The sequence below is a fragment of the Lathamus discolor genome, chromosome 2, assembly GCF_037157495.1.
Source record: "Lathamus discolor isolate bLatDis1 chromosome 2, bLatDis1.hap1, whole genome shotgun sequence".
NCBI lineage: Eukaryota > Metazoa > Chordata > Aves > Psittaciformes > Psittacidae > Lathamus > Lathamus discolor.
The window spans coordinates 7,417,332-7,560,918 of record NC_088885.1 but is presented as its reverse complement, the minus strand read 5'-3'; the positions used below and the strand labels follow the sequence as shown (position 1 = coordinate 7,560,918).

Sequence of the window (143,587 nt, the reverse complement as noted above, 5' to 3'; positions counted from 1 at the left end):
AAAGGTATTAGGAATCAACTTGGAAAAAACACATGGCAAATGGACAAATTTAAAGAAGGCTCTAAATACCACTTTGTTTCAGGAGAGCTAAGAAGGAAAAGGGGCACTGTAACACTGCAGTCTTTAAGGGGGGATGGGATTCTTCATGCATTCGAGCTGGCTAAATATAGCTAAGATGTTTTCCCTGGTATGATGAAAGTCACCTCTTGGTTTACTGGGTACTTCACATACAAGTAGGAGAGAGGAAAAACATGTACAGTAACAGGAAAGGGCAGAGTTCCCACTTATTATTTCTTTTTATCAGGTATCTACTGATCTTATGTGAGCATATGAGAACCTAATAGTCCCTGGAAATAAAGACCCTGACCCTTTCTGCTGCTGCTCCTAAGAAAAAGCTTCCTTGCTTGGCCTGACTCAAGCCTACGAGCTCAGAAGCAGGCAAATGAGAATGACAGACTGCAAGAACGATAGATGAATTTATTTTTACATCACATCTTCTCAGGTTTTGCATGTGAAAGTTTAAAACTTGAGGTCAGCCATACTACAAATGCTTTTGTAAAGCACAGAATGGCTGTTGGCACATAAGAATCTTGATTTTAAGAAGCCTCTGTTTAAAGCTGGTGAAATCCCTTTAGGTGAGATGTTTTGAAGGGAAAGCGATAAAGACTGTAATACAGAAGTAAAAACATTCATTGTGTAGGGGTGGACGAACAGTCAGGCATTGACTTTGAATACACCGCAAGTGTTTTATGGAGGTGACAGAAAGCTCACTGGAAAAGGAGAAAGAGTAACTGTTGGGAGACTTAAGGATATACTTAGATTGCATGTTGAGCATTGTCTGTCTTATTTCTGCATTATGAAGGCCTTAAAGCAGGCCATGAACACCTAGGGTCCCAAAGCCACTGGCTCCCTCCTTGTGGGGTTATATGGTGGGATCAACTTCACTGAGGTTTGTATGTTGTAACAGCTGACCAGCATCTGAGCTAAGGTTTATGCCTGTATGTGTCCTGCAGATACAATAAGGCAACACTGGCAGCGCCAGCATGTCCATGAGTTAAAGCTCTTAAGGTATTTTTGGTGTTAATATGACAAGAAAATTATCTGAAGAAAGGAACTAGGGAAACAGAAACCATGAGTTAACAAATGCCTCCCAAGCGAACCTGTGGGAATGGCTTGGGAGAGTCAAGTCAGCAAAGCAGCTAGTCACTTTGTAAGGCTCATGCAGGATTACTCTTGCCTGTAGGCAGACTCCTCCAGAGGGTGTGAGGCCACCCCAAAACAGGGCATCTCACAGTCATGCAGTTCTGCAAGGCCACTGGGAAATCTGCAGGGATGAGTGTTTCTGGGAAGCAGATGAATTGGAGTGAGGCTGTTGAGCAACGGATAACAGGGCTAGAATGAAAAGATACATGAGAAGCACTGGTGATCAAACTGCAAAGAAGGAGGAACAAAGGAATGGAAAAAGAAAAGCTACACTAAGCAAACCTGTATGGTTTAGAAAGGTGAAATATGAGGGAGGGCAGGAGCACTGGTGTTGAGCTTGCTCTTCCTTTCTTTGCCAGGATGTCAGATGACTTTCTCTATGTCCCATTGTAAATAAATTCCAGTTCCTCCCTTTGTGTTCCCCTCACAGCTTCCCAGATAATCCTTCCTTTTGCCTCTAGCTGACAGGCTTCTTTGGTACCTACTTCTTGGCCCTTGTAAGAAGCAATGAGTTTTTCCAGTTTTTCTTCTGTGTTCCAGTAATACGTCAGCCACCATCTCATCTGAATGCATTTCCGTGCATGGGAACTGATACTCTACATTCACACAGAGTTGTGTTACTTAGAAAGACATGTTACCCATGGATAAATCAAAGGACTAAGTCCCAACACAACTATCAGTCCTTGTTCTGAAAAGGAGGAAAGATAGCACTGCTGGTGTGAAGATGTCTCAGCTGACATTATTGATTCACTTTATACAGGAGGGTGGAAGTGCTTTGCAGTAGGCTCTTTGATTCTGGGCACCTTGGGGAGATGTGAGGCACTCCTGAAACAAGTGTATGATGCTGTATAACTCTGTAGCCTCTTTCCGAAACGGAGGCTGAGAAGTACTTCTTTGGGTAACTGAGTAGAACAGCATTAACTTATCTAAGATTAGAAAATAGGCCAAAAATTGTTATTCATTCTGTGTAAAATGTTATTCATATATACATGGCCAAAAAAAGAGCATTAGGCAAAACAAAGTGAACTGGAAAGCCTACTGTTTCTCCAAACAAAAGGCTCTGTTGTGCACTTCCCTTTCCACTTGCCTGGCTCCCTCCAAACTTCTGGGAATTAAAGCACCACACTTGTGGTTCCCTTCTTTAAATCAAAATGAGGAAAGACCAAAGACAGGGTGAACTTTGCTGGTTTCAGTTTGATAATGTTTCCTGCACAGGCTGGCCTGTTTCCACTAGGATTGCGTGAACCTGGTTGTCTTGAGCAGAGAAAACTTTTGTTTCCAAGAAGAGATCCTCAGATAGGGTGTGGTGTATTTTCCTTGCTGTTTGCATATGTATCCACAGAGGCTGACTTATTAGGTGGGTTGGAAATGAAATAAGCATCTACATGAATCATCCATCTGTCAGCTCCGCTGCAGATCACTGAATGTGTAATCAGACCTGCTACGTGTCCAAAAAGGCTAGCTCTGCATAGCACCTCATCACTTCACAAAACCTACAGGCTTGAGGGTGGATCTGGTTTCATCAGAAGAGTATAGCATGGCCAGAACAATCATAAGGCAGAAAAAATGAAGTAAGAGAGGGAGTGTAAAGGAAAGGCACTTGAAAGTATATGCCTTTGGAGCATGAATACCTCTATTCTCTATTACTCTTTCAGTTGTGAACAGCTAACTGGTCTTTATATTGCAAGTGAGAAGGAGCATTTTAGCTATTACTAGGTGGTTTTAGATTACACTTCCATCATTCAGAAAGGCTCAACGTGCTATGACTGGATCATGGAAGACTCATCCCATGTACACCTCCACTCTGTCTTTTATGCAATTGTAAATTCTGCCACCTCCACCTTGTAACGCACCAAGTATTCCTCAGTTTTTCTGAATATACTCAGACAAACCCAAGTTTCTTACTTAGCATGGTCTATTTCTCATTTGCAGGCTATTTTTGTAGTTAGCAAAATGATTCCAAATAGTTCTCTCTCATTACTCACATATTAACCTTTGAACTCTGCTGATTGTTCCAGCTCGTAGCTGTTTGCTGCTTTCTGTGGCTAGCCTTTTAAAAGCCTGAATGAAACAGGCTTAAGTACAGTTTGCCTATACAGCTCATATGTACTATTTTGGACTTTATTCTGTTTGCAACAATAAATCACAACAAGTTGTTAGAGTATCACAGAATCATAGAATGGTTTGGACTGGAAAGAACCTTAAGATCATCCAGTTCCAAACCCCTGCATAGCCATGGATGTCTCACATTAGACTAAGACTCTGTCCAACCTGGCCTTGAACACTGCCAGGGATGGAGTGTTCACCACTTCTCTGGGCAACCTGTGCCAGCGCCTCACCAACCTCACAGTAAAGAACTTCTTCCTGATAGCTAACCTGAACTTCCCCTGTTTTACCCCGTTACCCCTTGTCCTATTGCTATAGTCCCTGAAGAAGAGTCCCTCTCCAGCATCCTTGTAGCTCCCTTCAGATATTGGAAGGAAATACAGAAATGTGTAATTTGTGAAGCCAGATAAAACCAATATGATCCATTCGTTAGTCCCACGCATCTGAGGGTTTCTCAAGGTAAACCTAGCTACTGACAACCTCCTCCATGAATCACTTAAACATGGAATCAACTAGGTAGTGACACAGCTTTAAAATTTAGGCCAACTGTGCAGTGGCATGCAAGGGAGCAAGTTTCCTGATAAGTGCTGAAACAGAGATCGCCAAAACTGAAGGGAAAACCCAGGGAAGATGGGAATGTGTTGTGACTAGTAGGAATAATGGGGGTTACTCTCTCATGAAAAAAAGAGATGATGACAGGAAGCAAGCTGTAACATACAGAGCTTCATTGGATGAGGATGGTGTGTGACAGTCTATCAGCACGATGAGATGATATCAGGCATTTTCTTTATAGTATCTTTCACCATAAGGAATCAGTCTACGTGAAGGTGAAGAGAGAAAATGTCAAATTGATATCCTATGATGTCTTGCTGTGTTTCCAGGACTCAAGGAGCCGAGTTTTCTCCAGACCTTTAAACACATTTCAACAGCTCTATCTGCCTCCTGTGATTAGTTTCTACAGCCTTTGTGTTTAGAATGACAATGATTTTTGAGGTCTGTTTTTAACAGCTGTAATTAGAAGTTGTGCTCAAAGTCTTTGAGGAAAGCTGCATCCTTTATATCGTGAAAAATTCTATTTCAATTAATTCTAAGTGCATTTCACTTATCTGGCAAAATGATCACCTCTAACTTCCCAGTATGTTCAATGCTAGTGGGAGCCATGATGACAATTTCCTAATGCTGTTCTATGTCTGCTTCTCCACATCAGCAGACCTTCAAGAAAGGAGATTCATTTACTGTAAATGTTGACCTGAGACAGGCCTGGGTAAAGTGTTTTTCATTTGGAACTGCTGAGCAGCTGAACTCAGTTTCCTGCAGGAAAAGGTTGGTTTCAACAACTATTTGTTTAATGTTCTAATACAGGAAAAGCCAATGCAGATGATTTTCAACTGAAGTTTAGGTTTAAGCATTCAAATTGATTTTTACTGTTTATTTTTGCAAAATAGAAACACATCAAAACAATTAAGAGATATTTCACCATTAGTATTTCTGCTGAGATTTTGGTTTCCCATTCCAAATTATGATTTAGGATGGGAAGATTTTCACATTCCTGTGGGACAGAAAAACAATTTTTCATCATCTGTTCTATGATGCAGTCACTGAAGATTGAAGAAATTGTTTGATGAAGTACATTAGAAGGAATGAGTTTATACTATTAACTTAGTACTGATTAAGTGGGGATAGAAGTGGGGCTGTTCAGCCTGGAGAAAAGAAGGCTGCGTGGAGACCTCATAGATGCTGGAGAGGGATTCTTCATCAGGGACTGCAGTGATAGGAGAAGGGGTAATGGGGTCAAACTTAAACAGGGGAAGTTCAGGTTAGACAAAAGGAAGTTCTTCCCTGTGAGGGTGGTGAGGCGCTGGCACAGGGTGCCCAAATAAGTGGTGAATGCTCCATCCCTGGCAGTGTTCAAGGCCAGGCTTGACACAGCCTTGGCTGACGTGGTCTAGTGTGAGGTGTCCCTGCCTATGGCAGGGGGTTCAAACTGGATGATCTTAAGGTCCTTTCCAACCCAAACCAGTCTGGGATTCTATGATTCTACATAAAAACTATTTGTAGGGAGGATAAAAACACAAATGACTGTGTGTACTTGGAGGACTTGTCAGTTCTAGCGGCGGTATGGTATTAATAAACTAAAAAATGAATTTGATCATTATGTTAAGCTTCCTTATGGTGAGATTTATTAGCTTTTTTAACAGTTTCACATGAAGCCTGTCACAGACGGTTCACAGCCAAAGAGAATGATGTAGTAGGACTCATTGCTGAATCCATTTGTTACATTTTCCTAGCTCTTGTTCAGACACTTTGGTCTTTGAGGGCACCCTTGAAATGCAGCTCCCCTTCCACGGCTGTTAGGATGTTCTTTTCAAGTTTAACACATTTCATTTCATACTTACGGATTGGCGTACTACATGTTCCCTTGCTGATGTTGTTACAGCCCAATGTACTTGGAAAGTCTTTCCAGAGACTTTATAAATGGAAGGGTTACGAAATTCTAGTACTGATATGAGCACAGATGATAGTTGGCACTTCCAGATAAAACTGCTTTCTTTTGGAAGATGCACTTAATTGGCCTGGAACTGATAGCAGAAATGTGCAGGCTGGTTCACTTGAAAAGACCTCTCCAGCTGGAATGGCTGAGGAGTCACAACTGCTAAGCAAGAACGTGGAAAACACAAGTCCTCTGAATCAGGCAGAAGGAGACTGAGATGGAGTCCTTTACAGCTCCAAGGAATGCTCTGGCCCTCTGAATGGTGCTTTACTCATTTCAGATTCACGAAAAAGAAGGGATATGCACATAGACAGTTCTTTAAAATAAAAACAATGGGTCACCAACTCTCTTCTCAAGTGAACAGGGAGCTCAGACCTCAAACCTGCATGCAGTATCAGCTGAAGTCATAATTTTCAACAGCACTGCCCAAGAGCACCGAGGCATCAGAAATGCTGGTAAATGCAGCACAAAAAAAGTAAAAATGTGCAAAATCAGCTGCTGACCTCTGAGGGCTGAGGGAAAGATCTGATTATTCTAAGAGAGAAACCTGACAAAACAAGTGAGAAGGACAGCCAGCACGACTTCACTAAGGGGAAATCCTGCCTGACCAATTTGGTGGCCTTCTATGATGGGGCTACAGAATTGATGGACAAGGGTAAAGCAGTTGATGTCATCTACCTGGACTTGTGCAAAGCGTTTGACACTGTCCCACACAACATCCTTCTCTCTAAATTGGAGAGATACCAATTTGATGGATGGACCACTCGGTGGATAAAGAACTGGCTGGATGGCCGCACACAGAGTTGTGATCAATGGCTCGATGTCTGGCTGGAGACCAGTAACGACTGGTGTCCATAAGGGATCGGTGTTGGGACCAGTCTTTTTTAACATCTTCATCGCTGACATGGACAGTGGGATTGAGTGTGCCCTCAGCAAGTTTGCCGATGACACCAAGGTGTGTGGTCCGGTTGATACGCTGGAGGGAAGGGATGCCATCCAGAGGGACCCTGACACGCTTGTGAGGTGGGCTGATGCCAACCTTATGAAGTTCAACCATGACAAGTGCAAGGTCCTACACCTGGGTCAGAGCAGTCCCAGCCACAGCTACAGACTGGGCAAAGAAGAGATTCAGAGCGGCCCTGCAGAGAAGGACTTGGGGGTGCTGGTTGATGAGAAAATGAACATGAGCTGGCAGTGTGCGCTCGCAGCCCAGAAAGCCAACCGTATCCTGGGCTGCATCAAAAGGAGCGTGACCAGCAGGTCGAAGGAGGTAATCCTGCCCCTCTGCTCTGCTCTTGTGAGACCTCACCTGGAGTATTGTGTGCAGTTCTGGTGTCCTCAACATAAAAAGGACATGGAACTGTTGGAACAAGTCCAGAGGAGGGCCACGAGGATGATCAGGGGACTGGAGCACCTCCCGTATGAAGAGAAAATGTTGGGGCTGTTCAGCCTGGAGAAGAGAAGGCTGCATGGAGACCTCATAGCAGCCTTCCAGTATCTGAAGGGGGGGCTACAAGGATGCTGGGGAGGGACTCTTCATCAGGGACTGTAGTGACAGGACAAGGGGTGATGGGTTCAAACTTAAACAGGGGAAGTTTAGATTGCATATAAGGAGGAAATTCTTTCCTGTTAGCGTGGTGAGGCACTGGAAGGGGTTGCCCAGGGAGGTTGTGAGTGCTCCATCCCTGGCAGTGTTCAAGGCCAGGTTGGATGAAGCCTTGTGTGGGATGGTTTAGTGTGAGGTGTCCCTGTCCATGGCAGGGGGGTTGGAACTAGATGATCTTGAGGTCCTTTCCAACCCTAACTGTTCTATGATTCTATGATTCTAACAACTCTCAGGAGGAACACCTGCAATTATTAGTCAACTTGTTTTATAAAGGCTTTACAACATAAAACTTCTCAGCTGAGCTCAGCAGTAGACTCAGTTTAAAGGAAGTTTTGTATCTGATCTGAAACTCAAGTGAGCCACTTTGAACTCATGTGAACTTTGGATTAGGTATCTATTCATAACAGTTTCAGCAGAACAAAAAGACAGATTTTAGATAGCAGTTGTATTTCTTAGGTTGTTAGGAGACAGAGAGAAAAATAGCACTGCCAACAGCACCTGACTTACAGTAATTTCATGCCCTGCATCATGTTAACCTGTTCAAGCTTCTTCAGCATGTCCTGGTAAAGGCCAAAAGCTACAGCAGTGTCGTGACATGAGAAGCACAGGAACTTTCTTCATTGTCCAAGACTTGGGTTTAAAGGGACAACACATAATAAATTGTAGGATTTGGATTCATTGAGAAAATCTAAACTGGAAGAGAGAAAGTCCTGTCACTATTCATGCAGGGGATTATAATGGAGTGGTCCACAAGACTTCACAGCCCTCTACACCCCCTCAAAAAACCCTTCTGAAAAAGGCAATATTAAATGCACATGGAGTTGCTTCCAAACCAGGCCCTCTTACGAGTTAAAGTGATGAGCGATGCAAACAGCTGATATACTGCTGATAAAAACCACCCTTCTCAGAGTTTGTTCTCAGGGGTGGTGATGCTTTGATGGAATCTTCTCTCTGACCCCTCAGAGAAATCCTGCAAGCAACAATTTCCAACAAGTGTATTTCCAAGGTTGTCTTCTTGTACTTTGTGCTGGACTACTTCCTCCTTATGCAAAACCCTTGCATGAGCTCCAGAAGAGAGCTCTAAATGCTATTCTATCTATATTCTAAATGCTATTCTATCTATAGCTAGACACAGTTGGAAATGATCCATTTTGAAGTTTGGATTTTTCCACTATGCTGATTTTTTTGGCATTACTGAAATGCTCCAGATTTTCATCAGTTCACTCCTAAAATGCATTGCTATGAATGGAAGAAGAATTGGGTACGGAAGGGTTTTGTCATGCTTGCGTCAGCCTTGCTATGGCTGTTGATAGCAGATAAATCACAATAAATGGTAATTTGTTCCTATCATGTACCTTATAAAACATATCCAAAATGGAAATTTAAAATGGATGATGATGAAATAAGCACTATTTTAGATTATTTTACTTATTAATGGTAAAAAAAAATTTCTTCCCACATCACAGTGACTTGTTCTGCACACACCTTAGGGTCTGCACACCCCACTTCCATGATCCCTGGTCTAGCCCCCAGGTTGTGTGACTGTCCTTTGTTTGCTTTTCTGCTTCCCAGGGGAAATAGAAGATATTTCTCTCCTCTTGTTTCTTTAATTTACTAAGCTCTTAATTAATGATCCTTTTTCTGGTGCTGAAAGTCTGCATAGTTTCTTGATTATAGCAATAAATAATAATAACCCAATAATGATACTAGAAGTGAATGAAATACTGCTGTTAAATTGAAATATAAATACCATAAGCTATGCTAAAACTATCAGGATCCTGAGGCCTCTTAACAAGTCCTAAGGCCCTGACAAGCCTCAGCTGGGACCCACACCCTCTCTTCATGGGACCATGGGGAATGGTTAGTACATTGCTACACAGCAATTTTCTCTTTGAGAAGTATTTCCTTTCAATAGATGGCCAATAGAGTAATAACACAAAGTAGTAATTTAGTTACTAACAAAGCTAAGTACAATGCCATCAACAAAGTATAGGAATTGGATAAATACAAGTATAAATATGCACACAAACATTTCAGTACATGAAGCTTTGATCAAATTGGTCATAAGATCAAATTGACCTTATCTTGCCACAAACAGATGATGCTATACTTGGATTTGTTATTGAAGACATGAAGGATTACATCCCATTGTCTACATTTCTTTTATCTTCATCTTTTCAATGTCGAGCCCAGCGAGATGTTTACATGACTTGCTCAGCTTTATCCTATGTATTTGGAGATCTGTGATTACCCAGGAAATCAAGTACAAACAAGTCATTATTGTATCTGGAAAGGGATGAGACTCTGCATACATCGGAAAAGCACAACCAGGACAGCTGTGCTAATGCAAGTTTTGGCTCTGAACAACTAATGAACCCCTCCTTTCTTCCAAAATATCTCCCTAGAACCTGCCAGTGGTGCTTTTACTGCACACATCTGAAAAATAGCCACTGGGGCTTATTGTTTTCCTGCCTAGCTAATAATTTATTGGGAACAGGGCACTGAGGTCAGTTTCCAGATGTTTTCTCCAAGTGAGTATTTCAAATTAGCTAAAGATTTGGGTATTTGCATAAGGTTTTGAATGTTCCCAGCATCCCTTTGATCTCTGTCATACACTGGGCCCTAAATCTGTACCGGTTGCATGGCTTTGTCTGTGTCTTCCCAGAGAGCATTCAGATCCTCTGCAGAACATCACTGACTCCCCTGACTCCTGGCAGTCTGACTGGGCCTGGCTATTTCTGAATGTGACCAGTGCTCAGTGCTGTCAAATCCTGCAGGGCATACAGCAGTCCTGCTGCCTTCTCATCTGTCTTAGCAGTGGTATTTTATCTTTGTTTCCTGAGTTTCAGCCTTTGATTGATAGGGGCCTACAAGAAAAGTTTTTGTATTCTATACCTTTCTGTATCTCAGATGCTGGGCTGGATGTGGATCTCAAGAGCCTAGGCAGGCTGCTGTCATGCTTGCTCTGAAGGTTCTTTTGCTTTCTAATGGTGTTGGCTTCTCTTGCTTCCAGGGGTGGACTGACAGGAACCTTGTAAAATTCAGCAGGGACAGATGGCAAGTCCTACCCCTGGCATACACAAACCTTTTTCAATGCACACAGTTTGGAGTCTGCCTGTTAGGGCAGCAACTCCTTGGAAAAGGCCCTGAAGGGTCTTCAGGATGGAAAGGGCTGGAGGACTTTCCCTATGAGGAGAGGCTGAGGGACCATGACTGGTTCAGCCTGGGGAAGAAGACACAGATTTGGGGGCTATGGAGATGTCATGGAGTAGATGGGGCCAGGCTCGTCGCAGAGCAGGAGAATGCAAGACAATAGGCTTAAGTTGAAAGGAGAGAGCTTTAGAGTGGGTATAAGGCTCACACCGTTCCCCATGAAGAGAAATAGGCAGTGGAACTGGTTTACCAGAGAGGCTGCATAGTCCTTGAAGGCTTTCCAAATATGACTGGACAGAGCCTGGAGCAACCCTATCTGATCTGAGAGATGAGCCTACTGTGAGCAGGAGGATGGTCATTTGCAACCCAAAATGCTCTGTGATCATATAATCACCTACTGCCACCTTATCTGGGGCAACGGACCCCTGTAATCAGTTAGTGAGAAAGAGAGGATTATCATGCCTCTAAATGTTTAAAGCTTAGGAATTGTGGCAACTTCAGAAAGGATATGGGAAAGGCTAAATATTGGGGTGTTGAAAAGGTCGGGAAATAACAAACAAACAACAAAGAAGGGTAGGGACACATGGGCAAGAAGAAAGTAAGTGGAGATGATAAGAGGATGGGGAAATGAGTGGAGTGAGCTGGGAAGCAAATCAGTTCAGTGAGACACAACTCTGTAGCTAATGGGAAGGGGAAGATGCTAGGCATTTTGAAACACTTCATATTTCAGAGATGAGAGCTTCATCATCAGTTTGTCTTGGAGCTTTTATTTTCCCAAACATCTGCAATAAAAATGCCACATCAGTGTCACTTGCAGGATCCAGAGTCTGCATTTATTCCTGATTTTTTTTCTATCCTTATGACAAAAATAGCACTGCTTTCAGATATTTTTTCAGGGCCATGGGACCCACCATCCCAACTGTTAGTAATGGGTGGCAATACCTGTGGCTCAGAAAGCCTGGTAGAGTTCCCAGCTTTGCTGTTATCACACGGCTGTACTGCCTGGCAAAAGGACAAACTGTGTACAATACATTATCTCTGGAAGCACAGTGTCTTGGAATGTGAAAAAGGCAGTGGTTTTGTTTATTTCATCTTTAAACATTAGAAAAGGAAAAAAAAAGCTATGTATTTTAAATATCACTGTTTATATGAGTATATTTACATCAAAACAATGGCACTGGACATTGCTTTGTGAAAGCATGTGATGTTAACATTATCTTGGCATTATTTGTGTGACTGACTAAGTAAGCCTGGCACAAAAGCCTTGTGGGAAGTTACCTGTTCAAGGACCATGTCTGGATTCCGTCACTCCTTCCTGATGGTGCCTATCCCTATATTCAGTGAGGTTTAGTGGTGGCGTGAAGCACCACTCAGTTTTGAATAACTGTGACTAAATCTGGCCTCTATGCAAACTGCACTGACTTCTACTTTGAATGGCAATTCCAATTCAAATGTCTAGGATAAAATAAAATCTAGGTGAATTTTAAACTCTGCAGCTACTTCAGTTTCTGACGAATGCTCAGGTATCATACCACTATTTTCAATGGTCTTGACATCTGCCATTCATATTATTTCACCACAATATACCATTATTGTTAAAGAACCACAAACTGAACAATAGATAAGGCCTTTTATAAAATCTCTTGTTAACGGCCCCGAAAGCAGACGGAAGAAAACCCTTAAGGGTGAGCCAATATTTCTCTGAGCATTTTAAAACCATACCCAGCTCTGTGATGGCTGACACTGAAGGTATCTTTCAGTATCTTTTGTGATAAATTGTTTGGTTTCTGTTCTATTGGAATGCCAGGGATGGAGCATTCACTTTTAAGCTGAAGAAAGCCTGAAAGAAGACTCAATGTTAATTCTTCTAAACAGTATTATTATGATGAGATTTAATCTATTAGTAATATCTAATTCACTTTGATGTGCAATCTCAAGTGTTGTTCATAATGCAGAGAAATATCTTTGATTTGGTAGTTTTTGAGAATACTGATGCATTAGACAGTGGCATCTGTGGAAGAAGAAACCTTCATGTGCCTTAGATCTATAGGTACTGAATTTCTGACTTCTCAGAAAGCCTGAGAGAAATATATTCCCATTGCAAAGTATTATTTAGTTAAGTCATGCCATATTTAACACAAAGCTGAAATACTCTTCTTCAGGCTAATCCTAAGCCATTTTCTCCTAACACATAATTGTTGTTTCTAGAAGTTCTGTTCCATAAACTACTAAATGTGGACTGTGTGGGAACATTGCAAATTGCAGCACACTATTTTTGCCAGGATGTGGTGTAATCTCTGCATTTTCTTTGCCATTTCTTCGGAGGTTCCTCTAGGTTATGAGGGATCCCTGTGCCTTCATGATGGCACAGACTCATCCTGAATGCCAGATAAAGGGTTGAAACCGAGTCACAGTCGTTTGTAACTGCCCCCTTAAAACTTCAGCCTCTGAGTTATGGCCTTTAGGGCTTGTTCAAAACTGTTCAGAAATAGTGTTTGAGGACACACTGAGGAGCCACGACTTCTGACCTGAGCATGAAAATCTCCAGGTCGTCCTTGGTTTATGTGAGGTCAGTCAGGAAAACAGCTGCTAACATTCTTTTTTTATAGACGCTGACTTAAACTGCTTGGAAATGGCCCCTCCTCTCCCACAGCCTTCCTTTCCATCCACCCAGTCCAGGCATTCCTGGACACAGGATTCACACAACCAGAGAATGCATGTAAGTATCAATTTCTTTTCATCCCCTGTGTACTACTGTCCACTCCCTTATTTCCCCTCTGCAGGTATGGAAGTGCTTGCAAAAAGCATGATTTGCATCCAAGTGAATTGTCATTTTGCAGCAGCACTGAGAGATCCACAATTTATTCCACAGACTGCATATATGTAAATATTTGTATATAGCTTAAATACTGGAGCCATTATCTTCTCTGTTGTATAAGCTGTGTGCATGGTCTCCAAGATTCCATTTGTGAAGCTCTTCCAGCACAATAGATTTGTTTGTTACGTCTCCAGATCCCATCAGGTGTGTTCTGTCAAGCCAAGTAAGGCCTGATGGTTTTTGCTAGTTGTAATAACAGGAGTGCTTAATGCCAAACAGCTATATCTGAACACATCAAATTTTACTCCAGTGCACTGGAACTCATCTGGGACCAATAAATAGGACCAAAAAGTAGATTCTAATTAAAATAATTTTTCTAGCACTGACTCTGTAAAAACCACTCAGTTTTCCAATAAATAACAGCATGATTTCCCAGCATCTAAACTTCCCATTTGCGTTAGAAATATTCCTTGGGAAATGTCATGAGCTATTCATAGCACACAACACAAAACCGACGTCCATGCAAACTATAATCTGATGTATTGAGTGTCCCATATTTGACACACTTCTCACAACTACTGTTCCTTGAGAAGTATTCAGAAAATCTGCATCACTGCACTGTGATTAGACAGTTGGTGATCACCCTGTTTAAGTTTGTTCTGCTGCCCCTTTCTTGGTTCTCTCCTCATGTCTTGCCTATCACCTTCAGTAAACCGAGCAGGTACTTGTCTGGCCATATAGAAAACTCGAGTAAAACCAACAAAGAGAATTTATTCTTCGATCAGATCAGCTGCCTATATAATTTGCCATGTGGACACCCTAACAACTCAGCCACAATGATGAAGCAACTAGCAAAGAGCAAGCAGACTCTGACAGGGAATCATAAAATCATAGAATGGTTTGAGTTGGAAAGGACCTTAAGATCATCCAGTTCCAACCCTATGATGCCTCACACTAGACCATGTTGCCCAAGCTCTGTCCAACCTGGCCTTGAACAATGCCAGGGATGGTTGCCCCCACTTTGTTGGGCACCCTGTGCCAGAGCCTCACCACCCTCACAGTAAAGAACTTCTTCCTTATAACTAACCTGAATTTCCCGTTTCAGTTTAAACCCATCTCCCCTTGTCCAATTGCTACAGTCCCTGATAAAGATGCAGTTTATGCAGGAGCTTCTGTAAAATAAATGCTTATGTCTTAAAAACATGAGCACCACAGCACCCTATGCCCCCTTTCTCTTTAAAGACAAGTGCATATGCAAGAAATGTACATGGGTTCAGAAGCACAGTGAAACAAACACACAGTTTTTCAGGGAGATGCAGTGAGAAGAGGTGTTTGAATTACAATAGTGCTTTCTCTGTGATCACCACCCCACCTTTTGGCTTTGCTGGACTATGCCATGCATTGCTGTTAACACAACAATCAGTATTCACTTAACAGCAATAACCACTGAACTGAAAGAAAATGAACTTTTATTTGCCCTTTGAATATGCAGTTGCAGCTGTGTAATAAACTGTGTCCTTCCATTTGTTTATCAACAGTTAGGGATTAAAATTAGGTTTTGTTTTGACTTTTGCCATGGCTTTGTGCATGAATGATAATCAGACAAACTGAGTGATGGCGATGACTCAAGCATTTAGTGGGAAAGTTTTTGGGAATCAAAGCTGTGACAAAAGGCCATCACAGGAATCTAGCCAAGTGTCTTCCTATGATAAAACTCAGGGAAATATGAATATTTAGAAATCTTTTTAAAAATCAAATACATACATTTACATATATGTATGTGTATGTGTATGTGCATGTGTGTGCTGCAAATGTGCAAAACAGGATACCTGGTGAGATGTGTTCATTTCATAGCAACTATGCAGCCTGCTTTTACACATGAAAGACAACGATGTTTGTGAAGCAAAAATTACTCAACAAACGTAGGTAACAAGAATGTACATTTCCATAATAAATCCACCAGCTAAAATTGATTGTAGAAACAATAAATCTACATTTTGATGAGCAAAAGTAAATCCTATCCAGAGACTGCTTATCCTTGTCTGTATAACTGCAGGAGTTTGTTATGTTAATAGGTTTTTTCTTTTCATCTTGCAGAAAGTACTTCAGGGCACCACTTGCTGTTTTCAAGACATGAGAAAGTGCCCTGTCACCTCCCTGAATTCAGAAGAATTAGATGAAGAATTAACTGAAGAATAATTTGAAAAATTAGAGAGATTGGGGAGGGAGGGAAGAAAGGAAGGTAGAAAATGAATATGTTTTTAGAGACTTGACTGATTTGAAGGTGTAACTTTGCGACAGATGAGAGAGGAGAAGGGAAAGAGATGATGGTTAAGAACTAAAAATAGAAGCAATAGGGAAACACAGCAAATCCTTACAGGTCACGGAATTGGTCCTAGAGCACTACTTTAACTCTCTGACTGCAACAAAACCTAGATGTGCTATTAGCCCACAACAGAGATTTGTCTCCCTTGTTTCCTCTAAGTGTTAACAGTTTGGATACTGAGAGGAGACCATGAGATGATCAGAGGCTGGAGCACCTTCTGTATGAAGACAGGCTGAGAACACTGGGGCTGTTCAGCCTGGGGAAGAGAAGCTGTGTGGAAACCTCAGAGCAGTTTCCAGTATCTGAAGGGGGCCTATGAGGATGCTGGGGAGGGACTCTTCATTAGGGACTGCAGTGACAGGACAAGGGGTGATGGATTAAAACTTAAACAGGGGAAGTTTAGATTTGATATAAGGAAGAAATTCTTTACTGTAAGGGTGGTGAGGCACTGGAATGGGTAGCCCAGAGAAGTTGTGAATGCTCCATCCCATGCGGCATTCAAGGCCAGGCTGTATAGAGCCTTGGGTGACGTGGTCTAGTGTTAGGCATCCCTGCCCATGGCAGGGGGTTGGAACTGGATGATCTTAAGGTTCTTTCCAACCCAAACCAGTCTGGGATCCTATGATTCTATGAGTGCAATCACTATGTTTGCATGCTTCTTTGGCAGTGGCTTATTAACATTTATGCTGTTTTAGTGCTTTTAAAGTATAAAATGCCCTTTTACTCAGAAGTTTCCCCTTTTTACCTGAAGTTTTGCCAATTTTTAGGAAGGAACTATGCTAACACTTTATAATATTTAAATTCAAGCAAACTCCAGCCAGAATGCAACATCTTATTAGCACATACTTGAAGTTCTAACCTCGGCATTGACTGTGATAGCCAGAAAACCCTCCAATGCTCTGTCTAGAACCTCACTTGTCCATGCAATGTAACAGGCTCTGTAGTGGGACCCAATAATAAGGGAATACGGAGTGATGGGAACCTTTGTGCAGTTTGAACCTTAGTTTCAGTTTGCTGCAGTTCTCTGTGCATGGTATGTGATGCTCTGCCACTGTGGTGGTGCTGACACACTTTAAGGAATTGTAAGATCTAATAAGTCCAGACACACAAGTCCATGTACAAGATAAGGACTGAGAAACTTTTACCATGTAATGATGACATAAACACTACTTCCTAACATGAGTATTCGGGTAATTGGAACTCACATACACTAAGGCTTAGAATAATCTAAGCAGTCATCTCTTTTCTTTAATCTCTTGTTTTCTGTATAAACGTATCCTTCCTTCCTTCCTTGGTGTCATCAGTCTGGGGAGTCTCCCTGCCTGCAGTCATCCCTAGCTGAAGATGAAGGATGTGCTAACTCCTGGATGAAGGAGTGCTAACCAAAAATGACTGAAGAAAGAAGCAAAGTCTGTGGGACAGGGTATAAGAATATCTATATTCTAAAAGGGCAATGCTTCTCCTCTGGCTTCACGGTACTGTGATTGCCAACTTTATCTTCAAACTTGTATCTACTATTCTCTGTGTATCCTAAACATTCATGGACAGCACCAACATATTGCTTGCCAGGTTAGAGGGAACAGGGACACTTTGATGTCATGCAGTCATTATTTGGTGTCTTTGACCTACATCTAGTCCTTCCTGAAGCTTACTTCTAGAGCTGCTACCTCTCTGTCAAATTGTCTGGAAAGGGCCTATGGTTTCAAATGTTTTCAGTGAGGCTGACAGCTAGTCAAAATACCTGAAAGACAATTTATTACCCCTCCAGGATGACAATCATATTTACACATTTAGACATAAAGCAATCCAGCACTGTAATGCACTGTAATCAATATTTTATAACCTATAGAGACATAAATGCCACATCTAATCACTAGGAATAGCAATCCTTCAAACAGAATTGAGATGTTTCTTGGAAGAACCATCTGAACACTGGAAAGGCACTATGGTTTTCATTAAAAAACATTCACGCAGGAGTCACTATTATCAAGAACAGAACTGAACAAAACCTCAACATTAACTCGAAAGAAAATACTAATGTTGGAAAGTCTAACTTTTGTGCATGAACATGTCTTTCATGTGGACCCAGTTATACCTTATGCTTCATTTCTTCATCCTAAGTATGCTCACTATCTTACGGCATCCTGAGAAGTCACTAAAAACCACCATGAGGAATTCCTAAGGGTTGGTACAGAAATCACAGTAAGAAAATAATTTCTAAAATGACTCCTGACAGTATTTCTGTGTGAATTACCTATATATGTCTCTTGCAAATGCAAATGTACATATTGGTAGCAGAATAGATAGATATGTCTATTTTGAACAACTGGATTTAGTGGGAACTTTTAAGCTTCAACCTTGGAGTAGTACCTAAAGTGTGACTGGGAAATACTCCCAGATTCAACAGCAAGAAAAAATCTGGGAAAAGGAATGAAGAGTAACCTGCAAGAACTGCCAGCTGTCTATTCAGTTATAATAAAGATGCTTCTCTAAAAAGCTGACATTTTCAGGCTGGTCTAGAAATGTCAAGAGAAAAAGAACTGTGAGATCTCCAGGAGCAAAGAACTTGTATTTTGCTGAAACTGAGATGAAAAGATGTGGTTGAAGATGAAGGGAAGAACACAAAGATTTGTTATTGAGTTTGTTTCTAAAAGTGAGGAAACTGAGGAGCACAAGAGAGCCCCACACTACAACAAACCTATGATGTTTTATGCCTTTTACCCTCACTGCTGCTGTGTGAACCATGATGTGGCATTTGAGATTGGGCCAAACTTTTGCTAACAAATCATGTGAAATTTGCCTGCTTTTAGGTTTCCTAATAAATTTGATCATGTTTATTAAAAGGGTTGTTAGGGTTCACAAATGTTTTGAATTAACTTGGGCCACTTTGCTTAAAATCACACAAATGAGTGATTTTAAAGTTCTGGTTGTGAAACAAAACAAGTTGTGGCTTTCTAGGCTGACTTTGCTTTGACTTTTCATGCACTGAACTGTGAATCTTCAGGTGTGAACTGATACGTATTCAAACCACAGATGTTGTTCAGGAGCATCTGTGGAATGGAAGAGAAAGCTTTGGTACTAGTCTTTCTGCTTTTCTGATGCTGATGCTGTACGTAACATGTGAGTTTCTGCATAATGTGAGCAGGCCAACCTGTGAGGAACTGGGAAGGAAAGCTAGCTAACTGCCTGCTTTTAGGATTCAGGAATCAAGAGAGAATTGGGTAATGTAAAGAGAAACTCAAGGCAAATGCTTCTTATTTGTTAATTAAGCCCAGCTGATTTATATACTACAAGGGAAAAGGAAAGGAGTAGAAGTCTTTTCAAAGAAGATAAGTGGGCTGAGCAGTCTGCAGCCTGAGCTTGAAAAGATCTGTCCAGAGCTATAACTCATCACAAAGAGAAACAAACCTGGGTTTAGGATTGTTTGCTTTCATGAGTGACTCAAGAAACACTCAGTATGTTTTCCAACTGGTATCAGGCATTGCTAGCCTATCAGGATGGTTGCCTTGAAGATAAGAAGACTGGATGCTGATGCTACATCTTCTTTCCATCTCCTATTGTTTTTCAATGTTCAGAAGCTCTCCCAAGTTCTTGCGCAAAGCATTTAGCAGCTGTTGCCAACCTCAGTGCTTCCTCTCCAGTCTTCTCAAGAGAAAGAAGTAAGTAAGATGAATGCATTCATTTTTTGCTGAATTTCTGGAAGCATTCTTGCAGGAATAGCTGACCTTCACCATGCTATACAACCTTCCTTTTTCCTTCTTTTAAGCCATAATCTACAATAGCTCGTGACTTTCCTGAGTATTTTATTGAAGTGATTTCCATCCTTCTCTGCCTGTTACAGCCAAAACATTTAAGGTTATGTTTCCAGCTTTCTCTTCCTTTCCCCAGTAGTTTTATTTGTATCCATATGTATTTCTTTCACCAAGTGTATGAAAGTTTTTTAGTAGTCCTTAAAAAGGCTTCATTTTCACCTCCTTCCATTGGTGGTACATGTTTCTAACAGTTAGTACCAGGAACATATGACAGAGCAAAGCTTTTCAAAATATGGAGCTTCACATACTTCAGGGAATGATTGTTTCATTCCTTCAAGGAAAACGTCATTTGCTCTCAATTTTGCAAAACAAGCTGTGGCTGCCAGTCATTTCTAGCATTTCACATTCTATAAACCTCTCTGCAGTATTCTCTATTTAAAAGCTGAACTGATCTATTCATTCTAGAGTTGGACTGTTTATCATGGATGATAACAGGATTGAACCAAAACCTACCTCACTCTTTATTCATGACAGCTCATATTGCTTACTAATTGTTATTATCTCTGCTTGCAGTACGGTTCACGTTGTTTTTTTTTTTTTTGCAGTCTTCATCTATCTGTTTTATCCAAAGCTGCACTTCTGCAGACTTGGCACTAATTTTATACCACGGTCACACTAAATTGGCAGGGAATTGCTTTTGCTGTATCAGGAAGAAATTAAGATTGCTGAAGGGAGAAATAATGCTATGATGTTTGTGATATGAAGAATGGTGTAATAAGTTAGGATGAACTGTAAGCAATTTTAGAATCCACCTAATAAAGGGAAAAAAGGAATGACAGAGTTATGAGCTGAGGAAAAATACAATTGTCATTTTACCTTGTAGAAGAACTGGAAGTGAAGCGATACCGTGAAGGGGAGGAGGGAGGGGGAAGCCCAAGGACTCTGCTGTGATTAGAACAAGCTCTTACACATAAAGAAGTGGATTTCTTGGATGGTTATTACAAATCTTAATTATCTGCATTGATTTAGAATGTGCACTTGATTCTTCAGGGTGCTGGGGTACAAAGGAGGAAACAAGTTATGTTTTTCTGGACAGTGGAAAAACTTGGGTAATTTTGGTGCTACCAAATGATGATACTGCCACTATGAAACAGAACTACTGGCATGTACTGCCAGGACTTAGCTAAGGTGTTCTGGCCTTGGCATAGCATCCTGGCCAGCATACAACTCACCAGTTCTATGCAGAGGATCTGTTCAGTGACTGCTTTCTGGCACTTTGGCTCTGGAAGGTCCTACTAGCTTCAGTGAAGCACCAGATTTAAGCTAACAAGAGAAAACAGCATGGCACAGAGATACTGAGTAGCTGTGCACATGTACCACCCACTTGCCAATGTACCAAGCACTGTAGATCCAAACTGACGTGTGAGAAGCTGCTGCTGGTGTGTGGCAGAAGGCATGAAAAGCATGTCCCCCTTCTGCACTGCTTGAGTGTATATGGCCCCATGCTCCTTGTTCAAAGTGCCAGACCCAGCAGGCTGTGACTGCTCTGCTTAGACTCTACTCCATGTGAAACATCTGTACCAGTGCCTGAACTGAGGCTTGCCCTGCAGCTGGTGCTCATACTGGGCTGGGTGTGACCCACTCTGGCTCCAAGACACAGTGCATGTCATCTTCAGGTGTGTACTGTGACAAACATTTCAGCTCATAAGCATGTTTCACCTCTAAATGGGTCTTCTCACTGTATGTGCACTACGTGTGTTTCAGCTTGTCTTCCATGCCAGCTTTCTGCCTCAGATTAACTTCTTCTGACAGTGGGATGACAGGAATTGAGCTCAATTGCCCATCTGTGTCTGAAATTGAGACTGGACTAAAACAAGCCTTGTTTAGCCATGTAGACAAGGATAATGATTCTGGGACTTTCTAGAGCTTAAGTGCTTTGGAGCAGGAAATTGAACTTTGGCAGGAAGCTTGTACCATCCTGGTGTAGCTGTTAAAGATCTGTCTGGCTTGCCTAAAGCACACCTACCTGAGAAAAACCAGTTTGTAAGTGCAGTTATGCCTGTGTACAGAAGCAAGTGTTCCAACCTCCCCATGTGCTTCTATAGCCATCATACAGCATATCTGTTCCTCAACACAGCAAATTAATCTGCAGTTGGCCTGGCCTTTGGGGTCTGGGCGGTCCTTTCCTTGTAAATGCTTTTTCCAGTTGTTGGGGACCTCCTGACACAATGGAACTGTTTCTCCCTGCTGTCAAGGTGAATCAGGGAGACAAGTACCACTGGAGGAGGTTAGAGGACATCAGGCAGTCATGGGAGAGTTTAAAAGTAAACCAATTAAGAACACAGAAGAGGAACAACAGACATGAAAGAGCTGGGGACAGAGAATATCAAAAGACAGGGCATGGGCCCCTGGTGATAACAGTAAGAGCCAGACTCTGACTGGCAAGTAAAGAGTCATCAGAGGAGGAGACAGAAGAATCTGGGAGAGGTTGGAGGTGATGTAAATCATCACAGTGTTAGTATGTAAAAATGAAGCCAAGAACTGCACATCTTAGTAATTTCTCTACTGTGAGACTTCCCAGCAAATCAAATGCTGTTCAACACCAGGGGTCATCCACCCCACTTTACACATAGTTTGCAGAGAGAAAACTGAAATACTAAGACAGATGAAGCTGTTCAGAATGTCAACACAGTACTCATGCTTTTAGAGGAGAGCTTGTGTGGAGCTGGCAGGTGTGAGGGCTCAGTTCTGGTCAGAAATGTCAAATGGGAAACCTGGAGGATAAAGAGCAGTCACCCAGTGACCCAGTTTGGAAGAACATACTGAAAGCAGCTAGCATGGTACTTGCTGGGAATTTGGGACAGAATTTCTGAACTGCTTTAAATATGGGACTATTCTGAGCCCTAACACTCATCTCCCTGGTTTTAATGCCCCCATCACACTCATCACCAGTTACCAGAAAGTGGACAATCCACTCCATAGCCCAGATGTACTCCCAGTGTAAGAAGCAGTCTGTCTTGTAGGGATCTCTAAATCGGGCAGTTTTTCCCATGAATTTGCAGTATCTTTTAAGGCAGTTGTCATTGGCTACATTTCTAAAGAGGTATGTAATTGAGGTAATGTATGTCTATTTACACACAGAGGTATGACTTCTGCAGGTGTGCATATCATATCCTCCTTGCTGTTTTATAGGCCGGGGTCCAAATCTCCATGTAAGAAACTCTGCTCATAACTTTCTTTGTGGGTCATTAAAATTAAATAGGAGGATGCATGTGTAACTATGCTTTAGATTTCTAGAGTTGGTGTTTTTTAAGAGGAAAAGAGGTATTTTACAAGCATGTAACTGTTCCAGACAGAATGTGTTCTGTTGTGTGCTAACAAGCTACTATTCATTACACAGTGTCTGGGTGAAATGATGTAGAGTAAAATGCTTTTGGGGAACTGAAATGGCTTCCCCTCATAGAAAAGACGGGCTTGGAGGAACCTGGTCTAGTGTGAGGTGTCCCTGCCCATGGCAGGGGGTTGTAACTGGATGAGCTTTAGGGTCCCTTCCAACCCAAACCATCCTATGATTCTATAATTTATTTGCTTTAGCTCAAAGACAGTTACAAAGCTTAAAAAAGGGTTATTTTTATGTGCTGAGTAGTCCTCTCTGCTGGAAGCCCCTAATACTTTGCATAATTTTAGTCAGAGAAGAAGTTGACTTGAAGGATGAGGAAGTTAATATACAAGCATCTGTAGGGATAATGGATCCTAATCATGATTAGGATCATCATCCTTTGACAGGATGCGGAAAATCCTGATTGTTGAATAAATGGGATCATAAAAATATCTCATATTTAATAATTTCTTAGAATCTTGTTAACATTTCTTGAGCTCATTGAGGAATATAAATTTTCTAACAGATACTTTAGCAAATCTCAGCTTGCCTGCTGATCTGTGGAATGGAATTTGGAGTAGAAAGGAATTATGCATTTTCGTTAAACGTTTAATCTCCTTCTATAAAACTGGACTTAGTTTTCTGAATGAATGATGTAACTAAAAACCAAAAAAGTGTGATCATTAACAAATTAAAGAATCATAAGCTTTTCCCCTTTCAGTTACAGGCTGCGATTTTCTCCGTTTTCCCCATCACTGCAGCAAACAGATAACACATTCAGGAATGTTGTGGTGGCAAATACTTCCATTTCCTTACCTCAAAAGCATTGTAGGACAGACCAGGCTCTTCCAACAAAACTTTGATTCTGAAATACCCTTCTTGCTGTCCTGCACACCCCGATCTTCCAAAATACACTGATAACACATAACAGAAAATAACAGTACGGCCCAGAAGAGGTGTTATATGTGAAGAGTTCTATTGTTAGGCTTTTTCTTTTGACAACAGTGTTTTTAAAAGCATTTACAGTGAACAGAATTTGGAACAGTAGCATAAAAATACTGTGAAGCAGACTGAGGTTACTCGGTGTTTATAAAGTATACAACAGGCTGTAAGTATTTCAAAAAATCACTTAAAATAGAGTTGTCTTTGCTAAGTACACTTGCGGTGTTACTTTAGAAGGATGAACATGTTTCTTTCTCTTTCATTTGCTCCCACCTGATTAGTAGAAGTGCTAGCTTCTGAAGTGGTACTTAGTTTCTGGAAGCAGATGTGGATCTGCCACATTATTTGGAGCAGAGTTAGAGGGTGCTGGTATTTGAAAGAAGACAATTAGAGATGCTACTGACTATCATATGAGGTTTCTTTCAGCTTCAGAGCTGTCATCTGTTCTTACCTCTAGAAGAGCTGTCTCCTTATCCTGTTTCCTTTCTAAAGGATGACAATATGTGTTCTTTTTCGTAAGGATTGCATGTTTCCTTAGCATGATAGTATGCATTACATTTTCCTCCACTTTTTCCTTTGGGAAGGACTTTTCATTCTTTTGAAGTGAGCTAAGGTCAGAGGTTTGAATCCCAAACTTCTCAGACTGGACTTGGTAAGCTGTGGCAGACACTTCAGTGTCTTCCTCTGCCCTCAGTCCTGTGTTAGAGAGACTGTGACAGATAAGGGGTTTCTTGGTCTCTGTACCCTGTGACTCCTTCCCTTTGGGACAGGTTTACCAAAGAGACAGTGGATTAATACCCACAGCTCAAGATCACAGCTCAAGACCAGACCTATTTTTACTTTGCTGCCGCTTGTGAGTGTTGGCTTTCACCTAGTAGGAAGAGAAGAAGTGGCTGAGGTAAGTTCATATGCAGGTTATGGTGACAGTTATCAAAGGGAGCAGTCACCTGCTTTGAGGAGCAAACTGTGAAAGCATATACTCCTATCACTCAAATAGACATTTACAAAACATGTGAATACTGTACCAAATACCTGTAGTAATTGTGAGCTGGTGAAACAAGACTTGCTCCAGACAGGCCAAGTTCAGCACAGTCCCCAGTCTGGGAACACCAGGTTGCCCCGAGGTCACATGAAGCTGCAGTAAGAATGGAGGTAGAGCTAAGAATGTGCCTTAAAGCCTGGGTTGCTCTGGATTACATCTGAGTGAGCATTACTGATTTTAAAACATTTATAAAATACTCCCTCAGATACCAAAATGCAGCATTTCCTCCATGATACAACTGAGCTATACATTCTAATTCTATTTAAAAAAATACAGTGTTTGAATAACTGCTTAAATCAATACAGCCAATATGAATATCAGCAATAGTTGCTGACTTGGGATATACCGCAAGATGAATAAACAGTTCTCATCATTCTCCTAAGGCTCTGAATGACCTTCCTGAGCAGAGACAAAACCGGGTACACAATACAAATCTTATCTGATTGTTGGCAGGCTGAATGCATTTAAATAGACTCATAATGCTGATTTAGCTCTCTTATCTATGCTGATTTACCTCCACAAAAATGCAGAAAAGAATAATATCAATGCAGACAAAAATAAGCATACATGAAGTAATCAAAGAGCAGATAGGGTGAATAAATAAATGAATATGTAGAATAGGAGAATCACATTTCATCAAGCAAGTAGTAAACCATAATGGAATCCAGTTGACCATATCTGTAAGAGGTACTGTGTCATGATCACAGTGAAAGCACATTCATAGAGCCAAATTCTGCTCTTTCATAGAAGTTTACTCTTCCAGTTCAACAGAAATAACATTTGGCCCATAATAAAATGCTTCTAGACTTCTTTAATTTGTAGCCATATCCAAAAACCAGCCATAAAAATACATTGCTCTTTTCATTGATGGAAGCCTTACTGAGTACTGCAAGCTATTAAAGTCACGTTGAAATATATTTCTCTTTCCTTTTATTCTAAGACAGATTTCTGCCAGAAGTCTTTGTTTCTTCTCCTGAGATTGGTTTATATATTTATTCTTATGACTAGCTCACCAAAAAATGTCAATGGCAGAGTACTTGGAAACTGTACTAGAAGTGTTGCCAGTAATGGATTTCTTTAAAGTTATTCCCCTGCCCAGTCCCCAAACCTTCAGTGTGTAAGAGTGAAGAGCACACTTGGATTGCTAGAAGCAGAAGCCCAAGATTTTAGGATGAACTATCTGTATCTCTTTGGCAAGCAGAGATGGACAGAAACAACTTGGCTGTCTCACAGGTTCTATTCGTTTAGTGTCTTCATTCAGTGAGCATAACAGCACCCAGAGAAAAAATCATCCTTCTTCCCAATTCTCCCTACTTGTGCCCGCAGCACTGCTTCTAGGAGGGCTTAATGGTTGGATGAAGTTAATTTCTGGAAGAACGATGAGCTGAAGCTGTACTTGCGCAAGACAATTTTGCACCCAGAAAGCAGGCTAGGGAGCCGAGATGTGAGTCGGTGTAATCACTTCTGGCTGAAAGGACACCTTGCAATCATTTATTTCAATAGCTCAGGAGCACTCAGGAATTCCTTGCTTCTTGCACATCCATTTGTCCTAACAGTATCTCCTGTGATAGATACAGAGACATCATCACTGCGAGGTGAATGACAGTCCTGGTACCACATCAATTCCCATTTACCGCAGAGCTTCTGAAATCAGCCTCTGGCACAAAACAGGGGCTCAACCTGATGAGTGACTGCAGCGCCTGCCTCTCCTCTCTAATTGCGCTGCAGCTGCACTAAATGGAGCTGAAGGCCTTGGAAAGGACTGGTAAATAGCAGCTAGCTTGGGGATTTTGTCACAAGTGACAGATTCATAATATCTGTGGCATATTAAGGGGTCTCATTCTCCTGCCACAGTCTGATATTTTCTGTTCCCCTGCTGGAGGTTTTCCACTCTCTTCACTTACAGCATAGCCATGCAAACAGTGTACTCTGTAGGGATGGATGAGCTGCAGGGCTGGAAACCTCTGGCAGGAAAATCAGAGCAAGTGACTGATGGAAGAGGGAGAATCTGATCCACTGCTGATAGAAAAGATATTTTCTGTGTTTTGTGAAGGTTGCACCCCTCCACTGAGCTGTATGCCAAACCCACCACACAGAGAACACAGGAGGTGGCCCATTGTGAGGGAGAAAAGAGACACAGTCCAACCAGACAATATCTGGTTCACATCCTATTTTCCTTTAAGTTATAAACATATCTGGCTACCGAGCCAACCTAATCAGCCATAGGCCCTGTCATGCCTTTAAAGGTAAGATCTTCTACTCCCTGTCCCCAACAGCAGCACCGTTGCTTAGCGGTCTGCTGGCACTGCAGTGGAGGGGTATTGTGCAGTATTCTTTATTATAGGGGGGTGGCAGAGCACTGTAAAACAAAGGTATTTTGTTGGTCTTACTGTGGCTACTGTATGCTTGTCTTGGGTGGGAACCCCGGAGCACAAAAAGCAAGGGAGGTATTAGTTTCTAACACTTTATTTTACAGTGTTTTGCCCAGATGACCTGAGTCCTCCATCTTTTGAAGTGTTATGTGTTCTAGTCTGGTATTTCTAGTCCGAGGAACTGAAATTCTCTTGGCAAGGCTCAATAAGGGAAGGGGACTGGTAGTTACAAATAAAGCCTTTGGCTGGTGTTCAGTTCTTTCACACTTGGCTAAATGCTCTTAAATCTGTAGTCATTTTTTATTCTACTAGTAGAATTCAGGAGCAATGTGCAGGATAGTATAAATTGAGGCTCTTCCTTGTTGTTGGGTCTTCTTAAGCTCTCTTCGTTTCCATGTGTAGGGGAGACTGGTGTCATCCGGAGACACTGAGAAGGAGGTGGAAAATTTCAGGGAAAGCTGTGGTGCCCACAGTAAGGAGGAAGTGCTTTTTAAAATGGGACCCAGCATCTCCTGGGGAGTAACAGCCAATTATTCTCTATCTTTTTTTGGCTCAGTGTTGAGCAGGAGTGGAGACAAGGACAGTTAATGGATGTTTCTCATTTGACTGAAAACACCTGCTGAAGTGATGCTGCTGTTTAGTGCCCCAAGGGGTTGAATGTGAGTGAGGATGATCAGTGAGAATACCTAAAGAAATAAAGAGGTTGGAAGGCATTAATCACACCATGCAATATTCCTTTGCTACTCCTTTCTGGAAACCATTGCCACTTGTCTTGCTGAAATCTGGATTTATAAATCCAGTGCAAATATCTTCACCAGATGCGATGCCAGAAGAAGCTCTGCTTGTGGGACTGTGACATGTTCAACAGTTCTGATTTTAGATTTGTGACTAAACACATGCTGTTAGTTAGAGTGTATATGTAGAAAAATCTATAACTTGTTGGCTGCGGGAATAATATTTTGCTTTAGTTGCCAAGAGAGATTTATCCTGGGCAAGCATTCTTTAACACTTAGAGATGTTTACACAGCCTGTATGCAGAGAGTATAGAATCATACAATCCCAGACCGGTTTGCGTTGGAAAGCATCTTATGAACATCTAGTTCTAACCCCTCTGCCATGGGCACGGACACCTCACACTAGACCAGGTTGCTTCAAGCTCTGTCCAGCCTGGCCTTGAACACTGCTAGGGATGGAGCATTTACCACTTCTCTGGGCACTCTGTGCCAGCACCTCGCCACCCTCACAAGGAAAAACTTTTTCCTTATATCTAACCTGAACTTCCCCTGTTTCATTTTGAACCCATCACCCTGTGTCCTATCTCTACAGCCCCTGACGAAGAGTCCCTCTCCATCATCCTTTTTAACGCCTTTCTGAATACTACACAGACAATACAGATAGGATAATAATGTTTCTCTGGTTTGTACTTTTAGCAAGAAATACTTATTTAATAATTAGTTATGTAATTTTTTTTTTTTCTCAAAATGTAAAAATCAGATGGAGATCCAAGCCTATTTTGGGGGAATAGGTACTCTTGCCTAAGATGAACACTGTAAAAGTAATGCCACCTATGAAACATGCTGTTTAACTACTGTTTTGCTTATCTTTTTCAGCTTGCAAACATACTCTATTTCACAGCCCTTTTTGTTGTTGCTATTTGCAGTTTCTGTCAACAGTGTAGTTTTTCTTGTTGTTATTTCAGGTTGTTTTTTGTAACTTGTCTAAAAGTCCAAGGGAGGAGATAATTTTTTAACTGTTTTGTCAGATGTGTGCAACACACTTGCTCTGATATGCAGACAGCAGTGAAGATTCCTCGGTTCAGAATCCAGCTGCTAATTTATTCTCAGCACTTGGCTCTTTCACACGTGTTGGCTCTGATGTGCTGACAAAAAGTTAACGAGAGAGGCAGCAATTGCAAAAGTAATTCTAGGAATCTTTATTTCCATGTATAAATGAACCTACATTCACCATTTGTATAATTTTAAAATCTTCTAGTTATGTGCTTAGGTGTTGTTGATATCTGTACCTGGGAACTGATTCCCAAGAACCAGCCTACACAGCAATCAAGCTTAACTGTGCACCAGAGATTTCTTGTGTAAGATAGGCTTAATCTTTCTTTCATGATAATATCAGATAAGTACCAACCTTACACTGGGAATTGAAATAGATGGGGGTCAAATGCAAGTTCACAACTTCCAACAGATCAGTGAGTGGGTAACTCCGGCAGTGGTAGGCTTTAGCATCTATTTTATACATACTTAAGCACAGTGGCAATGGAGGGCAGTGGGCAAGGAGCTGTGCAGTAAAACATGATTGTTCCAGTATGTTCTCACAGTATATGTAACAGGTGGTAACACCAGTGGAGATACTGCCCACTAGTCCTTTGTACTAACGGGAGTACAAAAGACTATGAAGATGCGGTAACCAAAATACTTATGTTTTTTTGTTTCCGTGGTTTCCTTCTTGGTATTTGCTGTAACTCCGGAGCACATCTGAAATGGCAGTTCAGACATTTTCTGATAGTGCAGGAGTATCAAGGTGGAAAAAGAAATAAGATAACTTCAGAGTTTCTTCTTTGGGTTTTTTTCTTCTGGAAGGGGTAGAGGAATAAATAAATGTGGCTTATTGTTAAGACTAAAACAAGAAATACACATTTGCACTGTTCAGAGGTAGACTTTCAAAAAGGCATTTCAAATGCTTAACACCCAGAGGTGGAGAGGAAGCTTTCTGCTTCTGAGGAGCCTGCAAGTAGTGTTTCTGGAGTGGGACAAGTGCAAGAAGAACCCACCTGACACTGATTCCTTTTCAAGCAGCAGTAGCTAAAGACAAGTAACCATAAAAATTCCTTAAATACTTTGTTTTTCCAACTGTTTGACTAGGGACCTGCCACATGGGCATCTTGCTCTACACAGCTAGACTAGAGAGAAGACAGAAGTCTCCCTCATGTTCACCTTACTGAATACAGCAGGGCTTGGATCTGAAATCAAGGACCAGCCAATGTCCACATTGACCTCTTTCATGGGCAGAGGTTAGACCTGAGAAATGATGCTGTTTAGTTTCCCTGCACCTGTGCTAGGTGGGAGATGGGACTGGTGTGAGACTTCATGATCACCACAAAAGCAACCTTCCCAGCAGGCATTCTGAGGGCAGTGGATGTGGTTTGATCACAGCTAGGAATGATGTCATTACACCTTGGCTTTGAAAGAATCGCGGCAGCTACTGCACACTACAGCCTAAGAAAATGGTGTCAGTATGTCTGTGTTAGGACTAAGGGGATGCAGAAGTAGTCTGAAGTAAAACTGAAAGCCTTTCAGCTGTTGTTTAGTAACAGGTTCTGCCCTTGAAGAATGTGCTTGGAGGAAAAAGGAGCTACAAAATTCAACATATCGAGGTCAGATTTTGCTGCTATAGAAAAACAAGGTGATGATAAAGAGTTCGTAATAGTAAAGAAATGGATTTTCACTCTAAATTGCCGTGCTTCAATAAAATAGCATTGATATAATTAAGGGGGAAGTCAGAAGTATTTACTGAGGGCTGAATGAGCATTAACGAGGTTCTGCAATTTACTTTGCACAATACTTGGAAATGTGTTAAAGAATGAAAAGCACTTTAGCATATTATGGTGATCACTGGAGCATCATCTGGGGGAATTAGAATCTTGAACCATTTTAGGGAAATGCTTTATACTGCCATGAAGTGAAATGAATGTGTTTAAAAGCAGAGGGACTAGCCTGCAATAATGTGAAAGATTAAACTTCTTGATTGCTTTGCAGAGCTTCATGAGAGGAACAAATGATAGTTCTGTTAAATAAAATTATGGGAAGAGGGGGTTAGAACTAGATGATCTTTAAGGTCCCTTCCAACCCAACCCATTCTAGGTTTCTAGGATTCTAGGAAGAAGAAATTGCATGTCCTTTTGCCACAATAAGCAGAACAGATTGAAGCTGTCAAAATACATTTGTATCACTTGTTTGCCAGAAAGCCAAATTGGCTATGCATAAAAGGAATTCTTGTAGCACTCAGTGGTGAGTAGAATGAGCTGTGTATATATATCCCTATTCCTGACCTCTGAGTAGGGTGGAGAGAGGACGTTTTGGCTGAAACACTACACTAATCTGCAGTAATGCACAGTGGGATGTAAGTTAGGGCCCTTCCAAGACTGTCAGCCTTGATGTTAGAGGAGCTTTTCCTCAACATGTCCTGTCTTGTGCAGCTCAGCCTGATCTAGGCAGTACTTCCAGCTACAGTTCTTGCTTCATGTCTGGTTAACTATTTCTAAACTGTTCTATTTGTTTGCCACATTTGATCAGTAGTCTAGTCAACCACTTTCCAGACATGTTTGTCATATTCATTCCAGCTATTCCATCTTGCCTTGACAGCTCACATAACTCACAGGGTTACTTCTGTTCCTTGATGATATGGTCAATACATTTAAATCAGACAAAAAATATAGTCTGTAACTAAAAATGGGCATCTTATTTACTCAGGTAGTTGCTGTTTTGCCAAGTTTAGGGCTTACTCATGTGTGTAACAAAACCCCAAGAAATTCCTGACCATCCATTTAATTTGTAAGGGTGTAAACTTACCACCATTTCCTTTACCTCTAGAGAAAATCAGTATTCCATAAATTTGGCTTTGCTTCTGTGGGAAGTGAAAGATTTGCTTTGGTTTTGGTGGAAACAAAACTAGATACCAGATTGCTTCTTGTTTTTTTGAAGTAGAGCAATTAAATATCTGGGAAAATGATAAAGTGGATTCTCTTTTAGCTTTCACTGGTGTGAATCAAGAACAAAAGAACTGGCCATAACATCTGTATTCTGCTAAATGTAGTTGGTACCGATGTTAAAATGCCTCTTCATGCTCAATGGAGCTGGCATTTAGAGTTATTCTTTAAAACATTTTCCTTTGAGTAAATCATTGGATTTTTACTCAACATGAGTCAAAGTCATCACTAATGAAATTTCTTATTAGTTCACCAGGAGTTCAGAAAAATAATTGCCCCTACCACAATTTTCAGATTCAAAACTTCATGAATGAAAGGGAACAAGAGTAAATAGCTTGATTTTTATGCTACTTGGGTTTTGAACTGTTCACAGTTTAATAGTGACTGGTGAGGGTGACCTTAATTTATTTTATTCTTGATGGAATTATTTGTATATCTGCTTTCAATGACAACCTATTGCTAAGGGAGCAGGGAACATGGAGATTGATGCTTTGGGGAGACAAAGCAGAAGCTAGTAGAAAGTAAACATGAAATAACTCCTAGGCCAAAGAAAGTTATCATTTCAGTTGAGAAGATGAACAGCTCTTTCCTCTAGAAATGTTTGCATGCAGAGGATGGACTTTTCATTAATAGAGATGTCCTCTGTTAATAATGCTGAGCTATTGGCAATCCTGAAGGTCAAGTAATAGGGTGTGCACAGACTGTGGTGTCTAGCAGTATTAAAATCCCAAGACTAGAGGTAAACACAGCTGGATTTGGGTGGTATGGTGAATCGATTTCAGGTGCTAATGTCCAATCTTCCACCCAGTTTCAGCTGTGCAGAGATGGTGAGAAGTGAAAGTAGCAATAGCTGGACAAGTGGAAAGATGTGGGCAAGCTGCAGGCATGGTGAGGGACCTGAAACAGCAGCACTGTCTCTATTAATTAACTTTTTGCACAAGGATAAAATTTGCAACTTTGGCCATTTTAGGAATGTTAGGAGATGGCTTAAGATTCTCCAGTGAAACTGCCTACTTTATATTACTGTTTAGATATGATGCAGAAAGAGCCCGTGCACGTGTATAACTATAGAAAATGGGTAAATCTTCTGTTTTTTTCAGAAGTCTGGAATATTTTAATTATATTACAGCAAACTAATATTTATTATGAGGCATCCATGATGAATGCATTTTCATGGTACTTAAATTCAAACAAAACAACTAGGCTCTGGAAGTTTTCTATAGCAAACTAGGAGATCCTGAGGCTTCTTCAGCTGTTTTTATTACTATATGATACTAGATTATTCATTTCATGCTCAAAGAGGAACAGGCCAAGATGAGCAGTGTGAGACATTGGTCATTAAAGTGGTTTTAAAGGAAGAGGTCCATTACATGGACAAAATGGACTTCCAGCCAGAGAGATTTTTTTTTTTTTCCACTGTGAGAGAAGGTTTCCATTACTGTTTGACAGCACCGATGAGCAAGCTGTGTGCCACCACATTTTTAACTCAGTTTTGAGCATCTGATCTCTGTCAGGACACAACTGTTCCTGATGTACACTGACAGCAGTGGGATCGCACTCAGGGCTGGCAAAAGAACAGATCAGTGTTCATTTCCCTGCTAACTCTTTTTACCCTCCAAGTCTCATCTGCAAAAGAATCAATTTTTCGGCTTTCCTTCCTGAAAACAGAGACGGTGTCTGCTTTTCCTCAGCCCCCCACCTCTAGGTTATGTTGGCAGATGATGACTGACTATCAGATCTGTCACTGAGCCATGATCTGTCTCTGGGAAGTCTCATGGCACTTTCTAGTGGTCAAACAGTCTAGCAGAAACAGCAACAGAAATAGTATTACTATCCAGGAAACCTTATTCTTTGGTTTTGTTTGAACTCCAACTGTGGGAATCTATTTACTTTGTCCCTTTGGTCACAAGGGACTTGTTTTTGGCATGTGTTGGTAGAGTTCCCACAGTGTTATGACTTCCTAGCGTGCCACATAGACCAGACATGTGATGCCTGAAATCTTTATCCTTACCTAATGATACTTAATATATTCTAAATCAAGAAATGAAAAAAAAAATACAGCAGGGTGAACAAAAAACTATTTTCACAGATTACAGTAAGGAGACAGAGATTGGGGTTACCATTTATTCTGGAGAGCCAGCAAGGGTCATTTTGGATGGGCAGGTTCTCAAAGAGAAGTGCACAGCACACAAACTGCCTCTCTCCTAATTTTTCAGTGTCTTTGAATGAAGACTTTCATTGATTTTTGCCTTTGTGATTACATGTCACTCTTAAAATATACAAAAAATACATACACATATATTGCAGGCCACAGGAGGCTCAAGTCTCGAGGATGAAATATTAAACTAAGCACTCTATTCAAAGCTCCAATAATACAGAAAACCCTTAACTAATTGAAAAGAGCAGAACACTTGGTGATGATGAACTGACTAGGCTTATTCTGTTACTTTGGTCCCTCCTAACATTTTGAAGAGTTTTAAAAGTAAAACTGGTAACACTGATGCTGAGTTCTCTGCTCCCACTAAGCTATACCGATATCTTGTGGGGGAGGGAATGTGTCATCTGCTAGGTTTCAATCTTTGGTACTCAGAGTCCTTAAAATAACTTTGTGCAGGTGAAGACAGGCTGAGAAAGTTGGGGCTGCTCAGCCTAGAGAAGAGAAGCTGCGTGGAGACCTCAGAGCAGCCTCCAGTGTCTGAAGGGGGCTACAAGGATGCTGGGGAGGGACTCTTCATCAGGGACTGTAGCAATAGGACAAGGGGTGATGGGTTCAAACTTAGACAGGGGAAGTTCAGATTAGGTATCAGAAGAAAGAAATTCTTTAATGTGAGGGTGGTGAGGCGCAGTGTTCAAGGCCAGGTTGGTCAGAGCCTTGGGCAACATGGTCGAGTGTGAGGCATCCCTGCCCATGGCAGGGGGTTGGAACTGGATGATCTTAAGGTCCTTTCCAATCCAAACCATTCTGTGATTCCATGACGCTTCACTGGAAAGCTGAAGGCTACTGTCTGGTGAGTTCATCCATTAGGAGAGGTCATTATCCCCATCAGGAAGGGAAAGGTATGACTAATCTTTAAAGCTTGTCAATCTTGATCAAAAAATTCAGAGTATTAAGAGTCTGGCCACTGTCCTCATCTGTCCCTTCACTGAGTAGAAAAACTGTGACAACTTCTTGGTGTTTAAATGTCTGAATCTCTTCCTCTCTGGGTCATACAGGTGCCAGCTGATTGAAAATCCGGATTCTCATAAGTGTAAGGAAAGGCAATAGTAACCATTGAGTGCTTTTCCTTGACCTGCGGGAGAGGATAGGAAAGGACAATGCCACCTTTTCTGCTCTGGAATAAAAATTTGGCTGCTATGCTGTCTCAAGCACAGACGGCAAGTGCTTTTCCACTGAAATGTGAAGTGTTGATTTTCACATGAGCATCTGTGCATGGTTTGACATTGTAAAAGGTCATTTCTCTCCCTGTATTTCCCTTACCTCCTATAGATTTCTATAGGGAGTATTTTGAGCTGGGAACGTATGTATATGTATACATGAAGCACAGACAGCTCTTTCCCTAAGAGGACCCCAGGGCTTAGCATTTGCCCTCTTGTGATTCAAAGCAGCCTGGGGTGTACAACACTTGACAAGGCCCCTAGCCCATGTTATTTATTTTTTGAAGGCTGGGAGCATAAAGAAAAGGGTGCAAGCTCCAAAAAATAGGTTTGTTTGAGTGTTTCTTGTTTGCTGCATGGCCTCACTCTGTAAGTACCAGTGTGGTTGTTTAGTTTGTATATACATTAAACAGAGACAGGAATTGACATGAAGCTCTTTTGCTCTTGAAATCAAGCCACATAAACAGGACACTTCAAATGCAGTTTTTGTCAAGGCAGATACAGCATGTTTAGATTGGGTTAGTAATGATAACCTTGTGGAGGGCAAACACTGTGAGGACAGTTTATTGAACTGTGCTCTGATATCTTTTATTTAATATAACTCTTAGTAGCTCCCTTTGTATTTGGGATGTCAAGAGCTGTTCCAGGAAGAACCAAGGACTCAGAGTCTGGCTCAACAATTTGAACCGTGTATTCCTTGAAGCATTAGAAATACCTGCATTAAGATGTTTAATAGAAGGGCTTATGAACAACAGAAATCTGAAACAAGTAGCATGGCAAAGAGCTTCCTTGTATGAGAGTGCTTTAGTAAGTGTCATTTCCTTGATTTATGAACACATTTGGAAATAAAAATAATTAGGTCTAATAATAAATGTTATATTAGGAAACACAAGAGCTAATTTTACTGCTGTATCCTGATCTCAGTCACTTTGACCTTGACATGCAGTGCAACAATTTCACAGGAGGATTTTGTTGCTGATGAGATGTTGAAATGCTTCAAAAACCACTGAGAAGAGGAGCAGAGAAATGGACTTTCTGTCAAGATAAATCTTTTGCCTCTTGTAAGAGCCCTGTCAGGGGTATTCGTTGATTCCGCTGTCATGGTGTGAAGACAGAGGTTTGTGTTAGAAAAGGACAAGCAACAATTCAGTGTGAAAAAGGATCAAAATCGGTGTAACAGAAGAGCAGGTGATCTAGGGCAAAGGTACAGTTTGGGTGACAGCCTGAAGATAAATGAGGTGAGAATAAAGATAAAACAGAAGGGGTTACGAAGCACAGGAGGGAAGACACAAAAATGGAGAGAGAGTAAGAGAAGGAAGCAATAGGCAGAAAACTCTTGGGAAGCCATTGATCTCACTGTGCTTTTAAATACACAGATCAGGACAATCAGCTGCCTCGGGATCAGCCCTACAGGAAGCATGGATATCAGTTTTAATGAGGTGAACCATCTGAGGGAGAATCTAAGCAAAGACTCTGAAATTAAGAAGTGACGAGGAAATATCTGGGAGAGGGGAAGGTTGTGCAAGAGAGGGGTTATCTATTTTGTTGTTAGACAGTGCCCCCAGCACATAAGCACAGTTAACTGTTTCAAACATCGTATGCCATAACTTCATGAAAATGCTGGGTACATGTTAGAAGATAGCGGTTTGTGCAACATGAAAGAACATACACTCGGAGAAGACAAGCAGTTGTTCTTACAGCCTGGTCCACAGCCAGGATCCCTCTTTGCCATTGAAAACATATAATGAGAAAAATCTGACCTCTGTGAATTGTGTACAACAAGGAACATCTGTTCTAAGGAGGTGCTGTTGAGTAGACAGCTTGCTTATGCTACTAAGTTGTTAGTGCTGTCTGCAGTTTCCCCTTCTCCATTTGTGAATCTTGATCTCAGTCTATCAGTTAGCGTCTATAAAACTATTCTTGCCTCGCCTTTGGCACAGGAGTTATAAATGAAATCTCACTGAAGTTCTTGGGAAGACATGTTTAGTAATTGCATTACATAAATTAAGAGTATCCAAACACCTCTGTATTGTTCTTGAAGCATATGAATAGCGAAAGCAAGGAGGATAAATAGCGCCAAACATAAATCTCTTAAATGGTTTTCATAACCAAAAAAAAAAACCAAACCCACACCATTAACACAGCTTGCAATTGGAATGAAATCAGCTTTCAGTATTTTCCATAAACCTTGATTAAAGAGCCTTGGCTACTGTTTGTTCCTCTGAGAGTAATGTGAGTTGCTTCTTTCACCCAAGGGCAGACGTGCTGCCTTCCTAAATCTGCCTCAGAAACTAGAGAACAAGTGGAGGATGAGAGAGCACAGCCCTCTCTTCAGCAAACCTTTGGCCGACTTAAACATACTGGTGTTTCCTCTTTGCACTGACCTCGTTTCCTGCCTGTGCAGTATCCTTCTGCAGTAACAAAATCAGCTGGAGCAGTGGTTTACGTTTCCACATGCTGCCTGCTGGGAACACTTTTCCCTTGCATAATCTTTGATTTTTTTCTCCCCCTTCCTCTCAAGCTAACTTGAAGGTATAGGAGAGCATAACCATGAGGTGCACCCTCCCATCCCAAGTCCCACTCACTTAGCTGCACCAGCAGCTCCTCACAGAGACTGGGGGGCAGGACTGACTCTCCTGTGCAGCCACGCAGCAGGTTGCCTAGTCATTTGAGCAAGGTATACCTGTGCAATGTATGAACTTCATGAAGAGACCTCTGAAATGTTGATTCTCTTGTTGGAGGAGTAGGCTCCCCTTGTTACGTGCTCTGCTTGGCAATACATGCTCTTCTGCCTGCATGCTCATTTTGGCAGGGCACAAAAGGAACTGCATGTGCACACTGAAGGGTCAAATCCAACCCCAGAGCTTTGATTTTGGAGCAAAATGCTTGTTTTGTTAACAAAGTTTATGGGCATTTAATTACATTTTATTGTTTGGTAACAAATTACAGCATTGTAACACTTGGCAGATTTGATAGAAAACATGAAATGGTAAAAAGCCAATTTAAGGAGGGATGATTCAAGTTCCCATTTATTTTCAAAGTGGAAAACAATTCTGCTTTTCTTTAGAGTTCTCCAAATCACCCACTCTCATAAATGCAGAAATGTGATCTAAATGCAACTGTAAAGGTATTTGCTGCTGATATATTCAAGAATGTCATAGTCCTTTTCAGCATGGTAAAATTCAGAGAAGCAAATCATAATGATATGTACAACAAAAGGAATGATCAAATCTAGAGATTTCAAGTTTATACAAGGAAAAATGACAGTTGAAGAAGGGCATGAATGAAGCTGAGGTAATTTCACCCCCATCTTTGGCACTGGGAGCCCTCTACAGCTGAAATGGCAATGGTAATGTGGTAGATGCTCAGGGGTGTAAGTTTCTCCCTCATAAGAGTTAGCCCAAGCTGGGACAGCACCAGGCGTTTGATTCAATTCAGCTTCACAAACCATGTCAGCTCCTTTGGGGTGTCAGCCCTCCTCCACTGTGGTTCCCACTGTTCCCCCCTGCCTCGCTCCCTTCATCGCTTGCCTTTCCCTGCTCAGGCACAGGCAATTTCTGCAACTTCCCCAGCTGTTTCAGCAGAGGGATACAGAGAGAAGATCCCAAGAAGATGAGCAAAAGGAAGGGATGTGGCCCCACTCCTCAGCCCCTGGGATTTGATAGGCATTTGGGCAGTGGTCTGTCAGACTCTTCTGTTGTCTCAGACCCAGCATGTTCAAGGTCTGTGTCAGTTGCCAGATGGCTAATGGAGGCAATGAAAGCAGTTTCTGTTCCCCTCTGGATGTTCCCTTTCTGGCTGCTTCAGCTAATAGAATAAATCACCATTTCTCTTAACTGCATAAGGTTTGGAATGAACATGTAAATAGGTCCAATATTTGCTCAGGTTCCTGAATAAGGGGCTATTAGGTCTAACTATCTGTCACCTGAAAGAGGACTAGAGGTTACATTCAAGACTCTCCCAGTATATCATTCAAAGTACACTCAAGTCTGTTAAATTTGACATGTGGCAGAAAACATGATCAAAGCAATTGAGTAGTTTCAGCACAGATACTCCCAGCTTGAGAATTTAGCTAAATCGCTTCCCATCTGCTCTTGGCTTCAGTCTCGCTCTTGGCAGAGCGTAAAAGGTGGTATTTAATGGCAATTGACAGTGTTAGGAAGGCTGTCTGCCAGCACAGAGCAGTGTTTCAAGTGGCTGTATAGGACTTAAGCTTATGCTATGCATGTTTCAGATGCCAGTATTGCCACTGCTGGGGCGCTGGTTAAGTCAGATATTTGAAGACATGTGGAGACCTCATAGCAGCCTTACAGTATCTGAAGGTGGCCTAGAGGGATGCTGGAGAAGGGCTCTTCATCAGTGACTATAGCGATGGGACAAGGTGTGATGGGTTCAAACTGAAATAGAAAGTTCGGGTTAGATATAAGGAAGAAGTTCTTTACTGTGAGGGTACTGAGGTGATGGCACAGGGTGCCCAGGGAAGTTGTGAATGCTCCATCCCCGGCAGTGTTCAAGGCCAGGTTGGAGAGAGCTTTGGGTGACGTGGTCTAGTGTGAGGCATCCCTGCCCCCTGGCCACGGCAGAGGGTTGGAACTGGATGATCTTAATGTCCTTTACAACCCAAACCATTCTATGATTCTATGTACATGTTGCCCTGTTGATTGTATCTCTGGAAACCATTTCCTATCTGTATTCAAAAATATGGTTCTGGTTGCCTTGGCTGTCCAAGGGATGCCCAGTAGACCAGGGATGTCTATTTACATTTGTGTATGGAAGCAAAATAGTCCGCAAAAAAAGTCCACAAAATAGTTGGTTATAATAAACCTTATTTTGGTTGTGTTTTGTTTTTTTTTTTTTTTTACCATGAGAAGTCTAATTTGAAAAGGAAAATGATACACATTAATTAAAAGCTTGGGAATTTGTGGACAAGTAAAGATTTTACTGGTTATCTTCCATTAGAAGAGAAACAAGGAACTGTAGTGGTTTAAGTCAGCTTTTTGGTTTTGTTTTTATCAGTCTTGTTGGTCCCAGTTTTGGCTCTCTGCAACCCACTGACATCCTCTCCAATCCAAGTGATGAGGACAAACTTGACACGCCTGCTCATGGCATTGCTGGTGGTGAATTGGACGAAGCCAAACAATCGAACATCATCCATGCACTTCCCAGCATCTGGCTTATGACAGAATCATCTCATCTCTAGAAAGGCTGATTCCCTCAGGGACTGGATGCCTCTCTCTATCAGGTCCACTTGGCTGAGTGACACATAATGTGTACTTGTAGGGTATGTGTAGGGAATATTTCATAAAGCAGAAAGGAAGAGTATATTGTAAAGGAAAAAGGAAAGAGCAAATGTGAGTTAATGTTTTGAAAGCTGATCAACTAGCTTTTAATCACTATATAAAATTCAGGAGAGTAATGAGGACTAAGAATCCATATGGCATTTCTACACAAACTGTCTAATATTCTTTATCTATAAACCAGTTTATGATAAAGATAGGAAAGAGACAGTTTTATTTCCAGTATATGCCTGGATAACCATTTTTATCTCTGACCTATGCAGATATCCTCTTTCTTATGTGCAGGATGTAGGTGTCATTAAAAATAAACCATTCTAAATACAGAAAGCTTATAAAGTTCAGCTTTGTCTCTCAATCCCTAAAATAGTGTCCACTACAACTCATCTAAGGATGATGAAATTTCAGTAGTTATTGGAACAAGGAGAAAGCACAGTCCCAGAAAAAGCTTCATGTATCCTGGGCCAAAGTGATGACTTGTCTACGTGCAGGCAAATGCCATTGTCTTGCTGGAGGAGAAAATTCAGTTTTCAAGGATGTTGTGCAACTGAAATCACCAGAAGATGATAGAATTCGGTATCTTTCATCTCATGCTAGACTGTGCGTCAGAGAATGTGTAGCCACAGCTACAAGACAGACTCGTATTTTTACCGACAGTAGTAAAAAAATGTATCACATCTTGCAATATTCTGTCATAAAGTTAATGCTTAATGTATCCCAGCCTTGCCTTCTGCAAGTTGTGTGCTGTTTGCATCTTCAGCCAGAAAAAAGGCAAAGCAAAAGTCGTATTTGCTATGTCTCGCACCTACATTACTTTTGTTGTTCAGATGGTAGACAACCGTAAGACAGAGCCCAAGTATCTCCCTGTCACAATCACACAGTGAACCCTACTCTTCAATATAATATAGAGGAAAACGTTATAAATTGAACTCCTACAATTGTAGGATATTCCATGTGAGTGACTCCAAACAAAGCCTAGTCTCAACCTTCTTCACTCTGAGCTTCAAGGCTCCTTAAGTTCTTTTTCTTTCTCCCCCTTTTGTTCCTGTGTCAGAATCGTGTATACTGATCCATTTTTATCTCTAGCATCTACAGTCACTGACCTGTGCAGACATCCTCCTATCTCATGTGCAGGATGTAGGTGTCATAAAAATAAACCATTCTAAATAAATCATGCAGTGGGAACAGTTCCCTTCTAATTAACTTATGGCCTTTGTCTTGAATTGTTGGATGAAGTTGCAGCAATAGCAAAAGAGAATCTGATTTATTAACCCTTTGGTGCAGAAGTGAATCCTGAAGCTGCTTGAGTAACTTTGATTTAACTGATGTTGTTCTCTGACGGAGATGAAGCTCTGAGGGCACAAACAGCCTCTTTTATTTACACTACTTTCAAAGCTAAATATGCAACACACTGCTTTAGGCTAGGCTTTCTTGCAGCAAAGAAAGATTCTGCTTTGTCCCATGTGTTAATTCTGTCAGGAAGGGAAGGATGTTTTTTAGGGATGTTGGCAAGCTGGAGGAGAATTAGATTTATCTTCTCTGTCTTATTGCCTGGGCAAATAAGGAGCTCCAGGAAAGCAGGTTAGGTAACTTTCTTGATAGTGGGTAAGCCAGCCCCAAAACGTATCCTATCCGATGAAGCCATGTGCCAGCTGCTACTTAGGATAAACTAAACTCCCAACAAGGATCACAGCTTGTTTTATTAAGTTATCCATAAATTTCAGAACTAGATCTTAATCTACAATGAGCTGTTGAGTTAGATGTTCCTTAGCCTAAATAAAAGAAAAAAAATAGTGTAAGTAAGGGCTAGACTGCAAAAATGCAATTATCCATGTCAGGCCTAAGGTAATCTGTTATAGAAAGTGCACAATGCTGCATTATTGGTAAATAAAAGAATTAACATTATGGCCCTCTGCATGATCTCCTCAACTTAAGAAGGACATGGAGCTATTGGAGCAAGTCCAGAGGAGGCCACAAGATGCTCAGGTGCTGGAGCACCTCCCATATGAAGACAGCCTGAGAACACTGGGGCTGCTCATCCTGGAGAAGAGAAGCTGCGTGGAGACCTCAGAGCAGCTTCCAGTGCCTGAAGGGGGCTACAAGGATGCTGGAGAGGGACTCTTCATCAGGGCCTGTAGCAACAGGACAACAGGTGATGGGTTCAAAATGAAACAGGGGAAGTTCAGGTTAGGTGTAAGGAAGAAGTTCTTTACTGTGAGGGTGGTGAGGTGCTGGCACAGGTTGCCCAGAGAAGTGGTGAATGCCCCGTCCTTGGCAGTGTTCAAGGCCAGGGTGGGCAGAGCCTTGGAAACATGGTCTAGTGTGAGGTGTCCCTGTCCATGGCAGGGATTTAGAACTGGAGGATCTTAATATTCTTTTCAACCCAAACCATTCTGTGATTCTATGATACCCCTCCCAGGGCACCTGCAGAAGGGGCCTGCTCTCAGAATGCACAGTGCATTCTGTGATGGACAGCTATGCTGCACCCCACAGCATGACTTTGTGTAGAGACCAAGCTCCTACACATCTTGTTTTCTGCTATTGTTGTCTTTACTGCCAGTGGTGCTACACAAGAATAACCCTTTTATGCCAAAAATTGCTATTGTCCGAGTAATGTTACGGGATATTAACCATGAGACTACATTACACAATCAAAATATTTCCTAAATTAGCTGTTGTCATGGATCCTTTTGCAAAACAGTAGACACTCTTAGTAACAAAGCCCCCACTTGATTAGAGGAAAATGATAGGCTAAGATGGGATGTGGGGCTTATGTCCAACCAAAAATGCTTAAATTCCCAGGCTCTCAAGAAGTCTGCAGCCCTGTTTGAACTCTGCTGTTGGAACCAACCTGTAGCCTAAACAATTTGCTTTTTATATATATATATATATATAGCTTTGGTATAGAAAAGCTCAGGAGCCAAATCCACCAAAAGTAAATCCAATTATTTTTCATTTCAATTCCTTGTAACTACTTCAGTAGGCAAAAAAACAGTGTAGATATTCAGAACTTTAAATAAGCCAATAAAGCAAGCCTAGAAATGCATTCAAGGGTTAACTGCTTTTTTTCCATAGCTGTAGAACGCTTCAGTAGTATCTTCATCTGCTTCAATACAGTATAATGATTAAAGAAATACTATACGAGTTCTTCCACCATTTAACCAAAAGGCATGACTTCTGTGCAAAGGTCTCCAGAAGGTCTGGAGTCTGTTGTCATCCATATTGCACATCTTCTGCTGGCCATGGAAGATGATGGCCACAAGGTCTGAATCAGTGACATAGCACTGAAGTAAATAGAATTATAATTATTTCTTCCATCTAAGAGTTACCTCAGGTGTTTGTATTGCATTTCTTCATCTGTACTATAGAAGAACAGTATTTTATTTATCTGCTTTATCTATAGAAATTCAAAACTGTGGAGAGTAGGTAATATGTCTTCTAAATGTTTATGCAACACCCAGCACAGTGAAATCTTTACATTTGTAATTTTATCACAATAAAGCTAGCAGAAATTGCAGCTAGGAAGATATTCCTGTTCACACAAAAAATACGGAATATGTAAGTATCTGTGGATAATAATCCATAAATTAATCAAATAAGACTTTATTTTCTCTAGGAATAAGAACTGTAGTTTCAAAAAGAGCATTTCGAAACTCTGCAGCAGCTTCTGTGTAGAGATTCCCTGAAGTAATCAGCCTGAAAGCTTTTGGGCTATTTTTCTGCTAGACAATAAAACAGTGGATCTAACAGCAGACCACAGAACACCAAAGATGTTCCACTAAAAGCCATTTCTTTCTAAATCATCAAACCAGGTCTAGGCATAGTTAAGCTTCTATTAAACAACAATTTATTATAGTGTTTTCGAAATGAATAATAACCCCAAGATTCCTAAATGGCCACAATCAGTGAAATGGTTTTATGAAGGTTATCTGTATTACACCACTGAAAATCCTAAACCATAAGCCTCTTTCTGCATTTACATGGCATCAACTATGCTCAGAAGAGATGGTCTCCCACACGTTATTTAACTGTTTAAGATGAAAAACTGACCAGGAACTGGGAGACATGGCCCTTGTTGGCCTCAAGGGAGCAAACTTACATGAAGAGAACAACTTCCATGGAGGAAATAATCTTTCTGGTCAAAGCATTGCATGATGTGAAACAGAATGCAAAACCCACCAAATGGAGACCACAAAGACTTCCCTCATTGAGACGAGTTAGTGTCTGAAGATGAAAAAATGCATTTTCCCCCATGGAACATGAATCTTACAACAGCAGGAAAGACACATGCAACCATAATTACTGAAGCAAAATTCCTGAAACTCTGAAGGGAACCAGCACTTCCTAAGTAAACCACATAGTAGGAGAAGTTCTGAGATGTAAAATGTCATGATTAAACACAGGTTTCACACATTTAGAGAAGAACAAAGCCACACACTCCAAGCTTTTAGTGAATTTCAGTGTCTAATAATGTTCTCAGCTAATTTTAATTTGTTATTGCAGCACAGTAATTTCTGCCTTATTGTAAAGTAGTTGTGGTGAAAGGGTATAGTTAGACTTTCTCTTCCTGGGAAATGTATAGCTCTGAGAAAGTGGGCAACAACTTTGTTTCATTCAGCGAACACAAACCATATGGTTAGTGTTAATTTTCACACACTGCTAAACCAATGCGCACTAGAATATGGCTATGTGGCCAGGGAAATAGCTGACAAAGTATCTTCACCAAGCAACTAGCAGAGTCAGAGCTACTCAGTGCTGACTTGGCCAGCTTTGAAGTATTGATTTTAAAAGCTCATTACTAAGCACCTAACTGTAAACTACCCATGTGTTTGGGTCATTAAAAAGGCAACCCCAATCTTAGGGCTACTTCAAGTCAGTTATTTCCTGAGTACGGTGCTTTGATGACACTTTAGCTTGAATACTGAGTACATCTAATCTGCCACAGTCCTGAAGGGCTTGTTCAGCCTGGAACTGCAATGGTGCCAGTGAGTGAGACCTGGCTGATGAGTAGAGCTGAGAACAGTACAGGTGCTAGAGAATTAAATAGGGTGGAGGAGAGCTGAAAGATTGTGACTGCAAACAAATTCAAGTGTTTCCCAGTTTCCAGCTTGAGACTTGACGTGCAATAGTGTGACTTTTAAAAAACTACTTTGATAAGGGCACGCAATATAATTCCAGTTGGTTATCTGTGATTGTGGAAAACCAGATAAGAGCTATTCAAATTATTGCTTCCACACCTACCGAGAGATAAGGACTGAAATTAATGACTTGTCAATGTGTTTCTTTCAAACTTAGAAAGCAATATTATTGTACTTCAGCTCTGGTTTTAGCGTAGCTATTTTTATTTAGCAGAACTAATCCTCAAACCACCAAACGTGAGCACGGTGTAAATAGGTTTTTTATTCTAGTACCTTATTTACGTGCTCTGGTATCAGGTATCAGATAGGTACCCGGTATCAGGTCTGGGCTATTCAGTCTAATCAGTGACCTTGTCCTTTCAGCTATGTGTACATGCTGGAACCACAGATGCTCTGGTGAAGCACATTTCTTGTTGCTTTGGGGATCACAGCATGAAAAGTTGATTTCAGCTGGTGGGGAAGAATTGAGTTCGGCACGATGTGATTCAGTGTGAGGAGGACCAGGTAAAAGAAATACAATTCATTGACCTAACAGATGCCTTACTCTCAAATATATTTCCTTTAGGGTTATTTTTTTAAAAATGGGAAACAAGTGTGACATCATAGCAGCCTTCACTTGTTTCATCATCATAGTTCAAACCCAGATAATCCTAGTTCAGACTGTGGCAATCCAAAGCAAGGCAGTCAATAATATGTCAAGACTGGCTTTGTTCAGATCCCTGAATTCTAGCTAATGGGGCTGTAAGAACATTTCACTTGAATACAGTATTTGATTTAGTTTGTAACTGGCCTTTTGGGATGAACCCATATATTCCAGTGCAGAAAGTATGGAACTTCTCAAAAGAGAGGTTTTTACAAATATATTTTCTTAGAAACAGCATGGAGGGAGGTCACGCAGCCAAAGGAACTGTGTTAAGACTGACATTCTTGGGTTACTGGGACCAATCAAATATAGACCTCTAATGATCTCTAAACCATTAATTGTTCAAGCCTTTCAGTAGCTTAGGATAAGCTGCTGTTTTTTCTCAGTCCAATTTCTAGCAAGAATGGATATGCACCTTAAAATTATATAAGATGTTGTACAGCTGCTGTGTTTTACTGTTCTGATTTTGGCTTAAATGGGTTTGGAAAAAACCCCATGCAGTAACCTATAGTACAAGATTGATTTACAAGACAGTGTAACTAAGGTTTGCTTACAGGGTTCTTACAATTAAAAAGGTGAAAGGAAAGACCGGATCCTTCATCCTTGTAATCCCACTTTGTATAATGCTGCATTCCTGACCAGTGAATTAATACTGGTCTGCTGATTTGTACCAGAGGTCACATGAAGTAATTTCCTTGCAACATTTGTAATGGAGTATTTGCAACAGAACATGTATTACCTGTGTGCATCTGGAGTGTTAAAACTTAATTATTCATTGTCATCAGTTTACCTCACGGCATCAAGAGAAGGGTCTTATTTCCCTTTTCTTCCATCCTGATATTTTCCTCCCTTTGTAAGATAGCTCAAAATAAGGGTTCTGATTCCTTTTGGAGGTTTCACTTCAGACTTTATCTGTGCTAATTCCTTAATGAGTTCAGAATGAGGCTAATTATATGCGTATTTTATATCCTAATATACATCAAATTTTGTCTAATAAGTAGTACAGATTTTAAACGCTAAGGAAATTAAGCTCACTGATCACCAAATTCCATTTCTGTTTGTGGCTTTTTCACTCAATTCTGTCAATTAGATGAAAGAGGACAGATGCTTAAGTTCTGTATGTTAATACATTATAAGAAATTCATTAAAAGTTACAGAAGCAATGAAACAAACATGTATTTGGTAAACAAAACTACAACTTATTGCCAGGTCATTCAGGCTGACAGGTACTGTGTTAGATGCGTATATGTTGAGCTCTCTTAATTATGATAAGGAACATCTCCTGTGGAAGCAGACAGGGCATCTTGTTCAAAATGACCATAAACCCCACAGCGAAGCTGATCAGTTGATGCCTAACAATTTGTAGGCTCCAAAGGAGAAAGGACACTACTGCATGTTTATACAATAGATGCTTTGGTGCAGAAAGAAGGGAACACTTGCGAAGCTCAACAGAGGAAAGAGACAAATCGACTGCAATAACATTTTGTGTAGCGGTAGGGACAAGACGCCTGACTCCAATTATTCAAAGTTTATTATACATGAAGGCTGGCGAAGGATTTTATGTTGGTTACATGAAGCTGAGCAGTTCCAACGTTCTGAAATACAGTGAAGCACGTTGTCAGCCTTTAGTTTCTAGCAGTGTATCTGGCAAGATTCCAAAGTCCTGCCACTGGAAGCACACCAGATTAAAATATGACATAAATATTTGACTAAGAAATGTCAAGTCCTTGAGGGCATCTGATATTCTTGTGCTGAATTCAGCTATGAAGACTTCAGGTGCTGTTAACAGGAACTGAGGCTATGCAAACACTAATGCTCAAAGAAACACTTCTGTGGTGGACCCCACCTGGGATAGAAGTGGATTTCACAGGTTCTCCAGGTGAAAAATACAGGGATCATTGCATAGACTGGGATAAACAAAGTGTCTGTTAGAACAGACAAGTGAGAAAGCTGAGAATAAGCAGCTCAGGAGGTGAGCTGGTGCAGCAAAGCAAGTGATTTCTCAGTAATACCATGGTGCACTTCTGTTTCACTTTTTGAACCTTCTAACAGTGCAGCATCTATGATAGTCATGACAAGTTAGAACTTGTGATAATCGCCAGCTAAAGAATGTGGTGTCAAGGCATTGCTGGATTGGGGATGAAACTTCGGTGCTAGGACAGAGAAAATAAAGGCAATACCTGTTGTTACTTGGATTGGAGGAGAAAAAAAGACAAGAAACACCGATTAAATCCATTCCCTGAAAATGGAAAGAGATTTATGGAAGAATGTTGACAAGTCTTTTTTCTGTTGCATTAAAATTGTTGTATTAGGTTGCCCAGGGAGGTTGTGCGTGCTCCATCCCTGGCGGTGTTCAAGGCCAGGTTGGATGAAGCCTTGGGTGAGATGGTTTAGTGTGAGGTGTCCCTGCCCATGGCAGGGGGGTTGGAACTAGATGATCTTGAGGTCCTTTCCAACCCTAACTATTCTATAATTCTATGATTCTATAAAATGATTTTAAATCCCATCTGTACTATCACCTCGTATGAACAGTATGAAGTCTGTCAGGATACTTGTAATTTGGAGACTTAATTAATGTTTTGATATAGGGTTCACAATTATTTAGATGTGCAGGCTACTGTTAAGTGGTTTTGTTAGTGGTTAAGTAGTATTTATTAAGTGGTATTGTTAGTGGTTTTGTTTCAGTGATTTCTTCTTCTTTACTGGTAAGGTTATAGATTACTCAGCTAATTAATAGGTCAGAGATGATGCATTTTGGAACATATCTATCTTACAATTCTGCGTTGTTGTGGGTTTTTTCCTTTTGCTTTCTTTTCTTGCCTTCTAGTAGTACTGAAATCGCAAAATTCAAACTCCGTGGGCTGGATGGCTCTTCCTTGTGAGATGGGATCTCTGAATGTCTCAGTTTCAGGAAAGTAGCCTGCCTAATACTGACTGGCATGTGCTTGCTGTTGCCATTTGAATTACAAGTGACATTCCCATTATGATCTCTTCTGTGACAGAAAAAGAAATTAAATCATAATCATAGAATGGTTTGGGTTGGAAAGGACCTTAAAGCTCATCCAGGTCCAACCCCCTGTCACAGACAGGGACACCTTCCACTAGAACAGGTTGCTCCAAGCCCTGTCCAACCTGGCCTTGAACACTGCCAGGGATGGAGCAGCCACAGCCTCTCTGGGCAACCTGTGACAGCATCCCACCACCCTCACAGGAAAGAACTTCTTCCTTATATATAATCTCTTATACATAATCTCTTGCCATGAATATATCCACATCCCTCTGCCTTACGGTTTGGTTTTGAAATTCATGTGAGCAGAATCTCAGGTCGGATGAGGTTCAGATGTCCCACTGGAAGTGAGAATGAGCATTTAAAAAACCAAACAAACCCCCTCCAAAAATCCCAAACCCAAAGTTTAGAAGAATTCTCATGGCTTTCTTTTCTTGTTCCAGAACTTAGTGATCATGAAACATTCATTATCCATGAATGTCAGAGAAATAAAATTTATCATCAGTCACATACCCCGTTATATAACTAGATATTCAAGGAAAAACTTCTTCTAAGCAGTACCTCCATTAAGGTTTTGGGTGCTTGAGACAAAAGCTCCATAAAACACAGACTCCGGGATTTGATCAGAGATTAAAGGTAACATATGTACTTAGTTTGATGACTGAAGAATTAATATACACAAAAAAACCTCATTAGGAGTGTCGTCTTCACAATCATTACAAGCGAGTAAAACAGGAGTGAGCAGGTTCTAACAATTGCAGGAGATGTTTCAGGCATGGGGAGATAATACAGAGCAGAAGCAGTAAGAGGAGTGAAATAAGGGCATTTAAGGGAGAACATGAATTAGGTCGAAACAGAACATTTAAGAGAGAAAAAGATTAGGTCAAAATTACAGGGTTGTGACAAAAATCTGCGGTGAACAGCAGTTTGGATACATCATGTGGTACATATAGGAGTACAAAGCAAAGGATATGTGGAGAGGAAGAGATGATGTAAGTAAAATGATTTTTGGCTGCATCATGTATAGCTATGGACAAGCCAGAACAAAATGATCATTCACAAAGCTGGAGAAATAGAAAATGCTGTAGTGTGAATATGAGAGAAGCTACAACCAGACTGGACTCTGTCTTGAATGCTGAAGGAATAATGTAACCTATCTGTCTGGAGTGAAGACAAGCCAGGCAAAACTTAACACCACTTTTCAGGGCTACCACACAGTAAATAAGAGTCTCACAAGAAGTCTTTCAGCACTTGGCAAATGTCTATATAGAGTCCTATAGAGTTTACACAGGGAACACCTTTGCTTTAATTATGAGGTCACTATGAGCTCATTATGATTATGAAGTCATTATAAGGACTTGCCTCCAAGGATTTTGTGACAGAGGTCAAAGGAAAACTGATTTCTTCACTTGTCTTTTGGGGAAAAAAAATTTTCCTTAAAGTACTTCGTATTAAAGTGAAGGAATTCTCTCTTACAGCAACCTTGGGACTATTATTGTAACACAGGGATAATTTACTCTCCTGTCTCTAAGGGCTAGCACATAATTCCTCTACAGGCTTTTGCTCTGTGAAAGTAGGACTGTTGTTTTGCCTTACAGTAGTGTCCAAGGGTTCTCAGCTGCTAAAATAGTTGTCATTGATGCTGAAGAGAAAATGAAGTTTCATCCCACTGCACATATTTGCTCTGAAACCTGTACTTCTAAAGCAGATGCTGATTGTTTTTAAGCTCTCTATTCCCCACTTGAGATAGTGTCCTCTTCTTGTGATGGCCTGCCTTGTCTGAGTTACACAGCACTGCAAATGCATAAAATTCCTAGGAGTCTTCCATGCATATCATCTGATTTCTTGCAGATGACAGAAAGATAAAGATCTGTATGTTGTCATCTTAATTTCTGCTGTCATACCTACAACAATTTTAATTTTTGGATTTTACCATATTCTGTTGCATAACTTGCAAATCCAATCCTGAGTTTCAGAACACCAGTAATATGAAGGTAACTGGATTGTTCAGGATGCTGAAGCAGTTTGGCTGAAGAGTGCTAATAAACTTCAGTAACTTTGAGCTTTAGGAGTGACACATGAAGTCTACTCTTAAAAAACAGAAGTGGTTTTCCCTCATGTCTCTTTTGCAGAACAACCATATATTGTATGCTGCTCTTAGAAGTAACTCCAAAGTATTTACAAAACCCCCATGCCTTTACCAATGTTAGAATATTTGTGGCTGGAAAAACTAACTATTTTTAGGGAAGTCTATGCCTAAAAACATTGTGGCCTGGAGCAAGCTGGAGGAGTGGGGAGGAAACCACAAACTGAGTATTTCAAAAGGCTGAAATCCATGTATAATTTAATACCTCTTGTACAGTGAAGCAGTAATTGGCTCTGATATTCCACCAAATAATCTAATCATTCCACAACTCAACTGAATGTGGCACAGGAAAGAATATTAAAAACTTGCTGAATAATGAGGCACTAATTTTAGTTTCTGCATTATTTCCATGAGTGGTGATTGCCTGCTCTATGAAGATTTCAGTTGAAAGACTCTAAATCTATGACAGTGAGAAAGGAGCCAACAAGCACAATTTGTTTGAACTATGTTCTGGGAATAAAAATTCCTTGAATAAAGAATGAAATGGCAAGTGTTCACACACTGTATTAATCCCAAATAGGTTATTAATATAAAATTGTATTTAAAATGTAAACACGAGTTTTCATAAGTTAACATGTAAGGATTTAGTAGCAGGGTGTTTAGTGGGGATTAAAAAGTTTGAGTTGTGGTTCTGGATTTTATCTGAGTAACATGTTTCCACTGAGGTATTCTCTTCCTCAGCACTGCTTTGCTCTGTAATTAAGTATATTTGCATGCCTGTTACTTAATTGCAATCAGTCTGGATTGTTGCCAGCAGGCTGAATAAAGACACCTCACTAAAGAAGAACCGGAGAGGTCCTCAGGAGAGATGCTTATGAATTCCACTCACAATTTGGATGTGCTTAAGTGCAGATTGGCTTATTAACCTTTAAGCAGCTGCATATAATTCTCAAGCTTGTCAGCTGGTGGTGTTCTCCCTCATACCCAGAAGAGGTATTATGGTTATAGGCACAAGCTGGGCTGTTTTCATGTTGGCTGAGAATCCCTTCTCCTGGTGGAAATCATCAGATAGCTGCCTTCACTCTGAAAGTTACTGGAACATATGAAATGGGGGGTGGTGGTAGTGGGCTGGATTTAAACTGAAAATGCACAATTCTTGTATGACAGTGCCAGGGCGGTTTTATATGATTGGTTTTGGGGCATTTTGTTTGTTTTTCAAACTTGCTTGCATTTTCTTACGTAATCCCTGTACTAGTAAGAAAGGTGTCTGTTTACCTTTGGTGGCACTGGATGGTACATTTGGAGAGAGAGATTCCTCTGGATGCGCCTGATGCAGAGGAGGTCCTTGGTGCGTGTGTCCTGTTGGGAAGAGCAGAGCAATGTATAGGTAACTGAAAAATATGGAAAGAAATACTTTCTCTAGGGATGTATAAGAGAGGAGAGACAGTACAGAGTGTGCTGGAAATCTGAGGGTCTCTGTGGTATTAAAATGAGAAAGACCAATTTGGTCTGCAAAGATACAGTGCGTAAAACGTTTCTCAAACCTTATAGGTTTTGGCTCTTATTTTATTCTCAGCTTGCTTTGCTTTTGAAACCAAATGAACCAAAAACCCAAGAAACAATGCATGCTAGTCAATGATTAGATGCAGCTTCGTGTCAGACCTTGGCCTTTGTGCACTTGAAGTAGGCAGATTTCCAAGCCCTACCTGGACTGATCCACCACTCTGGCCTGTGGCTGTGGGGATGGGGGCCTGTTTTGGAGAAGGCTTCTAAGGATTCAGCCATAAATCTCTTTTCTGGGAAATCATAGAATCACAGAATGGTTTAGGCTGGAAGGCACATTAAAGCTGGCACAGTTCCAGCCCCCTCCCAGAGGCAGGGCAACTTATGCTAGACTATGTTGCCAAACGCTCTGTCCAGCCTGACCTTGAACGCTGCCAGGGATGGAGCATTCACTGCTTCTGTGGGCAACCTGTGCCAGCACCTCGCCACCCTCACAATAAAGAACTTCTTCCTTATATCTAGCTTGAACTTCCCCTGTCTAAGTTTAAACCCACCATCCCTTGTCCTATCATTACAGTCCTGGAAGGGCCTTTCTGGAAGCAAAGAGTTTCTACAAGGAAGCACTTGGAGAAGTAGAAAGTAAGGGAGATAAGAGCATGGCTGGCTGAGAAACCCAGAATTTTCTGGGAGCAAGTGTTTGAAGCTGGCAGGGGGTGGAGAGGGAAGAGAAAGCGTCTGCAGTTTGCTGGTAATTATAGAGCTAAAAGTGACTCAGTATTACTTGCTGACAAATGGAATGAAATCATCTTGTAATTATCAGACTTAAGTGGTAAAGAGTTTTTGACACTTTTAATTGTTTTTCCTCAAGCCCTAAAATCAAACTGTTTCACTCCAAGATTGACCTGTGGGTTGTTGCCGGTTTGTGGGGGTTTTTGGCCAGTGTTTTTTGGGTTGGTGAGTTTTTTTTTGTCTCAATCCCTTTAAAACCCATCTAATAATAAATGTTCAAAAATGACAAACCATTTCATACAAATTTGCAATTGTTTTTGCTTAAAATATCTCTAATGTGGTGCTTTTTTTAACAAGAATGTTTATGGATGCAGGTGCTTTCACACATTTTTGTGGAGACGGCAAAAACCCCTCAATCTTCATGGAAAAATCTGTAACCAGAGTATTTGCAATCTGTTGCCCTAATCTTAGTATCTACAAATTAATGGCTCATCTGGGGAGAGCATGCACTGCAATCCTGCTCAAATCTAATGCTGCTTAAAACTGCATTTCCTTTAAAAACTGTGTGAAATATCATGAGACTCTTGACCTTTGTATTATTTGTTTGAATCAGCTGCTATGCATTCTGTTACTGCAGCTAACCCTAGAGAGGGGTAAACTATCTTTCTACTTTTGAGGAAAAGAGGTACAGGAGGTCAGGAACACTTGGATCAGACACGGCTTCTATGAAAAGGCATCCAAAGCATGATGGTTCTTCTGCTGTAAGTGCCAGAAGCATCAACACCTTTGCCTATGTGGGAGTTCAAAGCCTAACACCCTGACTTGGTCACTAGCAGCTTTTCATTAGAGGCCCTTGACATATTTCTCTCCACTGAGAAGTTGCCAGCATTTATTTTCTCTGGAAGATAGCAGGTTGTGCTGAAAACTGGGATACTTGTAATTAGATAAGATGGATGTTAACATAACACCAAGCTATTGAAAATCACTTCCGGACTGTTGAAACAATTCCCTGCTCAGCACTTACTATTTTTTTAGGCTTTGTGCTGTATCCATATGCAGAAGAAATTTATTTGCTGTTAGGCAAGTCTGTTTCTTGACTGTGTACCTGGTTAAACCAAAGATATTTAAATCATGCCCCACCTTATGAATCCACTACTTGGTTATTTTAAGATCTTCTTTATAAAACCTCTTTTGGGAAATTATGTGCATAGAAATTAGGGTTCTCTCTCCATTCACACTGACTACATCTTCACGAATCACAGTTATGCGCAACTCCGTGGCATGAAAAGCCATGACAAAATAAGAAATTATCAGGCTAGAATGTTGCTTTGACTGAGAACATCAAATTATGCATACAGGCAGAGTAGCAGCTACTCAAAGTGGGACCATGAATCACTGAAGTAACACTGTGCTGTGCAGATGATTCCATTTAAATTGGGTCCTGACTCCTTCCACTTTTAACTCTAAACCTCCCATGTACATAAATTTTCATGCATTAAAATACAAAACTATTATCTGTCGTGATTTGAAATTGTAATGTACTCTTGGCTGTTTTCACTTCGAATGTTGCTAATGGGATTTTGTATCTTTAATTGTTTTTCTCCGAGTTTTTTTTCTTAATATGCTCCACAAATATTATGAAATATTATAAAAAATACCCCAAACATGTAGTGTTGAAAAGAGCTGTTGCTCTCATTTTGGTTTCAGGGAAGGAAAAATAAAACCCTAACAAAATTCTAACAAATAAATACACCATCACAGAAAAAACTGTAACACAGCTAGAAGCAAACTTCTAACTCCTTAATCTGTATTTTATTATCCAACAGCTCTGTTTTCTAAGCATTTTTATTGATGATTCTGGATACCAGCATTTTTTCCATCTATACACACAGACATAGAATGGTCTGGATTGCAAAGGACCTTATGACCATCCAGTTCCAAGCCTCTGCATAGGCAGGGATGCCTCACACTAGACCACGTTGCCCAAGGTTCTGTCCAAAATGGCCTTGAACACTGCCAAGGACGGGGCATTCACCACTTCTCTGGGCAACCTGTGCCAGCTCCTCACCACCCTCACAGTAAAGAACTTCTTCCTTATATTTAACCCGAACTTCCCCTGTTTCAGTTTGAACCCATCATCCCTTGTCCTATTGCTACAGTCCCTGATGAAGAGTCCCTCTCCAGCATCCTTGTAGGCCCCCTTCAGACACTGGAAGCTGCTCAGAGGTCTCCATGCAGCTTCTCTTCTAAAGGCTGAAAAGCCCCAATGTTCTCAGGCTGTCTTCGTATGGGAGGTGCTCCAGCCTCTGATCATCTTTGTGGCCTCCTCTGGACTTGCTCCAATATCTCCATGTCCCTCTTATGTTGAGGACATCGAGACATGGTATGTATTGTACTAAACAGTCAAAGCATATTGAAGAAGTAAGAAAATTGCTGTTTTGCATTTGGACACAAAAATATTTGGATTTTTAAAGCAGGGTAGAAATAGTTGTGGATAGTGGTTACCTGCCTCTTGTTCAATTCTGCATGCTGTAAGTCATAGCTTTGTGGCAAATTCATGACAAAATGAATAATCCTGTTTATACACCATAACACAGTACAACATAGGTAGCAAAAAATAGATGACTAATGGTCTTGGGAATTGCACTTCTGCTGGCACAGAAAATGACAAGTTTGGTATGTCATGGGATGTGCTAACTGCTGCAAAGGACAAAGACAAGATTTCCCAGTGTTACTTCTGTTTTACTTCAGAAAGCTTTGCAAAACACTTCATCTGAAGGGAAATCCTCACTACATTAAAATGGGCTTAGGGACAGCTTTTTGTTTTTAAGTTTTATTTTACATGTGTTAATCCAGCATGGTGAGATAGCAGAATTACTGCCTTTTATGGACACTGTCATCACTTGCATACTAAATAGCTTGACATTGAAATTAATTCCTTTTAGGAGAAACATTCTAGGAGGGTGCAAAGGCAGGGACTAAATAGCCTTTCTACCAAAGCTTGTGCCAAGAGTAATGAATTTGACTGTAATACATCATGATTAAATGTACCAAAGCACTGGATGTAAGCGTAAGAAATGCTGCACAAATATTCAGGCTGGACAAAAGCAATTTAAGACATGTTGTTTGGTTCTGTATAATCCCATGAAGCACTCTTAGTAACTTTCAGGACCTAGATAAGTGATTATGGGGTGAATTAAAATAAGCAGCTATGAAGATGTATTGCCAGAGCTAACATGCCTGTTACAGATATCCTGCAGCACTCACTTGCTATGTACCACAATCTAGGATCACTGAATCTTCACTTGTTTATTGCAAGTTTTCTAACATAGAGCTGAAAAAACCCCACTTTGTTACATCTATGTTTGCCATAAAACAGCACAGCTTTATTTGTTGTACACCATGAAAGACCAGTCCTCCAGAATTAACATTACACTTAAGGGGTGAAGTGGAAGTGAGGCTGCAGAGAGTGCTGCTGTTTTCTCAGGTTTTATTTTACATGGCAATACTGTTATTACTACCTGTTTATCTGTCACCTGCAATTCTCTTCAATAATGTGTTGGATTTCCCTTTGGCTCAAAGTCCTGTGGCTACTTGTGAGACCAGTATCTCTGTAGGGAGGAAGCCCTGTAGACTGCAGTCAGTGTGCAGCTGAATCAGCACAAGATTTGCTGAGGGATGTTATACAAATGTGCATTTATTCCCTGTCTTGTTCTGGTGATGATCATCGATCAGTATGTAGCAGGAGGCAAATGACATAGCTGTAAGTCTGTATTGCCTCAGTATTGCTTACCTGATGCTTATAATACTTCAAAAATATTCGGTTTGGGGAGAATGATCCAGCTATTCGGTAAAGTGCTGAAGGGAAACCTCCGACACTAGCCCATTATAACAGCAGTTCGTCATTGCTGTGACTGTCCTTTATATACTTCTGAAATCTCTTTTAATATCACTTTATACTGGTATCAGGTCTCCAAAATTAGGCCTTTTAAATTATTTAACCAGGTCTCTGGATCTCTGGCTCGTGTATCTGAAAAATGTACTTCCTGCTACCATCACAACTGGATTAAACACAAAGGAGATTACCATAGGAGAAAACACATTAATTACACTGATAAAGACAGATTTAAGTGTTTATAAATAACACTTACTACTGTTTTAGAGTGGCCCAGTTAAAAATCCTGTTAGGTTTTTAGTTTCCACAACAGGATCCCTCTAGAAAACTGGTGTAGATCACCTCTCCTCTTTCATGAGGTAATGAAGCTTCAACTGTAGAGGACACAAGGGAGCTTTTAATGGTAAGCCATTCGGTAGGTTTTATAATCTTCCCCTTCCCTCCTCCCTTGCTATTTTATCAGTGTTCTTATGGGCTTCAATTCTCTCCCAGGATAATGAGGCTTCTTTCTGCTGTGCTTAGTCAACAAGACAAAAAAAGAGGCGGCTTTAAAGGTCAAAGTAATGGTGTTCATTAGTGTGTGATCTGGGAGGGCTGCTATCTCAGTATGTCTGTTGCATTGTCTGAGACTGAAAGCCATGGGAGGAAAACCAGTATAAGTGAGGGAAATTAATGCATGTCTGATAGTTTGAGACTTCCTGACTTTCCCGATCACTCTACTTTTACAAACCTTCAAGGTTAAGTTACATACGTACATAAATTGATGGGTTGCACAGAGAAAACCAAATTGTTCTTAAAATAAATAAGCCAAAATAGGCCCTGTTCTGGCTGTGACAGATCTTCTTTGGAGAGTTAAACCCAATTGTTCTCGGACTTTCTTCTTGTCTAAGTGCCAGTCACTGGTTCACAAAATGGGTTAGGTTATTTTAAATATTTTAAAAAAGAAGTTTCTCTGAAGTAGCTAATACATATAATAGTTTTCCTAACCTTTAAAAAAAAAAAAACCTCAGATATATCTGCTAATTAAAATAACTCCCCAAAGTTTCCTTTCAAGATCTTGATTCTTTTACAACCTTCAAACATTGCTGTAACTACCACTTCCTCTCCCATGGGAGCTGCTCTTTTATCTTGCCTATCTTTTCCTACCTTTGCTGGATGCAGGCATGATTTATCAGTCTCTCACTCTCAGCTCATTAATGTTTCTGTGCATTTTGAGAGGGAATCAAGGGAATTCACTCAGAAGAATATAATCCGATTCGAAAAGGTTTACTCAATTAGGTAGTTGACTTTGCCACTATATATTGCAGAGCCCATCTAACTGTTCCTAGATGCGTGGATGGAAAAATTACTCATTCCTTACACTGTGGTAAATCTCCATATCTTCATTGTTTTTCCTGAGAACCAAAGTCTCATAAAGGTGGTTAGCATTTGCCTTCTCCATCTAGTGAGTCCTTAGCAGATACCTTGTGGTATCTTTCCTTTCTTGTAAGATTTATTAAGAAACTCAAAAATAAAATAAAAGATAATTTCTGTAGTTGGTCCCATGTCTTTGCCTCTCCCTACCCTTCTTTCTCACATGCATGTGAAGAACTTATTGCAGTAATGAAGAAGAATTTGGGGAGAAGCAGCAAAAAAATAATCTTTAAAATAAATTGGTTTGCTCTACATAGTCTGAAGCTTCTAAAAAGGAATTATAAATTGAGTTGCACACCTTTCTAGGACATGGTTTTTCCTCTTATTTTCATGACTGTAAGAAATCAGTGTCGATCTTCTGAGTGCTTTTGCTGAGATGGTTGTGTATCAGGAATTTAGCTAGGAGTTCACATGTAGTTGTACTGGGCTTGCACAGCAAGATTTTGGTAGCAAGGGGGCTACAGGAGAGGTTTCTGTGAGAAGCTGCTAGGAGCATCCCCTGTGTGCAACAGAGCCAATGCAGCTGAATCTAATATGGACCCACTGCAGGCCAAGGCTGAGCCTTTCAGAAAGAGTGGCAGCACCTCTGGGATAATGTATTTAGGAATTGGGAAGAGTTACTATGCAAGAGCAATTGCGGCCAGAGAGAGCAGTGAAAGAAACTACTCTGCAGACACCAAGGTCAGTGGAGAAGGGGCAGGAGGTGCTCCAAGCAGTGAAGCAAGGATTGCCCTGCAGCTGTGGTGCAGCCCATGGTGAGGCAGGCTGTGCCCTACAGCCTGTGGAAGTCTATGGTGGAGCAGATCTTGGCCTGCAGCCCATGGAGGTCCACGGGGGAGCAGATATCAGGATTAAGGTTAAGCCCGGGAAGAAGGGAAGGGTGGGGGGAAGGTGTTTTTAAGATCTGGTATGTATCTCATTATCCTACTCTGATGTGATTGGTAATAAATTGAATTTGCTTTTGTTCCACCACATATTTTTTTTCTCACAATGTTGAAAAATAGAGTTTCAAATCATGTGCCAGTAGAAATCTATACAAAAAAGAACTGGATTATGTGGGAATCTTAGAAAATAAGGTTTCTTCCTTGGATAAAAATGCACAGAACCAAGTGCCCTGTGTATTCTACAAACCCACAAATGTTGAGTTTTCATTCTGGGCTTCTGCCAGTGAAACTGTCTCTTTACCAGTTAATCCTGGTAACTAACAGTCAGAGTGATGATTTCATCAGCTGTGAGTGTACCATGAAATGACTCCCAGGAATAACTGGGATTTCTGCATATGATATTTTGACTGTAAATAAATAATACTAATAAACCCATGACAATTTAATCTTGGTTTAAGAATTAAATGGATTGTAAGTACTATAGAGAACTGAATATATTAAAACACTAAGAAATGGCAGAATAGTAGTAGAAAATTATTTTTAGCATTGGTTAAAGGCTCTTTCTTGTATTTACCACCTTCTGTTTGTCAAACAGAATTTCTAAATGCTGAAGCATAGGGCAAATTGTCTTATTTCTCTGCTGTTTTAATCTATATGTAATCTAGAATAGGGGAAAAACATATTAACATTAACCTCAGAAGGGAGGCACAGAAAACAGACAAAATTGCTACTACTAATTTCAGGTTTTACATTGAGAATATTTAATTGGTGTAAGATTTTTATAAGTTCTTATACCTCCAAGATAAATGTCATGATGGAGATGGCTAAAAAAGCATCTCATAATCATCCAGGCGATTTATGGGCTTCCTCCTTTTCTCTGAGGAACAACTGCACCTCTCTCTTGATTGGCAATATGTGTCTATGTATATGGTAGTTTTCAAATCAAGGCAAATGGCCTTTATCAATTATATGCAAAGATAGATATTCCACGAATTTTTTCCACAAAACCTTGATGTTACTACACCAAAGACTCATCCTGTGCAGGACTCCCAGGGCCTGCAGTACATCCACTCCCTTGACCTCCAGCAGACCCAAGTTTATTTCTATAAGAAATACGTCTTTTTATTCCCAGAAATCAGTTGGGGCAGAAACTTGAGTGTCATTCTTAAGCATCCCCTTGCCAGAAGAAATCTGTTCTGTTATATATTCTTGAGTTTCTAGTGATGCATTGTCAACAGCCACAGCTGATGAAGCTCCTGCTGTTTCACTGAGCTACCTGTTGCCCTTGGGAAGTGATTTCAGATGGCCTGGGATTAATTAATCCGTATAAACAGACTGAGAACAGGTGTGAAAAAGGTAAACAGGAAGGCAAAAATATTACACTGAAAAGATTACACAGATGTTTTGTACAGGGGTGAAGAAAAGAACAAGGCAAAGCTGGAAGGAAACTGGTGTTGCTAATATAGCATAACTCAAGGTATGAGGTCAGATTTTACAAATAGCAATTTACTGTAAAAAAAGAGTGAAACATGCCTGGAAAGTGTGGTCTCCTTAACTACCAAACTGAGCTGGGAGTAAGCCTCACTGAAGCTCAAGTGCAATAGATTACCTAGGTTTTCCAGGCTCTCTGATGGTAAAACCATCCACTATTTCATCTCTCACTAAAAATGCAGGACTGTGACAGGATGGAGTAAATTATTTGTTTGAGCCCTGTGGGAAGTATTTCATCCAGGAGCAGAGTGTAGGTGTCTGTCCATTGCCCTGTATCAATCATCTTGGTAGTCGTTTAGCTACATACATTACCTAGAGATACTATCAGTGACGTAACATCAACCACAGGAGGATGGGAGAAGCCTGAACAGGATGTCTACATCTTAATGAGTCCATGCATATATAGTGCAATACTTTGTAGTCATGTAGCTACCGCTTAAGAATCTAAGCTGGGTATCAGGAACTGCATTTGCATATTCATTGTTCTCTCGTATCCTGTCTTCTTCAGGGGTAGACCTGGTTTCTCTATGCCATATAAGAATAGACAAGGTGTAATGGGTTTAAACTAAAACAGGGGAAGTTCAGGTTAGATTTAAGAAAGAAGTTCTTTACTATGAGAGTGGTGAGGCGCTGGCGAAGACGGCTCAGAGAAGTGAATGCTCCATCCCTGGCAGTGTTCAAGGCCAGGTTGGACAGAGCCTTGGGTGACATGGTCTAGTCTGAGGTGTCCCTGCCCATGGCAGGGAGTTGGAACTGTATGATCTTAAGGTTCTTTCCAACCCAAACCATTCTATGATTCTGTGATTCTATGAAAACATATGCTTTCAGGTGAATCAATTATGGTAGTCTTTATTCATGCAAAAATGAAAAGAAAAAGAAAAGCAAAGATAAAATCAAATATATACGAGGGGAAAGAATGAAAAGAGGAATACAATGGTTTGTCATCTGACAAATGATAATATCTACCATGAATGGAGATAAAAATGCTGGTTGCCAAGGATGAAGAGAAAAAGAGTGGGGAAGTGACAGAAGAGTCCTGGGGAACACCCACAGCGGGAACATAAAAGGAAGACAATTACCATCCAGAAACATTTGAAAAGGGAGTCAAATTGTGAAATGCAAAACACAAGAGTGCTGGCTGTTTGCTATACTAACATTTTGCATTAAAGCGGTGGTACAGAGCTACCCGCAAGGTGGAAACCAGCTGAATAATCAGAGCACAATAAGGGGATGAATCAGGCCTTCACAGATGGTTTGAAGTAATGAACAATGAAGACCTTGTCTTTGGTCATGCTGGAAAAGTTCAGCGCAGGCATGGATAGGATCTATGCAAAATGACAGATACCTATCTCAAGACTTTGAGAAATGCAGGAAGAGGGAAAGATCACAGTAATTTCACAGAAATGAAAACTGAAATTATGTGGTGTTGTGAAATTACGTGGTAACATTTAAATGATGTGGTATTTCCTAACTAACATGGGAATCATCTTTCATGACCTCAGGAGACACATGAATATTGAGAGGTGAGAAGTAATACTGGAAATAAAAAGAAACACTTGAAGTAAAACCCACCTAAGAAAGAAGGTCTTATTAAACCAGATGTGTGAAATAAAGGGGGAAATTATGAGAGTAGAAGGGAGGCAAAGGCCTCTGTTGCTGCTTTCAGAGGAAATAAAAAGGACACACATATTTCACGCATTTTCCTGCGAACTTATGGTCACTGTTAGAGGAGTAAGTACTGCTTTGTATGAATACCCATGGTAGAAATTTGGCCTCAGTCAGACAAGAGATGAAACTGTGATGGTTACAGGTGTGTAGGAGCTAGCTGTGGTATTTGCTTAGCTGTGGATTCCACAGGACGTGCTTCATATCATCAGTCTCTGCTTGCTTCATGTGATCCCCCTCCAACCTGAGTTGGAGCCAATTACAGGCTTCAGTAAGAGCTAGCATGTTTTTTTCATTACTTCCAGTTGTTTCTCTTCTCCTTTGTGCCACCCAGTGCAGTGTATGTAATTGAGAAGGTTTTACTTCTTGTGACAGAGGCTTCTATGGAGCAAATTGCTAAAAACCATGTTTCTCAAATTGATGTTCTCAGCATTGCAGACACTAATAGATGCCTGGAGTCACACAGAGAGGACTTCTCCCAGGGCATGCTGTCTTTTGTATACAGTCCCAGGTGACTTGTAATTCTTGTTTTCTTGCTTCCATACTCTGTTGCTTTTAAATGTGGGAAAGAAAGAGCACTGGGAGTTGATATAATGGACTAGCTCCTGTCTTCCTCTGCAGTTGCTTTATGCCAGATTCCCCACAGTATAAAGAGCCATATTTCTGGTCTAATCATCTCCTTAGGAGCAGGGTGGAGGAAATTCTGGATTCTGCTGAAAGGCTCTCTAAGGTGGCCCTCTCTAAGAGCCAGCAGAGTGACTGCTGGCACCCCATGCAAAGGAACCACTACATCTTCTGCTGTACTACAGCTACTTTTGCCTTCAGGGAATGGTCTTTAGGGAGTAACGTATAGCTGAGCAAAAACTGCGTGGTATGTCAGAGCTCAGGTTTGATCCTGATGCATTCTTATACTAAAACACCACATGTGGGACTGTGGAACCCTAAGATGAGATTATAACCTTGGCAGCTCTGTATTTACTAGTGAATGTCCAGTTTGGACAGAAGCAAGCTGTGGCTGAAAAATCCCAGCTGAGGGAGAAGCTGCATTTCTCAGATAGACCCAAGCTCCAGCTTACTGGTTTTCAGCTAAGAGTGGAGCTCAGTGCTGTCTCTCTCCCCTCCTTCCAGTCCTCGAAAACTGTAGGCTTCAGCTGAAACAAGGGAGGGATGTTGTTCATTAATACCTCCCAGGAACATGCTAGAAAGGGAACATGTGTGCCTCTGATCTCAGGGTTCACTGTTTTTCTGGAGAGCTCTTTTTCCAGCCCAGGAGGTGAGGCTCTGATTTCAGCTTTGAAGAAACAGATTTCAGCTTTGAAGAAACAGATGTTCAGGCCACCTCCTCAGGAGGCAGAGGTAGCCTCTCCTCTCTGCTGGGCAATGGCACTGTTAGCTTGAGTGTGCTGTCAGTGATCATGGAGGCCAAAGCCCAGATCTCAAACCAAGGTTTTTTCTGCAGGGTTTAAGGCTATGTTTACATTGTAGTGCAAGGCCAGACTGAAGAACAAAAAGCTACCAGATACCAAGTAGGCATAATAGTGGCCACCTTGTCCTTGCTGTAGTGATGATTGGAATTTGGTCCTCAATGAGTTCTAAGTTCCTTCTACTCTCATCTCTCTTCCTTGCTCTGCACTGAGATGCTCAGTTAATTCATTATCTTTATAGTACCTTAAACCACACAGACTGCTGTATCTATTACCATTATCCAAGCAGGTACTTCTGCCTTCTAGTATAGAGTTTCTTTGAGCTAGACAGAGTGTCTAAACTGACTTGTTTCCTGGTTTTATGTCTGTCCTCAGGTACTTTGCATTATTTTTTAGTCCATTACAAACAGCAGATTATCATCTGTGAATTGAGGTTATTTCTTATGACTGTCTACACAAAATGATTTACAGAAGTGCTGGTAAAAACATTTACGACACTTTGCATGAATTTTACGTCTGTTCTTCAGAGTCTGATTTATCAGTCTGTTAAAACACTGGCAAGCATTCTAGAGGCTTTATGGTTCATGTACCAAAATACATACTACCATTAGTCAGAGTTAATCTTTCAGTAATGTATTACAAGAAATATGGGAAATTCTTTACCCCCTTACAAGCAAATTCCGTCTTTCAAGTCCTATGTTTTTGTTCTCTTGGATTATAATTTGATCAAGAGATGTGTTCTGTCAGTATTTATCCTTAAAGTCACTTTAGCTATTATTTGCAGTGTCAGATTCATTGCAGATGTATTTTATCCATTTATAAGGCTTCCGCCCCCCGCCCCCCCATTACTTCCACTACTGCTAAGCATTTGCTTCTACACTTGAAGGATGTTAATTGCCTGCATAGTTGGGTTTCTTATTTGTGGTTTTAGTCATAAAAAAGAATGGTACTGGATTCTTTTTTTTCCAGTTCTTTAAACAATGTCTGGTTTTATTTTACTTTAATTGTTAATAAATTAGTTCTAATTCAATTATTCTGGCCCACTGAACAATAGCATGGTGCAGGCAGGGAATTTTGGCCTGCACTATACCTTTGGGCTAAAGTTAATAGGGCAACATTAGGATTTTATCAGACAAAATTTAGCTACTAATTGCCACAGTATTTATAACTTCTCTCCCAAATACATTTCATCCAGAACCCTTACAATCTCCATTTGTCTCTCTCCACTGTATGTGCACCTGGTTTCTCTGATCTAATTCTTAGTACTGTGTCTGCTTTTTTTCTTCAACATAACCTGAGGAAGATGTAAAAGATTTATTTGCCAAAGGAGCAAAGGTTTATTTTCAGAGGGAGCAAAACCATCCCAAATAACTTCTATCACTAGATCTCTCTTTAACAACAATAACAGAAATATCTGTCCACCCAGGTGAGCTGTAACCTGTCAGTGTTTCTTCATAAGCTCCTTGGAGCGCAGTGAGAACAGTAATGAAATCATCATTCTGCTGTATTAAACTGAGATTGCTCAACGTTGAGTCAGCTCAGCTGGGTCCCGTAAGCTTGTAGAAACCAAGAGCTGGGCAGTGTCCAGCCAGAGACTGAGAAGAAGATGACAGTTTGGGAAGCAATGATGCCTGGGTGGAATAGATTGTCCTCTTGTGCAATAAAAGCTCATAAATTCAGGAGAATAATTGAGTGAGGAAGAGTGACACTTTCCAATGAGTGATTATAGCAGTCCTTCCCATTTCACGCTTTTTGCTTTGGCTGTTGATTCAAAGCTGTGACTTGCACATTTCATTTTATAACTGATGGTACAAGAAATTGCCTGTTATTTTCTGAAGGCTATTCCCAGTAAGAACTTGGTTGGTATTTTCTGTGCTAAAACCTTTATCAGAGATTTGGAGAGAGCTATGGGCAACACATTCCAGGGTGAGGTGTCCCTACCCATGGCCGGGGGTTGGAACTGCATGATCGTAAGGTCCTTTCCAACCCAAACCATTCTGTGATTCTATGATTTAATGAATCTGACAAATTTAGTCAATTATTGACTGAAAGTGTACACAATTAGAACTGAGTTTCTAAGTATATTATTAAATCATCACATTGGTTGATAGAGTGATTATCCTCTATAGGGAAATAAATTTCACCTACCCTTCATGTTTATATAGCTTTTTTTAATCCTTATTTATCCTCAGATCACTTCAGTAACTTAAGGAAGTATAGTTATGCTCTCACTCCTCTTCACATAAATGAAGAAAGATTCAATTGCTGAAAGATGCAGATAGATGTCTGATAAATTTTAGTCATTTAAATGAGATAGACACTTAACCCAATTAGCTGTTTTCACAGCTTCCAGTAACAGTCACACATAAAGCATTTAAGCATCTGTGTTCTATTTGAATCTCAAAATGTGATCATGAAAATCTCACTTTGCTGCCAGAAATACCCTGTTTGTATTTTGGGGTTTGGTCTTCAGATTCTCTGTAAGCAAGATGTTGTTATTCTGGGTTTGTGCAGTGGCTTGATTGTGACCAAAGGGAGATGTTTCTTGCCGAGTTCATGCCCAAGTCCGATGTGGGTTTAGAAATGGTTCTCCTCAGCAAATGCGACTTGAAGGATACAGTCAGAAATCATTCTCCTGGAGAAAATGCAGGTGCTTTCCTCTCCTCCCTCCTGCCTTTTTTTCAAAACAATAGAGGAGGAAGTAAAGCTCATAGCTTCTTGTAAAAACCTTACAAGTTAAAGAATGTGAGAGCTCCAGGTTCAGTTCTCTCTGTAACCTTCAGACTTGCCTGGGGAGCAGGATGCATACCAAGAACCCAGCCTGGCTAGTGGAAGTGCTTCTGCCCAGGTGTAAAGCTTTGCTTGGGAAAGAAGTTTGTCAAGCTTCAGAGGGTAAGTGATTGCAAACAGAAAGGGAGCATAAGTTGTCTCAACCCCTGGCCAGAACCCTGGTTTCGGATAACTGTGTCCCACAGTACTCAGCTATCAAAGGGAAGCATGACTATAACCCACTGTCACCTGGCTGCGTTTTTTAGGTAAACTTACGTGGCTTTTGAGACATAAACCAGGGCCACTGATCTTTAGCTAAGTTCTATAGATCCTGCACACTGAAGATACTTTTGCTGAGTCAGGTGCCAGGAATGGACAATATTTATTACATGCTAATACAATGCATTTGGCTCTGCTAGCAGGACTAGGGAAGTGACTGTCCCCCTGTACTGGGCACTGGTGAGGCTGTACCTTGAATACTGTAGTGAGGGGACCAAAGCTGAACACAAGAGAGACATTGAGGTGATGGAGCATGTCCAAAGAAGGGCAACATAGCTGGTGAACAGGTCTTATGAGGAGCGGCTGAGCAAACTGGGGGGCATTTAGTCTGGAGAAGAGAAGGCTCAAGGGGGACCTTATCACTCTCTACAACTACCTGAAAGGAGGATGAAACAAAGTGGGTGTCAGTTTCTTCTCCCAAGTAACAAGTGACAGAATGTCGTGGTTTAAACCCAACCACAAACCTCTTTTGCTCACTCCCCCCCTTCTTGCCCTCCCCCTGCTTCTGGAGGGACGGAGAGGAGAATCAAAAAGAATGCAACTGTACTTGTTGCTGGGGATGGTGTAGCTGCTGTACTTGGAGCTGGGGTAGCCGTACTGTCTGTTGCAGCCAAAGTTTGGGTAGCTACTGTACTTGTCGCTGAGGGTGGTGTAGCTGCTGTGCTTGGAGCTGGGGTAGCCGTGCTGTTTGTTGCAGCCAAAGTTTGGGTAGCAACTGTACTTGTCGCTGAGGATGGTGTAGCCGCTGTACTTGGAGCTGGGGTAGCCGTGCTGTCTATTGCAGCCAGAGTTTGGGTAGCGACTGTACTCGTCGCTGGGGGTGGTGTAGCTGCTGTACTTGGAGCTGGAGTAGCTGCACTGACTGTTGCTTTGCCCTCAGATGCAGGGGCATTTTTTTCCTTTTGAAGGTGCTGGATAGTGTTGAACAAAGCCCTGTAAGCATAGGCCAAGCCCCAGCACGTTGCCGTGATTTGTCCGTCTCTGGTATGGCCAGACTGACCACACACCTCATTTAAGTGTTTTACTAATTCTTCTGGATTTTGCACTTGTTCGGTGGTGAAATTCCAAAGTACTGGAGGAGCCCACTGACCTAGATACTTGCCCATGCTATCCCACACACCCTGCCACTCATGGCTGTCCAGCCCCGGGGAAAATCTCTTGGTCCTCCTATATCGTCGTTTAACCCCAGACAAGGCCCAAACCTGACTCTGCTTAACTCTTGAAATCAGACGAGATGGTTGTGGGCAAAACACACTCCGTATGCGGGCCAACATGGAAATCCCCATCACAATCAGGAAACAGGTCTCAACAATATTAAAAGGCCATTCAAGAACTTCAAAACTCTCAAATGATGCTGTAGCTGGTCTGAGAGGGGGGCTAGGAGGGTAAAAGAGTGTTTCCTTCGCAGGTTGACCACCCGAGAAGGAGAAAAAAGATGTGAAATTGCTAAGCACCTGTACTATATACCTCCCAAAGTATAAAGGTGGTGACCACACTGGGAGCATAAGACCGATCAGTTTCATGATCAATGATTCTATTGTATTGCAAGTCATTATAAAAAAGTACAATGAGATAAAAACCTTAGCCCATGCCCCACACTTGAAAAACATTACCACAGCAAATACCGGCTGTATGTAATGTACAGAGTTCTGAACCTGTGAGACCCAGAGGAACAGCTTTGAGAGCCAATAAATCAGCATTGTGACGAGTGACTATTAATCTGGTCAGATCTGTCGTTATCTCAACCCTTCGTGCCCCACGTTGGGCGCCAAAAAGTTCTTTGCACAGAATAAGAGGAAATGATCTCAAGCTGCTCCAGGGGAGGTTTAGACTGGAGATTAGGAAAAAACTTATTCACCGAAAGGGTTTTCGAGCATTGGAACAGGCTGCCCCAGGAAGTGGTGGAGGCATCATCGCTGGAGGTATTTAAAAGATGTATAGATGTGGCACTTAGAGACATGGTTTACTGGTGGACTTGGCAGTGTTAGGTTAATGGTTGCAGTTGATGATCTTAACAGTATTTTCCAACCTAAATGATTTTATGATTCTACGGTTAGCTCTACTGAGTTTCTTACAGATGAGGTTACTGTTATTCCCCAAGGCACTTTCTGCTTTGTTTTCAGTTAGAACGGCAGTACCAGGCTGCAGAAAGTCAAAGCCCAACTGTTTAAGATACCTCACGTCACCTCAGGCACTACAGAGTAGCCTGTGCTGACTACCACTTCAGAAGAGTATATATGGCTGGGAAGTCTTATGTCACATTTGCCAGCCATCTGGGTGCCTGGAATGCTCTGGGCAGTGTCAAAAAGTATTGTGTGCCTGGGAAGAGGCAAGCTGAATTTCTCTCAGAAAACCTCTGCCGATCTGTCTTTTCTGTATCTTTGAATAGATTTGTAGAAAAGTTCTAGAATGCCCTAAAAAAGACCCTCTGCACAGCAAAAAGTTACTCTCCTGCTTTTTTCCAAACTCCTGTTGCTTGGCTGTTACACTATATTGTGTCACTTGAGAGAAAGAGGCAAAGCTGGTTGCTTCTCTTGGGACAGTCAGCTCTCACTCCTGCAAGCATCTCCAGTTGTACAAGGACACAGGCAAGTCAGCAGGAATAAAGTAGCAGTGCCCAGCTCAGCTGAACAGAGCTCTATGTTTATTTCTCAAGTGTGTTTCCAAGTGCCTGGTGGCTTAAGTGAGACTCAGACATGTGCTTTACTGAACTGCAGAATTTACCCCAAAATGGAAATACCTGTATCAGTTTTTCTGCTCTGAAAAAGGCTTTAGCTAAACTTAGATCTTTGGCTGAGGTATTGACCAGGTATTACCAATTTAAAATGTGGTTTGGAAAATATGTTGGAGTTAAATAAGTGTGGACAGGGAAGAATACGGAGAAAAATCTGCCCAGTGATGTTTTACACAGTGGGAAGCCCTCCCACAATCAGTCACATGAAGAATGTAAAGGGCATCAGAGCAGCATACCAAAGCACATAACCTTTGACTTGTGAATGTTATACATCCAAGAGACTTCCACCTTTCCTAAAAAAATGTTTGTATTAATTCCATGTTTTGACCTTTCTAGGTATTTTTTAAAAGTAGCTTCTTTGCTCTGTAATCCATCATAATGAGGTTAAATGTTTTAAAACACAGGCTGTCACCTCTCAAGTCTTTACTGTAGAGTTAGCCCAAGAGAAAGGCATTTAGTTTAGCCTGTTATGGAGTGAAGGCTGCTGGAACCAACTCCTTAGTTCTCCATACTGTAGTGAGCAGAGCTTTTGTGATAGTTCTACTTCTGCCCTGTCCCCCTGCTTCCTGCCCAGTCCATCTGGTCACAGTGAAGAACTCTGTTATCAGACCATTGTCAGGACTTCAAAATTCACCTGCTTTCTCTTGGCCAAGTGGGAAGGCCACCAGCCCAAGTGTACAAGATTGAAAGTAAAACCTGCCTAAGAGACACTGTGCATACTGTAGTGAAGATATATATCAAAAAATGTGGGGTAGGGAACTGCACTGGTATGTCATTCTCACCTATTCCCCTTTGCAGGCAAAAGTGCAGTCTCCTACATTGTTAACCTTGCCTGTTGAAGAGCATGCACCCATTGTGGTACTAAGTATCCCCAAAAAGCTAACACCAGGCTTCTGCATTACAAGTAAACATACTTTGTTTCAGAGTTTCCTATAGGGAGGGATGCTTACTCACCAGGAAAGCAAAAGAGTATCTATGAATCACCTCCAGAGTTACTTGTGCATATCTCTGGGGTTCATCTATTCTGACAGTCATCTCCTAATTTCTTTCCTCCTACTTGCAAAATCCCTTTTCTTCGTAATTATGTAAAGCAAGTGAATGAGTCTTTAAGGTACTACAACTGAGTGCACTGGATGGAATACACGGTATCTGTATTTAGCCATTCAGGAATAGGAATCTGCAACTGAACTAACTTCTGTCTTTTTTTAATAAGACTGTTTAAGGATCTTGTCACAGCTGTGATTTAGTTTTGTCAAGAAAAATCTTCTAGTGGGATTGGGCATGTCAAGCTTGAGAGAAGCATGGATGAGCATGCAGGCCTATGTACAAATATCTTTGTGCAGTGTGTAGTATTGGCTATATGATTAGTTATTTTCCTGTTGTTGCAGTCATATCCTTTGCTTTACAGACATTTCCTACTCTGAAAATGTGCTGAAAATATTCAGTGGCCTGTTTTTTCCCCACATGTTGCTGCTCAATTACAATGTATTCATGAGCAAGAGCTCAAAATTGCTCCAGTGAGATGTATCTTTGAGGTGTCTCCTGAATATGTTCCTGAGTAAGACAGGCTTAAAGTCTGTGAGAATCTTTGGCACTCCTGTTTCACCCTCATGAATTTTTTTTCTAGGATTTTTTGTAAAAGAAATGATTCTCTTTGAGTCCACATAGAAATCACCCTGATCTAGGCCTTGTGAAGCGGCAACATTGCTCCAATATAAAACATTTTGAAGGATTCCTAGTCTTTTATATGATTCTTTGATGAAAACCAGTCTGGGTTCAAAATATGTCATTATGTATACCCTTTCTCTGTATCTGAGCAGAGATTCCAGGCTCCCTTGGGAGCTGGCCTCTTAGCTTGCTTCAGTCCTTTCTGCTCTGAGAGCTGGGCAGCTGGGAAAAAACTCATGGAAATTTTGCAGCAGTGAAAATTCTGGATTTAGTGCAGAATGCAAAATAATTTTCTCTCACATAGAACTTCTTAGGTCTTCTGGGATCCACAGCTGAACTTTAGTCTTAATGTCTTATCTGCCTTGCGGGTCAGGTTGTCAGTCTGCATCTCTCAGACAGGACTTGTATGCTTCTTGTATCTGTTGTCCTCTGTTGTCCCTTTTCAACAGCCTGAGATACCTTCAGAATCCACAAGGCTTGGTAGGCCATTTGAGTCCATCAGTCAGTCCTTGCCATGAAGTGCAAGGAGCATATTTCACTTCAGTAGGAGAGTCGTATCCAAAGGAACCACTGCTGGATTTCAGCTCTAGGATTAAAAACTCTTATGCATTGACTTTTTGTGAGAATTCTGTATTATTTTCTCCCCCTTCTCTCAGTTGTGGCTGCCAGCCAATAGCATTAATTTCATTTAATACCTCTTGCCATCTGTTTTGAACTCATCCACCTCACTTTTTTTTTTTCCCCATGAATACAGAGATGTCCAAATTCATTAGCTGGAATCCTTTTGCTTGCAACAATGTCTTGTCTTTCCAAGATAAGTGCCCTGTTATGGAAGGTGTATGTGCAGAGCCCACGGACAGGATGTTGTTGCGTGTCTCATATATCCCAGCCTCTCCTGGATGTTATTTCTGTTGATGGTCTAGCTGCTGACCATTTCAGGTGCTCTCCTAGCAAATAAGGTGAGGATGAAGTCTCTTCCCTTGATCCTGCAACTCCTCTGATTACAGAAGTGATGCCAGGGCTGAAAGAAGGAATAGCAATTGAATGTAACTACTGTTTGCCTATTCTATAGATCTGGGCTGATTGCAATTATGTGTGGTTCCTCACTTAGCTGTTAACTTGAAAAGACTTGGCAGCCAGATAATATGGATCAGAATTGGGATGAAAATATTCACAGTGACCTCAGGGATTTAATGTGAGAATGGATATGATGTTATCTATTCTTCTGTTTCTTGTAGTTCTTTCAATGTGTTTTATTGCAACTACACTGGCATTATTAGGACAAATAAATATCCTTAAAACAATGCTTCTGGTTTTCAGTTTTGTTTATTTTTTCTTCTTGCCTCCTGCCATGTTGACAAATTAGCTGGGAATGGATGGAAATAGTTTAATTTATCTGTCTGAATCACATGTAAATTTCTAAGAGGAAAGAATAATATTTTAATATACAAGCCTAGAAGAAGACAATGAGATCTGCCTCCAGGAATGTTGTTGACATACGATAGGAAGTCGAGGTCTTCTAGCCACAAATGTATCTATTTCTTCATCATCACTAGTTTTCTTTATATTTGGAAGCCTGTCTTCTTTGATTCTAACACCTACATTTTGTAAGAGCAAGTAGTGATAGGATAAGGGGCAATGGCTTTAAACTGAAAATGGGGAGACTGATATTAGATATGAGGAAGAAATTCTTCACTATGAGGGTGGTGAGACACTGGCACAGGTTGCCCAGAGAACGTGTGGCTGCCCCACCCCTGGCAGTGTTCAAGGCCAGGTTGGATGGAGCTTGGAGCAACCTGGTCTAGTGGAAGCTGTCCCTGCCCATGGCAGGGGTTGGAACTGGATGAGCTTTAAGATCCCTTTCAACGCAAACCATTCCATGATTCTATGATTTACTGGATTTTACAAGATCCAAGTTCCCCTTTTTTTAGCAGCCTACATTCAAGCTACTGATGTTCGGTGTGTCACCTGCATCTGTGTGTTTCTACTTCATCCAGAGAATCTCTATAATTAAGTTCTTATGCCAGGACAAGCCAGGCTCTGCAAACTGATGTGCAGTAAACACTATAGATAGTAATTTCCCTGCCATATTTCCAAGTATTTATTGTTCTCCTGGTTAAATTGATTCCCTCTCCACTGTACTGTAGGCATCTAGTCCTGCAACAGGAGTCATTTCTGAAGGCTTCAGTAATGTGACAGCCAAAACATAGAGTTGTGCTAAATGAATCCATAAAGGCCTTAGTCCTATAGTAGTAGTGGCAGTAAGTATGAGAGGGATACAGAAAGGTGGGAAATATTTCTTTTGTAGATGGTAATAAAAGTTTTTGAGCAGTACTGATGATAATTAAGGTGAAGTTTAGCACAGAAGTGTTAAACAACTGTATGGAAGTAAAAAAATAGCATATGGCTCCTTGAGAACTCCATTCTACTGTCAGTAGAGAAACTCAGACTGAAATATGAGAAACAAGAAATTAAACCTGGCTGCAATGCATATTTACTGAAAAACTTATAAGGCTAATGTACCTTTATGCACAGGTTGTTTTGTTTTTACCTTTTACTAGCAAACAACCCCAGCACTGTGCTGCTGAAGAGTCTGTTTAGAAAGGCTTATCTTCCACAGGGGAGCAGAAGAAAGAGATGCACAGTTTTTTCTTTGGGCAATCTGAAAGCCTTGCTTCTGTTCAATTTCCCAAAATCGGAAAACATGACTTCTAAAATTTAGTAGCCTTATGAAGCATGAAACCTTGAGGAACAAAACTGGCAGTGTTAAATTGACAGAACTAGGAAGAACCAAGTACTTTGTCAGAGGTGGATGCAAGCTCCAAATCCAAGAGTTCTCACTATCAGCTATAAAAAGACTGTGACCTCCCTCTTCCTTTTGTTTGTTTTCTCTAGCTGTCCCTGTCAGGATTTAGCTCTGCTTCTCAGTCATTCTTATTTCTTCTGTACCTTAATTAGTGGTTTTGATCTGCAACTTGCTGATATCCTACTGCATGTGGATGAGCAGTTTTGTATGAAAGATAGCCAAGAAAAGCACAACATTGCTTCTGGCTTACATTCACTTTACAGTGGTCCAGAACATCACTGGAAAATTTCTAGAGGTGTTGAAGATGAAAAATATTTAAAACTTCACTTGTTAATTTCCAGTTAATAGCACCTAAATTAAAATTCTTGTTATCAGTGAGCTAAAATAATAAGGCTATAATGAACTATTGCTGATTTTTTAGAAGTATGTAAACAGCTTTCCGTACAACATATATAATTTGTTGCCTGTCTTGCATCCAAGGAATAAGTTGCAATCACATGAACTTCGAGATTCAGTTCAACTCCCCATGTACTGTGGTACCTTAAGCAGTACACTTCAGTTGGTGTTTCAGATAGACACCATTGACAAGTTTTCTGCACTTACACTCTGAAACTATATAATGAAATATTGTATCCAAACATCTTGTATCATACAACTGTTGAAATATTGATACCCTGCCTTCATTTTTAAAAGCACAAAGTTGTGCATATGCTTTGATGCGCTTGATACAAAATGGGCATTTACTAAGTGTTAGGGGAAAAACTAAGACACCTACTTTAGTTTCTGAGAAGATGCTGATAGGGGTGCTATCTGGTGGAGGCCAGATGGCCCTTAATGCTGCCCCAGCCAGGTGGAAGGAGTGATGCCAATGTTTCACGGTTCTGTTATACACTTGCACAAGACCCACAGCCCTTGAGCTACGTGCCATACAATAAGGAATTGCTTGTAAACAGAATTTTTGAAAATGACTTAGAATGAGCCTGAGGCTCCTTATTCGTGAACCAAGAGAACATCAAGATATTGGTAATATGCAAGTTATGCTAACTGGACCTATTGAATGAAAACCAAATATGAACAGAATAAACTTAAATATGGATTTTTTAAGTGCTGTGCAACCTCATGCATTACCCACTACACTTTGGTGTGGTATTGTCACTAAACTTGAATGGAATTTTTCAATGAAACTGAAAAGATCTGTAGGAAAGTAACAATTTCTACATAACTTCAGTTAATGGGTAGCTTCTTAAGCTTCAGGGTAGTATATACGCACAGGAGTGAGGGAGATTTGTCCCAGAATAATCAGTACTCTTGTAGTCAGAACATTTACTTCAGCTATAGGAAAACTAGCTTGAAGCCTAGGATTTGGGTACAGCCTTAGATGAATATCACTGTTACTTTGTCAGACACTGTTTAAGAACACAGTACATGTGTGAGATCAGATCTAGTGCTGCATTCTGCCTCTGACAATGGCAGACACCTAGAGAAATAACAAGACAGGCAAATATTGGTGATACCACACATTATCATGTCCAGTAGTTTCCAGACATAAATGTTGCTTTATTAGTAGTAGCTTTCAAAGGTTTTTAGAGAACTTGTCTGGTCCTTTCTGAGCTTAAATGACCTTCTAACATCTATGATGTTCTCTGGCAAGGTGCTCTATGACTCTACTAGCTTTGACATGAAGAACCACTCTTTGCATGTTTGTAAACATCTCAGTTTTATTCACACTTTTATTTGCTCTTTCTGCCTCTTGTTTAAAAAAGTGAAAAGATGTTAGGTTTTGCTGTTGGAAAGGAGGAGATTTCAAAATGCCATTTTCCCACCCACAGAAACAGTTTCTTGCCAAACACTAAGACTGTGTTGCATACAGACTGAGGACAATAAAAGAGGCAGAAGTCCACTTCATACAATTGGACCAAGGTTAATCCCCACAGGTGTTACCTCTGTTTCTGAGCTCAGACAGGTAAGTAAAAAAGTGCAGTTCAGGATACTGTTTAGAACAAAAGCTTGAGGAGCATAACACATTGACTGTGTAAGCTGAATGTATGCCTAGTGACTTAAGCGTTGTAGCATTTTCTTACAGAACTACAGGATGCCTGTTTCTCAAAATGTGCTCTCTGTTTTCAAAACATAGAGTTGCAGACACGCACACTGACCATCTAATGCTTTTGTACACCTAAAAACCTACTATTTCAGTAACTAAAGCTATTGCCAAAGCATATTCCAAAATGAAGGAACAAAACAAACTTCCTGGATCCTTATGTTAGAGCCTGAAGGAAATCTGTTCAGCATGCAAGGAGCTGTAACACTACAATAAAACACTGGTTAGAGTCTTACAGACAGCAACACTAAAAATGGTCGTAACACTAGCACATTTCTCTACATTAGCAAGGCAAGTGGAATTGGGATTCTTTAGTCACCCAGATTAGACAGGAGTTTAAAGTTACCCTTACTGTACATGGAAATAATTCTTTTTTTTTTTTTTTTTTTTAATGCAGATGATGATATTGGGAAATGTTTATTCACCCACAAAGACTTTGTGCAGAAAAGGAGCCATTTCAATGGTTTTCTTATCCTGACATTAAAATCACCATTTTTTAAAAAACAGAGGGGATTGCTTTTTTCAAAACACAAGCTAATCAAAATATTAAAATGTTTTCAAGATACTCTTCCATTTTGTTCTTACTGGCAGATAACTTATTTGCCTGACAGTTCAGTGGAGTTAGAGAGTGATTGAACAGGTTGGTGGCTGAAATGTCATAAAGAGTGCTGTAATTAAAGTGGAGGAAAGTGTAATTCTTTAACTAGCTTTATATATACCAAAAGCAATTAACATTAGATGGGAAGTAGAAATAAAAATTAACTTACTGCATAACACAATGAATTTTTATTCAGCATGATCTGCAAAAGATACTCCTACACATGCAGCATTTTGTACTACAGAAGTACCCATGATTAAGAAAATGTGAGATATATGTATATATAAGGACGAATTTCTTTATTGTGAGGCTGGTGAGGCACTGGCACAGGCTGACCAAAGACATGGTAAATGCGCCATCCCTGGCAGTATTCAAGGTCAGGCTGGACAGAGCCTTGGGTGACACGGTCTGGGGTGAGGTGTCCCTGCCCATGGCAGAAGGTTGGACCCGGATGATCTTAAGGTCCTTCCCAACTCAAACCAATTAATGGTTTTTTGAACCCAAACCATTGTGTGATTCTATGATTACCTGTGGGCTAACAAAGAAGTAGCTCCCTGGTAGCCTTCATGGTGCATGAACCAGGAATGGTTTTAATTAGGCTACAAAATTACAGATGATACTGTACATAGAATACTGAAGGTAGAATATAATTTCAAAGTCATTTGGACATAATGTGTACTCAAGAATAGTCATGGAAAGATTTACATCAAATTTTGGTTTTGATAGGAGACTGATAAATCCGTGGAAGTAAGTGTAAAATGTGAGGAAAATACAGCATAAGGTGTGTTGAAGACAACTGACTTTAATGATGCTTTGATAAAATGGCTGTGCTGCTTTTCTTTATGAGTGAAAAAAAGCCACAGGCCCAATATCTCTACAACTCACTAAAGTGTAAGATGTGTGGTGCTGCAAGGCAGATCACTAGCTGAGCTAGTTATACTGGAGTTTCTACTACAATTAGGATTCTACTAATTTGAGTGTGTATCTGGATGGTACATAAGTTTGAGTACTGTCAGTACTGTGCCCTTCCCTTGGATTTGATGCCTGTCAGCTCAGCACCTGTGAGAATCAGTGTTTATTCAGCTGTCCAAAAAGGAAAGTGAACAAAATGTCACTTTATTAATGATGCTGTCTTATTCAGTACAGACCGTACTTGTTTGGGTGCTTCTCCTTTCAAGCAGAACACCTTGCTAACCCAAGACCTTCTAAATTAAGCTGTAAGTTAACAGCTTTTCAGCTTCCTGGATGCTTGCTGAGTGAATCTAGCTTAAAAAGGTGAGGGAGGCAATTTTCAGAGTCCTGCTGCTGAATTAATCTGCTTCTATTTTGAAATGTGAAAAATAGAAGTAATTTCTTCCAAGCTTCTAAGCAAAGACAGCACTGGGTTTGAGTAGCTTGTCCTTTTAAATGTTGCTGAATGATGGTTTTGTGCATTCTGTAACAAAATATTTAGGTTCAGTCAGATACTTCAAAGTGCTACTGCCACTATTTTCTTCCGTTTTGTTTAAAAATGTTTATTTTGATGGTATTTCATAGTTTATACTTATTCATGGGGTGGCTCTAGGCTGTCCTATAATATCTTCTACTGCTTCTACATACAATGCATTAATTTCTATTTCTACTGACTGATAGCAGCAGTCTGTAATTTTATTTGATTTGTTAAAGGTCATAGAAGTAGGCTGCTGCTGAAAGTATTTTCCTGCTGTTTTTCTGGCTCTTAAATATTTGTGCAAATGCATCATGGTTTATGTGGCATTGCTTTAAAAATGTTAAGTGCATAGGAAGCTGTATGCCTATCTGTTCTTAGAATTGCCATTTGCGTAAACCAGAGGAATGCTTATTTGGTTTGAAAGGAATCTCTTATTCTAGAGTAAATTGCCCAGAAGAACATCTTTGTCCTTTTTATATATAGATGAATAAAACTACAGTGGTTCATTAGCCCTGCCAGTTTTTTGGGTTTGTTTATTTCTTGCTTTTTCTTTTATTAAGTAAAATTTATAGGCAACCTATTTTCCTGTGGAAAGCTGTTCGGAGTTACTAAATGCTTGAATAATTTTTATGCTAATACAATAAAAGGTTATATAGCATGAGTTCTTCTCAGTAGTCTGGTTGTTCTGGGAGCCAAGTGAGCTACCATTTGCAGAAGAGCATGAGAAGAGGACAAGGATGGTGTAGGCAGTAATCAGGCAACAGCTCTCTCTGGGTAAAGGCAGGAGAAGGCAGTGGTTCAAACACCTGGAAAAAGCACTACAAGCAGTTTCGGGAATCGCTGCTCCAAGCTATAATGTGGCCTCTGCAAATGAAATTGTGTCAATGTCCTGAAGTATCACTAAATGTGCTGAATTTAGGATTGCAGTAAAGCATGTAAATACTGGAGATGGAATTTCAGACATGTTGCCTCCATGGCAATATTGTATTATGTGCAACATTTAATAACATTAAGTGGTGCCATGTAATTTCAACCCAGATATTTATTGGTTAGGATCTGAAATAAGCTGTGATTTTTATGGAGTAGATGGCATCCTTGCTTATAAGGTTTCTAAGTCTTGGGGAACAGGGGACAGGCAGTTCTGGGGCCTGAATGGACAAAATGTCTTTTGATTAGCCAAAGAAGAAAGAACATTTTTAGCTAGACAGGAGCTAACATTTTTAAGCTCCTGTCAAGGTTTGAAAGTGGTAAGAGGCCTCCAAGAGGCCTCATAACTTGGCTCTCTAGATACATCTTTTAGGCTGAAATGACATGGCTGAAAAGTTTTTACTCAGAGCCAATATTGTAATGAGTCTCTGAACCATGTGGTGTGTCATTAGATAGCTTTGTTTCAGAAGCTCTTTAGTCATGTTACAAAACAGGGCTCTCATAGAACTGTAGCATTTACGAGTTTTATTTACACTGTGACAAAAATACAGGTAAATTACTGAGGCAGAACACAAAGGGTAGAGGAGGGCAAATAGATCAGGGAAATGCATCTGCAAAACTGTGCCTGTGACTTTTTGCTTGACCTCAAGCATGTCACTGCTCCCTCTGACACATGGGAGTGGTTTTTCCCTGTCTTTCAAAAGCTGAAGGAGGTTATTAAATACATGTTAGTTCTATTTGTGTGTTTTTATAAAGCCACAGTCAATTGTGTCCTTTCTACCTTAAGGAAAGATAAGGAACATTTCCTTTGGTTTGTTGTATACTGAAACACTTTGGGAAGTACATGCCATAATTATATGAACTCAGCCTTCAGAAATACTGAAGAACTTTGCTTGTGAGTGTGAATAAACCCCTATCTTTACCAGTAAGACCTGACACATTCTAGCATTGTATTTGTCTTTCTCATGGCTATGTTATTCTGGTAGCTCATACTTATCCTTGGCTAAGCAATACATACAAATTCATCTGCTGTTCAGTTATTTCCCATTGAGGAGGTTACCATTTATGGTACAAAGTCCCTTTATCCTGATATGTTAATAAAAAGCCTTGCATCTCATATAATTGAATGCTTAGCATGCCTTACTGCTCTCCTTAATACCATTTAATTCTTATACTTTGTCTGTGTTATCAGCAATTTCTCACTTCATGTTATTAGTACTTACCTATTATTTTGGCAGGGCTGTTAATGAAATGGTAGGTACCATCAATCTCAAAACTGAATTACTCCGCTGGTGTGATTTCCTCCAGTTCAATACTTTCATTTTCAAAACCTCTTGTTTACCTAACTCCCTTATATGTTATTTACTTGCTCTGGAATCCCTTTTGTGCTCTTGGTGGGGTTTTTTTGTTTTATTAATAAGACCACACGCTGAGGAGAAGCAAGGGCTTCACATCAGTGAGTTATGTACCATGTTTCACTAGCTTAGAAAGTATGTTCTCCTATTTGACAGGCTTCTGAAGAATTTTAATCTGACAGAAGCCTCCCAAACCATAACTTCTATTTTACTTCACCAAAGTTTGAGTTTCAAACCTTGAAGAGATCTGAAACCTGTGTTTTTGTCTGGATGCAAAGAAAGTTCAAGGGCTTTTCAGAATACTTTAATAAAAAGAGCTGTATTTATAAATCTTAATGCAGCTTAGTAATTTGGTTTTCATCGTGGCAGCATTCCAGCTGGTGAAATTAGAAGTGTTATGAATAATGCTGCTGCTGCTGTTATAACAGTAATTTTTAAATGTCCCAAATACTGTGATAAATAAAGGTCTGAAAATTAAACAACTTGTGAAAGCGGAGCTGCATTGAGACTCTCGGTACCGCTGTCTCCTTTTGGAAAAGGGACACCTGTGATGATGAAGGTTAACAAGCAATGACATTGTGCCTAAAAGAAACAACTTTTCCTCCAGAAAACAAGCAAGTTGCTCTGCTCAGTACTCCGCGATCATCTTTACTTGATTGACGTCTTTTCCTGCTTGTAGGTACCTAGCTACAACCTTTTCTTTGATTTAGGTTGTGTTACTCTAGTGACCATTTTTCTTGACACTTTCTTACCTGTGATGTAATTAACGTGAACTAAGAGGTACTTACAGCAGGTATCACCAGTGCAGCTTTTCTTAAGCCACCAATACTATCATAACACAACAGATCTCGTTAGCTTTATTGGCCTGTGGTACTCATTATTTGATGCAGTACTATAACAATATTCTATTTGTTTATTATATCAGTCTCTGGCTTCTCAACTTTAACATCCTAAGAGGGCATGACAAGGCTTCAGTGCTGTATTTCCAAGCAAAATAGGCAAAAGTGTACCTGGGTTTTTATCCATAAGCTCTCATGAATGCAGCTGTATGTGAGTATGGCCTTCATATTGCTAATGGATTTTGGCTTGCAGTGTGTTGACCTTAGAACCCACTCTCTCACTCCCCCTCAGTAAGCGCAGGGGGAAGAAAGTAAGATGGGAAGCATCACAGGTTGAGGCAAAGACTTGCTGATTACTTTCAAGGGCAAACCAGGCATGACTGCAAGAACCTAATCTGAACTCATCACAGTCAGTGGTGAGAAACAAGGGTCATATTAAGCACACCTCCCACCCCGGCTCACCTGCGTTCCTTCGCTCCTGACCTCCTCCGCCCTGAGGGGTGTGGGAAGATGGCGGCTGCGCTGCTCCCTGCGGCTCCACCGCGGGCTCCGCGCAGGCCACAGCTCCCTCAGGAGCTCTCCACCAGCTCCCTCCGGCGGGGAATCTCCGTGGAACCGCTGCGGGAGCGGGCCCCCTCCTGCTGCTCTGCCCTCGGGGCTGGCCGGGCCGGGCCGCTCCTCGCCCTTGGCCCCTCAGCGCTCCCCGCGGGCAGCGCCCGCCCTTTCTCACCCGCGGCTGAGGGGCTGGGCTGTGCCCAGCCGTGGGGCCGTTGGAGCCGTTAGAGCCGGCTGGAACCGGCTGGGGCCGGACGGGGGACGACAGGAACAGCCTCGCCTCGCCGAGACCGCGGAGAGCATGGACGCTGAGGATCGCATCTGAGCAGCGGCTCTCGGTATGTGGACGTTTGTAAGGCAGTTTCGAAAGTGCAGCGATTCCCTGATTTTTTATGTGCTGTCTCTGTGCTGTGAACTCGCTTGTCGTCGTGCTGGTGGCCTGGGCACTGCCGCGGGGTGACTGGAGTCATGAGACCCATAAACCTTAGCGGTCTTAGACCTAGCAAAGCCATCAGCCAGTCTTTAAAGGTTAAAGTTGAGTTTTGTTTACTTGGGCTCCGTAATTGTCAGAGTATTATACCCAGTGTTTTGCTTGACGGATCTTACTTATTAATTCCTATTCTGTAATTATTTCTGTGACACATAATCACTTGTCAGCAGCTTCCGGTTGCTTTGAAAGAAAAGATGAACATGTCATCTACTTGTTAACTCAGTGAGACATCATGAGACGTTATACATGTCACATTTATCCCCGTTTCTGCAGTATTTTTCCATTGCGCTTGCATGGCTTACAAGAAGAAAAAGTAAAACTTAGAAAGGAAGGCCTTTATTAACAACATTAGCAACAGCAGGAACTTTCTGGAAGTGGGAGTTAAGTTTCAGGTTCTGTTTGTATCTTCCATGATTGAACTTGTGCTTTTAACCCGAAACAGTGTCCTCTTCCCAGTAGAGGGACTGGGTTTTGGTGTCTCTGGTAGCAGCTGCAGAGTGATGGAGTCAGACTTGTAATCGCGTTAATAAGAACCTGTCGGAATGTTGTTTTCCGTGCACAGACTTGCTGTTCCTTACCGTATCTAAAGTATTTCCAGAAAATACATCCATATACACCTATAAATACAATATATATCAAATTCTGTTTCCTAGTAAACATTTGGAAATACATATAAGCTGTTCTTCCCTTTAGGTGAGTAGAAAGTGCAAGTAGTCTGTGGCCAATTGTACATGCAAAGTCCAGTTTGCTGCACAAATGAAACTTGTAGTAACTGATTGCTCTGACTAGTTGGAGCATTAAATTGCATGGATCTGTGGAGCTGAATTGAGTTATAAGGACAAACATTCTTTTTCTTTCCTTAGTTACAATCAGATCGAATATACTAACAGCTGCGTTGTAGTTGTTTTCTTTTGCACTTATTTAATGCCAACACAGGGGAAATTCTTGTAGCTTCATGTGTTTAAAATTTATCACCAGCTCCAAATTTCAGGAGCTGTTTCTGAGAAAAATGCTTTCTTACATGTATGAAGAGGAAAGAGAAGGGAAGGAGCATATAGCTTTCACAGAAGCGGAGAGTGAGAGGATAAAAATGTTATCTGTTGTTAATTGTGGAGAGAACAAACAACCACAAATATTTAATTTTGGCAGTTGCTTAAAGGGCTTCTTGGAACTGACTGAAAAAAATAATCACTATCACCCAGTAATTAGGGTCAAGATTAAATGCAAGCCTGGATATAGTACAGAGTAGAAACAATGTTATCCACGGGTGAGTCAGGATTTGGTGTCTGCTCTGTGATACCTTCCTTCTCCCCATACCCCCAAATAGATATGCTTGGCTTTTTACTTTAGATTTAAGGTTATGGATCTAGAAACTGTAGCCAAAAGTCATTGCCACCTTGCTCAGTATGTTCTGTTTCATATTTGAGCTTCAGCTGAAGTTTTACCATTTTCTCATGTTACTAATCTAATGCTGTCCCTGGACAATCCTTCTTTCAAGCAGATCACAAGTCTGGATTGGAGCCTCTATATCTCAAATGCATGTTTGCTATAATTTTTTACTTGCTCTGGAGTTTGTATTAACTCTGCCTCATTAGAGTAAGTTCCATTTCATGTTCATGCCTTCTTAAGAAGACATTCATTAGCCAAATGGGAGACAGAGAAGCAGCCCAGCTTCTTCTTCCCCTACAGAGACAGAGAGTGAGTGTGGAGCAGAAGGAGATTAAGATGGCAGTGAAGACAGTTGAACCACCTTGGGGGAAGATAAGCATTTTAGACTGGAAGCAATTAAGTTATGGGATAATGCCTTATTGCACTTGCAAAGAGATTTTCTGTAGGTATTAGTTCTTCTTTTTCCTTCACTCAGCAGAAGCCTTGAGGAGAAGAACATTGTGGGAGAGGAGTGAGTTTCCCAAGGTGGTATCAGTCACAAAGTACCTAGGAAAGGGGATGAATTAAGTGTGAGGAGATTATTTAAGATATGTTATTTCCTAGCCTTAGAAGTAAACTTTTCTTGCGTTACAGCCTCAGTTATATCATGTGGCATCATAGAAGTGTAAGGTTTAATACTTCAGGTCTCTCACAGGTCTGAGTAAGTTGAAGCTATTGAAGTAACTCATGATAAGTGTTGATGTGGACTTCTGGTAGTGGAAAATGAGATAACCTGCTTCACTTTACCGTGGGTTTGATGATGTTTCTTGAGAGGAGCACCTTCCCGCAGACCATGTACTGCACTGAAACAGAAGTATTTTGATCTTGTTTAGTCCTCTCTTTCTCTTCCAGTCTAACCTCCTTAGATTGCTCAAATCCAGTGTCATATGAAATACTCTGTGCAGTCTTAGTTCCTGGCCCAACCAAGTCCTTATTTGCTCTGGTTTTGTTGTGTGGCATTACCAGTTCCTATATCGCTCTCTGAGCTTCTTGTGTCCCTGCTTTCTGATGTCAGTCTCTTTGGCCTGTTAATTCCAGCCTTGAAATGAGACAGATGCATCCTTGTTCTCCTTTCTGTATGTCCTTTACTCCAGTTGTACACTTTACCCTTTTCAGCTTCCATATACTGCATCTACCAGCCATTAGTCGTTCCTTTCTCTTTACAGTCTTAGTTTGTCTCTCTCCTGATGATGATGTGCTTCATGGTGCTTTTTTCTTTCTCTTAAATGAGTTGCTGGAGGTGTGGACAGGGGGTCCTTAAGGAAAGGCATCCTTGATCTCAGAAGTTTTTTGGTATATAACAGGCCATAGGAGTTCAAAAGTATAATGGGAGGGAAAGTGCTGCTGAAGACCTAAGCATGCTGGCTATGAATAGTTGAGCAGCTAACCTGGTCTTACATTCCTGAAAGACTCAGTGGAGCCTGTGACAGGAAACCATCCTTCTCAAAGGACACTCTTAGCAAAATTGATCTTTCTGCTGCAAAGAGCAAAAGTATCAGTCATCCAGTGAAAGGATCAGCTGTTTTGTTTCAACTTGTCACAAAGTATCATGCTGTCTTGTAGCTTTGTTCTTAGAAGAAAATTACTTTGGTTGAGAAGTTGTCTGAGGCAGGATGATTGCTACAGATATTTCAGTCTAAGGTTACTCTCTCAAATGTTAAATACTCAAACATCAAGTAATTAAAATATTCTCAGCTTTGTTGATTATTATAGGAAAAAAGGTCTGAAAATATCACTTGAGGTTAGAAAAAATATATCAAATTCAAATAATTGTACCTGGTTTTGTAATTTTATATTTGAATGGTTTCTGACTAAATGTATCAATGTAGGAAAAAAAAAAGAAAAAAGCATGAGAGCAGGAGAACACTTTAAATTGTTATCAGTCTGTGAAGGAGAAATTCAGTGGAAGAGTTTTCTTTAACCAGGTACAGCTCAAATTCACAGACTATTGGTTGTACTTGGATACTCAGTAACTGTATAACTTCACCAGGTGAAGGAAGGGGAATCTCTGCTTCAGTGCCTGGGGCACCTCCTGTGCCTCCTTCTTCACTGATCTTTGTGTTTGCAGAGCTGTTTCTCACATACTTTCACTCTGCTGTTCTTCAGGTTTTATTCCCCTTTCTTAAAGATGTTATCCCACAGGCATTACCGCAATTGCAAAGAGGCTTGGCCTTGGCTAGTGGTGGATTCATCTTGCATCCGGCTGCATTGGCTCTCTGAGGCACAGGGAAGCTTCTAGCAGCATCTCATAGAAACCACCCTGGTACCCCTGCTGTGCCCCTGTAGCCCCCCTGCTACCAAAGCCTTGTTATGCAAACCCAGTGAAACCAGGAATGTGGTGGGCTCTCAAATTCCTGCTCTATTGGAACTGCTGTGTGTTCTGCAATGTCTTATGATGGCCAGACAGCTCATGCCTTCACTTGGATTTCTAGGGTAATGATTCTTTTGAAATTAGGAAATTAATTTTTAATGTAGGTTTTTAAAATTAATTTCATTTTCCTTGCACTACTTGTTATTGCATAATAATTGGGATCACTGCACACCTCCAGTATTTTCAGAACTAAACAAGACTATTTTTTCCTTGTCAAATTTCCTTGTTGAATTTTCCTTGTCAATTTCCTTGTCAAATTTCAGACAGTTTTTTGTTTCTTTGTACCTGATGTGAAAGGCAGGGGTATAATGAAATGGCTTTCTAGAGAAAGCAGAGCATAACCTCAGATCTTTAATTTTTCTTTCTCTGTGCTCCTTTTTGTCTTTTGCAGATGCAAAATCTTTTAAAGATTGGCATTTCAGCACAATACTGTTTCTGTGTGCAAAGGAGAATTTGCATTTCTGTTCTTGTCTATCACTTGTCATCTCAACTGACTTAAGAGATGACATGATGTCAAAAGCAGGTATATGTACGAGGATTTTCAAAGGAAGTATAAAACACAAAAATGTGCTGTTTATGTACAACATTTTGAAGAAGAAGTGATGAGTGCATGGCAAAGGATATCTCTTTATACCAGTTTCAGGTGTTACTTCTGTTCTGGTCCCCTCTGAATTCCCTGAATTAACATCAGTCTAAAACTAATGGAAGATTCTGTTCCAACTGTTACACTACATACTTAGTCTTCATGCCAAGCTTTCTTAGTCAAAACTTTTTTCTCTATATCAGCATTTGGGAATGAACTGCTGTCATTAGACTTTCTCAATTGGAAATCAAACAGTAGTGCAAGCTCAGTCACACCTTCAACTTTTTTCTTCAAATTGCTACGCAGACCCATGGGAAAAGGAGAGAATGAAAAAAGAGTTCATTATTTAAGAAAGCTGGATGTCTAAACTCCCGATTCGTGCCATAATTCTCATGCACTGTGTCACTCATAATGAACGCAAGGCAGTTGTTAAACTACTGATATCACTGCCGGGTCAGACTAGGGAATAAACCAGTAAGGTCTGTAGTATCTCTGATACTGGTAGTGCATCAATCACCTACATTAATGATTCAGTGTGCTGAAGAGTTGCTTTCTTTGACTTGCATCTTGAGCTGGAGGCTTGTGTTATGCAGTTGACCTTAGCACTTTCAGGAGTGTAATTCCTCCTGCTTGGAACCAATATTGAAGTGCTTCGTGGCACATCTATAGCTGCCTGCATTCAGGGTGGACAGAGGGCACTACTGCAATGTGTTGTTGAGACCAGTGTGACCCCTGCCTAGGACCATCAGTTTACACATCAGTATGGTGATAGGAACAGCAGTTTAGCACCATATATCAATATATGCTGGGGGCTACACAGCTTGAAAGCAGCTTAGCACAGAAAGACCTGGGGGTCCTGCTGGACACCAAGTTGAACATGAGCCAACAATATACCCTTGAGCAAAGAAGGCTAGTGGAATCCTGGGCTGCGTTAGCAAACTATTGTCAGCAGGCTGAAGGAGGTGGGGGATAAATGCAATGAGCACGCATAGACTGTACCCTAGGAAAATGCTGTTACAGTTTCTAGCAGAATAAGTTTAATTGGAGAATAAGAAGCAAGTTCTGTGATTCATTGCAATAAATGTGTGGGTCTGATGTTTGTGGGCAGGATTGTGTGCCTATAAGCAAATCTAGTTATGAAGGATTAATATAAAATGTAGGTAAAGTTTTAGGTCTTCTGCAGAAATGAGAACTCTTGGCTCTCTACTGAAGTGTACTTTATGAATAAAGGTATATGAAACCTGTTTTCAGGGTATTTCAGGTTCACAGTTCATTATATAGATTAGAATAGTGTAAAGCCAAACACAGATAACTTTTAGAACACCCAGACTTGCTGGTTGCCCTTTTGCAAACTTCCTTGCGCATTTTTTCTGAACAGCTGTGAAAGCCTCTCAAAAAAAACCACAACAAAAAAACCAAACCAAAACAAACAAAAAAAAAACCAACCAAACACAAAAAACAACAAAACCCCCCCCAACCCCCCCCACAAGATTTTTAACCTTAGGAAAAAAGTTTATTTAACCTCGTCTTAAATGTTTGCAGTACAAGAGTGAAAGGAATACCATTATGGTACTACTTTTTGGTATTACTTATTAGTCAGTAATCCTGTTCCTTGATGGGACAGACTGTTTTGCCTCTGGCTTAGCAGTTTATCAGCTTAGTGTGTTTTATGACAACCAGCATGACAATATTGCATATTCATAGGCACCTAGACATCTGTGTTTCATGAGAATTGTTTCTTGTTGTTGCTAAGTGCATCTGTATTTAAGTGGTACTAATGCTATGTGGAAAATTGCTTTCTGGTTTCTTTCACTATCTTAAGATACCTAGAGAAGATAACCATCTCTATAATTTTGTTGTTAAACTGGAATCAAATGGTTTACTTAGAAGACAGGCCTCTGTGTAAAGGAAGGTGATTATGTGGAGCAGCTGATAGGAGCATGTTAAACTCTAACCTGCTCCTTCACGTATTCAAAGTCAAATGCAGAATATGTCCACTGGAAAGCAAGATGATGCAAAAAAGTCTAAGGAAGGTGCATATACTCATGAAAGGTTATATTTTTCCTTGTATTTTTTGCATTGTGCTGCGCTTTGTAATATGCAGCTTGCAAAAGAAATGCAGTTGTGATTTTTTGCCTTGCTTTCAAAAATCATTGAGCTGAAATGTGAACAGCTTTATTGCTTTTAAGTTATATCCAGCTTTTCATATGTTCTACTGCCAAGAGATTGTCTGAAATATATGTGTGCATGCTTCATTTCTTTGATTGTTTTAACAAATGAGTAGTTCTATCAAGTAGACGAAAAATAAAAGATAAGGTAGGCTAATGATGCTGCTAGAAACAAGTGACAGGATTTGTTTTGATGAAACTGCCTTTCCCTGGGGAGGTTAAAAATCAATTTATCACATAATTTCTGTAAAAATTGTCAAACACCAAGGAAGGTAGAGTTACTTTTCTGATGATTGCACTAGATGAATCAAATTTGAGGATCCTAAGGGGTGGTACAGCCTCGCTGGAGTTAAGCAGTAGAGTGTATAGCTGTTTCCTTGTACCTTGCAGCTTTGAATCTTGGTAAATACCTATGGGATTTGGAAGCAATTGCCATACATTTGTCTTGGTTGAGTACTTGTAGTATTCTGTATACAGGATATTGAAATAAATATTTAAGCTTTTTTTAATCTCAGCAATAAATTTATAGTAGTGTAGGATTAACGTGCTTATATTATACATATTTTCTCCTCTCTGTGAAAGGTGTGTTTGACTTGTTCAACTGGTGGGATTCTTGCTTAAAGACTACTGTGAACAGTAAAACAATAAATAGCTTGTAATTCTTTTTTTTTCTCGTTGAGGGCTGACCACAACATGGGTATTGTGTAATCATAGCTTGTGTAACAAAAACTCTATCAGGCCAGCATGAAGGAATTAAGATTGAGTCTCTTTATCCCATAAAAGTAAGAAGAATGGAAGATGGTTTTATTTGTTTCTCCTTGGCATATGCTGTGGTTTGTTTGTTCACTGTCTTCCATAAGCATTGGAATTGAACTTAATGGATACTATTAATCAGTTTTGCTCTGCTCACTTTGAAAGAGGAATCGAGAAATTCTGAATGTATTACTCTTTACTGGCGGTGCTGCATTTAGAATAAGTTTTGGACCTTCGGTAGTAATGTCCCTCAGTCTAATGTAACCCACCTGACAGTGTCACAGTCTAGTTTTGATTATGACTCCTCTGTAAAGCTGCTGTGTGAAAGAGTGTGAAACAATGGGGATTTATCTCAAAAGAATTTTTCTCTAAATTAAGAAAAGTTCACATTAGCAAACAAACCTTTATTTATGTCCTGGGAGGAAGCTTAAGTAAGATCTTATCTAAGATTGAGAGATCCTATGCAGAAGTGTGAAATTTTTCAGAAAGTTTACAAATAATAGCACTTGATAAAGATTAAAACTCATGCTCTAGATTATAGACAACCATGCTGATTACAGGAAAATAATTTTTCACTTTCAGTTAATCTAATCCTTTAATGCAGATGAAAATGATTAAGAATAAACTCTGCAGAAGAAAAAAACATATAGAAAGCTGTCAACTGAATCCGGGGTTTCTTAAAGCAGGGTTGGTGTATAAAACAACATACAGCTCTTCCTCATAGATGATCATCAGGATATGACCTCTAGGTGTTATGGTAATATTGGTTAAACTGTGCTCTTAGTGCCTGAGTACTTTCTCACTGGTCAATCTGTATTTAACGGAATGATGGTAGTAATTGGAGAACTCGATCTTGCCTGTAGTTGAGATCTCTTGACAAAATCAGTTGTGAATTGATAGTGAGAGCAGGTCCGAAGCTATTTTTCTGAACTGTCACCATGTTCCCTTTAAGCACATTGCAGTCTGCAGTTGTTCGGTAACTTCTCAGACATAGAAGAATTCACAAAGAAGTAATATAGCCCTTGGAATTGTTTGTACGTACTAATGTGGATTTGAGCTGGGGAAGTACGCTGCAAGATTGGTCCTGACATTGTTCTGTATATGGAACTTTGATTAATTATGTGCTGTGGGCTTTGAGGGGAAGAGGGCAATAAATTCAAGATAAATTATTTTTGAAGAACAGAGCAATGAATGTGTGTCGTGATGCTTTGGTTCTGGCTGGTTCTGGGTTCTTTTGTGGATGGAGGTCATTAAAACTATCAAATAAAGCAAAAAAACTGTGCATTGATGTTTCAGTGGGGTGATGTCTTAATCTGGTTCACATCAGAGTAGAAATGGTAGACAATAACTATAAAAAAACATGCAAGAACTTGTGTATCTCTGGTTAGGCAATAAACTCTATGTGCAAAGTACTAAATTCTGGATTGTTTTATCCTTTGACAAGTACACAGTCAGCTTCAGGGTGTGAGAAAGCAGACCTGAGTTTTCACCTGAAAAGATCCTTACACTAACAGTTTTATCTTGATAACTCTTGTTAGCATAGATGTATTATGCTTTTGAAAGCATTGTCATATCTTCTCTCAAGAGTAAGAAGCTCTGATGCAGCTGTGTAGCTCCTTATCTTTCACGTTAATCTGGAGATGGTGAAATGGCATAGGATCTCTGCAGAAGTTACAGTTTTCCCCACTCCCTAAATAGACTAGACTTCCCGGTGTTGCTGGGCACCCTTGAGCAGCAAAAAGATACACTAAAGGTCCCTGACCGGAAGAAAATCACTTTCTGGGAACTTTCACCTGCTAGGGGTAGAGAAGCATCTCCTTGGCCCAGAAAGCCAATCGTGTACTGGGCTGCATTAAAAGGAGTGTGGCCGACAGGTTGAGGGAAGGGAATCTCCTGCTCTCTTGGCTCTTGTTAGACCCCACCTGGAGTACTGTGTTCAGCTCTGGGGCCCCCAGCACGAGAGAGATGTGGACCTCCTTGGGTGAGTCCAGAGAAGGCCGCAGAGATGCTGCGAGGGCTGGAGCAGCTCTGTTCTGGAGACAGGCTGAGAGAGCTGGGCTTCTTGGAGAGAAGGCGGCTTCTTAAGGGGAGACCTTAGAGCAACTCCACTGCCTAAAAGGGCTAACAAGAAATATGGAGAGGAACTTTTACAAGGGCTTGTAGGGACAGGTCAAGGGGGAATGGCTTTAACCTGCCAGAGGGGAGATTTAGGTTAGATATTGGGAAGAAGTTCTTCCCTGTGAGGGTCCTGAGGTGCTGGCACAGGTTGCCCAGCAAAGCTGTGGCTGCCCCATCCCTGGCAGTGTTCAAGGCCAGGTTGGACAGGGCTTCGAGCAACCTGCTCTAGTGGAAGGTGTCCAGGCCCATGGCAGAGGGTTTGAACTGGATGAGCCTTAAGGTCTCTTCCAACCCAAACCAGTCTGGGATTCTATGATTTTTCTCCTTCTGCTAGTGGAGACCATGCAAATCTAAACCATAGTTCAGGATAATTTACAACTCCTTATCCCTCTACTTTTTCTTTGGTTGTTATATGTTTTGAAAACCAAACTGCTAAAATGTTTTTCAGATCAACTTTGAAAGCAATTTTCCAATGGTCTGTTTATAAGCATATTTACCACAGCTCTATTTTTTTTTTTTTTCTGGAAAAGCTTGATTTAATTTTTTCCCCCAACTTGTTTCTCTGATGAAAGTTCTAGGCAATTTAACAGTCTGCACATCTCTGCTGTAGTGCTCATTCTTTATAAATAGGAAAATAATGATTTGGAGTAGTTAACTTGATGATCGCACAAGAATTTAGCTTTGAGGCAATTTTTTCCTATTAAGAAATTACAACTATATGTCTTTTTTCATGAAATGGTTCACATTATTGTACCGTACCTGCTGTTAAGGTATATTAAGAAAATAACGCTATGCCTCTGCTTTTTGTTTGTGAATTCTCAGTATGGATTCTGGTTCTTGGCACAGGTAGAAGGTTTTAATAGGAAATATTTTTCTCATTATTGAACAATGTATTTTGAAGAGGAATAAAAATGATATTTGTGTGTGTGTGTGACTTTTAAGCCAGTAATGCAAGCTTCATTATCTGAGCCATCCGTGCATAATGATCTATTAAAATGAGCACTACAACTCAAGTTTCTGTGCTTGACAGATTGCTCTTTCTGGTTTACCAAGAAATGTGATAGTTTTGTAGTGAAAGAAACATAATAAACTTTCCGATGAAAAATATAAGCAGTATAACTTCAGATGGCGAAAGCAGACAGCTCATGAAGGCAAAATAAGGAAATACACGCTCTAATTGCATGTTATCTTCTTGACTACTAGATGCATCCTAACTACTCTAGTAGTATTCAGACCTTTGAGGAAATTCTAGAGCTAGACTTGCAGGTCTAACTGACCTAAGCGTTTGTAGACCTGGTCTAGAGTTTCCAACCAAAAAAGGAGTCAGAACTGCTATGTTGGTATATGGGAAAGCTGGGAATGCATTTCCTTTGTTTAGTTACTCCAGAACAACAAATGGCAAGGTTTATCTGTTGCTTATTACATCTGTGAATTTTAAGTGTAATTTTAATTAATAATCTTATTTTTGGTGTATTCTTATTACTTTGGCAACATTGCAAATAAAGCCTCACACATTGGTCCTGTTGATTTAAGAAAAAGACTTTAAAGTGAACAGAAATTATATATCCAAGAGACATGCTCCCTTTTATAAGTGTTGGTAGGACTTGTGATGATCTTAAAACCAACAGTAAAATACGCCTTTTGGTAATCTGAAAGTAGTCCTTTTCATTATTTTCCTTTTATTCAAAACACTTAAATTAAGTGATTAAATCTGAACAAAATATGTACTGGCATATTATCTTGCCATGAAGCACTTCCCAGTGGGCCCTTGTCAAGCATATCCTTGCACAGCAAAACTACCTTCAAGGTACCATTTATGTGGTTTCTTTTGACCCAGCATGAATGTTCTTCATGGAGTTTGCTATTTTAGATTGAGGGTTCGGTGAGTTTCACCTAATTTTCAAAGAGATTACATTAATGATGCCAGTTATTAGCATTACCATCTTGCTATTATCTTTCCTTGTTGCCTGAGTGTCTGTGGATCAGCAGCACAACACAGGATATGACTGCTGAGAGGGCTGAGCTGTAAATTTTCATGTACTTCAGTCACATTGTTGCCTTTTCTATATTATTTCAGACTTTCTGCTTGTGAGGTACTGCTGTGTTGCCATTTCTATATTACTTCAGACTTGATGCTTCTGTCTTGTCAAAGACATTTTTGCAGTGTACTTGCAATGGAGTCCCACTGGATGTGCTCTGCTATAAAGTAAGTTGCTAGAAATACCCACTGCAGTAGGAGCTCTAATAACCTGTCACGAGTATGGTGAAGCAAAGATAGCTAGCTTTTCTGCTAATGAGTAGAATGCAAATCACAGCCATTGAAATGATGAGCTGTGTTATTTGGGTTACCTATATCGGCCCAGTCTTACTTACATTCTGTCAAATTAAATATCTTAAAAACAAAAAGCCTAAAAAAACCCAACCCTCGTTTCTCTGAGACCATGTAACTCCTACCTGCTCCCTGCCACTCAGCCAGGATGACCACTGGCCCCATATGAAGTTGTTTTGAGGTTGGCTGAAAGGGTATATAAGACTTGACTATTTTTTGATGCAGCTGGTGCTGCAAAACAAGTACAGTGTTTTGCACTTCTAGAGTACTGCACAGATAAGAATTGGTAAGATGCAAAAAGTTCTAAAACTGACTTTCAGGCAGAGACTAAACAAGTCTTGGGAAGCCTGGAATTCAAGGACTGCAGGGAATTGTTGGCTCTGCTTCGCTTGACCTATGGGCCCTTAGATCACTTCATCGCTCTGTTCTTAAGTTACCATCCTCTCATTGCTTTAAATATTGTATGTGTAACATTTTTTGTCTCAAAACTTGTGTAGTTTCCTCTTATGTCTAAATGTCTTTACACTTAAAACCAGAAATGAAATCCCCTAAAAAGAGCAGTTCCTGTCATAACTGACTATAAAGCTATTGTTAGTAACTGCTGACTAGCTTCTGGAAACAGCCTGTTGATGGAACAACTTATTCTTGACTCCATCACTAGGCATATCAAGGATGAGGGGGTCATTAAGAACAGCCAACATGGTTTTATGAGGGGGAAGTCATGTATGACCAACCTTATAGCCTTCTATGAGGAAGTGACTAGGTGGAGGGATGATGGTAGAGCGGTAGATGTAGTTTTTCTTGATTTCAGTAAGGCATTTGATACTGTCTCCCACAGCATCCTCATAGATAAGCTAAGGAAGTGTGGGCTTGACGATCAAGTAGTGAGGTGGATCGAGAACTGGTTGAAAGGAAGAAGGCAGAGAGTTGTGGTCAATGGCGCAGAATCTAGCTGGAGGTCTGTGACTAGTGGAGTTCCTCAGGGGTCGGTGCTGGGACCGGTGCTGTTTAATATTTTCATCAATGACCTGGATGAGGGAACTGAGTGCACCCTCAGCAAGTTTGCTGATGACACAAAACTGGGAGGAGTGGCTGACACACCAGAGGACTGTGCTGCCATTCAGCGAGACCTGGACAGGCTGGAGAGTTGGGCGGGGAGAAACTTGATGAAATTTAACAAGGGCAAGTGTAGAGTCTTGCATCTGGGGAAGAACAACCCCATGTACCAGTACAGGTTGGGGGGTGACCTGCTGGAAAGTAGTGAACGGGAAAGGGACCTGGGGGTCCTGGTGGATAGGAGGATGACCATGAGCCAGCAATGTGCTCTTGTGGCCAAGGCGGCAAATGGCATCTTAGGGTGCATTAGAAAGGGAGTGGTTAGTAGGTCAAGAGAGGTTCTCCTCCCCCTCTACTCAGCCTTGGTGAGGCCGCATCTGGAATATTGCGTCCAGTTCTGGGCCCCTCTGTTCAAGAAGGACAGGGAATTGCTTGAAGGAGTCCAGCGCAGAGCCACAAAGATGATTAAGGGGGTGGAACATCTCCCTTATGAGGAGAGGCTGAGGGAGCTGGGTCTCTTTAGCTTGCAAAAGAGGAGACTGAGGGGTGACCTCATCAATGTTTACAAATATGTAAAGGGTAGGTGTCAGGATGATGGAGCTAGGCTTTTTTCAGTGATATCCAGTGATAGGACAAGGGGCAATGGGTGTAAGCTGGAACATAGGAAGTTCCACATTAACATCAGGAAGAACTTCTTTACTGTAAGAGTGACAGAGCACTGGAACAGGTTGCCCAGGGGGGTTGTGGAGTCTCCTACACTGGAGATATTCAAGGCCCGCCTGGACAAGTTCCTGTGTGATGTACTGTAGGTTACCCTGCTCTTGCAGGGGGGTTGGACTAGATGATCTTTTTAGGTCCCTTCCAACCCTTGGGATTCTGTGATTCTGTGATTCTGTAAATAGAAACTAACTGAATAATTCAAAGAGTGGAAGGTTTGCAGCCCTTCTGATGGGCTGCTTTACGCAAATAACATGAAATCCCAAATGAAATGATGTATTTTGAGGTAAAATTTCTCCACCAACCAATTCATAGACAACTGTTATAGCCTAATTTAGAATACAGAATGGTTAGGGCTGGAAAGGACCTCAAGATCATCTAGTTCCAACCCCCCTGCCATGGACAGGGACACCTCTCACTAAACCATCCAACACAAGGCTTCATCCAACCTGGCCTTGAACACCGCCAGTGATGGAGCACTCACAACCTCCCTGGGCAACCCATTCCAGTGTCTCACCACCCTAACAGGAAAGAATTTCCTCCTTATATCCAATCTAAATTTCCCCTGTTTAAGTTTTAACCCATTACCCGTTGTCCTGTCACTACAGTCCCTGACAAAGAGTCCCTCCCCAGCAATCCTATAGGCCCCCTTCAGGTACTGGAAGGCTGCTATGAGGTCTCCACGCAGCCTTCTCTTCTCCAGGCTGAACAGCCCCAACTTCCTCAGCCTGTCTTCATATGGGAGGTGCTCCAGTCCCCTGATCATCCTCGTGGCCCTCCTCTGGACTTGTTCCAGGAGTTCCGTGTCCTTTTTATGTTGAGGACACCAGAACTGCACACAGTACTCCAGGTGAGGTCTCACAAGAGCAGAGTAGAGGGGCAGGATCACCTCCTTCGACCTGCTGGTCACACTCCTTTTGATGCAGCCCAGGATACGGTTGGCTTTCTGGGCTGCGAGCGCACGCTGCAGCCGGCTCATGTTCATTTTCTCATCGACCAGCACCTCCAAGTCCTTCTCTGCAGGGCTGCTCTGAATCTCTTCTTTGCCCAGTCTGTAGCCGTGCCTGGGATTGCTCCGACCCAGGTGTAGGACCCTGCACTTGTCGTGGTTGAACGTCATAAGGTTGGCATCAGCCCACCTCACAAGCGTGTCAAGGTCCCTCTGGATGGCATCCCTTCCCTCCAGCGTATCAACCGGACCACACAGCTTGGTGTCATCGGCAAACTTGCTGAGGGCGCACTCAATCCCACCGTCCATGTCAGCGACGAAGATGTTAAACAAGACCGGTCCCAACACCGATCCCTGAGGGACACCACTCATTACTGGTCTCCAGCCAGACATGGAGCCATTGACCACAACTCTTTGTGTGTGGCTGTCCAGCCAGTTCTTTATCCACCGAGTGGTCCATCCATCAAAGTGATATCTCTCCAATTTAGAGAGAAGGATGTCATGTGGGACAGTGTCAAACGCTTTGCACAAGTCCAGGTAGATGACGTCAACTGCTTTACCCTTATCCATCAATTCTGTAGCCCCATCATAGAAGGCCACCAAATTGGTCAGGCAGGATTTCCCCCTAGTGAAGCCATGCTGGCTGTCACCAAGCACCTTGTTGTTTTTCATGTGCCTTAGCATGTTGTCCAGGAGAATGTGCTCCAAGATTTTACCAGGCACAGAGGTGAGACTGACTGGTCTGTAATTCCCCGGGTCTTCCATTTTCCCCTTCTTGAAAATGGGGGTTATATTTCCCTTTTCCCAGTCATTGGGAACTTCACCTGACTGCCATGATTTTTCAAATATGATGGCCAGTGGCTTAGCAACTTAATTCGCCAGCTCCTTCAGGACCCGCGGATGGATTCCATCAGGTCCCACGGACTTGTGCGCATTCAGGTTCTTAAGATGGTCTCGATCCTCTCCTATGGTGGGCCGAAGGTCTTCATTCTCACAGTCCCTGCGTCTACCTTCTAAGAACTGGGTGGTGCAGTCAGAGCCTTTGCCAGTGAAGACCAAGACGAAGAAGTCATTCAGAACCTCAGCCTTCTCCAAGTCCTGTGTAGCCAGTTCTCCCGAAAGCTTCCTCAGGGGGCCTATGTTGTCCCTAGTCTGTTTTTTGTTTGCTACGTACCTGTAGAATCCCTTCCTATTATCCTTAACATCCCTGGCTATGTTTATTTCTAACTGGGCCTTAGCCTTCCTAACCTGGTCCCTAGCTTCCCGGACAACATCCCTGTATTCTACCCAGGCCGCCTGTCCTTGCTTCCATTTTATATAAGCCTCTTTTTTCCTTTGAATTTTCCTCAGCAGCTCCTTATCCATCCAAGGAGGTCTCCTGGCCCTTCTGCTGCACTTCCTTCTAGTTGGGATGCAGCACTCTTGAGCTTGCCGCAGGTGATCCTTGAATATAATCCAACAGTCTTGGGCCCCCCTGCCCTCCAGGGCTATATCCCATGGAACCTTACTAAGCAGGCTCCTGAAGAGGCCAAAGTCTGCTCTTTTGAAGTCCAGGGCAGTGAGCTTGCTACACACTCTTCTCACTCTCCTGGGGATCTCAAATTCGACCATCTCATGATCGCTGCATCCAAGGCTTCCCTGTAGTACCACATTCTCAACAAGCCCTTCCCTGTTGGTGAGCACAAGGTCAAGCATGGTACCTCTCCTTGTCGGCTCCTCTATTACTTGCAGAAGGAAGTTGTCTTCCACGCAATCGAGGAACCTCCTGGATTGCTTGTGCTGTGCAGTGCCGTCGTTCCAACAGATGTCAGGGTGGTTGAAATCCCCCATGAGAACAAGGGCCTGTGAGCGTGAGGCTTTTCCTATCTGTCTGTAGAGTGCTTCATCCACAGGTTCTCCTTGATCAGGTGGCCTGTAACAGATTCCCACAGTAATGTCTCCCACAGCTGTTTTCCCTTTAACCCTGACCCACAAACTCTCTGTAAACTGCTCACCTGTCCCCAGACAGAGTTCCATACTCTCCAGCCTATCCCTAACATAAAGGGCAACTCCCCCTCCCTGCCTGCCAGGCCTGTCCATTCTAAAGAGCCTGTAACCTTCCATTCCAACACTCCAGTCATAGGAGCCATCCCACCATGTTTCTGTGATGCTTGTTATATCATACCCCCGTAGATGTGCACACATCTCTAATTCCTCTTGTTTGTTCCCCATGCTACGGGCATTTGCATAGAGGCATCTGAGACGAGCTCCAGTTGAAGCCGGCTCGTTGGCTGGAGCAGCTGGAATATATCTACATTGTTCCGAGCATTTATTATAGGTGCTGGCAACTGACTGGGTGTGTTGGGATGGAATGATGCCCCCCTCCCCCAACACATCTAGTTTAAAGCCTCCTTGACCAGTCTGGCAAGCCTCCTATCAAAACTATTCTTCCCCTTCTTTACCAGACCAGCTCCACCAGCCCCCAGTAGACCTGGCCTACTAACTTCAGTCTTATGTCCAAGACACCCAAACCCCTGACTATGACACCACCCTTTTAACCATCTATTGACCTGGCCAATCCTCCTAGCTTTTTCTTGGTCCTCCCCTGTGTCCTGTAGAATTGACGAAAAGACTATCTGAGCACCGGAGCCCCTAACCACCTCTCCCAGGGCTCTGTAGTCTTTCATTATGGTCCCCAGTCTACTACTGCCTATATCCCTAGCACCCACATGGATCATCAGGAGTGGGTAATAGTCCATGGAACTTACCAGAGCAGGTAGCCTCTCTGTAACATCCCTGATCTGTGCCCCTGGGAGGCAGCACACCTCCCTCGAGACGGAGTCAGGCCGACAGACGAGTGCTTCCGTCCCTTTCAAAGTAGAGTCCCCTATTACTATGACCCGCCGCTTTTTCTTTGTAGCGCCAGTAGAGATCTTAACCCGTGCATAATCCGGCTGTTTGTGGTGCAAGTTTGTTTCCTCATTAGTCTCCTGCAGGACAGCAAAGCGGTTCTGCGTGGGGACAACAGATTCAGGAGGAAGCTCCTTGCTTTTAATTGTCCTTTTCCTCCTTCTTTTGTTATTTTTCTTTGTCACTAATTCCCAACTTCCCGGGTTGGTGGCCTCCTTCTTTTCTTCATGAGTTGGAGGGGAAGCTTGAGGCCCCCGCACAGTATGGGGCTGGAGCAAGCAGCCCCGCTTCCTCTCAGCTACCCTGACATCTCGCAGCTCGCTAATTGCATTCCGCAGCTCAGCCACCTGCTGCAGGAGGGCCTCCACCAGGGAGCGCCGAGCGCAGCCCTGCCCGTCGTGCTCCTTTCCCTCACCAGACCAGTGCAGGCACTCTCTACACTCCGAGCTCTGCACTGCAGCCTCCCCTCTCATCGGCTCTGTCTGGGTGCCTACGCTGGCCACCGCCGGGGCAGCCAGAGCAGAGCTCCCAGCGCGGGCCCTACCCATACGATGGGTGCTCACCATCCCGCTCGCCTGCCCGTGCGAACTGCTGCGCAAACTGCCTCATCCCGCTCTGTTCGCCACGCTCCTGGTCCAAATTTCAATTTTCTATTTTTCCCCATGCGAATTAGGAGAGTGCTTTCTCTATCATTTCACCTATAATCCAGACTAATGATTGTGACTTGCTCACTTCCTAGTACCCGCACAGAAGAACCTGCTTTCTGTACAGAAGAACTAATACTTCTCAGCTGTTATATGAACAAAAGCAATGGGAATGGCCTTTCAGATCATTTCGCTTAACTGTCCTATGGAGCTTTCTAATAAAGTGATAAACTACACAATTTCTTAGTCCTTCCTGTTCCAAAGTCCAGCCTGAATAAGCTCTCTGTGGTGAGCAGTCAGCTTTAATCACTGCAAAGTTCTGACAGATAAGATTCTGTTCTATTTGTTTACATGTTGTTCCCGTGCTCAAATGATCTGTTCTGTGAGAGTGCACAAAGAAAAAGGGGTGCTGTGCACTGATGGAAAGGAGTATCAGCAATTCTTTCATCTGAATCCTCACATGTCTTCAAAACTGTCTTTTAAGATGGGAATGTCGATGTCATAGTTTGTATTTGCAGAGAGGGTGGACATGATTAGGAGGTCATATGAGGACAAGTTGAAACAGGTATGGAACCCTCCATTTCAAAGGTTTTTACCACTGTAAAGCAGTTGTTTGAGCAAGTGTAAGTCAAGACTAACAGATAGATGCTGTTTCCTGAAGGGCAGTAAAGACAAAATCCACATACTAAGCTGCTTATGCCTTTGTGTGGAGAAGGGAATTAATCTAGTACTTTGTCTTGTTGAACTCGTTTGTGCTGTTGCTGTATACATGTAACGATTAGAAACAGTCACAGAATGGTTTGGGTTGGAAGGGACCTTAAGGTCATCCAGTTCCAACCCCCCTGCCACGGGCAGGGACACCTCACACTAGACCATGTCATCCAAGGCTCTGTCCAGGCTGGCCTTGAACGCTGCCAGGGATGAAGCATTTACCAACTCTGGGTACCCTGTGCTAGCGCCTCACCACCCTCATGGTACAGAACTTCTTCCTTATATCTAACCTGAACTTCCGCTGTTTCAATTTGAGCCCATCACCCCTTGTCCTATCGTCACAGTCCCTGATGAAGAGTCCCCCTTCAGATACTGTTTTCCTTAGATTAATGAAGCCTGAATGACAGGAATATGGAGTGCTGCCAGAGGTTAGTTGGAAGGTCAGCAATGGGATCCCAGTAAGGTGCACGGCAGGGCAATTACACTTATCTGCACTCACTGTATCTGACTTTGAAACAATTTTTCTTATTTCGTAGCCTAACTGTAGTAATCTTTAAAACTATAACAAATGTAAAATCATTCTGTGGTTAAATGCAGGTGTCTTGCCTGCTTTCTAGACTACTGAGAGGACAGTGAATGTATGACCTAATCTATTTTGTCATCTTGCAGATGTTTCTGAGAGCTTTTTTGTTTTTCTTTTAAAGTTGATATATGCTGGCATCCAGTAACCAATTTGCCCAATTACTGTGTCTGGAAAAGCAATGATATATGATATTACGTCCTTACCAAGTAGCTGATGGTTGAGAACAAAATGTTCTCATTTAAAGAATGGTATGGTGACTGTGGTTTGATAAGTAGGTTATGTTGCTTAGGCAGTTTTCTTGTTCACTCTCTTGGAACGTATATACATCAAAACAGTGTTGCCATTTGTTTAAGAAAGAAAAACCACACTCTTCATCTCTGATCATGCCTCTAGTTTAGCATATGCCATGTACAGGCTTTTAAACACCATGAAGTAGGATGAACTAGGTTAGAAAAAACCTTTAATATCATCAAGTCCAAGTATGACAGTCTCACTATTTCTGACTTTGCTCATGAAAGGTGGAGGACCATAAACTAAACAAACTTGATTTAGAAAACAGAAGAAGTGCTTTGAAAAGTGTTTTTTTTTTGTGCCCAGCTCCAGTGAGGAAGCTGACATAATTTCTTTGAGAAGGCTTGGGATGGTTTTTTTGGTCTGTTGGTCCATAATTTAAAAATCCACAAAATAAATCTGGATTTCTGGTTTTGGAGAAATGGGAAACCTTGTATTATTTGAAAGCACCCAACCACAATGACCTAGAAGAACCAGACCTTGCTTTTAAGATCTTTTAAATCCTTTAATTTTCTGTTAGGTTTTTGATGACCATTGTATTGCTTGGCTTAAAATAAAAGGCTCATTTATGCAAAATTTTTCCCACCAGCCCAAGTAAACGGCAGTTCAGAGAAATTTCTGAAGGCTTCAATGTCACTTGATAGATGTGAAGGAAGAAAAAGTCTTAGCTTTGGCTAAGACTAATCATCCCATGATGATTCATGTATGTGTATGCTCATAAACCTTTTGGTTGTGGACTTGTAAGTCTCTATAAGCCATACGGAGTGGCTTACATGCAAGTTAGTATACAGGTATTATGGAAAGTGACACCAAGGCTTTAAAGGTTTATTGTACTACTGAACAGAGGCACTTGATTTCAGATTCAGTCTGGAACCACATTAGCTGGTATGTAGATGTGTGGTGTTTATTGTAGTGACAGGACAAGGGGTAATGGGTTAAAACTTAAACAGGGGAAGTTCAGGTTGGATATAAGGAGGAAGTTCTTTCCTGTTAGGGTGGTGAGACACTGGAATAGGTTGCCCAGGGAGGTTGTGAATGCTCCATCCCTGGCAGTGTTCAAGGCCAGGTTGGATGAAGCCATGGGTGAGATGATTTAGTGTGAGGTTTCCCTGCCCGTGGCAGGGGGGTTGGAGCTAGATGATCTTAAGGTCCTTTCCAACCCCTAACTATTCTATGATTCTAGTCTATGATTCTGTGATTATTTTGGGTAATAGGAGATACCCTAGCTACTTAGGGTAGGTGTGTGTGCCTGTCATGAATGTTGAATGCAGCCGGATATTTTCTGCTACTTGCAACTCTCCCTTTTTACATTTGTATTAAACAGTTGAAATAGAATGAATCTATTTTTTTCTAATTTGATTGTTGTGTTTATAAATATCCATTTGTGTATTTGAAGTTACAATGGCAAAACCTGAAATTTCTTCTCAGGAAGACTAGGCTGAGTTGTGAATGTCAAACACAGTGCTTCATCCTACATGTTTACGGGTAGTCATCTGATATCGGCAGTATCATACACATGGCACCACTTGAATCTTCATCTTGTGTATATGTGGGAAAAGGTCTTCTGGTATAACTTTGCTTATGCATTCAGGTACTTACCTTTTAAGAGATATCCAGTTCTTGCTAAAATAAGAGTTCAAATAGCTTTCTCTGGGCTTGCCTCAGGTTTGGACCATCTACCTGACTGAGACTCATCTGTAATTTTCAGCTGATTTCTTGTCTCAGTCTGGGTCAGGGGAAAGAAGGGAATAGTACTTGCCTCATATGTTAAGTACTTGTGTGTGAGGGGAGGATGGGATAGAACAGTCATTCCCAGAATTAATCTTGATAATACAATAAAGATTATCCAGATGCATCTGCATTAAAAAGGACAAAATTCTGATTATGCATCCTGCTTTGGATATGTTTTGAGGGCTGTGACTGACAGTGGTAAAAAATCATAACGGAGAACTTCCTGAGGAAGTAGGTGTTCTGTCTTCAAGAATACAGCCAGAATAGCTTCCAAGAAACATAATGCATATATGCGTGCCTTTCCATGGATAGATATAAGCTAAATCCTTTCACCTAAAAGATGAATACTTTCGTGAGGGCTTTAAATAGTAATCATGTCCAGGATTTTGCATTAAGTATTTTCTAACATTGCTGTACCAAATACCTTTCCATCCAACATGAGATGGGCCTGCCTGGGGCTTACAAAATCCCCAGGTGCTGGCAGGTATGCTGAAATATCAGCTGGTTTTTTTTCAGGGGTGGGATGGTTGTGTGCTTCACGTATTTTCCTGAAATGGTGGTTCTTGAAAAGATTTATTGGTTTTCATCAGTATTATTGAGACTTCAAGCATAAACTTCTGTATTTAGAACAATTATTGTTCAAGCCTCATCTGCAGAAGTACACAGAATGCTGTGTGTAGAGTTTCACTGTCTCATGAATATTTTACACTTCAAATGGGTGAGTTAAGCACAGTGTTGCGAAGCAACTCAGTCTCTCACTGCTGCCTGTGAGGATCATGGAAGAATGCTGCAATGGTCCCTTCAGACCTGCTGCAGGGACAGTGAATGACAGGACTTTTTGTCTTGCCTGTCCGCTCATTGCAGTTTTGAACTGTTTTCTCCTTTGTCTCCTGAGACCAAGCACCAGAGTAACCTTGTCAAATGGGCCGGTCTCCACACTGTCTGCCTGTGATTATAAAGAAATATTTGTACAAAACAAAGTGATACTAAGAAAGTGTTTTGTCATTTTTAATGGTGCCATCAGATCGGGAGGAAAGAGGGAATGTTTTTCCAAAACTGGAAAAGTGCAATGTTTCACTACTGTTGCTATGGAAACCAGTACAGCATGTACTTGTTCCTCAGTTCTTATGCCCAATGTGCAACAGCTGCTCTTAAGAGGACTCTTAAGAGTAACATCAAGATGCCTGAGAAATCTGTAAGTCTGATACCTCTTACCTTCCTCTTGTCTGATCATTGGGGCAGACAGAATGGCTCTGTTGGTTTGACTGCCACAGAATCACGCTGTGAGCACTGAGTGCTCAGACCGAACAACCCTCCCCCCAAATCCACAAAAACCTGGATGGAAGGACACACTGCAATGAGAAGTCTTTGCAATGTACCTGTGGGAAAGGAAGAGCACAAAACGTTGCATTATTAGTTCTACTGTAATAAACAGGACAGAACCACTAGTCGTATCTGGAATTGATGAGTATGATGTCCTGTGCTGTCATGTGGTTTGGATGGGTGCTGCTGAGATAGTCAGTCTGTTCACTGGGAGTCATCAGCACCCAGACTGTGTCATGATTTAAGAAACTGAGACAGTCCTATTCTTTTCAGAAGTGAGGGGGCTTTGTCAGTCCCATTGTCACTTCAGGACTGTAACAGGCTGGGCCATTAGCACTAAAAAACCTAGATGCTATGTTACAAAATTCAGTTGCGGTTGCAACTAATATTGAATTTGCTTGCAGTCTATAAGATGATCAACCTCCTGTTTTGCCACTATATATTTTGCCAGATTTTGGTGCTGGAAGTCACTGCACGTAGTGAAAACTACAATAATAGACTGCATGAAAACTGCCTTGGCAGCTATACGAAACAACCAGCAAGGCAGAACTACTTTGCCAAAGAAAAATGGAGAGAAACTGTCCTGAGCTGAAATGGAAGAACTTGTTATGCTTCCATGTCTATAATGAGTTCAGCTGAAGCTTTTGCATTTTGACATACCATGTCTTCATTAAAACTGTATTAATACCACATGTTATTTGGCTTTTTTATCACAAACAAGTGTGGCAATTTGGTTGTTCTTGTGAGGTAATCGTGAAGATATACTACTTTTTGTAGTATAAGGTCACTAAAGGCAGCTGTTACCTGACATTCTGGCAATCTGTGAATACACAGGCCAGAAATTCAGTTGGGAATGGGTATTCTGTTAAATTTTTTTGTCTTCTTGCCATTTGCTGCCTAGTGAGTGTTGTACTAGCAGGCTAAAAGCTGTCCAAAATTGGATGCCTACATAGTGAAGGTGAAAGATGAGCTTCCTTCAGATTAGTGAAACTCCTTCTTCAGGGGGTCTTGGCTAATACTTATTAGCCGAGATCAGTGTGTCAGGCTGCGTGATTTAAATGCCACAGCTCCCTTCCTCAGCAGCCTCACTGGGACAATTCTGAGTTTTAAGGTTAACATGTCTTACTTGAAGCAGACACACCAGTTCCCACAGTTTAAGTGTCTGAAGTTTTCTCCATACATAATAGACAATACCAGCTGGTTCCTCTCTGCTTCAGAGGTCCATAACCCTCATGCTAACTTTTCTTGTTGCTTTCTTGTTAGATAAAAGCAGATGCATCAACTCAGTGCCTGACTTGATTTATTTCTCTTGAAAAGATTGTGGTTTTCTAATCTTGAAAGATTGTTTGTTGCCAAATATCTGATTTATCAAGCAATTTATTACCGGATGTTCCTGTTAGAACGAATTTTGAGTCTACAAAAGGTAGTGCTGCTATTATGGTTAATTAGGAAAAGAAATTTATAGGAAACGTGCAGCATCTTTTGCATGGGATCACTGAAAGATGAAACAGACTTCATTGAAACTGGGACTTTAGGCTTTCTGCTTGATAAAAAGGCACTTCTGCAAAACAAAACAATATCTATTTTAAACAGTTTTTCATCTGTAGTGGTGCTCTGGTGTCTTTGTTCTTGATTATACTGTTAATGCCAGCTAAGCTTTATCTTTTTAGATAGAAATTTGCTTTTAAGATTGTAAAACTTTGTGTGTAATCACTGTTTAATTACAGTTTTGTTACCTTTCATTGAGTGTTGTTTTTTTCTGCCTCTCGTATATTCACTAAGTTACATCCTTGGTTATCAAAGTACGTATCAAGGCTGTATGAGGATATTTTCATTGCATAGGTCAAGAGGATCTTGAGGTTACTGCCTTACTGAGCCATTGATTAAAAATTGAAGTGTTGCTAGCACCCTCTCCTTGCTGTTCCCTTGTAAATATAGCACTCTGGGCAGGAGTTTCACAATTCTTTACATAATAGCTGAGGCAATAAATAGGGAAAATTCCCAGCTACACAGCCTGCTTTAGGCAGCTGGGTAGACTCAAAAATAGAACATTATTACATCTGCAAAATTAACTATCGCAATGCTAATAGTGTGGCCTGGATGAGTGAGCTAAAAAGTTACTAAAAGATACTATAAAATAGCGAAGCAACAAGTAGTTCATAGGGGAAACCCGTTTTTCTTCCTAAGGCATTCTCCATATTCATTGTATTTCTTCAGTCTTCCTTTACTTTCTAAGAGGTCTTCTGTGAAATTATATGTTTCACTTGATTTTCAACATTTAGTCAACTTCAGAGTTTCCCTTATTTTAAAATTGAGTATTTTTTGATTGTCCCAACCGTCTTTTACTCAATGCAATTGATTTCTTGTAACCTATTGTTGTAAAAAAAAAGAAAAAAAAAAAAGAAAAAAAAAAGTGAAGCATGAAGTTAAGAAACAGCTCCTTCACAAAAACCATGGATTTTAGGCTCTGAGCAAGTACAGAGCCTTGAATTCAGTGTTTTCCCTTTTCTTTTTTTCCAAAATTAGCTTTTCAGATGTGGACATAGAGAAATTTCAATTGTTTGATGCAGCTTTTGATCAAACAATCTGTTAATGGGGAGTTTAGCACACAGGGTTATTATTTTAAACATGCTCAATGATCAAGGAAAATTGCTATTCATTTGCTGGTTGTAATAATAATTTTGGCATTTAGTTTTGCTCATTTAGCTCTTTTTCCAACAAAGGCAAAGACCTTTTCATTTAATCACAAATGTAAGTAGACTGCAGGCACTTCTTTAGTCACAGGTAGTTCCTACTCACTTGTTTAATCAAATATTAAAGAATTCTACATCTCTGCGAACATAATGTACCTTTTAATCATGAAATTTCAGGATCTGAAAAGAGCACCTTGTTCTTTGTTAGGTCCAAAAGCTTTTGCTTTCTGCTCTGTTTGTTGATTCGGTAAAGGAAAAACAACTTCATGCAAGATCTGAAAAGCAAATGGCTGAATGAAAGACATGTATAATATCCTCAGCTCTGTCAAAGCCTCTCCTGAAACAAGCTCTTCTGGAAAGCGTGTCAAAAATAACATGACAGTGTTGTTCTCTGCATGTGGTACCTGGGTGGGAGTGGACAGGTGGGTCTGTAAGTAAGAAACCCTCAGATCTGTTATATCTGGCCTTTTTTTCCAAGAGCCAGCTCTAGTTCTGACTTATTACGCAGTGTGGGCAAGGAGCTCAAGATTCTTCAGACCAGTATTGATCTTGTGGACATCAATTGCAAAACCAGGTTGTTTCAGTGGGGTTTCCTTTTTTATTTTCCTTATACAGCAGTGTGGGAACTTCTGTAAGTAATAATTTAACATTTTAGGATTCTAACACCCATACTGTATGCTTATTGTTCCAAACTACTGGTTATAGTGCATTGGGTTATTGTACTGTTGATACTGACCTGCCCTCCTTTTTGTAGTGGTAGGAATGACTCTTCAGATGAAGAGGCTAACTACAGTGTGTTAGTCAGAGATTAGATTCTTGTTTGTGCTTGTTTATTCAGTAAATGTTGTTAGAAGAATTACTTTGAATTTGTTTAGGAAATGACATCCACATCTTGCCCAAAGACATTGTAGAGATGGATTTAATGGTAATTTTCCAAAGTGAGTTTGAAATACGCTGTTCAAGGTTTTTATTAATGATCTGGGCATTGAGAAAATGTCAGACTCAGCAATTTTTAGGCAGTACAAAATAGGGGAGCATTCAGTGCGGTGTAGGGTAGAGTTGCTTATTTAAAGGAACCTTGACGTGGTTGAAGATTGGTCTGTGGTAAACCTCATCAGGTTCAAAAAAGGCATGTGCAAAGTCCCAAGCCTGTGATGGACAAACCTGGTGCACTGAGGAAAAACTGGGAACCAGCTGGATGGAAAGCAGTTCTTTGGGGAAGAAGATGCAGGCTTGTGGAGGGGAAGTGGAACATAAGCTGCCAGTGTTGCCTGGCAACAGTATCCTGGGCTATGTTAGTAAGAAAGCAGCCAGTAGGCTGTTGTGGTGTGCCCCCCCTTCCAGCCATAACCCTCAGTGGGGCTTACTCTGGACGTCGGAAATGGTACGCAACATGTTAGGCAAAGGCTGTCTGGGATGGTGACCCAGTCGTATGCAAACACAACTTCTAAGTAAATCATTTTACTTTATAGATGGCAGGTAGTGCAGGGCCTGTTGAGCACTCCTGTGTGGCAGTGAGATGTTCCCTTGAGCAGGGACACCTCTCAAGGTTACTTCTCGAGGCTGAGAGATTCCATGCTGCAATAGGTTCTTGGCAAGTGATTAATAGCGTACTAAACTTTGAAAGCTAAGTGATAATGAAGGATTGATCGTGCATACAGATTCCTTTAGGTATAAACCATTGACCAAGTGTGAGATTAGGATTGGATCCAGCCATTCCTAGACTCCTCTGAAAAGGAGGTTGGGAAGCATGAAGGTCCTTTGTGAGTGTCATGATGCAGCAGGGGGGTCTCCCTGATGGTTTTGTCTGACCTTGTCCTCTATGCAGGAAATAATCAAGTGTACCTTGCCATTGAATCATGTTAAATCACTGTTGTATTTACCATTGAACTTTGTTAGCACACTGGTTTATATTAGCATCTTTAAATGCATGACTCTATCTGCGACACAGTGATCTTTCCCATCTGTTTGGCACTAGTGACACCACATCTGGAGCACTGTCTAGGCCAGACTCCCATACTAGGCAGGCAGTGACATTACTGGAGGAAGTCCAGTAGAAATGCAGGCAGGAGGACTCGGAATGTAAGGAGCAACTGAGAGGACCAAGTTCAGCCTTGAAGGGAGATCTAATTTCTGTCCTCAGCTGGCTACTGGGAGGGCATAAAAGACAGAGCCAAACTCTCTTTAAAAGTGCGCAGTGATAGGGGAGAGGCAAGAGATGCAAGGTGGAACATTGAACATCACATTTAGATATTAAGAAAATGGCTTTTCACCATGAGAGTGGTCAGCCCCTGAACCAGATTTCCCGGAGCGATTGCAAAATTTCCTGTTTTGGGAATATTCCAACTGGCTTGGACAAAGTCCTTCGCAACGGGTCTAAGTTGGCCTTGCTCTGAGTGAGGGTTTGGACTAGACCACATTAAGTTGTAGTGTGATGTTACAGGAGATTCTGTGGTATTTTTAAATAACTTTCTTTTGTATTACTCTTTCCCTTCATAACCTGGTAGTTGAAAATGAAATTAGGAAAATTAGTTCAATATTGATAAGGCATACTTTACTTTCTGTCCATCGTTGTTCATCAGTGACACAATTTCCAACCTCAGGGTAAGTGGGAGTCATGTTTATTTGGGTGAAAGGAGGCATGCCTATTGGTGTCATATGTATATATATATATATATATATGTATAAAAATATATATAAATCATTTTCCTTGTCTGGCAGTTTAAGAATAGGCAAGTGTCAGATACTTTTTATCTGGGGAAAAAATTGTGAGTTTGAGTTAGCTCCTTTCTATTATTTGAGAAGTAGAGCGAGAGGAGATGCCACCAGCTGTGACCATTACATCTGAAGAAAATATGCACTAATATTTCCTTTTGACTGACATTTTGAAATGAGATTACAACAGTGCTGCTGGAGCTTTTAAATTTCTAGGTGTTTGTAATCATCTTTACCCAAAGTAGCTACTGAAGTAGTAATTATTAAAAGTGTAATTATTAAGAACCCAGTGTCCTTTTGACAGAAAACCCAGCATAAGATCATAGAATCGTAGAGTGGTTTAGATTAGAAAGGACCTTGAGGTCATCCAGTTCCAGCTCACTGCCATGGACAGCGACGCCTCGCACTAGACCATGTCACCCAAGGCTCTGATGGATCTTGCCAGTTTAAAAGTATCCACTCAGAGACATTAAAAGTCAACATCTATCATTGTGTTTTGTTTGGCTTTTTGTGATTGTATTCGGTGAACTTTAAATACCTCGGCCTTGTTTATATTCTGAACAAAGATCTATAAGAGCACCTGTTTTAAACAATAGATAGGATATTGTCTGGAAAACATCCTCCTCTGACATCCTCCCTGGTCAGAGTAGTTCTTAACAGAGACAGTGTTTTCATAGATAGCTTTTGTGCCATTTACATTGACTCTTGAAGGACAGCATAACAATCAGAATCTTAAAAGTAGGATGCTCTGAGATATCTAGTTATTAGGAAATGGTGGTATCTCCATAAAATGTAAATTTGTTACTTTTGGGCCCCAGAAATGGGTGTGTGTTGTCATGTGTTGATGTTTGCTGTGTGATGTTATCTATGTTTAATATCTTCCTCCCCCCAAAACCCAGTCTGCTGATTCTTTCACTTCCACTTTTTCAAAAATCTAAATTTATTTTCTAACTTATTGAAGGAGGGTGGGGACCTACAAGTATCCAGTATCTGAAGGAGCCTACAAGGATGCTGGAGAGAGACTCTTCATCAGGAACTGTAGCGATAGGACAAGGGGTGATGGGTTCAAACTGAAACAGGGGAAGTTCAGGTTAGATCTAAGGAAGAAGCTCTTCCCTGTGAGGGTGCTGAGGCACTGGCACAGGTTGCCCAGGGAAGTGGTAAATGCTCCATCCCTGGAGGTGTTCAAGGCCAGGTTGGACAGAACCTGGGGTGACAGGGTCTACTGGAAGGTGTGTGGCAGGGAGTTGGAACTGGATGTTCTTAAGCTCCTTTCCAACCCAAACTAGTCTGTGATTCTGTGATTTAAAATAGACAGGTGAGTTTGTTTCTCTTCAGAAAGTTTAAACCTACTTTCTTAGGCCTTCAAACTGTTTGCTGTACCTGTCCATGCTGACAGATGCCACCCATGAGAAGTTGGCTACGGCAGCTGAAGTTAGGTCACAAAGCTGAACAGTTTCTTTGAGACCAATGCTGAACTTATTGAGGTGCTGGGCTCCATCTGTACCATTGCTCTGCTTGATGGTACAGACTGCAGATGGAACAGGTGCAGACTGCAACCAGCTCAGTAGTGTCTATTGAGCAATTCCCTGTTCTTCAAACAAACTTGGTTTTCAGCTGTGGAATTAAGAGCTTGATTCAAAGAAAACAACAGGAGCCTTCCACTCAGTTTTGCTGCTAGATGAGGTTAGACTGTTCGTTTGAGGATTGTGCAGACTGAGATTTCAATTTGCTCCTTTTTAATTCAACAAAAAATGGGATGTTTTGGGGGGATAATGGTTCTGTTGAGTCTTTTCTTCATAAAACCAGGACAGAAACATAATTTTTTTCATTGAAATTGTGGGAAAACATGTTCCACAACTAAACCACTGCCTCTTCCATGTCTCTTCAACATACCTCAGATACGCCATTACTTAATCAGAAGTGATTCTGTCCAGAAGGTCCATCCGATAGAAACAATTCTAGTTGGATTAATGATTTTTAAACAAGCAAACTTAATGGGAATAATCCTGAAGCTTCAGATATGCCCAGAAAAAAATTGTACTGTTACTGAGAGCAGATGGGGAACTTGATGTTACTGAGCAAATTACATTGAGATTATTGGGTAATGCTTAGAAGGTTTGGAACTAGAATAAGACAAATGAGAGTTTTATACAAGCAAGAAGTTAATATTTAATCCATTACATGGATTTGATGTCTTAACGTATATTAAATACTTCTCAGTTGTTAAACCTTGCCAACTTAGGATAATAGGAACTTTGAAGAAAGTTTTTACATGCTATTTTTAATGATCAAAACCGTAAATGCCAATTTGGGACTTAATTAATACAGTCTTATGGGATGTTAATAGAAGCTTTAAATACCCAATGAAAATATGCCATGCCAAGCAAACACGATTTTGTCATTTTTAAATACCAAGCATAAGTATATTATAACAGTGTGGTAAGGAAGAGATATGGAAGTCTGTTTCCTGTCCCCAGCCCTTAGTATCACATCATGTGATACTGAAATAGCAATATGTCCACTTGCTTCAGAACATCCTAAATGGATTTACAGTTAATCATCTAGGTCAGATAAATAGAGGCAACTTGTATGCAGATGTCTGTTGGTGCATTTTAGTGTCACTATTTTCTTGCCAATAAATTGTATATGAATGGTTAAATTTGCAAGGGACATAAAGGTCAGAAAATACTATAGTGTTTCTATAGAATATTCTCATTGTGGTAGTTCATCAGATGGGCCTGTTAAAAAAATACTTGAATAGAGAGGTGCTCATACAGCAAAGAACGTAGATGACGTGTAAAGGATAGAAACTGTACCCTGTAGTCCACATGCACTAGAAGGGTCCTCAGGTGATGACTAAGAACACCCCCAAAATGCTGTGTTCCAGGGAAGGAACATAGTTGTTGGAATTAATGAGCTATCGAATACGAATATGAAGGTATGTTATCTCTGTGTTGTTACGGCCTTATCATTACCAATATCAGCAAGCCAAAAAGGTCAGAAATACTTCAGTGTGAAAGGGTTTAATTCTGAAGAACTGGGCATTTGAGAAATAGGTCTTAAAGCACAAGCTAGTTTGATCAAGAGGGAAAAAAAATGGAGGTACTTGGACCTGTGTGCATTAGAGATTTTTGAACTTCAGTGAACTTTAATATAGCAGAAAAGGCGTTCAGAGTACAGTATTCCCAAAGCTAAAAAAGCTAATCCAGACTGGAAAGCAAGAGTCAGTGTTCAATCTCTAAGGTCCTTAAGAAGTAGAACTGTATCTCTAAGGCAATTGAGAATCTACTACATCTGTATGTTTCGGGGTTTTTTTGATCAAGACTGGATAAAACCCAACCTTATAGCCTTCTATGAGGAAGTGACTAGGTGGAGGGATGATGGTAGAGCGGTAGATATAGTTTTTCTTGATTTCAGTAAGGCATTTGATACTGTCTCCCACAGCATCCTCATAGATAAGCTAAGGAAGTGTGGGCTTGACGATCAAGTAGTGAGGTGGATCGAGAACTGGTTGAAAGGAAGAAGGCAGAGAGTTGTGGTCAATGGCGCAGAATCTAGCTGGAGGTCTGTGACTAGTGGAGTTCCTCAGGGGTCGGTGCTGGGACCGGTGCTGTTTAATATTTTCATCAATGACCTGGATGAGGGAACTGAGTGCACCCTCAGCAAGTTTGCTGATGACACAAAGCTGGGAGGAGTGGCTGACACACCAGAGGACTGTGCTGCCATTCAGCGAGACCTGGACAGGCTGGAGAGTTGGGCGGGGAGAAACTTGATGAAATTTAACAAGGGCAAGTGTAGAGTCTTGCATCTGGGGAAGAACAACCCCATGTACCAGTACAGGTTGGGGGTTGACCTGCTGGAAAGTAGCGAAGGGGAAAGGGACCTGGGGGTCCTGGTGGATAGGAGGATGACCATGAGCCAGCAATGTGCTCTTGTGGCCAAGAAGGCAAATGGCATCTTAGGGTGCATTAGAAAGGGAGTGGTTAGTAGGTCAAGAGAGGTTCTCCTCCCCCTCTACTCAGCCTTGGTGAGGCCGCATCTGGAATATTGCGTCCAGTTCTGGGCCCCTCTGTTCAAGAAGGACAGGGAATTGCTTGAAGGAGTCCAGCGCAGAGCCACAAAGATGATTAAGGGAGTGGAACATCTCCCTTATGAGGAGAGGCTGAGGGAGCTGGGTCTCTTTAGCTTGGAGAAGAGGAGACTGAGGGGTGACCTCATCAATGTTTACAAATATGTAAAGGGTAGGTGTCAGGATGATGGAGCTAGGCTTTTTTCAGTGATATCCAGTGATAGGACAAGGGGCAATGGGTGTAAACTGGAGCATAGGAAGTTCCACGTTAACATCAGGAAGAACTTCTTTACTGTAAGAGTGACAGAGCACTGGAACAGGTTGCCCAGGGGGGTTGTGGAGTCTCCTACACTGGAGATATTCAAGGCCCGCCTGGACAAGTTCCTGTGTGATGTACTGTAGGTTACCCTGCTCTTGCAGGGGGTTGGACTAGATGATCTTTTTAGGTCCCTTCCAACCCTTGGGATTCTGTGATTCTGTATTACATGATCTGAGGAAAAAACCCACCCCAGAAACAAAATAACAGGTGTTTGGGTTTATGTTATATAGTGGGCAAGACATAAATGGTCTCTTTGTGGCTGCAAACTGAAATGTGGCTAAACAAAAAGCTTGTGCTAAAAGTTGCTTGTGTAAGATTTTAGCCAAGCACCTTCAATTGTCTGCAGTTGTCTGAGGCAGTAGATGAGTGCACAGACCTAAGGACTGGGTTTGGTTAACTTTGGTTTTAGGTTTTGGAAAATATTTGCCATCATAAGATATGCTGGAGAATATTGCTTCTTTTAATCCTCATGTCTTGTCCCTTCGTTCAGCAGCCCATGTTTTTCTTATTTGAAACTTCTTTTTCTTTTTCCAAGAAGGAAAAACTGAGCGAAGGTCACATTGTTTTAGTAAATTAGTTCCAGAAAGTGTTTCTTGAAAAGAAATTGTTTTTAAAGTAAACAATATCCATCCCTCTGTTTTATTTTCATGGGTATTTTAAGATGAAGATTACCAATACTTGTCAGTCTCATGGATGTTTTTTCTTCAGCTAAAAAACTTTTGACCCTCACTTTCTATTTCAAATCCTTTGTTACCTTTAATTTCAAGGTAAAACCATGGAACTTGTTTGCATCACTAAAACTTTGTCTTTTCTAAGGTAGAGATTAAACCCCGTGTTTTCATACTTGTGATGAAAGCATTCTGCTGACTTCTTCAGCCCCTCTGTTTGGAAGTGTTCAGCTGACTTTTTAGCCCCTCTGTTACCTGAGTAGATACAGTCACCACAAAGAGCAGGCTGCATATCCACAGTGTAAAAGGAAAGAAACTCTTCCAGTGTTTGAGAAGAATGATATTATAAATAAACACGTTGTTCCAATAGTCCACATATTCTCTGGGCTGCTAAGTTCCTTTTCACGGGAACATACAAATTGTTCCTGGAGATTAATGGCTATATCTAAACACAAACTTGGCCATGTCAAGAACGTTGATGCTAAAATATAGTACAACGGGAACCTTTAATGACACAATATTGGCATTTTTGATTTACATTAATACAGAAATATCAGTGGAACGTGCTATTAAGTTTGACATTGCATGGGGTTGCCTGATTCTCCCAAAGGTTGTTTTTGCTGGGGAAGAAACCAAAGTATAAATCTATTCCTCACAGTAAACTGTGCTCTGAGGAGCATACTGTTTCTAGGATTAAGGTGTAAGTGACACAGCTTGTGAAACAAAAAGCTGTAAACCAAAATGTAGGTACAGTTACATAAGAGAAGTGTCAGTTTGAGACTCGGGAATGGGTACAAATAAAAAAATCGCTCCGTACTAAAACTCTGGCTTTCCTTTGCTCAAAATAGTTCTCTTTCCTCAAGTTTATTTGGTATCCAAAAACTTTTCCTTCTTCTGTTTGCTATTTTGTTTACTTGGGGGGTGGGGGGAGGTGTCTTGTTTGTGTTGGGTTTGGGTTTTTTGGTCTGTTTTGTTGTGGTTTTTTGGTTGTTTTTTTTCTTCTCCAAGATGTAAGGCTGGAGATCACTTACCCCACTGACTACCAGTACAAAGGCAGGAATTGTACAGGGAATAAACAAATGACTTGATGCAATTCAGATGCAGTTTTCATTGATTTAAATGGAATTGTGTAAATGTGAACTAGTACTGTCAAATAATACCTTTGAAAATTAATTTTTAGTGTAGGCTTCTTGGCCTTGCTAACCCTATTGAAAAACTTCAACATTTAACTAGAAGTACATGCAAAACCATAACAATTATTTTGAGGTATGAGCAGAGGATGTGGAACAATGAGCCAAGAGCATATTAATAACTGACAGTCTTGTCAAATGCTGTGAATTCCAGATGATGTTTTAATGGCCAAAGCTACAATATAGCTTGTGAACCAAAACTGAAGGAATTTTATTCAGAGGAGATAATTTAGCAAAGGAATATACAGCCAGATCAAAGGCAGAAGAACAAATGAACAGTCCCAGATATTTAGAAGCACAAACTCAACCAACTGTATAATGACTTTTGTACCTGTTCCATAATTAAGTGCTTTTCTTTCAGGATTGGTTGCATAACATGAGGAGCAAATACTTGATTGCTAAGAGGATAGGGGGATTTTCTCCTCGGGATTCTTGCTTCCGTGTGTATATCAAGTTGTGGGATTTGGAAGCAGTTATGATTGTATAGCTATTTATTCTATCGGCCTGACTAGTGATTTGGCTGGTAGCCTGGATGCTAACCTGAGTTTGTAGCACGTTATTGAACTATAGAACTATAGAATCAACTCAGTTGGAAAAGACCTTAAAGATCATCAAGTCCAACCGTTCCTCAGCACTGCCAAGGCCACTACTAACCCATGTCACTGAGGGCCTTGTCTACAGCATTTGTGAACACTTCCAGGGATGGCAATTCCACCACTGCCCTGGGAAAGGGGAATATTACTATATTTATATATATTTATTTAAGGGAAAAAGTATTATTTATTATAATACTTTGACAGGATGAAACAAAACCTTATTTTGTGAGTCATATTTAGAAAGAAAGAGGTTAACCTTGCAGATTGTTTTCCCTGTATCTGCTCTTCTGTATTGTACAGGTTCTAATAGAAGCATTAATATGTTAGTCTCATAAATCTTGCTGCTTGAATGCAAGCTATACTTATTAATTTTGGTCTGATCCCATTCTGCCTGGATAATATTCATGTGTCTAGGCTTATAAATCATGATTTTGAGTGCCAGTTGTCTCTATAACAGATACTGAGCAGTTCCCATATGCACTGTAATAGAGTAATTCCTTTGACCATCCTATGGCTGCAGATATCCCCTGTCTTTGATCAGGACAAGTAGTGTGAAAGAGGAGTTGTTTCCCAGTGAATTTCTAAGATTTTGCCTTTTAGCCAGGATTCTTTTATGATAGGATTTTAAATATTTATTTGAAGTTTACAAATGAGATGTTAAAATATCTGTTGGGGTTTTGCTTCAAACTATATTTTCCTTCCATCTTGAGAATTGTTATGATGAGGATATGTGTGAAATGAATTCTCTTCTCTTTTATTGAAGGTAAATGGGGAACTGTTAGAGCTTTTCAGTAATTCCTGAAATCATGCTAGGTAGCTCTCATCAGTTATGTAGAGTTGACAGAGCAAGTGCAGGTCTGCTGTTGCGAGAGCTAAATTTTGGACTTCCTGTGCTGTTATGTGTCTGGTTGTGTCTGGTTCATTGCACACCATTGATGCTGATCACCCTGAAGGACAATGACCTTGAACCTTGCCTTCTGCAGGCTCATCTTTCTGCATACTATCACTCAGTAGTAATTACTGACGTAACCTATAAAAACTGGCTAATGTGTGCAAACAGCTCACCATCAGTGGCAGAATTCACTTTTTCATTATCCTTTAAGCACAGAGACAGTATTTAAAACTTAGCAGTAAAATTCCTGATTGTTCCAGATACTCCTGGTTGAAAGCTTTGCCTGACTTTGGAAGAGGGAGATAATCACATGAGTTTAAGTGCACTGGTGATAGTGCCATGTTTCTCATAAGTACTGTGTGAGTAGTAAGGGGAGTTGATCCCCAAAGGTCAGTATTGTGCTATGGGAGGTTACATCTCCTAGTTACTTCCACTTTACTATTTGTATGCAGCTCACTGGATGCTAATGTCCCTTCCTTCTTACTTGCCGCTTTCCACAGAATGTGTGACTGTTTTGACTGGGTCAGAGCCAGAAGTGCACTGCTTCAGAGCTGTGGTTGGGAGCATGTGCCAGTACCTGCAGCACTGTGCCTAGTGTTGTAGCTGGGTGGGGTCTCAGGAGAAGCTCAGTGGCCCAGGACTGTAGTCTCTCAGCTGATCTCCACTGGAACCGGAGAGCTTTGATAATTAACACCAGCTGACACTCAGCTGGGAGGGCTCAAGTGTTGCAGTTTGTATGTCTCTAAGTAGTAACATTTACAATGTGTATGTTTCCAGTATGCGCACTAATGTAATTTGTGTTTCCCAGATGTGCGGATCTTTGGGTGAAGTCCTATTCTTATGTCTTGGACCCAAATGTGTTCTTTTTTTGTTGTTTTTTTTTTTTTTTTTTCTTCCCAGAAATAACAGCGTTGGTTGTTTTGGGTTTTGTTTTTTCCCAAGAGGGTGGGAGGACAGAAGAAAAAGAGCAAGAGGAGATGTTTCTTGTGCCTGGAACTGAATGGCAGTGTGTTTATGTTGAACAGCCTTTGCTCAGAGATGAGTTTCACTGTAATGCTTTCAGCCTTCTGTTTGTGTGGTCTGAGTTCAGAGAGATGATTTGCTTCTGTTTCCCACAAGGCTAGAGACTAGCTGAAGATGTTATGGAAAATGTCACAGGAAGCAACACGCTGAGACAGGGAAAGAACACAAGAACATTGTGAGTAATTGTGCTGGAGATCGTACAGCAATAGCTCCAGCTTGGCCAGAAAACACACTTGGCCAGTGAAGCTCAATGAAAGACACCCAGAACGCATGAAACTGTTGTTTATACTCGGTGTAATCTCTGTCCCACAAGGTGTGGGTGAAGGTGTATTTGAAGCTTAGCACAAACGGGTTTACTGAAAGAACTAGGCTTAATGGCTACACTTGTGTGAAGCAGAGCCTGGTCCAAGCCTACTGTCCACTATTAAATCATGAGAATAGCCCTGCTATGCCTTTTGCTTACAGCAGGTAATACACTTCCCAAAAACTCCAAGGCAAAGTCCAGCCCAGGTTGGAAGCGCTTATTGCATCCTTTTGATGCCTCAGTTCTCCAGTCAGTCTTGTATCCTCACATGCCCCTTCACAACTCACTCTGGCAGAGAGGCAAAGCAGGGCTATATTGGGCAGAGAGGAAAACGGTTCATTTAATGATAGGAATGCTTGTTCAAAGTGAGCTCTGGAAGTCATCTGGTCCAGCTTCCCTGTTAAAGGAGGATTGTTGCCACCATTACATAGGGTCAGCTGTGTCTTTTCCCCTTTTGAAAAGCTTCAAGGATGGAGAGAGTGGGCGTGAGAATGGAGGGATGGTTGCAACTGGAACACCTATGAAATCTATGGTGAGGTGCCCTCGCCCTATGAGAATCCACAGTTGTATGGCCACTTTGTGCTGGGATAAAACTTAAGGAACTTAAGCTAACCTGAGTGAAATCTAGGGAAGGAGCCAGCAGTCTGGTGCAGGTTGGCACGTTCTCTGCACCAAAACTGCTGCTACTGCCATCTGACCCAGTGCAGGGGACAAGCTCTGAGCTTGGCTCTCTGGGTTGAAAATTAGCTTTTACACTTGCTGATAGAGAATTGAGGACTAGTTGTGGGTGGAATCAAGCATGTGGTATGGGATCAAGACTTTTTTTGTCACTAAACAGTAGTCACCCCAGCCAAGAAATACGAGGTCAAAGATATGTCTACAGAGGAATTAATTTGAGCTTGTTGACAACACACGAAGTTTTCAGTTGGCCTTTGTGCATTTTTGAATGTAAGTGGGTAAGACAACACAGCTTTCATACCTACCCCATCAGTCTGGTGCCTCTGCTTAGGATGGAGTTGTGACAGTATGCTTTAATTTCACTGCACTACAGAACAAAACTCCTGCTCTTTGAATTGCAGCAAAAAGTGGTCCTGAGTGCAAGCTGATACATATTGTAGGAGCCCTTCAGAGAAAACTGAACTTGGGCTGTCCCACTTTGGCAGTGTCAGAATCACAGAGAAGTTATTTGAATTTTGACATTGACCTGAGCCATAGAAACAGGAATAGAAATCAAATTCTGTTTCCTTTTCTCTATTTCCTGCAGAGAAGATGCCCTTCTTTAGACAGAAGATGATTAATTCTGGTTCCTTCATCTGTTGCATCTTCATCTACATGTACTTGTGTGACATAAAGCAGATTAGTGCAATGTATTCAGGTTGTGCATTCATGGAATAGCTATGGCTTTTGGGCCTCTGTAGTCTCATGGATGTAGTGAGATCCAAAAAAGAAATAAGTGAAATGGAGACTTGCAGGGGTGGGCTGTGCAGAGATCAGGTGAAGGAAGAGACAGGAAACTAAAGGAACTTGTGGTGTTTAGTCTGGCAAGTATATGGAGAAGGGATGTGATTGTTCTGTATAAATATATCTGGGATGTAACAAACAGGAAGGGAAAAATTAGCTGTATAAATAAAAATGTCTGTTCACCAGTAGTACCTCACAGTTTGAGGGCTTCATATTTTCAATATCAGCATGAAAATTATATATTTTGTGTAATAAAGTTCTATAATACTACAGATATGGGCTTAATATTCAGTGGAGGTCAAAAAAAGTGCTTGCTTGAAAGTTCTCAATATTAAGCAGTAAACAAGACAGAGAACAGTATTATACGATTCAAAAAATTTGATCATCTACTTAGTTTTAGTAGATCTGGTATTTTCAGCCCATTTTGGAAAGAGCATTGTAGGGCCCTGATACACTTTTACCTAGACATGAAACAATGGAGGGGAGATTGAACTGTAAAATAAAGACTAGATGAGGAAGATCAGCAAGGAATGATTGCATCTCACATCACAAAACCCAGGGGTATCAAGTGAATTATCCAGGTACTGAACTTAAAAAGCAAAAGTATAACAATGTTGCTGACAGCAGGTATTTAAACTACATTTGAAAAATGCTTAATTAAGTTTCAAGATGGAAAATCAGTCAATTTAAACTTATTTTAATGTGAAAAGTTAGATTCATCTGGCTAAATGAAGGCTTCTGCCGTGTAGAGATCTGTATTGACAGGAGATCTAGATCAACCTCAAGCCTTCCTGAAGGCAGTGAATTAGGCAGCTTTTGGTCAAAGATGGAGACATTAGGAATAAGTGAACTGTGACCTGAGTGACTGACTCCTCTTCGCTGACTAGAAAGTAAGCCTATGTGTGTGCCTGTAAATGATAAGGTGACTCTTATTACCCCAGTATCTGTCTTTGAAGCTCTCTGAGGTGCAGTTTGGTAGAAGAGTGTGTCAAAGAGTAAAACTCTATATCTACCCAGCTCTTGTATTGTTTCTCCAAGCTCTTACTACAGGCTAGTCTCTGAGACAGGTTATCAGGGTACCTACACTTTCTGTTAACATAAACCAGTGTGTCCTTTTTTCTGTTCTTTAGGGTGCAGGAAACAGAAGGTGCCTTCTTTAACCAGGTCTTTTATTGCCAGTTGTGAAAATTATGCTGCTATGATTTTTAACATTCAGTTTCTAAGGCTGTATACAGAATGCTTGTTGAGGGAGGGGCTGGGGTTACTAACTATTTGTACTTAGCAATGTGCTGGAAATTCTCCTGGTGCCGGATTGGTAAGTCTGAAAAGGAAGACCATTCCTCTAAGGCTGTTGATTCTATTGCACTGCACAGATCAAAGCTGAGAGGTTTTCCATGAAATTTCCAGAGTATCTTGCTTTTCCCCTGCCGTTCAGCTGGAATTGAGTTGGGAACTCAGTGACATTTATTTGGGAATCTAAATCAAGAATGTATGAAAGAATATTCTCAATACCAGAAAATGCATTATTGTAAGCAGGTTGCTGTGGTCCTTTATGATAATACATATTGGTTCCTTTATAGTGGCCTCTGTGAGTGTATTTATTTTGACTGGTGTCATTCTCTTGGCTTCTTTTGAAAGGGATAGTCCACATGAGATACATTTTTGGCTTGCTGACTGTGGCATGTGCATACTGAAGAAAAATTCTTACTGCTCTTGGAACAGTGAAAGACAATACAAATCAGTATTGTAGTGGTGTCAGTGTTGCCTGTAGCTGAGAACTGTTTGTGTTTCTCAGTATTGTCCTTGTTTCTCAGTATTTAGGTTTAAGTGTAGTTACCTACAGTTAACCTAGCTTTTGAATGTCATAAAGTGAAAACACTGACTTTGTAGCATCAGTTACTTGTTTCAGACTTGTTGATTTGCAGCTTAGTCTATTAGGACAGACAGCGCCGAGAATTGTATGGAAAATCCAAGTCTGTAATTCCTAATTTCTTAATTCCTTTGTATTCACTTTTACATATGTGTCAGATGTATCCCAGTAGTATCTTTTTACTTATATTTCCTCATCTGTAATGTTGCACTGATGAATTTCTTTATTGGACTTGTTTGGGCTCCATATTCTCCCACTGTGTTTGTTTCTGTAGATTCAGACCAGCAATTAGCTATTGAAAAATAGTCTTTCAAATGGCTTTTGATTCAATTAATGTGTTAACATATCACACACACTTTTGACAGTGCTGTTAACACTTGCTAGGAACAGTAATTCCAAAACATATTTAAATATGACTACAGCAGTTGTTTCCATAGAGCACAGCATCTCTGAAGAGCTGATTTATAGCACCATTGAGGATCGCTTATTTCTAAGGCCTGATGATGAATTTGACAACCAGCCAGGTGTGTGCAGCTTTTCTGCCAAAGAGCTGAAAATGGATATTTAGCTTGTGCAGGTGTTTGGAGCCATGGAGTTGAAAATCAGACTGTTTCTTGTGATGCTTGTGTAACTGATTGATGCTCCTAGTGGTGATGGAGCTGTAGCCAGTGCTGTCCTCATAATTTCAATATGTAAGTGCTAAGAACATGAGCTAAGCAACAGATTGGGGGTTTAGTACTTGCTAGACTATTGAGGTTTTTCTGTTTGCTTGCTTTGGTTTGAAGGAAAACTTCACAGTAGTACAAAGGTTGTAGCTCAAGAGTCTGTGCACCTCTTAGGACTGTAATACAGGTCATAATTTGAGGTTGAAGAGGTTCCTGGACTCTGTGTGAGACCACAGAAGTAATGTAACGTTTGCTTCATTCAGGTTATGCCTGGAGGCCTCAACTATGAATTGGCCAGAACAGAAATGTCTTTTCTCTGCGTGTTTTTTCTAGCGTGTACAACTGTCACAGTATTATTTGAAAAGCAAAGGTAAAGACAATTACTGATGATCTATATGTTTCTGAATGAGTTAAAATCTGTGAGAAAGAGCTTGCTTTGCTATAGCATAGCCGGCAAGATGTGAGAGAGGAGTTGTTTCCAAATTGCTACACCAGATGCATTAGTGATTAATGCAGCAGTGAGGGGATTGAATGAGAACCCACATCCTCCTCAGTGCAGCCTAGCTTTAACAGGGAGAGGAAACTCTGTTGGGCAGTGGCTTTCTGATGCCATGTGAAACTCAATGCTGCTTCTGAGGGTTAACTGGAAACATGCCCTCTAATGAAAGGCTTCTTTTAGAATGGTTAGTTTGGATAATGTTTGTTTGAGACTGCCACTGTGTTAGGATTTAAATTGCTCTCTACTAAATAATTTTTCATCCTTCCAACTTTTAGTCCTTGGCTACCAAAACCCATAATGGAAATTGGTTGGTAAGTTACATCTTTATGTTTCAGGGAAGAAGCTGATGTACTTAATCAGGTCTGTTCTTATGAAAGGTTGGCCATCTTAGAATCACAGAATCATGGAATAGTTAGGGTTGTAAAGGACCTCAAGATCATCTAGTTCCAACCGCCCTGCCATGGGCAGGGACACCTCACACTAAACCATCCCACACAAGGCTTCATCCAACCTGGCCTCGAACACTGCCAGGGATGGAGCACTCACAACCTCCCTGGGCAACCGATTCCAGTGCCTCACCACCCTAACAGGAAAGAATTTCCTCCTTATATCCAATTTAAACTTCCCCTGTTTAAGTTTTAACCCGTTACCCCTTGTCCTGTCACTACAGTCCCTGATGAAGAGACCCTCCCCAGCATCCCTATAGGCCCCCTTCAGGTACTGGAAGGCTGCTATTAGGTGCCCACGCAGCCTTCTCTTCTCCAGGCTGAACAGCCCCAACTTCCTCAGCCTGTCTTCATACGGGAGGTGCTCCAGTCCCCTGATCATCCTCGTGGCCCTCCTCTGGACTTGCTCCAGCAATTCCATGTCCTTTTTATGTTGAGGACACCAGAACTGCACACAATACTCCAGGTGAGGTCTCACAAGAGCAGAGTAGAGGGGCAGGATCACCTCCTTCGACCTGTTGGTCACACTCCTTTTGATGCAGCCCAGGATACGGTTGGCTTTCTGGGCTGCGAGCGCACACTGAAGCCGGCTCATGTTCATTTTCTCATCGACCAGCTCCCCCAAGTCCTTCTCTGCAGGGCCGCGCTGAATCTCTTCTTTGCCCAACCTGTAGCTGTGCCTGGGATTGCTCCGACTCAGGTGTAGGACCTTGCACTTGTCATGGTTGAACTTCATAAGGTTGGCATCAGCCCACCTCACAAGCGTGTCAAGGTCCCTCTGGATGGCATCCCTTCCCTCCAGCGTATCAACCGGACCACACAGCTTGGTGTCATCGCAAACTTGCTGAGGGCGCACTCAATCCCACTGTCCATGTCAGCGACGAAGATGTTAAACAAGACCGGTCCCAACACCGATCCCTGAGGGACACCACTCGTTACCGGTCTCCAGCCAGACATCGAGCCATTGACCACAACTCTTTGTGCGCGGCTGTCCAGCCAGTTCTTTATCCACCGAGTGGTCCATCCATCAAATTGATGTCTCTCCAATTTAGAGATGAGGATGTTGTGTGGGACAGTGTTGAACACTTTGCACAAATCCAGGTAGATGACATCAACTGTTCTACCCTTGTCCATCAGTTCTGTAGCCCCATCATAGAAGGCCACCAAATTGGTCAGGCAGGATTTCCCCTTAGTGAAGCCATGCTGGCTGTCACCAAGCACCTTGTTGTTTTTCATGTGCCTTAGCATGTTGTCCAGGAGAATGTGCTCCAAGATTTTGCCAGGCACAGAGGTGAGACTGACTGGTCTGTAATTCCCCGGGTCTTCCATTTTCCCCTTCTTGAAAATGGGGGTTATATTTCCCTTTTTCCAGTCGTCGGGAACTTCACCTGAGTGCCATGGTTTTTCAAATATGATGGCCAGTGGCTCAGCAACTTCATTCGCCAGCTCCTTCAGGACCCGCGGATGGATTCCATCAGGTCCCATGGACTTGTGTGCGTTCAGATTTTTAAGATGGTCTCGAACCAGATCCTCTCCTACAGTGGGCCCAAGGTCTTCATTCTCACAGCCCCTGCATCTACTTTCTAAGAACTGGGTGGTGCAGTCAGAGCCTTTGCCAGTGAAGACCGAGGCGAAGAAGTCATTCAGAACCTCAGCCTTCTCCAAATCCTGTGTAGCCAGTTCTCCCGAAAGCTTCCTCAGGGGCCTGTGTTGTCCCTAGTCTGTTTTTTGTTTGCTACATACCTGTAGAATCCCTTCCTGTTATCCTTAACATCCCTGGCTAGGTTTAATTCTTTTTTATGCTCCTTCCAAATTCAGTTTAATGCAAGTACTTGCTTTTCGTCTCATTGACCACAATTGCACTGAAAGAAGCACTTTGAAATTTACAGTAGGATAAAATGGTCTTTACTACCCAAACCTCACTGTTATGAGAGTGTTAAAACTCCACTCTAAGGCTAGATCTGAATTTCAGTTGCAAAGATGACTGTAGGCTTGACATCTTTCTTTTGAAGTAACTATAGCCCATTGATATTGCATAAACCATTGAAGCTGTAGGTATCCAAGCTAGTAGGGCACACTGCTACTTCTTCATCTGTTGCACTGTTCCAGAGCTCTCCTAATTGAAGTGTGGTTAGTTTCTTCATTTGTCTCTTCAGTTACACTCTACTGGACTGTAATTAGACTGAATTGCTATATAAAGCTAGAAACTAATCCATCATGGGTAATTAAAAGGGGTTTTGTTTCATATAATCTGTGATCAGTGCACTTTCTGAGCTTGTTCATGACTCAAAGTTAGTTGAGGAAAAGCTTTCACATTTGAGTTCTGATGTGTAGTCCATGGGAAATGATCGGTTTCCAAAGACAGTGTTGATTTGCACACAATGTCTTTTCCTTCTTTGACTGGATTTGCATAACAGTATTAATAGGAGAAATGTGACTCTAGCAGTAGCATTTGAAACCTGGAAGTGATTACTGGCATTCTGCAAAATCTTCATCTTCAGTGTTTGCTCGAATGTCCTTCCAACAGCACACACAAATGGCAGTGATAAGGCCAGAGCCTAAAGTAAACTAATAATGATGTTTTTCTTCTATTTAATCTAATTATTCCTCTGAGTTCTTCATTCTGCCCCAGAAAGTGCTCTATCCTTCCATCTGAATTCAATTAATTCCATTAATTAGGAATGCTGTATCTTAATGAGGCTCACCCACACACTGGCTTTCCATTTGCCACAGTTCTTATGTTAAACTCATTAATTAACACAACAATAGGAGTTCATGTTTGTTTCTTTGCAAGATGTTCCCTTAAGGATCTTCTTGCAAATGAACGCTATGGTTCAAGGATTCTCTGCAGGGTAAACTATAAAAGTCAGGAATAGGATGTTACCCACAGATACAGCTTCTGTATCATGAGGAGGCAGGATAAGAAATGCAGCTATAAAGGGAATGGCTCCTCAAGAGAAGTGTGAAAGGATAAACAAAATGGATTTGAGACCTAAGGGCATGTCAGTGCAGAGAAATGTATGTAAAGAGTCGATGGCAACTGCTAAATTCTGTCAAGGTGGTGTATCTCAACATCTAAAAATGTTCTGTTTGTGTAAGTGGAAGAAAATGGCACTGCCTGTACATTCAGCCAAAACCAGTGTATCATAGGAAGTTATTAAGTGATAGTTTTCTTGCTTGTCTTAGAATCATAGAATAGTTAGGGTTGGAAAGGACCTCAAGATCATCTAGTTCCAACCCCCCTGCCATAGGCAGGGACACCTCACACTAAACCATCCCACACAAGGCTTCATCCAACCTGGCCTTGAACACTGCCAGGGATGGAGCACTCACAACCTCCCTGGGCAACCGATTCCAGTGCCTCACCACCCTAACAGGAAAGAACTTCCTCCTTATGTCCAATCTAAACTTCCCCTGTTTAAGTTTTAACCCGTTACCCCTTGTCCTGTCACTACAGTGCCTGACGAAGAGTCCCTCCCCAGCATCCCTATAGGCCTCCTTTCAGATACTGGAAGGCTGCTATGAGGTCCCCACGCAGCCTTCTCTTCTCCAGGCTGAACAGCCCCAACTTCCTCAGCCTGTCTTCATACGGGAGGTGCTCCAGTCCCCTGATCATCCTCGTGGCCCTCCTCTGGACTTGTTCCAGCAGTTCCATGTCCTTTTTATGTTGAGAACACCAGAACTGCACACAATACTCCAGGTGAGGTCTCACAAGAGCAGAGTAGAGGGGCAGGATCACGTCCTTCGACCTGCTGGTCACACTCCTTTTGATGCAGCCCAGGATACGGTTGGTTTCTGGGCTGTGAGCGCACACTGCCGGCTCATGTTCATTTTCTCATCGACCAGCACCCCCAAGTCCTTCTCTGCTTCTCTCTGAATCTCTTCTTTGCCCAACCTGTAGCTGTGCCTGGGATTGCTCCGACCCAGGTGTAGGACCCTGCACTTGTCATGGTTGAACTTCATAAGGTTGGCATCAGCCCACCTCACAAGCGTGTCAAGGTCCCTCTGGATGGCATCCCTTCCCTCCAGCGTATCAACCGGACCACACAGCTTGGTGTCATTGGCAAACTATTTGCTTGTATTGAGTCCATATGACATGCCCAGAGAGCCCCTGAGCTTTTGGTACTGGAGGGTTTAAATTGTCACCAAGGAAAAAGAACTGAGCTCCCTCATGGCAGGGAAAGAGATGCTAAAGAAAGATTTAAATGAATCAGTGATATTCTTGTTTACTTCCCTCCTAAAGAGCTGTTCATTATAACCAGGCCCTAAAGTGACCTGTAGGGTCTGTATTGAATTTGTCACTGTGCTTTGGGAGATTTAGGAAAAGAAAATCTCCCTCCTTACTGATATTAAGCACATAGGATAAAATGTCAGAGTTTAAGTGTTGGCAAGTGGCTTGAAAAGGTGAATTTCCAGCTCTGGTGAATGCAACTGTTATGGTCTCTGGCTTTGGACCTCACTTTTCTGCCAGAGGTTGTTACAAAGAGGAGAAGGGCTGTGGGAAGGAGTATGTTATTCCAGCTGGACAAACTGGGTTTAAATAGCTGAAAAAAGTGTGTGAATTAAGAGCTGTCTGTGGTGTGGTGCAGTGCAGCAGCCCTTGGTCATGGTCTGCCTCCTGTTGCCTGGGAATGAAAGCCTCACGCAGCAGGGCCCTGTGAACAGCAGCAGCATTTTGCCCTTTACCAGAGCCCCCTCTGATCCTTCATCTGCCCAGAGCCCTGATGCATGTGCTATTTATTGTAGCCTTAAGTAGCCTAAGTTGTTACCTGTGATCCTTGATTTTTTTTTTTTTTGCTGTTTTCTTCAGAAAGAAAAGTGAAGAGAGAGACCCACCAGGTCGCTACTTTTGGGACTAGGATTTGGGGAGGCTTTCTGTTGTTGTGTTATGCTGCTTTTGTACTATCCCTTGTAGTAACTGAGAATGGGGCCTGGGTGCTTCAGCTAAACAGAGTAAAAACAATTTTACACAAAGATTAACAGCAAAATACATGGAGTAACAACCTAAATACTTGTGGATGTTTTGTCAAAAAAACCTCTGACACGTGATTAAGCCAGAGACTAGAACTTGCAAACTAGACAAATAAATGGAGATGTGATTTACTTCTGCTGTTTTTACATCTCAGAGTTTAATTCAGATGGGCTCTAATCTATCTGTCAAGCCTTGTAGTTGTGCACATAATTTCTGCCAGCATTGGAGCAGCTTAATTTCATTCTTCCTGGTCCACTTATTCAAATTTATATGAATATTATAGCCATATAAGTGTTTGAGTTCAGAAATAAAAAGGGACACCCATATCTGACTTTTAGTGTGTACAGGGCTGATATGATACAATGGGGCTGATTTAACCAGAGTAGTGTTCAGACACCCTCAAAACACTGGGACTGTTATCAACTACCATTAAGTTTCTGGATCAAATCAGTATGAAGCTTATGTGACTAGTTCTTCTGCAGTGTAAAATGTACATTTATAATGCTTCAGAATGAATAGAAAGTATGAAGCATTCAATTCCAGTCAGAAAAGTTCCATGCTTGTCTAACTTGTAAAAAAAGGCATAGGATAAAGATGGGTTTTAAAGAAGTCAGGCTAAGATCCTGGCAGTGATAATTTTCAGAGGTCTGAAGTTTTTGTTACTTGATATGCAACGCACGGGCACCCAGATCGTTCATGTGTACAAAGGAATCTCTTGTGATTAGATGGCTGTGTAAGATCAAAGAGAAAATGAAAAAGCAGCAGAATCTGTTTTCTTTTGGACATGCTTTAACAAGCCACTAAGGAGATTTTGAGAGGTTTTTGCGCTTGCAATCAAAAGTGTTCTTAATCTTGGCTTGAATTTTAAGAATACTCGCAATGGCACTGTCAAGTGCTTTAGAATTCTTAGATAAACATACAGAAAACCTTGGCTTCCTAACTGTTCCTGAAGAAAAAGCTGTGTTTTCCTTTCATACAGGCAGATGGGATTTCTCCTTAAGGAGAGCAAATAAACTGGATTCTAGCATGAAATCAGGGACAGCTGATGGGCTCAGAGAGCTAGAAGAGTGTATTAGCTCATAGTGACTGAACTATGAGTATCTGAGTTGAAAGACTGGGGCTGCAGTGATTGTTCACTGGCATGCAATCTGCTCTTTAGACATTTCCCAGCTTGTTGGGGAAATAGGTATCTTAACCCTAATTTAGACTGCTGTTAATTTTGTTTTTGCATGTTATGTTTGAAACAATGAGAAATCCAGTCTGTGTGGGTAGACACAAGAAAAGAAAGAAAGACAATAAATCGTAAGAGGGACAGTTCTTCCCACATTATAATTTCTACCAAAACCCATGGCAGAATATATTGCACTCAACCAACAAATCAATGTGAGCTCTGGGAGGAAATGAAACTGTTTCTTTTTTAATGCAAATGGCACACTGCAAACCCTCAAGCTTTTAACTGTCTTTTCCCACCAGCTTCCCAGGAACTCAAAGACAGAGAAATGGAAGCTCATCATTCTGTGAGCCTTTCTAGTTGAATGTGCATCATAGGCATGACTATACCTCTTCTATTTGTATATAGACAGAATTTCTGCTGTCTTGACAATAATGAAATGGGTTAGCATTAGATAACATTTAAAGCATCATCTGATCTGTAGGACAAAGCACACTAACAGAACTGTCATCTGCAGTATCTCTCTTGCACTTCATGTGGATTATTAGGAATAATTAATACATTAATAATGTATTTGGAATACTTATAACTATCATCTAACACTTAGGTTGGGAGACTGGAATTAGGATTACTGGATTCTGTTATTGCTGATGTCTGAGTCTTGGCAGTCCTTATGAAATTGTAATAATATCTTTGAATCTTAAGTTTTAGATCTGATTATTTTATGTGTTAATTGTTTGAATGAATTTTATTTGAGGCATAATTCATATTTTTTTAATAGTTTAAAACATCGGATCATTCATAGGAATTTAGAAAACTCCAATCTGTAATGGTACTGTGGCAACGCGTTTGATAGTTATCCACAGTTCTAGGACTGCATCTGATTTTTGAGAAACACAAGTCAGGTTGAGTGTAGGGAGGGGCACAAAATCATCTGCTGCATGTCTGGTAGACCTGTCCTATGGAGCAGAATAAAAGGCTGGAAACACTAGGTGCTGTGTAGAAACTTCCTCCTCCTTTGTTAAAATCTTTGGTTTTCTTGGAACTTGAGCATGCTTCAAGCCTTCCGAAGCTTAACCTAAAGGCAGTTAATCTGAATTACTATTTTTTTTTCTCCATCTTTTTTAAAGAGCTCAAAAGAAACAGGTTGTCCTTTGTGGCTGTTAGATTCTTTCAGTAGAAATTCATAGAATCATAGAATGGTTTGGGTTGGAAAGGACCTTAAGATCATCCATTTCCAACCCCTTGCCATGGGCAGGGACACCTTCCAGAAGAACATGCTGCCCAAGGCTGTGTCAACCTGGCCTTGAACATTGTCAGGGATGGAGCATTTGCCACACTTTGGGAAGCGTGTTCCATTATCTGTTGTCTCAAGTGTTTGTATTCTTGGTGTTGGCAAGAAAACTGGATACATTTCAGTGTCTGTTTAACCATTATCTGTTGTCTCAAGTGTTTGTATTCTTGGTGTTGGCAGGAAAACTGGATACATTTCAGTGTCTGTTTAACGTAACCTCTGTTTTGAAAATAAAAGCATCTGGATTAGCAAAATAAGAAATAGGCAGCAGAGAGTTTTGAGGGTTTGTGTTTCTTCTTTCATATATTATGTGACATTGGACCAAAACTATGCATTTCATCTAGATTTCCTAAACACTTGTTTAAAGAAAGAGAAATTTCCCATTGTTTCACATTTAATACACAACTTTAACACAGGATTGTACATCATATATATTTAATTATCTGTTTGAATATTAAGGTTGTATTAATACATGCAAAATATTAATTTAACTCACTCATGCACCCAACTCAGTTTATAATTCGTAACTCAATTTATTAATCTGCTGAATCCAGCTTCCTGATTATTGCTAATGAAAAGTTCACCCAGGTTGTTCAGATCTAATAATTCAGGGAAAGAATTGAGGACACTGCATGTGTTTTTATACTAAATATTCAGAATCATAGCCATGACTCTCATCACTAAAATGCTGCAGTTAAGTCCTTAATATTTTCAACCAGAAAAAACTTGATTTTCCTAAAGACTAATACTTCTAGAAAGGATGGGTGAATTCTGTTCAGGTTTAACTAGCTAAGAGTAGTGTGAACTAAATACTATTTTCTCCCTTTTATAGAAGAAATGAATGTTACCTTGACATCACTCTTAATTCTGATGCAGCTGGAAAGGGAACTAGAAAGTGAATTTCCGTAAGGAAGTGATTCCACAGTGTTGTCAGCACTGGATTGAAGAAGAAAAGCCTACACAAGCAAGCACTACAATAAGCACGACATTCCTGAAGTGTATTCAGGAATGAATTCAGTCTGAATCTAGTAACAACCTTCTCTACATTCCTGGGAAATAAAAGAAGAATTTTAGTGGAGGTTGTGTGTTTAGTATAGGAACTTCTTTCCAGAAGCAGCATCCTTTTTGAAACTCATGTTTAGAATCGGACAATTGAAGAGAACAAAAGATAAAACTGATTTTTAGTGGCTCTTATTTTTAGTGGCTCTTTTGAATGTGTGTTGTACTGTACATTACCTTATGTGAAAAACCCTGTATAAAACCACTGTTTTCACTCAGTTGACCAGCCTCGAAGAGTGCTGCACATATTGGTAACTTTTCACAGGTTCCTAACTTAGGCAGATAATGAATAAAGAATGGTCCCAAATAGCCACTTTGTGTTTATTCTTGGCTATAATTACAGTATCAGTCACTCATGTACTTGCTTTTGTCTAGTCTTAAAGCCATTTGTCCTGGGTACAACATGACTGCTCAAGGGTGGAACTCAGCTTTTCACTTTCATTTACACTAACAAAATATATTTTATTAATAGCTTTTATAGAACCTATATAAATGTAATTGTTTTAACATTTTATAGATGAAACGCCTTTCTGAAGGACATTCTTCAAACAAGAAAAGGCATATGAACAAGTTCTCGCAACCCCAAATCATCAAATACCAGTATTTCAAATATCTATCTTCTTAAATGTGGTCATAAATTAGGGGCTCTGAAGCCAGACTGAGAGATCTGAGCTGGTTCAGCTGGAGAAGAGAAGGCTCCTTAAGGGGAGACCTTAGAGCAGCTCCAGTGCCTAAAGGGGCTACAAGAAACCTGGAGAGGGGCTTTTGACAAGGGCCTATAGGGACAGGACAAGGGGAATGGCTTGAACCTGCCAGAGGGGAGACTGAGATGAGCTCTTAGGCAGAAGCTCTTCCCTGTGAGAGTGCTGAGGCACTGGCACAGGTTGCCCAGAGAAGCTGTGGCTGCCCCATCCCTGGCAGTGTTCAAGGCCAGGTTGGACGGGGCTTGGAGCAACCTGGTCTAGTGGAAGGTGTCCCTGCCCGTTGCAGGGGGTTGGAAATGGATGATCCTTTCCAACCCAAACCAGTCTGGGATTCTGTGATATGTACCTAAATTATGCCATAAGAAGGATCTTATATTTTTTCTTGAGTACATAAATACAATGTGTCATGTCCAAATAGAGAAATGTTAATTCTTGTGGCTTTTAGGTTAATATCACCATTCTATTATTTTAGTCCTGCAAAATTGGAGGCCATAATTAGCAGGACCTCTTTATATTCTTTTACTAGCAGTAATAGGAATTCTCTGACTTTTTGCAGGTGGTATTTGAAAGTCTTATTTTTCTAATGGCAGTTTACTACTTAATAACTGCATCAAAACTGGACAGGCAGCAAATTTATTTATATTAACTCAAGTGTAAAGTTTAAATACGCATGCTGTCAGTTATCTCAACAGTGGAATGCTCCATGCTGCTATTTAACACCATCAAAAAAGAAATGGGCCCTGGTTAGGCTTGTCATGAAAAAGACCAGGCAAAATTAGTTACTCTGCTTTTTGACACAAGAAGGTAACAAAAAATGTAACCTGCAACTGTGAAATGTTTTAGTTTATTTAATTGAGATGTCATTGTTTTCATGAGTTAAGATTTCATATGAGAAAAAAGACTGTTTGGAGGGACTGAACAAATCAACCACTTTCCCTCTGGGGGGAAAATTGCACATAGAGGGCAAGCAGAGATGAATCAGCCTAACTTACAGCAGTGTATGGTATTCATCAGTGGTACAGTTTGTTTTTAACTCCATGGGAAGGTTTAGGGCTCTGCATGTAGTGTTTGGGCAGCTATTCAAAGATGGATGAATAATTCTCTCTCATTTATCAAGAGCATGTACAAAGCCAATCCCTTACCTTGCACATAGAACAGCGGTACCCAAATTGCTTATGCATGTGGATTTACATATGGTAGAGGTTTTTGATACAAATGGCTTGAATTTGAGCTAAGAAAAATATCTGGGGTTTGTTTATTTTTTTTGTTGTTGCTGTGTTTGTTGGTTTTATGGGTTTGTTGGCTTTGGTTCATGCCACGACTTTAATCAAGGCAGATTTGCATGTTCCCTGAATTGGGAAGTTTCTGGGGTTGGGCCTCTCATTCACATCATATGTTTTTTAGTGCAACCTTGCTAAGGCTGGAGCTTAGCTCAGTTTGTTTTTAAACCTTGCACTAGTGCCAGGCACTGAAGTGGACTTTGGAGCCTTGGGTATATTCACAGAACAGGGACACTAGGCAGCAACACGTTGTTTCCTACAGAGCCTCACTAAACCATCTCAATTCCAATGTAAAGGCATCATTCAAAGCATGGAAGTGTTTTTTAGTCTTTCTGCCCATGCAGTCTCAACTTCTGTGCTGAGAAAGGATCACACCACTTTCTGGTAGGCAGGGGCTTTGCCCATGAGTGGGGTACCTGTGCATGAGGGGACTGGGGTACTCATGACTCCCAGTTGCACTTACAGCCCTGTTGATTTTGATCCCTGCCTCAGATCGCCTCTAATGTTGGACTTGAATTTCACACCTGCGGGGTGATGTTCTGGGGCCTTCCTCCTGCCCATCACTTTGAGATGGGGTCAGCTTGACTTGCTGTCTGTGACGTGAAGGTGAGAGACCTGAGGGATAATTCTATAGGGTTGGTTCTTGAAAAGGTGTGTGTGGAGTGACTCTCAAGTCCATTGGCATCACTGGGAGTGATTTATACTGACTGAAGGGGTTTTGGAGCCGAACCCTTGGCTTTAAAATTATGCATATCCCATGAAAACAAGCCTCAGACATGACATTATAGAGTATATAAATATACTCACTCTCTCTCTCTCTCTCTCCCTCTCTCTCTCTCTATATAAATAGACTAGTTAGGTTCTAAAAAACTACTAAATGATGCCTATTTATAGACTTGGTTATGCATACACCATACCTGTACACTCAACATAACTGCCTGCACATCCAGTGCTGTTCTGGCAGGGTTCTGTGAAAGTTACTTTCTAAGATGCTACTCCAGATGCAGGCTGCTGTACAGCCCAGGCTGTGCCAAAGCAGGAGGGAATCTGTTGAATCCCAAGTGGTGCTTGTCTTGCTGTGAACTTTAGAAGTCAACTCTTGCAATAACACTTGTCTCGGCCTTTTGCATCTTTAGCATTTTAAAGCCTCAGTGTACTGAGCAGTAAAATGGAAATAAAGTTTGCTTATCAACTAGAAAGTAGGGTGTATTAATCTACAGATTAATGTTTTAAAGGGGCAAAATGGGTTTAGAAGTGAAGAGCATACTAGTTCAATAATGCTAGTAGATAATTGTTGTTAATGGTGGAAGTGCAGGAGCTCAGAATCCGGGAATTGAAATACTGTTGCAGACTAAACTGTGTCACAGCAGCCTTCCAATATCTGAGGGGGGCCTACAAGGATTTCCAACCCTGACTGTTCTATGATTCTATGGCAAATATGTCCCAAAAACCAACCCTATTGCTTTCCAGATAAGTGCTGTAAGGGTAGTATACAAAAAGGTGATGCAGATATATCAAATGAGATTTACAGAGCCCACAGTTCAAAAATTTCCACATAAATAAAAATCATAGAATAACTAGGTTGGAAAAGACCTTTAAGGTCATCAAGTCCAACCATTAATTCTAAATCTTCATAATCTCAGTATTCTGCCTTCACTTGCAGAGCTGCAGTTCCACAGCTTCAATAATGTTCCATTTTAAACCAGAAGATAATTTATTATTATTGTTTTATTATTATTATTATTATTATTAATTATTATTATTATTTTATTATTTTGTCAGTGCAGTCTTTATAGGTTGTGGATTGGAGTTTTCTAATAGCTGGCTCTGCAGATTCTGGAGGGAAAGTCTTTGCTATATATAAAGACCTGATAGCCAGATTAGCAGGACATCCCAGATAACTTTCCACAAGCACAGCTTCTAGGAATTTTTAAATCCTGTATCTTAAAAGAAGATGTGTTGGAGGAGAAGACTATTTGATGTTTGAAGGAATATCTGTCAGTAATAGACAACCTGGACTAGATACAGAGCTGTGGTTCATCAATAACTCTTACATTAGGAGTGAAGGTTGGAGCTAGCCGAAGTCTGTAGTCATCTCTCAGTCCAGGTAGGAGGCATAGAACCAGCTGAGACACCAGGACACTCACTGAGGGATTCTGCAAGTGCATGCAGTAAATGCAAGATGGCACTTTGTGAATGTTGAAGATAAATTGGGATAATCTTTTCATCACATCTTATTATGGGAAAATTATTTCAAAGGGTTCTGCTGTCTTAAGGGAAGTGCACTAATTTTAGATCCTGAATGTTTTTCCCTTGAATGTGAGCAATTGGCCTTGAGTGGCACAGGAAATGGTAAAGGGCAGCAGCCAAAGCTGCTGGAAAACAGCTGATGTCTGAGTTTTCTAAGCAGAAGTACAGCTGCAAAATGCTTAAAGTTAACAATGTTTAACACAGTGATTTGAGCCAGCTCCTCTACAGATGTAAATCAGTCTGTAGCTGTTAGTGCAGCGGCATTCTTCTGACTTACACCATTGTAAAATGCCTAGGAACAAAATAGTCAAAACATCTCTTCTCAGTTGTTTTTCTTAGGCTGAAAATCAAGATGTTGAGTATACTTTAGTTTTACATAAACTACCTCTGTGTCACTGGCATTACTCTCAACTCTCACTGTTGTCACTACGAACAGAATCAGACCTGTTCATGTTGTCTCATTTTAAATGATCTTTCTTCCTTGATTTTTTCTTTTGACATTCGTATGGTACTTTCAACCAGTGCAGTTGCTGTTACAAGAAGAGTCAGGTAATCTACAGGTGCTTACCTGGATGTAAAAGACTCATTTGGAATGATTTTATAAAGTAGTGATGAACACATACATCCCACAGTGAGTTGTCCACAGGGTAGCTGAAAGTTCTGAAAATAAGCAGAGAAAAGGATGACAGTGGTGCAAAAAAAAAAGCTCAAGACCTGAATTGTCCTCTGATTACTGTTGCAGCTGCCAGTGATGCTAGTATTGGGTTTGTACTCACTGCTAGGACCAAGGAATAAAGCTTTTCATGGAAGGACTAAAAACTAGTCATGCATTGACAGCATATTTAACCAGAATTTAGCCAGAAAGTGACCTCTATGTTAGATGTCTAGGAAGAACTACGTAGGGAATTTTCTGATGAGGCACTTTCATATCAGACCGTGTTCATAGCTGGAAGTAAAACACTTTAGAAGCAGTTTCCCAGCTTTTAATTAAATGCATTATCTGCTCCAGAATGGAAACTGCTCAAAACCAGAGTGAGGGATCCTGAGTTTGGCTGGCTTGTCTATACTGATCCCTTTTCTCCATCTCAAAAATTGTCTCAGAATGGAATGGACTTTTTCTTTTAAATAATAATCATGAAATACTCAAAAGAAAATAAAGCAGCTGAGATCTGTGAAAGTTGGAGAAGAATCATAATTATACAACTTGGTTCTTTAGATATGAGTTAGTTTTAGTAGATTTTGGAGACTGACTTGTTTCAATAACAGCAAGAAAATACAGTTTTCAGAAAGCTGTCATCTCAGAGAAATAAAGCTGTGGGCAAGCAGCATCACTTAGCTGGCTAAAAGTGAGGCAGGCTACTTCAAAATGAGTGTGAGCAGGTCGAAGGAGGTGATCCTGCCCCTCTACTCTGCTCTCATGAGACCCCGCTTGGAGCACTGCGTGCAGTCCTGGTGTCCTCAACATAAGGAGGACACTGAGCTGTTGGAGCAAGTCCAGTAGATGATCAGGGCCTGAAGCACCTTCTGTATGGAGACAGGCTGAGAACACTGGGGCTGTTCAGCCTATAGAAGAGGAGCTGTCTGGAGACTACAAGGATGCTGCAGAGGGTCTCTTCATCAGGGACTGTAGCAGTAGGACAAGGGGTGATGGGTTCCAACTGAAACAGGGAAGTTCAGGTTAGATCTAAGGAAGAAGTTCTGTACTGTGAAGGTGCTGAGGTGCTGGCACAGGATGCCCAGAGAAGCTGTGGCTGCCCCATCCCTGGCAGTGTTCAAGGCCAGGTTGGATGGGGCTTGGAGCAACCTGGTCTAGTGTGAGGTGTCCCTGCCCATGGCCGGAGGTTGGAACTGGATGATCTTAAGGTCGTTTGCAGCCCAAACTGTTCTATATTCTGTGGTGACTGCAGGTCATGAGCATGCATAAACCTTCTAGTCAGACTGATGCAGCTGTGCCATCTGGTGCCAGCAGCTTTTGAAAATGCCAAGAAAATGGAATATCTTTTAATCAGAAAACTGGGTGTGTTCCCCTGCCCAACACGGGGGGAAAGAGAAATAGCACTGAGAAGAGCAGCAGCTCTACTTTGAAAAAACCACGCCTTTCAGTTTGAGACCATCATTGTATTGTTGTTGATGTTTAAAGCTGTGAAGAACTGCAGTGCTCTATATGAGAACTTTATCAGGCTGATATTTTCATGCTGAATAATCATGAGTTTAGTTCTTTGCTGTTTTTTTCAAGTAGATTCTAAACTACTGATAAGAGGTTTCAGGAACTGCTCTTCCCAGTGAATAGTTTGTTAAAGGTAGGCTTGATTTTTCTAATATTCTTTTAAGTGGCATCCAAGTCCTTATTTCCTATATTTCCTAAAGGAGGATTCAAACAGAAATTATTATCTGTGCAGGTGCTTTTCTCTATCTTTTAAGAAACAGAGTCACAATCTTATGTGTCCATACTTGCATGCACACATCAAGGTCAAAGTGGAACTTTGAGCAGCAGCAGGTGGAGAATACCAAATCTGTTAGCTAATAACAATAGTTAAAAATTTAGTAGTCCAATCTATGTATTTAGGGAAAAATGCAATTACTATGTGTTTGAGTCATAAATGAAGATAATAACACTGCAACAATCTGAACAACAGCAATCTGAATTCAGACCCAGGTTGGACAGAGCCTTAGGCAACATGTTGTGGAATGAGGCGTCCCTGCCCATGGTAGGGGGTTGGAACTGGATGATCTTAAGGTCTTTTTCCATCCCAGACTAGTCTGTGATCTTATAAATGGAAATAGGAAGAGGAAGTATTAAGGCATTTTCAAATACAGACACTTAGCACAAGAACATACTTTCTGCTGATTCTTAGTTGTAATTATTTTGCCACATAAAATTTCATACCTAGAGTTTTCACCTTTTTCCTGAGATGTATCACTGTTTGGAAAACTGATAGAGGCTTGAATATACATAATAGGGACAAAACCAGATGGATGTTAATTTGTTCTCAAAATAGAAAACAAGTCAAATCCTGCTATTTGAGAGGTAAAGCGTATCAGAGTAAAATCCCTTTTTCTTTCCTTTTTTTTTTCTAGTTTCCTATGATATGATTTAGATTTTGAGTTCTATTTGTGACAAATCATTTGTCAACCTTTCCTTGCAAATTTCCCATGGAAGAATTAAGCCACACTGCTGTGGCAAATTGCTCTACTGCTTCTGCAGCTGCCAGCTTAGTATCTCTCTGTGTTCTCACTTTTCTTAGCAACAAATACATTTCAGGCTTTTTTTTTTTGGTCCAAGAGGTTATGCTAGAACAATTTTAATGATCTGCTCAGTTTATGTTTGGCTTCTGTTAAAACAGCAGGTCCTGAGTTTTTCCCATAGGCTTTAATGCATGTTGGCTCTTTTGGCCGCAGTGCTACTTCGTGCAACACAACTTTGCTGCATCCTCCTCAAGGTGATTTTTAATCTAAACCACTTTCTCTATGGTTGCCTGTGTGCCCCCGCCTTTCTTGAACACCTGAGACACACTGATGCCTGCCTCGGGGAGAAGGGGCTGCTTTTGCTGCCAAGAATTGATGTATCAGCAGCCTGAGAAATACCTGCTGCATATGACCATGCTCAACCCACCTCAAATTTTGTCCTCTGGCATTCCAGGAAATACAAAGTGTTTGCTCTGTGGGAGGTATCACGGCTCACTGGTAGCATTGTTGAGCTGAACATCTGATGAGGGATTCTGTATGATTTTTTGCAGTGCTTTTGTTTCAAGCGGTTGGATGTTGGACAGTAGTCAGTGTCTTGTTCACGATAAAGATAAGGAACGAATCATGTTTAAATTCTAAATTATTTATGCTATGATATCTATTTTACCAGCATGTGTATATTATCCTGGAAATAAGTTTTACACTTTTTCATGTCAGTAGTACTTGCTGTTATTTCTGTATTATGTGTGTAGAGAAATTCAAGATCCACTACTCTGAAGTTGTTGTAGCCATCTAGTCCCATTGCGTATGTAACCTTGCTTTCAGAGGGGAAGGGTTGTGTGAGATTCAGGATGCCAGGTGATGTGTTTCTCATGGTTGTTCTAGACCTTTATTTCAGTTTGTCTGTTTTTTCCAACTTCAAACGTAGGATTTGGCTTTGATTTAACACATTTGGAATCAAAGTCTAGATTTTTTCTTACAAGAAGTTTCAACTGTGCTTTCCCCCTGAATTTTCTGCTTGGACCTTTCCCAAAGGTGAGGCTCTTTCTCTTTTCAGTTCCCCCCATGCAGCTCTGCCACATGACTGTCTCTGGGATTGCCACTGGCCCTGAAAGTACATTGGCAATGGGATACAATGGGGTCTTGCACTATGGGTTGTTCACTTAAGCCTGTACACAGAATATTTGGTAGAATCAAGGAAAACATCTACAAAGAAACCTGCAGACTCTGCTGTGGCCTGGTACTATAGAATTGTAGAATGGCTTGGGTTGGAAAGGACCTTAAGATCATCCAATTCCAACCCCCTGCAATGGGCAGGGACACCTTCTGGTAGACCAGGTTGCTCCAAGCCCCTGTGTCCACCCTGGCCCTGAACACTGCCAGGGATGGGGCAGCCACAGCTTCTCTGGGCACCCTGTGCCAGCGCCTCAGCACCCTTGCAGGGAAGAACTTCTGCCTAATATCTAAACTGAACTTCCCCTGTTTCAGTTTGAGCCCATCACCCCTTGTCCTGTCATTCCAGTCCCTGATGAAGAGTCCCTCTCCAGCATCCTTGTAGGCTCCCTTCAGATACTGGAAGTTGCTCTGAGGTCTTCACGCAGCGTTCTCTTCTCGAGGCTGAACAGTCCCGACTTTCTTAGCCTGTCTTCATACATGTTTCAAAGCTCTGTTTACATACCCTTTGAACCTCTCAAACACCTGCCTCCTTATGACAAGCCTCTTACTCTGCTTAGACAGCCGTTAATGCAGCTTTCTAGTTTGTGTTCTTTGAAGCTACATTCTTCCTTAAGTTACAAGTGTGAAAACACTGGCTTGAGACATACTGTCTTTAGGCAGAGTAAGTCTCAAGCCTCAGTTTCAGGTAGTGTGCTCAAGTCTGAATAGAGGACCTCTTTAATATCTTGCGGTGAATTGGTGCTGGATGTCAGCAAAGGTTCTATTTAGCCCCTTCCTTTGTGTGTGACATGAGTGAAGCAGAGGCTGTATATTGGAAGAAGAGGAAAATAATTTCTACCCGACTCATCTTGGAGTATTTCTAAGTATGAATACAAAGAAAGTGGAAAACATAGGGAACCAAGTAATGGGCTGCAGTTCATTCCTTACATGTAATATCACTTAGATTCTTAGCAGCAAAAGTGAGTTGTGGAAGCAATATTTATAGTTTGATATCCATCCCCATCTAGTGTTTGTAACTGTTATAAGCAAAATCATCTGTCGCTATTGTCTCCCAATTCATTTCATCTTCCCTGCCTCCAGCAGAGTGCTTTTTGCGTAGCACTGACTTTCCTTTGCTGGAAAAAAAGACATTCTTTTCTAAGGAACTGCAGTCTTTTGGACTTCCGTGGCTAATACACAAATGTTCCTTTTACACTATCCTTCAGGAATTCACAGTCTAGCTACTGAGCTAATAACGAATCTCTGTCAGTGAAGTTAGTTAAGGTTAGGCACTATTTGTCTTCAGCCTCTTGCAACCTGTAATACTGTGAGTCTTAGATAATGCGCAGCTGTTTAGTGGGCTGCACATCAACATACCTGATACTTGTACAGGTACTAGCAAATAAGCTGGCATCAGATATTTTCATGTGCTAGTGCTTTTCCTTTTGATTC

The 143,587-nt window shown here is 41.1% G+C and overlaps 1 protein-coding gene across 1 annotated transcript; it reads right to left on the bottom strand.

Moving 5' to 3' along the window:
* Window positions 1-23,365: 23,365 nt before the first annotated feature.
* Window positions 23,366-83,618, bottom strand: LOC136007868 (uncharacterized). The gene is made up of 7 exons (XM_065666305.1): window positions 83,586-83,618; window positions 82,693-82,977; window positions 82,425-82,646; window positions 52,729-52,812; window positions 24,809-24,911; window positions 23,651-23,748; window positions 23,366-23,392 (listed from the first exon to the last, which is right to left on the bottom strand). The coding sequence occupies exons 1-7, from the start codon at window positions 83,616-83,618 to the stop codon at window positions 23,366-23,368; spliced, it is 852 nt and encodes a 283-aa protein (XP_065522377.1).
* Between the last annotated feature and the right edge of the window lie 59,969 nt (window positions 83,619-143,587).

Coding starts and splice junctions, on each gene's coding strand:
- LOC136007868 (XM_065666305.1), bottom strand. CDS start 83,618: ATGGATGTATTTTCTGGAAATACTTTAGATACG. Junction 82,647..82,692: donor GCCCAGCCCCTCAGCCGCGG/GTGAGAAAGGGC, acceptor TGAGGGGCCAAG/GGCGAGGAGCGGCCCGGCCC. Junction 23,749..24,808: donor CCAGCTCACAATTACTACAG/GTATTTGGTACA, acceptor ATGTGTTATCAG/TGTATTTTGGAAGATCGGGG.